At 41.4% G+C, this 143817-nt stretch overlaps 2 protein-coding genes and 2 pseudogenes across 2 annotated transcripts; 1 reads left to right on the top strand and 3 right to left on the bottom strand.

The window, feature by feature from the left end:
- Nucleotides 1–5068: 5068 nt before the first annotated feature.
- Nucleotides 5069–23976, bottom strand: CD5L (CD5 molecule like). The gene is made up of 6 exons (XM_081494048.1): nt 23849–23976; nt 15086–15112; nt 9905–10228; nt 8255–8572; nt 7105–7425; nt 5069–5725 (listed from the first exon to the last, which is right to left on the bottom strand). The coding sequence occupies exons 1-6, from the start codon at nt 23928–23930 to the stop codon at nt 5721–5723; spliced, it is 1077 nt and encodes a 358-aa protein (XP_081350174.1). The 5' UTR covers nt 23931–23976; the 3' UTR covers nt 5069–5720.
- Nucleotides 23977–42259: 18283 nt separating this feature from the next.
- Nucleotides 42260–42652, bottom strand: LOC145504874 (small ribosomal subunit protein uS8 pseudogene; annotated as a pseudogene).
- A 4665-nt stretch (nt 42653–47317) lies between these two features.
- On the bottom strand, nt 47318–48121 carry LOC145506487 (small ribosomal subunit protein eS6 pseudogene; annotated as a pseudogene).
- Nucleotides 48122–80858: 32737 nt separating this feature from the next.
- LOC145507483 (Fc receptor-like protein 2) lies at nt 80859–143604 on the top strand. Its single transcript, XM_081494047.1, has 8 exons — nt 80859–80889; nt 82339–82359; nt 86597–86857; nt 87083–87364; nt 90273–90560; nt 91221–91499; nt 95878–96198; nt 143332–143604. Exons 1-8 carry the CDS (start codon nt 80859–80861, stop codon nt 143451–143453), a joined length of 1605 nt encoding a protein of 534 aa, XP_081350173.1. The 3' UTR covers nt 143454–143604.
- The last annotated feature ends 213 nt before the right edge of the window (nt 143605–143817 follow it).

Below are 143817 nucleotides of genomic sequence, written 5' to 3'. Positions count from 1 at the left end.
TTTTTCCAGCCTGGCATTTCACATGATGTACTCTGCATAGAAGTTAAATAAGGGTGACAATATACAGCCCTGACGTACTCCTTTCCCAATTTGGAACCAGTCTGTTGTTCCATGCCCAGATCTAACATGTTTCACAACCTGCATACAGATTCCTCAGGAGACAGGTAAGGTGGTTTGGTTTTCCAATCTCTTGAAGAATTTTCCACAGTTTGTTGTGATCCACACAGTCAAAGGCTTTGGAGTAATCAATAAAGCAGAAGTAGATGTTTTTCTGGAATTCTCTTGTTCTTTCTATGATCCAATGGATGTTGACAATTTGATCTCTGGCTCCTCTGTCATTTCTAAATTCATCTTTAACATCTGGAAGTTCATGGTTCACATATTGTTGAAGCTTGGCTTGGTGAATTTTGAGCATTACTTTGCTAGCATGTGAGATGAGTGCAATTGTGTGATAGTTTGAACATTCCTTGGGGTTGGAATAAAAACTGACCTTTTCCAGTCCTGTGGCCACTGCTGACTTTTCCAAATTTACTGGCATATTGAGTGCAACACTTTAATAGCATCATCTTTTAGGATTTGAGATAGCTCAACTGGAATTCCATCACCTCCACTAGCTTTGTTTGTAGTGATGCTTCCTAAGGCCCACTTGACTTCACATTCCAGTATGACTGACTCTAGTTCAGGATCACACCATCATAGTTATCTGGGTCATGAAGATATTTTTTGTATAGTTCTTCTGTGTATTCTTGCCACCTCTTCTGAATATCTTTTGCTTCTCTTAGGTCCATACCATTTCTATTCTTTATTGTGCCCATCTTTGCATGAAATATTCCCTTGATATCTCTAATTTTCTTGAAGAGGTCTCTAGTCTTTCCCATTCTATTGTTTTCCTCTATTTCTTTGCACTGATCATGGAGGAAGGCTTTCTTATCTCTCCTTGCTATTCTTTGGAAGTCTGCATTCAGATGTGTGTATCTTTCCCTTTCTCCTTTGCCTTTCACTTCTTTTCTTTTCTCAGCTATTTGTAAGGCCTCCTCAGACAACCATTTTGCCTTTCTGCATTTCTTTTTCTTGGGGATGGTCTAGATCACTGCTTCCTGTACCATGTCACGAACCTCTGTCCATAGTTCTTCAGGCACTCTATCAGATCTAATCCCTTGAATCTGTTTCTCACTTCCACTGTATAATCGTAAGGGATTTGATTTAGGTCATACTTGAATGGTCTAGTGGTTTTCCCTTCTTTCTTCAATTTAAGTCTGTATTTGACAATAAGGAGTTCATGAACTGAGCCACAGTCAGCTCCTGGTCTTGTTTTTGCTGACTGTATAGAGCTTCTCCATCTTTGGCTGCAAAGAATATGATTAATCTGATTTCAATATTGACCATCTGGTGATGTCCATGCGTAGAGTCTTCTCTTGTGTTGCTGGAAGAGGGAGTTTGCTATGGCCAGTGAGTCCTCTTGGCAAAACTCTGTTAGCCTTTGCCCTGCTTCATTTTGTACTCCAATGCTGAATTTGCCTGTTACTCCAGGCAAATCTCTTGACTTCCTATTTTTGTGTTCCAGTCCCCTGTAATGAAAAGGACATCTTTTTTGGATGTTAGTTCTAGAAGGTGTTGTAGGTTTTCATAGAACCATTCAATTTCAGCTTCACCATTACTGGCCAGGGCATAGACTTGGATTACTGTGACATTGAATGGTTGGCCTTGGAAACAAACAGAGATCATGCTTATATTGTTGTAAAATGCCCCTTAGTATTTACCCAAAAGAGTTTAAAACATGGCCACACAAAAATCTGCACACAGATGTTTATAGCAGCTTTATTCACAATTATCAAAACTTGGAAGCAACAACATGGGATTCAGTAGGTAAATGGATACAAAAAAGTGGCACATGCAGACAATGGAATATTAGTACTAAAAAGAAACGAGCTATCAAGATAAATGAGGATTTTTAGGTAGTGAAACTGTTCAGTATGATACTATATTGGGAAATACATGTTTATAAATCTACCCAAACCCATAGAACAACATCAAACGTGAATCTTAATGCAAACTATGGAATTTAGGTAATAATGATATTTCACTGTAGGTTCACTGTTTTAAACAAACATACTACTCTATTGGGAATGCAGAGAATGGGGAAAGTTATGCATGTGTGAGGGCAAAAGGTGAACAGGAAATCTTTGTACCTTCCACTCTGTTTTGTTGTGATTCCAAAATTGTTGTTAAAAAAAATAAAGTCTTAAGATATATACCAAAAAATGTTGGCAAAGAATTCTCCATGAGCACCTTGCATAGTGTCTAGAAAAAAAGGGGGGCTCAGAAGACCACCAAAATAAAAATACATTAATTAATTATAGTTAATTTATAGTAAACATAAAATGTGTGGGCCAAATCTCACGTTTCCTAATTAACATGGAATACTAGATATCTAGAGGCTTTGAGGAAACCAAATGGTCATCAGAAATTCGGGGTAGGGGAGAATGAAATTTTGCCATTTCCAGAGACGTGGAAGGCCTTAGAGACTGTTACACAGAGTGAAGTAAGTCAGAAAGAGAAAAACAAATACCATATAATAGTGCTTACATGTGGAATCTAGAAAAATCGTACAGATAAAGTTATTTGCAAAGCAGAAATAGAGACACAGGTGTAGAGAACAAATATATAGATAGCAAGGGAAGAACAAGGGGATGGGATGAATTGGGAGACTGGGATTGACATAGATATGGTACTACGTATAAAGCAGATGACTACTGAGAAACTGCTATAGAGCACAGGGAACTCCACTCATTGCACTGTGGTGACCAAATGGGAAGGAAACCCAAACAACAGGGGATATATGTATACATATAGCTGGTTCACTTTGCTGTACAGCAGAGACTAACAACATTATAAAGCAACTATACATGACTAAAAATTGATTAAAAATAAAATGCATGATATTTAGAAAAAAGAAATTTTTTTCTGGTGATCTTTGAAGGAAAGCAACTGATTTGTTTAAATACTATTTATGTCTTTGTTAGTCAGACTTAACTGTTGTGAAAACCACCCCAACATCTCACTGACTTAATACAAATAGTTGATTTTTTATTCATAACACAATCAGCGGAGTATAAATCATTCAGAGATTCACATTAATCATTCAAAGATCCAGGCTCCTTTTATATTTTCAGTCTGCCCTCCCCTAGAACCTTGGGGTCTTCTCTAACTAGTCAGTTAGGAATAGAAACACCATGGAGAAGGCATACTGTTGTTAACTGTCTTGATGTGAAGGTGGCATAAATCATTTCCACTGTGAGAATGGCCCCACATAGATAAAAGAGACACCTGACAGCCCTGGTGGCTGGAGAAGCCTAGGACCATCAGGCAACAAGTCCAAGTGGGGACTGAGTGTGGTCAATTTGCAGCTGCAGCCTCAGGGTAAATTTCCAGTCCAGGAGAAAATTATCTGCCTCCCCACTGGAGATTATATAGGTGCTTAGTGTTTGGCTCCAGCTCCACAGGCCTGGAGGCCCACTGCTGCCCAGGACTCCTTTAGGAATGTGTAGTGAGCATGTGCATGCTGAGCAGTTTGGGAGTTGCTAGAATCTGGAATGGGGCAAGGTCCAGGAGATGCCAGTTACAGGACAGGTCCTTCGGGAATAAGGCATGTGCCAACTGGAAACTCCTAAAATACTCAAGGGGTAATATTTTCATTGAGTGCAGAGCTCTACTTTACTCCAGTGCCTTGCCAGGGTAGGGGCAGGAATCTGGCTGGGGTATCTTCTAGTAAGACAAATCTGGGGTAGACTCGTGCCATGTCCAGGAAGAAGAAACACACATGACTGTTCGTGAGCACTCAGTCATTGTCACTATGCTAATTTCTTCAGGCTCTGATACACTATTTTTACACATATCCACTTTGGAAATCAAGATAAACAGCTATATTCTAGAATCAGGGGACACTTTTCTCCTGGACTGTGCTAGCAGGCTGGTGTCAACCTTGTCCTTCAGCTTCTCAATTTCCTCTTTAATGACACATTCTTATTAGACCTCTAAGACTACCTTTTAGGCTTCTGTCATGTCTTGTCTTCTTGCTTTTGTAGATCACTTGACCTCCTCCAACAGGTGTTGCTTTTATCTGATTGGTTCTCAGATGTCTTACTGGTTGGAATTTTACAAAAGAAATTTTAATAAAAAATTAAAAGGAAATCAAAGTTTCTTTTGTGAAATTCCAACCTTGTTCTACTCTACTTAAGATAAAATAGCTTTTCAATGACTCAATCAAGGCAGTTCAGCAGGTCTCTAGATTCTGCTGGGTTGGTCAAAAAGTTCATTCAGGTTTGTCCATAAGATGTTATGGGAAAACCCAAATGAACTTTTGGCCAACCCAATTGATATTACATGGTTTAGGGAACATGATACTAATCTGTGGGGAAAATCAGGAAGACCTGAGATAACTGATCAAACAGAAACAAAGTCTCTTTGAGTAGACACGATAGATATCAAAGTGTCTGTTAGGTCATCTTCTTCTCTTCTATGAAACTAAGTTTCTCTATTTTTCCCATGACAGGAAATAGGGAGAAAGTTCTCCATCAAGAGGAGAGAGCTGTATTACACACATGACTGCATCTGCCAGCATGTTCTCTTCTACCTAATCATACCTAAAAGGCCATCCCTGTAAAACTGGCACACCTGCTTTCCCCTTGGGTAGAAAGAGCATATCACACAGAGAGGCAACTCTTGAGACTGTGAGATCTACCTTATTAGAAAGCATAAATGCAGACACATAACAGGTACTCAATGCAGTCTCAGAGCCTGAAGTTGTCAGTTTTTATAACCAAACCATGATTCTCTCCTTAGTATCATTCTGTCTTGCATCATACTTACAGACCCTAAAATCTGAGTTGACAAAATTAAAATGATATAATCTGATTGACATGAGACACAACGCTGGATTCCCCTGAATTCTTTCTGCATCTCTTCTTTTCCCTTCTTGTCACAGGTTCATACATTTTTCCTTGGGAAAATTAAAATACATTTGTGGGATTCTTCTTGTTAAATGCATACCATGTTGGCAAGTTGTATATGGATAGTCAACAAAGGTGTTTTATTATGGGCATTCAGAGGGTGTGATATTTCTTTTCCAAGTGTCATGAAAAGGTCTAGGATTACAGGATACTGCTCTGCTCTTGAAAGAATGTGTCTGCTTTTATCAGACAACAGGAGAATAGTGAGATGTTAATTGTTGAAGGTTAAGAAAAAGTGTTGAAGGCTTGAGAAAAAGCATTCAAAGAGCTTTCCCCCAAGTTTCATCTCATTATTTACCCATATTCCCCTTCAAATGTTCCTTTTGTTGTCTCCTTCCTTTCATGTTCTTTACAGACATAGGTTTGGTCTTAGAAATGTCCTGTAGTGGTCAAAGGAACAGACCTGGGGATTCCAGGCTGGTTGAAAAGAAGCAGGAGAGGCCAGAATCAATGCCAAAGGGTCAGCAGTGAGGAGCAGGTGACTGGGAGGTCATCTTCCTTGGCAAGAGAGAATTCAACAACTCATATCTCCAGGAGATGATGGGATGCTTGGCTCTGAGAGAAAAGAGTGTTCAGATTCTTGCTGAGGGGCTGAGGGAGTGGTAGCTGAGCCTGCAGTCCCAGTGCTTGCACTAAGCCATTTGAGACCAGGAGAAAGCAAAGGACACTCAGGCCCTGCTGGAGTCAGGCCAAACATCAAATGTCAGGCTGCTATTCTGTAAAGAAAAGAAGAATGTACAATAAGGATGGGGACATGACAAGAAGAGATTATTTCATTCAAGCTCAAAGAGGTCAAGAAAGAAGACTGGTTCCCAGAATAGGAAAGGGAGATCCACCCAGATCTTAATCACATACATATCTCACACTGATGTGAACCACATCAGAATGTAGTTCATTGCCCTAGACTTATTCAACCAGCTCCCATGTGAATCACAAACCATATTGACTTATATTAGCACTTCTCACCCTCCACAATCACAAAACTCTTTGAGAGAAATGGAGCAAGTATCTCCTTTTGACTAGCTAAGATTAACTAGCTTCATAATGGCAGGCTGGACTCAAACACTAGTCTTCCATCACTAAAGCCCTCCTTTTCTGGGCACTAGCTGCTCTTCATATTTTTGATACGTCTCAGCTCTCACACAATTCCCTGAGTATGTAACCAGGCAGCCCTGCATGCCACATCCCACACTAATTACAAAGCCTGGCTTCAGAGCTGCGACTCTCTTGAGTCAGCCACCCAAGGGCTATGCTTTGCATTTCCTGACTCATATGGGGACAAGATTTCTTCCTTTACTCTCCTGTGAAGTGAAAGTGAAAGTCGCTCAGTCGTGTCCAACTCTTTGCGACCCCATGGACTATACTGTCCATGGAATTCTCCAGGCCTGAATACTGGAGTGGGTAGCCTTTCCCTTCTCCAGGGGATCTTCCCAACCCAGGGATCAAACCCAGGTCTCCCACATTGCAGGCAGATTCTTTACCAGCTGAGCCACAAGGGAAGCACAACAATAGTGGGAGGTCTACAATTTACAGCTGGAATTCTGGCTTCTCTGAAAAGACATGCTCATGGATATTCACAAAGAGCCCCCTCCCCCAGCCCCACTCCCACAGATTAATTTAAAATCTGGGTAGTGACAATAGGTAGAAAGAGGTGGGACCATCTTCTACAGTTTTAACTTACAGTTTGAGGCCTGGGGTCCTCTAAGTCAATTAATCCTGAGCTGAGCCAAGACTGGTCATTTCAGTTCTGCTCCATCGTTTGAAAACAATTTTTATGATTTTGGAAAGTTGCTTATTTTCTCTGACTCTTACTCTCTTCAGATTTAATATAAAGGTGTCAATTCAATAATTTTCAAAACCTCTTTTGTTCTCACACTCAATAACTGTATGGTATGGGATTTTTAAACTATTATTATCACTCTATCCATGACTAGGATTCTCAAGTAATTCCTTGAAGTAACATAAAGTAGGTGACTATTATGGGCAGCTGCACAGCACTAGTAGAATAACCCTTACCCTCAGAGTTCACACCCCACCACCTGCTTCTTCACCTCCCTCCATGCCAGTCCCCATGGGTTCAATCTACCAGGCTTACCTGAGCAGAATACGACCACATCTTCCTTGTGGTTGCAGTCATGATACCCCCAGGACCTATGCTGACACTGCTCCAGGGACTGCTCTTGCCCTTTGCAATGGACATCATCTAGCCAGATGTGCCCATTTCCAGGGACAAACTTTCTCCGCATTTTGGCAGGTAGAAAGATTGGTCCTTTACAGCCCAGTTGCCGGCACACCACCTGCTCCTCATTTGTCCCCCAGCCGTCATCACAGACAGAGCCCCATATGCCCTTGTGCAGCACCTCCAGTCGCCCAGAGCAGCTGTTATTTCCGTTTACCAGCCTCAATTTAAAGGGATCTGCAGGGTCAGGGGATGGAACGGGGCATGGAAAGAAGAATAAAACATCATCTACATCTTCATTCAAATCCCAACAACATTTCTGAAGCTCTCTACCTACCTGTGTTTCTGTGATTATAGCCCTTGCTCTAGTTTCCAATCCACGTGTCCCAGGTCTGTTTCCTTAACTATGACCTTTTACTTTCCTATCTATTTTATAAAAGTCCAACACTTATGAATGACTTTCTAGTAGTTTTTTTTTAATTGAAGACTTCAACAAGTACATGGAATTGTGTGTCCTATCCCTATTATATAAAATTCATTATAATAATAGTTTATATTAATCTAGCACTTAATATTGCTTAAAGCATTTTCATATACAAAGGCAAGTATCATTAGCTCCATTTTAAAAACAAGAGAATTGATGAGCAGCACAATTAAATAGCTCTGCCATGGTTATTTGATACATGAGTGCTGTGCTTAGTCACTCAGTCCTGTTTGACTCTGCTCCTCTGTCCATGAGGATTCTCCAGGCAAGAATACTGGAGGGAGTTGCCCTGCCCTCCTCCAGGGGATCTTCCCAACCCAGGGATTGAACCCGGGTCTTCCACATTGTGGGCAGATTCTTTACCATCTGACACACCAGGGAAGCCCAAGAATACTGAAGTAGGTAGCCATCCCTTCTCCAGGGGATCTTCCAGACCCAGGAATCAAACCAGGGTCTCCTGCATTGTAGTCAGATTCTTTACCAGCTGAGCTACCAGAGTAGTTCTTTATAAACACTGATTGAATAGAACTCTATTTAATCAAATTCATGAATAAACCTAGTCACTGGACTTATAGGCATTACCTTCACATTCGACCCATGTATCATCATCATGGGTGCAGTTATTATCCCCCTCAAGCCCAGAAAGGCAATATTGAAGGTTTTCTTCCTCTCCTGAGCATGTTATGTTGCTCAGCCAGATGAGTCCTTGGCCCTGGGTATCCTTGTTACAGCATCTTTTGGTCAGTGTGGCCTTCCCACACCCCAGCTGCCGGCACACCACCTTCGCAGCTGAGAGATTCCAGCCTGCTTTGCACATAGTGCCCCATTGCTCTTGGTGCTTCACCTCCAAGCGCCCCTTGCAGCTCCCAGGGCCACCAACCAGTCTCACGGTCTCTGGCACTGTGGGAAAAGAAAAATTAAGCTTCTGCTCCCTTCAAGGACACAGCCTTCCCACATAAGGGGGCTCCTAACTCTGAATCTTTCTTAGAAATAAGAATGAGACCTCAGCATCAGGCACAAACATTTGGTGACTGTTTGTCTGATAATAAGCTGTGGGATAACAAAGACATAGACTAGTCCCTTAGCCAAATCACAGTCTAATGGAAAAGGAGATAGACACACAGAAAATTGTTAATGCATAGAAAGTAAATATATGAATGGAATAAAGAAATACAACAACAATTATATATATATATATATATACATACACACACACACACACATATATATATGTGTGTGTGTGTGTGCGTGTATATGTGTGTATGTGTGTGTGTGTGTGTGTGTATTGGCTTCCCAGGTGGCTCAGTGGGTACACAATCCACCTGCAATGCAGGAGACACAGCAGACCTGGCTGGATTCAATCCCTGGGTGGAAAATTTCCCATGGAGAAGGGCACAGCAACCCACTCCAGTATTCTTGCGTGGAGCATCCCATGGACATAGGAGCCTGCCAGACTACAGTCCATAGGGTCACAAAGAGTCAGACACAACTGAAGCAACTGAGCATGCACTCATGCATATATATATATATATATATATATATATATATACACACACACACAGTTGTTGTGTGTTGGTTTCCTATGAGCATCTCTTGTCTACCTAACTAGATGATAGACTCCTTGAGAACTGACAAAGCTTACATTATATTTTGGGAGCTCATTTCTTCCCCATAACTCCAACTGAGCTTTAGATACAAATGTTTAGTGGTTATTTGATCTTGGTATGTTTGTGTGTGTGATGAAGAGAATCAGGTTCTTGGATAGATTGAAACTAAGAAAAACTAAGATTGAAACTAAGAGAAAATCATTAGTTCAACCAAGTGTGGATGCTAAGTCGCTTCAGTCATGTCTGACTCTGTATGACCCTATAGATTGTAGCCCGCCAGACTCTTCTGTCCATGGAATTCTCCAGGCAAGAATGCTGGAGTGGGTTGCTGTGCCCTCCTCCAGGGGATCTTCCCCACCCAAGGATTGAACCCATGTCTCTTAAGTCTCTGTATTGGCAGGCGGGTTCTTTATCACTAGTGTCACTGTTCAACCAAGGAGGAATAACAATTCTAGATGAGGATATATTTGTCTCCAGGGTCCACAGTTGAGAAAGTGTGAGACGTGAAGGACAAGGAATCAGGTAACCATTAGTTCATGGTGGAGAATAAAGATAAAGAGGCCAAAGAGTGGTCATGCGGGGTATGGGCAGTTGGCATATAGTCCTTGAACCTTGCCATACTCACCCTCACATATCGCCCCTGCATCTTCGCTGTGGGAGCACTCATAAACTTCTTCCAGCTGGTCACAGTCAGCCAATTTATCTTCCGTCCCACTGCAGTAGATTTCTTGGGTGAAGATTTTTTGGTTTTCATCTGCCAATGGCTTATATAAATTACCAGTGGGTGTCCTCTTGGCTGCTCCACAGCCCAGCTCCCGGCACACCACTTCCACGTGTTTCATGTTCCAGCCATCGTCGCACACAGTGCCCCACTCGCCATTCCATTCCACTTCCACCCGCCCTTCACAGCGATGGCGACCACTCACCAGTCGCACTTTGAGAGAAGACTCTGCAAAGAAATGAGACATTGGCAGATTAGGAGTGTCCCAGAGAGTACTCAGGCATGTATGCAGTCTTCTTGGAATTCTTCTATCATTTTCAGGATGTGGAGAATTGAAGGGTGAGAAAGTAGGGGTCAAAAGGAATGACGAGGAAGAAGAGCTCCAGGACTGCATCTCTGAGTTCTGGTTCTACTACACTCTTTTATTATTATTATTATTTAAACTGTATTTTTATTTGGTCCTTGGTGAAACTTGGAAAAACAGGCTTAATATCCCTACCTTTGGATTTGGTACAAATAAGTGCTTCATATGATTATTTCACAAGTATATTTTCTAACAAATTAAGATGCACAATGCTATAATGATCATATCGATAAATACATTGCATAAAATTTTTAGTTTGTCTTGTAATTACCTTCCAGCAAAATAAAGTATAGCATATACACATGCATTTTTGTGTGAAATTTGAACAAAATCTGTATTTTAGTTAATAATACTGTATCACAAGTTAATTCCCTGTTTGTTTGTTTGTTTTTACAATGTAGTACTCCTTTATATTCTCAGAACTGGGTTAGAACTTTCAAGCTTCATTCAATTTTTTTTAAATCTCTAACATAATTAACTTTCTAGATTACCAGCAGTAATCCTAGATGCCAAAATACATGGAACTATATCAAAGTTTTGAGTGAATATAAATTAGAAATCTAGTATTCTATTCATATTAGGTCAAACAAGTGGAGTCAAAATGTCACAATTTTTTAGCTAAGCAAAAATTCATGTTTTCTAAATATATGTATTATACAAACTATATATATGTGTGTGCAAAAACTTTTCTACTATGCTTGATAAAGGCTTGAGAAAGAACATCAAAAAAAGACGGAGAAACTGTAAAACATAAACTAAATGAAACTAAAACATGGAGCACTGAACATGAAATAGAAAAATTGAAACAAACTAGATAAAAGTAAAAGGTCATCATATATCCAGTTGTTTTTAAACATGGTGGCTCATTAGAAATACATCTGGAGCTTTGGAGATAAAAAGCAGTACCTCAGCATTTGCATTTTTCAAAAATTCCCAAGATAATTCTAATATGCATCTGGATTTTAAAAAGTGACTACAGGTTTTTCTATTAAATGGTAGTTTTAGTGATATGGAATTCTTTTATTTTTCTGTTGACCAGAAAAATGGTCAATGGTATTAAGTAGCTACTAGTTACATAATCACAATAGTAAAAGTTATTAGTTTCACAGTCAATAGCCAGACAAAAAATAAAAGATAACTACAATTGCAAGCCATAATGGAAACATGATTAACCTAGCAATGTAAAATAATTACATACAATTAGGGGAATTAAGTAGAGTGTTGTGATAAGTGTAAGTGCATACACACACATGCTCTCATCCACCCAGTCAAAGTCTTTTGGTTGGTGTATTTAATTCATTTACATTTAAATTAATTATCAATATGTATGATCCTATTACCATTTTCTTAATTGTTTTAGGTTTATTTTGTGTATGTCTTTTCCTTCTCTTGTGTTTCCTGCCTAGAGAAGTTTCTTTAGCATTTGTTATAAAGCTGGTTTGGTGGGGCTGAATTCTTTTAACTTTTGCTTGTTTGGAAAGCTTTTGATTTCTCCAGCAAATCTGAATGAGAGTCTTGCTGGGTAAAGTATTCTTGGTTGCAGGTTTTTCTTTCTTCACTTTAAATATATCATACCATTCTCTTCTGGCTTGTAGAGTTTCTGTTGAGAAATCAGCTTATAACTTCATGGGAGTTCCCTTATATGTTATTTGTCGTTTTTCCCTTGTTGTTTTAATATTTTATCTTTGTCTTTAACTTTTGTCAGTTTGATTACTATGTGTGTGTCTCATTGTATTCCTCCTTGAATTTACCCTGCCTGGGACTCTGCACTTCCTAGACTTGTTTAACTATTTCTTTTCCCTGTTAGGGAAATTTTCATCTATTATTCAAATATTTTCCTGGGTCTTTTCTCTCTCTCTTCTCCTTCTGGAACCCCTATAATGCAAATGCTGGTGTGTTTAATGTTGTCCCAGAGGCCTCTTAGTCTGGTCTTCATAGTTTTCACTCCTTTTTCTATATTCGGTTCTGTGGCAGTGATTTTCACCATTCTGTCATCCAGGTCACTTATCTGTTCTTCTGCCTCAGTTATTCTGCTACTGATTCCTTCTAGTGTATTGTTCATCTCTGCTTGTTTTTTTTAGTTCTTACAGGTCTTTGGTAAACATTTCTTGCATCTTTTCCATTCTATTTCTGAGATCCTATGATCTTTACTATCACTATCTTCACTATCATTATTCTGAATTCTTTTTCTGAAAGGTTGCCTATCTCTACTTCATTTAGTTTTTTCTCTGGGGCTTTATCTTGTCCCTTAACCTGGGACAAAACCCTGTGATTTTTCATCCTGATTAACTTTCTGTAATGTGGTTTTCATTCTAGCCTCTGTGGGATTGTGGTTCTTTGACCAGAGATTGAACCTATTTCCCCTGCACTGAGAGCATGGAGATGTCTAGATATAATTTTGGCTGAACAACCTGACTCTCTCTCTCAATATCAATGATCCACTCCCAACCATCCTTGCTACTTCCCATGACATTTTCCCATGTCCAAGAACCTAGCTCAGGAGAAATACAGAGAGTGCTGGGTAAGGGAAGAGTCAGAGCCTCAAAGTCTCAGAGCCCTAAAACTGGGTCTAGAAGATTCTATGTGTTGAGAGTGGGAGATAGGCTTCACAGAGTCTCCAGATAAGTTCTGAGGAAACCAAGACTTAAATATGGAGTATAGAAGACTGTGTAGGGAGACAAGGGAAGAGCCTATCAGGAAACAAACTTCTGTATACTACATTCCAAGTACTGTTTTATGAACACAGAAAACAGTGATGATCAAGATAGTTAGCATTGCTGTCCTCAAGAAGATTATATTTAATAGTCTTGAAGCAATCCAATCAAGTCCTATCAGCCCCAGAGATATAGTGATAAAGAAGATCTAAGTTTGCCAAGCCTCCAGGGAGAGGTCTGTTGTACCTGGAGGGACAACATCTGGACTCGTGGCCTGTGGTCTATTGGACTATGAACAGTATATGACAACATGGGCTACATGGAATGACTCAGATACCTGTACAAATGAAATACAATTTCTCAGGACCCAAATTTCTACTGCCTACTTTGTCTCAACTCTGCACAAACTCCCTAGAACTTGGCATCAACTGCAGAAGAGGTAGTTGGGTGAAAGACGTCTGACCTGATTGATTTTAAACTGCATTGAGAAGTTTATATTTGGTTTATTCATTTGTTCTTGTTTCTCTCCTCTTCTTCTATAATTTCTTGAGGGAAATGACATAAGGAATGGAGGTTAGAGACAAAAATTAAAATAGAACTGTAAAAAACTAAGAAAAGTTCCCATTGTTGCACTCTGAAGTTTAAGACATGTATATATAATTCAAAAAAAGTCATCTAGAAATAACTTCTGGATCATTGTAACTAAGATTAGAGTTTGGATAGGCATTATTGCATGCTCTAGCAAATATTTGGTATCAGGATCATGCACAGGCTATTTTATTTTATTTTGAGTTATAAAATTCTGGGTTTATTTTTAATTTGGCCATGCCACATGGCATGTGGGATCTTAGTTCCTCAACCCGGGATCAAATCCACCACCCTGCATTGGAAGTGTGGCATCTTTACTGCTGGGCCACCAGGGAAGCCCCTAAATTCTGGTTTTAAATAAGTTTTCCTTTTCCATGGAGTAGAGGACTAGATCACATTGTAGGAGAGAAGAAATATGTTTAAGAGAGAGAAAGAGAATAAGTATCAGAGAAATGCAGCTGAAGGGAAGAGAAGGGCTGAGAAGATTTAAAAGCTAGAGAGAAGAACAAAGGAGCTCATCAGGGCAGTTGTGTCCTAGACAGTGTTTTAGCCTACTTCACTAGCTGAGGGATTGAGAGACAGGGACCCAGGGGCGGGCCCTCCCTCCCTGGGTATAAAGAGGGCGGGCCCTCCCTCCCTGGGTATAAAGAGAGCAGCTGTCTCCTGGCACTTGCAGCAAGGCATAACCCTGGAGACCAGAGAAGAAAAACCAGGTCATCTGAGTATTGGACTGGGACCCAGAAGCAGCATTTCTCTAAGGAAGCAAATTGATCCAGCAGGGTGTAAGATCCTCCACATTCATAGCAGAGTTTACAGCTGCTCCTCTCTGGTAAAGCCTCTACTATCAAGAGAAAGAATAGGCTGAAGAGACAATGTCAAAGAAACTCATAATCCTCAACCAATCCCCTTGATTTTTGGACCATCAGAGGCTTCCTCTTCCACAGACTAATTCTCTTTGTGCCACCCTTTTCTCTCCTCAATTGAACCATTTGTGCTCTGCTGAAAGACTCCTTGCAGAGGTGGCCAGTGGCCACTGAAATCCAGCCTGCACTCTGCTGATGAAACCATGAGGTGCACAGCCTCTAGTTCAATGGTAACATTAAAGCTGGCAGAGGGACCAGGAAGTAGTAGAATATAGAAGGGCAAAAGAAAGTTTATTTCCCAGGAGGTGAGGTGTCTTCTGAGCCTGAAACAAAGCCAACTGCTTTGCTAGATGATGGAGCTAGAGCTGGGCTAGAGTCTTGGATCACACAGGCCAAATGGAGAGGAATCCCTTTGCAGTATAAACCACTCGAATTTTCTCTAAGTTTTGGAAGTGGAAATCTACCCATATAAGACTGAGTAGGTGGGTTGGGAAACCAGAAAGAAAATCTACTGGGGCTCTTTTGAACCACAGCCTCTCTCCCTGGCCCCGGGAAATCAAAATTTCCACTCTCCAGGGCTAAAAGTCTACCCTCTTAGGACCCCCAAAAATCTTACCTGAAAGTCCAGGTCCGATGCAAAAGGCTGAGCAAATAAAAAAGAGAGAAAGAGAGAGAAGTGAATGAGATTAAGTAGTCAATTGCCAAGGCTTTGTTCAAAAACGCTACTCTCTAGAAAGCTTTGTTGAACTTTGTGGGACAGAGAGGTACATACACAGCCTCCAAGGTTAGTCCTTATTGGGACTTTCTCCTTCTCCTCCTTCTCCTCCTAGAATGACCAGCCTAAAAAAACACATGGACACTGACTAAGAGCCAAAAAGACCCATTCTACCATGGCTAACTAGACCTATCATGTTCCCTCTCCATCTGATGTTGGCTTTACCCCAGGCATGGATAGATTTGATTTTCAATTTTAATCTATTAGATTGGTTGGTAAACTAGAAGTGTGGTGATGTAGCATCTGAGTCAGGAAAACATGTTGGAGGTTTCTGGGAAGATGTGTTGGGGCCAGTGTGAGAGAAGCAAGAGAGACTCCATCTTGAAGCCTGTAACCCATCTTAAAGACTGGATGTGAACTGGGACTGAACTTTGCCCAAGAGCGAGAAAACCGTTGCTAGTGAAAACCAGGTCTCCTGGAGACTTCCTTCCCTACAGATGACAAACAAAGATTGTAGTTGAGGTCAGGCTGCCCCTATTAGATTAACCATGGAGATATCCCGCCCTTGATGTATAATCATTGTCCCCCTCCTCCTTTAACCTTAATTTTTTGTTCTCCTAGCACCTATTTGTTATACAACTCAGTCATATACAACAAAGAGGTTGCTAACATGTAACCAGTCACGTAGGGTATAAAACTGGGCCTCTCAGAAACATCAGGGTCCTTGTTGGGAACTGATTCCCCTTGGGCCCACTGGCATAATAAACTGTACTCCACTGTCTTGAGTGTCTTCCGAGGTGTGTTTTGCGACTCCAGATTCCACAACAGATGCACTGGTTGGGGAGGATAAAGATGTCTTGAAAGGCATATGAGAGGGTAACAGGCAGGAAGGCTAGGGATCCTAAGTGGAGGAAACAAACTACAAGTGTCAAACTTTTTTTTTCCTTCTCTATACAAAATTAAAAGGAGGGTTCTTTTAAAATTCTGTGTTGCCATGACAACACTTGGTTCCACCTGAACTTAACTTTTCTCAAACCTTGAGCTACCAATGCATTTTTCTTATGGAAATGTTTTTCTTAAGCTATGTTAATGTATTTACTTTATTTACCTTTCTTCAAGTTGGTTCGCCTAAGACTCAGAACACATAATGGCTCAACACATCAGTATGTTTTACTCATGGAAGTGTTCCCTTAAGCTATGTTAATGAAACTATGTATTTGCTTGGAAATCTGCCTTTCTTCAAGATTAATGTTAATTGTTCTATGGCCCAGGATGACTCACCTTGTGTCAATGCTATCTCAAAAGGCATGTTGTGGGTGAAGGGCTTGGTATCACTCTCAGTTTTGAGGCATTTCTTTTTCTCTAATTAGCAGCTTGCTAATAGGTATTTAACTCCTTGTTATAAACTATCAAGGGGATACTCTTTTTGCCCCCTTCTGATGTCTATGTCAGAAGCTTTCTCTATCTCTTTTATACTTTAATAAAACTTGATTACACAAAAAACTCTGAGTGATCAAGCCTCATCACTGGCCCCAGGTTGAATGCCTCTCCTCCAGAGGCCAAGAATCCCAGCATCATTCATGGCTCATAGCAGCAACCTTTCAGGGGAAAATGGCAATATGTTTCTGTGTTCACTGACACCACATTTAGACAATGGCCAGCAAACGTTTTTGTAAAAGGCCAGATAGTAAATATTTTAGGCTTCATGGGCTATACAGTCTCTGTTATAACCAATCAGCTCTGTCAAGGCAGCATGAGAGCAACCATATACATGTAAATGTATAAGCATGGCTGTGTTCCAATAAACCTTTATTTATGAACAATCAAATTTAGATTTCATGTCATTCTCATGTGTCACAAAATATTATTCTTTTGACTTTTTCCACCGTTTAAAAATGTAATATCCATTCTTAGTTTGCAGGCTGTAGTTTGCTGAACCTGGTTAAGAGTTCAGAAAGCAGTTCTATGCTAATTTCCAAACTTCCACGTTTAAGTATCAGGACATCTTTGAATGATCAGAGTTTCTTCCTACAAGATCTCTGTGTAATCAGACTCATCTACTCATTAGGCTCCATCCCAATGCAAACTCTGAGAGATAGTGAAGGACAGGGAAGTCTGACATGCTGCAGTCCAGGGGGTCGCAAAGAGACAGACAAGACTTAGCTACTGAACAACAGCAAATGCTATAGAGAGAATCCTGTGACTATCAGTGGTCTATGAAACCTAGTATTTTGAACTTCAAAACTCATCATCCCCCAACACCACCCCATCTTATAGTATCTTTCTGAGGGAGTTAATATCATTGGACTTCCAGCCTGGAGCTTTTTAGGCAAATCCATGTATTTCATTGATTTGTCCTGGAATATTTTCTTCCAAATATTTGCTTTGCAAATAATTGATTGATAACAACATGTCCCTAGTCTTTAGGATATAGCCACTCCCAGACTCAAAAAGACCTTGTCTGCAATTGCCTAAAACTCAAGGTTATATTATGCATAAAACCCTACAAATCTAATAAAGAACACAAAGCTTGTGTATATGCAAAGGAAACTGAATGTGATGAGCCTAATAGGTGTGAAAGTGATATAGCCCAAAGGTGACTTGAGAACTCTGTAGTGGGGTTGATAACCATGAGTATCACAGATCAGAAAGACTTCATGAAGGAGGTGCAACTGAAGATAAGCCTAAGAGATTCAATAGTAACTTCACAACAGGAGGTGGGGGACTAGATATTAGGTAACATAAGGGGTGTACGGTGTTAAGGAATGTGCCCAGCACTCTGCATAGAACACACAAATGCCCAACTGAAAGACCAGTAGGTTTCAGTGGTATACTGGATCATCAAGAAAATTAAAATGGATGTGATTGATTAGGGAAGGGACCTAGCAGGCTCTTTTATCTTGTGAAAAGGCTCCTAACAAACCTCTGAGGAACATAACATTACTTCATAGATGAGAATGAGATTTCAGAGGGATATGGTAACTTTAAAATTCAGACAGCTAAGAAATCAAAGAGCAAAGATTGAAATCCAGATCTCTTTGATTCCAAAATCCCAATTTACTCTAAATTAATCTGAGCAATAAGAAACTGGGAAAAACTAGGGAAACACATGAAATACATTTGAGAGTAATCAATATGATCAATGAAAGGTGTTTGTCCTGCAGTTCTACTTCCTTTTCTTGCTGTTACCCATGGTCCATTTATTTGTCTTTTTATAAATAGTGCATTTAGGAAAATTTGTGTGAAAAATCAATAGTATAAATTATTACCGAATTGATAGTGTGAATATAGGAAAATAGAAAGTTTTCTGGTAATCAAGGTGGATTATAAATTGAGTATAGATTAAGTGGCTTTAGGGATTTAGAATAATTACCAGATATAGAGAAAGGAGGAGAGTAGGGAGGAGCCTTTCCTTGAAAGATACCTAGGTCTGTACCAGATGGGCAAGGAAAGGATTCCCCCAATCGAAGTTCCAGAGTACTCTGAAGCCCGGACCCAAAGGAGCAGAAATACTCACCAAAGACCAAGAAGAAAAACAGAGCCATGTCCCAGGTGGCTGAAGATAATGAACTGAAATGTAAGGCTGGAAGGAGGCCCCAGAACAGGAATATGCAGCTTCGGTTGCAAGTGTGCTGTGAGGAGGGAAGGAGGTAGGTCCTGTCTGCAGCAGAGGCTTTATCAGATGACCAGAAACCAATGGGCTCAGAGGTCAAGACTGACAGAGCTGGACTTGCTGAATTCAGCATGTCCCAGAGGAAGGGAGGTGACTGGAATTGGCAGAAAGATGATGAAAACAAAGAAAACAAACAAACAAAAATCCCAAGATGCTATGCTTTGGTTCTGCTGTAATCCCAGCTCCATCGAGCTCTGCTTTAGTCCCCTCACTATGTAAACAAGGAAAACAACTCCCAGAAGGAAAGGCAAGTACCAAGAATAAGGGCCATTTCACATTAGAAGATCGAGAAATGCTTGATCTTCATGTATGGTTTGTGGGGGTTAATAAGCCAATTTCAATTCTTTCGTTTCAGATGGAAGTGACTAGAAAATATAGAGGCCAAAGATCATAGAACAATTCCAAAGTTGCCATTGAAGTCACCATAATCCAGAGTCAGGACAGCAATCCAGAGTCAAGATGCCAACCTTTGCAAATAAGGCTTGATTTATTTCTTTCAAACCAGTTTCTCCAGTGCTAAGTAGAGGGCCTAGTACATGGATTGGCTCTTCTATGCTTGTCCTGGTTTATGCCCATCTTTGGAAACTGAATGGAAGCAAGTTCTTGTCATAACAAAATCAGGTCATTCTTAAGCCTTAGATATGATGGACAGGGAGTTCCAGAAAAATATTTACTTCTGCTTCATTGACTACGCTAAAACCTTTGTGTAGATCACAACAAACTGTAAAATTCTGAAGTAGGAGTACCAGACCACCTTACCTGTCTTCTGAGAAACGTGTATGCAGGTCAAGAAGGAACAGTTAGTATAGCACAGGGAGCTATATTCAATATTTGTAATAACCTATAAGGGAAAAGAACCTGAAAATATATGTGTGTGTATAACTGAATCACTTTGCTATACAGCTGAAACTAACACAACATTGTAAGTCAGCTATACTTCAATAATAATAATAGTGAAAAGAAAAAACTAAACAGCCTCTTGATGAGGGTGAACAAGGAGAGTGAAAAAGCTGGCTTGAAATTCAACTTTAAAAAAACTAATATCATGGCGTCTGGCCCCATCACTTCATGACAAATAGATGGGGAAACAGTGACAGACTTTATTTTCTTGGGCTCCAAAATCACTGCGGGTGGTGACTGAAGCCATGAAATTAAAAGACGCTTGCTCCTTGGAAGAAAAGCTGTGACAAAACTAGACAGCATATTGAAGAGCAGAGACATCTCTTTGCCTACAAAGTTCTTATAGTCAAAGTTACAGTTTTTCCAGTAGTCATGTACAGATGTGAGAGTTGGACCATAAAGGCGGCTGAGTCCCAAAGAATGGATGCTTTAAAACTCTGGTGCTAGAGAAGACTCTTAAGAGTCCCTTGGACTGCAAGAAGATCAAACCGGTCCATACTAAAGGAAATCATTACTGAATATTCATTGGAAGGACTGATGCTGAAGCTGAAACTCCAATACTTTGGCCACCTGATGCAAAGAACTGATTCATTGGAAAAGACCCTGATACTGGGCAAGATTGAAGGGAGTGGGGAGAAGAGGACAACAAAGGATGAGACGCTTGGATGTCATCACTGACTCGATGGACATGAGTTTGAGCAAGCTCTGGGAGTTGGTGATGGACAGGGGAACCTGGTGTGCTGCAATCCATGGGGTTGCAGAGGGTCAGACACGACTGAGAGACTGAACTAACTGAACTAATTGTAATAACATGTAAACACAGCTATAAGAAAAGAAAGTATAAGAAACTTTGGGAACACAATTGAAGAAATGATCACCTTTATTTGGAGCTAATAATAGACTTCAGAGAGATGATGACAGTTGAACAGGAATTAAAGAATAAATAGAATGGAGAATCAGAATGGGAAAAGACTTTGTTGTGCATATGCAGGCAAATAAAACAGCATTACCTGTTTAAGCAATAAGAAGTACTATGGAACGACTGAATCACAGCCTGTGTGGTGGTCAGATGTCAGGAGACACTGATGTTGAATTTTAAAAGCACTAGATGATATAAAAGTATTAGTAGGATCCAGATGATGAAAAGTTATCAATAGCTTTGTAAATGCTTACTACTCATATTCTACCTTCTGCAGATTCTGAAATGATGCAGTAACAGACATAGAATTCAGAGAAGGCTCAGAATATTAGCTTTCCTGTTGAGGAATCTACATTAGGTTGCAACTGGGATCAAAGACCCTATGCATTTATCTTTATCCTTCAGGAGTCACACCTGCCCTACTGACCACACATGAAAGAGAAAAGACTTCATATATCCTGTGGGCAGACAAATCCATCAGAGAGCTCAGGCTTCAAGACTGAGATATATTTCTCCCCAGCTCATACAGAAAATTAAGTGAAAGAAAAGGAGAGAAAAATAAAGATGAAAGTTTTCTCCAGACTATAGTATTTTATTAACAGAGTCAAGAACATGAAGAAAGAAAAAGGAAGCTTTTTTTGGCCAGAAAGAGCATTATGCTAAGGACACACACACACACACACACACCAAAAAAAAAGAAAATGAGGACCATATGCATTTTAGAGGGCTTCCCAGGTTGTGCTAGTGGTAAAGAAATCATCTGCCAATGCAAGAGACATAAGAGATGTAGGTTCAATCCCTGGGTTGGGAAGATCCCTTGAAGGAGGTCACGGCAACCCACTCCAGTAGTCTTACCTGGAAAATGCCATGGGAAGAGGAGCCTGACAGGCTATAGCCCATTGAGTCCCAAAGAGTTGGCCACTACTGAAGTGACTTAGCACAGCACAGCAGCATGCATTTTAGAACATTCATTCTGACTGCAATGTAGAGGAGAAATTGGGATAGGGAATGTCTGGAGCCAGGAAGATTCATTAAGAAACCACTGCACCAGTCCAGAAAGTACAGAGGAAAGTCTAAACCAACAGGATAGTAAGGGGAGTCCAAGGGAGGGGATGGATATGAGAGAGAGTTAATTATAAAATCTACAAGAAGACTTTGCTCATTTAAGATGATTTTCAGATTTCTGAAAGGAAAATATGTGACAGAGGTGAAAATAGAGATAAGTATCAGCAATAGTAGGTAGAATCTAGACACTACATCTGCTAGAGTTTTGGGGGTGAAATGGAGGATGAGTTGCTTAACAGGAGCCAGAGAGGTTGGATTGGACAGGAAGCTTCTGAAAATTGGTAAGGGTCTAATATAATCACCTGAGAGGAAAGGGGGCCCTGGGTAAAGACAAGCATTGGACTGAAAACTTGCATTTGTTAAGCAGCATCAATATGCCCTGCTGCAAGGTCCTCTCAAGCAGCAGTCAGAGGGTCAGTGAGAGATTATCAGCCTGCCTGATTCAGAGTTGGAGCTGTATAAGAAAAGTATGTTGGGAGTCTGACACAGTCATAGAGTTTGAAATGAAAAAGCAACTCAAGTGGCCTGCAAGACCATATCAGGAAATGGGCTGATAAAAAGTGAAAACAAAAATAAGTGGTAGAAAGATAACCCTGTATGCGAGACTTCAAAAGAGACACAGATAAATAGAACAGTATTATGGACTCTATGGGAGAGGGCGAGGGCGGGAGGATATGGGAGAATGGCACTGAAGCATGTAAATTATCATATGTGAAACGAATCGCCAGTCCAGGTTCGACGCATGATACAGGGTGCTCGGGGCTGGTGCACCGGGATGACCTGGAGGGATGGGATGGGGAGGGAGGTGGAAAGGGGGTTCTGGAAGGGGAAAACATGTATACCCATGGTGGATTCATGTCAATGTATGGCAAAACAAATACAATATTGTAAAGTTAAAAAATAGAAAAAAAACTAATTTAAATAAACAAAATAATATTTAGAATGTGAGCACAAAAAACAAACAAACAAAAAGTGGTAGGAGAGAGGATCTCACTAAGGAGGGCTGGGGAAAGGAAAATATTAGAAAGTTCAAGGCATGAAAAATTTTCAGAGATTTGGAGAGTGGTGTTTGTGGTTTTAGAGGAGAAGTAGTTCCTGGCAATGACAACTTTCAAGTCAGGAGACTGAAAGAGAGTGAAAGTAGAAGTTTCAGAAGCTGAGGAGTTTAGGGAATTGAGAAGGGGTTAGCAATGTGAGGTTTACCCAGGTGAGGGAGATGAAGTGGGATGCAGGGAGTGGTAAGCCTGTGTGGAAGTAGATGATTGTCTGGAGAACATCAGTATATAGCAACATAAGAGCACAGAAGACCCTCTCTGAGTACTCTAGTGAAGGATAAGCTACAAGTTCAGCTGGCTGAGCATCAAGGTGAAATCCCTCTGAAATATAACTGAGTCTGTCAATTATTAGTGGTCTCTATGAGAACAGGAAATCATCTGAGCTATTGCCCAGGAATTCCCAATGTTTGACATTCAATAAATGATTGTTGACCCTGTGAATGAATAAATGATTATACTGGCAACCAAAGAACATCAGTGAGCCTTTAGAATCACAAGAAACATCGTCTCTTGTCCATCATGTCCACACTGTCTTATATGGGCTGGGAGATAGGGGCTTCAGGGTCTCTAAGAGAAAAACCTGGTGGGAAAGAAGTGTTCTATCTATCTGGGGTTTGCATAATGAAAAGACGATCTGAACAGCTAATAGGATACTAAGTCAATCAAGTGTCCACAACCATAATAATGGGATAGACTATTTTTCCCAGAAGACTCATTCCTGTCATTTTTGCTGGGACAAGGTTTTTAATGTGCACCTATTTTACACAGAATTGTCTTTAGAGCTGGGTGGGACTGAACGCACAAGTGAGAGCCACTGTGGTCTGCTTCCTGGGTGAGAAAAGGTGAAGACTGACATTCTGAGATGATTGTCAGAATGATTGGGGCTCTCTCAAGCTGCCTTTCTATAGTGAGGCAGGTCATATGATTTTTTTTTTTTTTTTATCTAGAAAACAGGATCCTGGTGAGATTGGCTGCTCTTTCCTGTGCTCATTTGTAAACACCTGTAAATATAAAAACACCATTGATTCCTTCTGTTGCTCTCATTTGTTTACCTGCGTCCCTTCCCCATAGTGACCAGGATGAAGAGGAGCTCAAAATAAGGAATGGATCCAGGACTTGGGATTCAGGGAACATTATCACAGTCTTCAGGTATTTAGAAGAAAATTATTTCATGGTATTCCTGAGGAGACAAAAAACTTACATATGGACACTTCCTAAAAGCATTTACTTTCAACTCATTATGAGAAAAATCTGAAGACAAAGTAAGTTGTTTCAGAGGACCTATAATTGCAGGTGTTTTTTCGTATGGTATCTTAACAGATTCCATTATTTATGGTTAGATGATTATTATTAATTATTTTCTTGTCATCAAGTCTCAAAATTTCTAAAACATTCTAAAAACGGTTAGGAAAAAATCCTAAGGCTTTCTTAAAATATTAGCGTTGCCTGTGTCAGGCTGAGGGCCCTTGTGGATGCTAAGGGACAAGCAGGACACCTGAGCTGTGGCCTCCCTCAGGACAGGACAAAGTCTTAATGGCCTCTCACTCCCCAGGTACCTGAAGTGAGAAATTCAAGAGAGAGGAGAATGGGTGATGGCAGCCGAAAGAGTAGAGTCCACAGGGAGGAAACCCAGTAAACTTGACTCTCCTGTGTGCATCCTTCCTGGCTGTTCATGTCCTGCTGGTAGAAGACTGGCCTTGGCTGTCCTTATGCCTTTGGTGTGCTGTCTGCCCAGTGTACTTAAACCTGCTTTTCTGGACTTTCCTAGAGCTCTACTTACAAAAAGACATTACAGTGTGAAGGCTAAGTGCTTGTGCTTTGGAGGGAAGCTAACCTTGTTACAATTCCTACTCAGTCACTTAATAGCCATATGACCTTAACAAGTTACTTTGAGCCTTTCAGGTAGTTCTGTTGAAGAGTATTTATACCTTTTTTGCTAGAATTATCAATTTTCATTTCTGCCTTTTATTGAATAAATATTTAACTAATTTAATCTTGCTTAATCCACTTTCATGTTCCTTTTTTAAATGGGAAATCAAAAATGACAGCAAAGCAAGTAGCTTATAGGGTGATTCCTCAGATAAGCACCAAGCACAGGAGGCCAGCTCATTTCTTAATGCCTTCATTAGTTTTTCTGTGCTCCAAAGTTGGCTGGACATCCCTGATTCTAAACCTAGTCCTTATGAAAGACAGATATTCCCATGTTTAAAAAGCCCCTATTCTGGTAATGTAGTAATAAAAGGTCAGTATGTGACCCATGAGAAGAGAGCAAGAGGAGCTGTCTGATGAACCAGCCCCAGATTGGGAAGTTTCCCAGGGGTTACTGGATGTCACTGCACTATGCTGCCTCATCACAATGCTTCAATAAAACAATAAATTTTTAAGTATATAGAAACTGCAAATATCTATGCAGCCAACATTAGAGCACCTAAATATATAATATAAATATCAACAGATATGAAAGAAAAATTAGACAGCAAAACAATAATAGGAATTCCCCAGTAGTCCAGTGGTTAGCATTCTGCACTTCCACTGCAGGGGGCACAGGTTTGGACAGGGAGCTAAGATCCCCCATGCAGCACAGCACAGCTAATAATAACAATAATAATAAACTCCAATATCCCACTTTCAACCATGGATAATCATCAATAATGAAAAACAATATGGAAATATTGGATGAAACTACACATTAGACCAAATAAACCAAACCTAACAGTGGAAAAAACTATGTATTTTCTTCTCAAGTGCATATGTTCTCCAGGATAGAAAATATATTAGGGCTTAAAGAACCAGAAAAAGAAAAAATTAAGCCCAAAGTTAGTAGAAGGAAGTGAATAACAAAGATCAGGGCAGAAAAAATCAATAAAATAGAGATTAGAAAGGTAATACAAAAGATCAATGAAACTAAGAGCTAGCTTTATAAAAATATAAACAAAACTGACAAAACTTTAGCTAGACTAGGAAAAGAGAGGATTCAAATAAATAAAAACACAAATGAAAGAGAAGGCATTACAATTAATATCACAGAAATACTAAGAATCATAAGAAACTACTATGAACAATAATATGACAATGGATTGGTGCTAGTAGTAAAGAACCTGACTGCCAGTGCAGGTAGATGTGAGAGACATGAGTTCCATCCCTGGGTTGGGAAGATCCCCGAGAGTAAGGCATGGGAACCCACTCCAGTATTCTTGCCTGGGGAATCGCATGGACAGAGGAGCCTGGCAGGCTGCAGTCCATAGGATTGCAGAGAGTCAGACACGACTGAAGAGACTTAGTATACATGCACGGATTAGGAAACCCAGAAGAAATGGATAAATTCCTGAAACACACAAACTATAAAGACTGAATCGTGAAGAAACAGAAAACCTTAAAAAATCAACAGTGGAAAAGATTGAATCAGTAATCAAAACTTCCCAAGAAGAAAAGTTGAGGACCAGGTGGATTTATAGGAAAATGCTTCCAAATATTTAAGGACAAATTAATACCAATCCTCCCCAAACTCTTTCAAAAGATCAAAGAGGAAGGAACTCTTTCAAATTCATTTTATAATACTAACATGGAAGATCCCCTGGAGAAGGAAATGACAACTCACTCCAGTACTCTTGCTGGAAAATCCCATGGACAGAGGAGCCTGGTAGGCTACAGTCCATGGGGTCACAAAGAGTCTGACACGACTGAGTGACTTCACTTTACCCTGGGACTAAAGACAGACAAGGAAACTAAAAGAAAAGAAAATTACCAGCCAATATCCCAGACGCGACTGAGTACACAAGTACACACTTAACCCAGATAAACATAGATGCAAAAATCCTCAACAATATATACTAGCAAACAGAATTCAACAGCATATTAGAGGATCATAAACTACAATCAAATGGAAGTTATTCTTGGGATGCAAGATAGCACAACATTACACAAATCAATAAATGTGATATAACTCAGAAACAAAATGACACAGGGACTTCGCTGGTGGTACAATGGCTAAGACTCTGTGTTCCCTGGACTTCCAGGAAATTCCCTATCATTTTCTTTCCTTTCTTTTTTTCTTTATTTGAGGTGATGACTACTTATTGATACCTAAAAGTGATTGGAAATTTTAGACGATGTCCTACAGATTCCTTTTAATTGTGAAAAGCAAAAAGATTCAATAAAATATGTTACTAAAAATAATAAAATTAATTTCTGAAAGAGAAGAAATTTAATAAACTGAACTTTAACAACTCAATAATGCTTTGTGAAGAGAGGTTCACTTTGGAAATAAGAAGAGATGAGTACTGTAAAACTGGGCATTGGGAGAACAAAGTTTGAAGCAGAGATGACTACTAACCAGGTCGTTGCTGTTCAGTCACTCAGTCATGTCCAACTCTTTGCAACTCCATGGACTGCAGCATGCCAGGCTTCACTGTCCCTTACCATCTCCCGGAGCTTGCCCAAGTTCATGTCCATTGCATTGGTGATGCCATCCAGCCATCTCATCCTCTGATGCCCTCTTCTCCTTCTGCTCTCAATTTTTCCCAGCATCAGGGACTTTTCCAATGAGTTGGCTGTTTGCATCAAGTGACCAAAATACTGGTGACCAAAACACTATCCAGGTTACAGGGGAGAAAAGTACAGGATACAGAGTGCATGCTGGTCATAATGTGACTCCCATTCAAAATGAAAACTCTGATTTATGCCAATGAATGTTTGTTTTGAAAACACGAATGGTCTCATATTGGATACTTTACATTGAGTTTCAATATCAGACATATGTGAAGGATAGATTAAACTTTCATGCCACAACTCAGATGTGAAAGAATTTAAACTTTCTTTTTTATCTTCATAACCAATCACATCTTAATTTTGAGTTCTGACCCTTGCTGATACATAAGAAAAAATTTGTGTTTGATCTGAAAGTCAGTGTGGTTTGGTGAGAATAAGCCTACAGTGAACACTGTCTTCTCTATTGGATAACAGAAAATAGCAACAAGATTTACACGTTTCTGCATTTAAGCAAAGCAACTGGCTACTAGGGAAATCTTGGGAGAAATTTCTACCCAAAGACATTCAATACATTTTCACCCCATTAGGGCATGATGTGACTTGTAGATCCAAGGGAGATGATGGAGATGTTTTTGTGGCAGCTTGCAGCTGGTAACAAGGGGTAGTTTTTTTGCCTCATTTGTATGGAAAATTGTACAAAGCCTCCCTGCTGCCTGCCTTCGGGTTATTCAGCAAACAATGGGAGTTCAGATCTGAAAAGTTCTATCCAATCTTGGAGGCTCTGATATTAACAACTGGAACTGCCAATGTCCATTTAAGGCTCAAGCCTCACTCAAAGTGAAAAACACCAATGTATTAAAAAGAACCACACCCAGGGCAGGATCCAACTGTGAACTCCTAGAAGACTGTTTCTAAGAACTGACCATGTCCCCACCCACACCACGAGACTTCTTTCCTTTGGATCTTTTCCCCAGATGTTGTGCAACACTTGAACAATTCTATAAATTTGTGCAACACTTGGACAACTCTCCATAAATTTCTGCCACAGTAAAAGAAATATTAATGGAAATAACTTACAGCTGTGAAACTGTTTATCTTCAACTGGGCCTTGAACCCACATGGCCAGAACTCGAACCCAGCCAAAACCCAGTTTGGACTCTAACCCATGTGTCTGGGACTCGAACCTAGCTAAAACCCTACTTGGGACTCTAATCCACATGGTTGGGACTCAAACCCAGCCAAAACGCACAGTACCTGATTTGAGGACCTAATGAAGTTCAGATTCTTGATGTCTCATTGCAGAAAGAATTCAGTGAGAGACAAAGTGATAGCTAAGAAGTGGATTTTTTAGAGAGACACACACTTCAAAGACAGAGTTTAGGCCATCTCATAGGGCAACTCCGGCAGTCCCAAAATGTGGTGTGGTTAGCTTTTATGGGCTGGGTAATTTCATAGGATAATGAGTGGGAGAATTATTCCAACTATTTTGGGGAAGGGGTGAAGATCTCCAGAAGTTGGGCCGCTGCCCACTTTTTTGTCTTTTGATTGTGCCTTGGAACTGTTATGGCAGCTCTGGATGTGCCATTTAGCTTGCTGATTGAGGATCAAGGTCTAGTCTAAATTGATTTGTCTGCCATCTTGGACTCATTTGATTCTAATCCATTTATGTTGTATCTTTGGGCTATCTCATTCTTTCAAAAGTTGTACCCTGCCCCCTTACCTCCTGTTTCAATCCCCGCCTCAGAGATTTTACTCCCACATTCTTATGGGAAGCAGAAGGAAGATGGTTCATTTTCTGTAATTGCTTCAAGGCTGAATAGGGGCATCGACCCTGCCTGTATGGGAGTAAAAATCTCTGATACCTGATCCAGGGACCCCAAGGGCAGGGAGCTCCTTGTTTTAATCCATATGGGCTGGAATCCCCACATAGCCATCATATTGATGTGAAACTGTTGTAACTGTTTCCTTAGCCTTCTTATGAATCTTCTTGATGATAAAGCACTTTTTGAACCAGCACCAGGGTACAAAAATATCTATAAATGACAAAAGACTTAAAAGACATGCCTAAGGTAATCAGTAAAGATTGGTTACAATAACCAGAATTACAAAGGATTGTGTTTAACATAGCATACCAAATAATCCTATGGCTTCTCTCCTGACTTATTAACCCCCTCTTTTTACCCCAATCTCCTTGGTATAGCAAGGCTGTGGCATTTCTTCTATCAAGTCTGGCACTATTAAAACTGCCTGTATTTTATCTGTTGGTATTCGAGCTGCTTTCTTTGCGTCTTGGTCAGCTCGGCGATTTTTTTCAATTTAGACCTGGGAATCTGAGACTGATGTCCCCCATGGTGAACTACAGCTAATTGTTTTTTTTTTTTTTTAGAATCTTGTTTAGTAACTATTGGCTGGATATCTTTGACCAGGCCTGGAACCTTGATATTACATATTCCAGGGTATACTAAGGTATATTTCAACTTCAGATTCAATCTGTCCCTTTCTGCTTTCCATTAGAACGATTAGGAAAGGAGGGTGATTCCTTTGCCCCTCAAGAAACAGTGGCCTCTAACTTAGTTAATAAATCTCTTCCCTATAAAGGGATGGGACAATCAGGCACAAACAGAAGCAAATATAAAAACTGACCATTATATTAGCATTGCACAAAATGGGCTCCAGAAAACTGTGCCCCTGTTTCTTTCTGACAACCCTATTACATATTCCTTATGATTGCTAAGGTTTCCAATCCTTTGGGTTAAGACTGAGAAGGCTGCACCAGTGTCTATAAGAAATTCTATCAAATGGCCAGCCACATCAATGATGGCTTGAGGCTGGACATTAGTTATGTAGATAATATCTCTAGGCAGAGCCACTTTCAGCCTCAGGCTCCGTCACTCTTCTTTTGATTGCAAAACTCTCAGTGGTTGAGGGGCCGCCATTGCTCCCTAACATCTGGGGCATTCCCTCTGCCAATGCTCTGGCTATTTGCAAAGGACACATCAATCACAATCCTTCCTCCAGTGCCCCTTTTGTCCACGTAGGATACACTGGCCTTGTACAGGTACCCATGGGCCTTGTGGTCTGCCAGGACCAGAGGGCAACCTCCTAATTGGTGGTCTTTGAGTGGACAAAGCCATTGCAATCATTTGGGTCTTATGAGTATTTCTCTGCATTCAGCCTTTTGGGCCATATCCCTATTATTGAAAACCAAATAAGCCAATTGGAGCAAATCATTCATTGGACTTTGAGGCTCAGCAATTGCTTTCTGAATTTTGCACTTGATGTCTAGGTCAGACTGGGCTATGAAATGCATAGCCAAAAGGGCCTGTCCCTCAGGGGAGGAGGGATCTATGCTTATATACTTCCTAAAAGTCTCCACTAATCTCCTTTGGAAGACTGCAGGGTTTTCATCCTGTCTGTTGGACCTCTTTGACCTTTTCATAATTAATATGTTTTACTCTAAGTTTCTTTTTTTTTTCTTTTCTTTTTTTTTAAACTTTACAATATTGTATTTGTTTTGCTATACATTGACAGGAATCCACCCTGGGTGTACATGTTTTCCCCTTCCAGAACCCCCCTTTCACCTCCCTCCCCTTCCCATCCCTCCAGGTCATCCTGTTGCACCAGCCCTGAGCACCCTGTATCATGCATTGAAACTGGACTGGCGATTCGTTTCACATATGTTAATTTACATGCTTCAATGCCATTCTCCCATATCATTCTGCCCTCGCCCTCTCCCATAGAGTCCATAATACTGTTCTATTTATCTGTGTCTCTTTTGATGTCTCGCATACAGGGTTATCTTTACCGATTGACTAAATACCACATATATGTGTTAGTATACTGTATTGGTGTTTTTCTTTCTGGCTTACTTCACTCTGTATAATAGGCTCCAGTTTCATCCACCTCATTAGAACTGATTCAAATGTATTCTTTTTAATGGCTGAGTAATATTCCATTGTGTATATGTACCACAGCTTCCTTATCCATTCGTCTGCTGATGGGCATCTAGGCTGCTTCCATGTCCTAGCTATTATAAACAGTGCTGCGATGAACATTGGGGCACACGTGTCTCTTTCAATTCTGGTTTCCTCAGTGTGTATGCCCAGAAGTGGGATTGCTGGGTCATATGGCAGTTCTATTTCCAGTTTTTAAAGGAATGCCAACACTGTTCTCCATAGTAGCTGTACTAGTTTGCATTCCCACCAGCAGTGTAAGAGGGTTCCCTTTTCTCCACACCCTCTCCAGCATTTATTGCTTGTAGACTTTGGGATAGCAGCCATTCTGACGGGTGTGAAATGGTACCTCCTTGTGGTTTTGATTTGCATTTCTCTGATAATGAGTGATGTTGAGCATCTTTTCATGTGTTTGTTAGCCATCTGTATGTCTTCTTTGGAGAAAGGTCTGTTTAGTTCTTTGGCTCACCTTTTGATTGGGTCGTTTATTTTTCCAGAATTGAGCTGCAGGAGTTGCTTGTATATTTTTGAGATTAATTGTTTGTCCGTTGCTTCATTTGCTATTATTTTCTCCCATTCTGAAGGCAGTCTTTTCACCTTGCTTGTAGTTTCCTTTGTTGTGCAAAAGCTTTTAAGTTTAATTAGGTCCCATTTGTTTATTGTTGCTCTTATTTCCAATATTCTGGGAGCTGGGTCATAGAGGATCCTGCTGTGGTTTATGTCGGAGGGGGTTTTGCCTATGTTTTCCTCTAGGAGTTTTATAGTTTCTGGCCTTACGTTTAGATCTTTAATCCATTTTGAGTTTATTTTTGTGTGTGGTGTTCGAAAGTGTTCTAGTTTCATTCTTTTACAAGTGGTTGACCAGTTTTCCCAGCACCACTTGTTAAAGAGATTGTCTTTTCTCCATTGTATATTCTTGTCTCCTTTGTCAAAGATAAGGTGTCCAGAGGTGTGTGGATTTATCTCTGGGCTTTCTATTTTGTTCCATTGATCTATACTTCTGTCCTTGTGCCAGTATCATACTGACTTGATGACTGTGGCTTTGTAGTAGAGCCTGAAGTCAGGCAGGTTGATTCCTCCAGTTCCATTCTTCTTTCTCAAGATTGATTTGGCTATTCAAGGTTTTTTATATTTCCATATAAATTGTGAAATTATTTGTTCTAGTTCTGTGAAAAACACCGTTGGTAGCTTAATAGGGATTGCATTGAATCTATAGATTGCTTTGGGTAGTATACTCATTTTCACTCTATTGATTCTTCCAATCCATGAATACGGTATATTTCTCCATCCATTTGTGTCCTCTTTTATTTCTTTCACCAGTGTTTTATAGTTTTCTACATATAGGTCTTTTGTTTCCTAAGGTAGATGTATTCCTAAGTATTTTATTCTTTTCATTGCAATGGTGAATGTTATTGTTTCCTTAATTTCTCTTTCTGTTTTCTCATTGTTAGTGTATAGTGATGCAAGGGATTTCTGTGCATTAATTTTATATCCTGCAACTTTACTATATTCGTTGATTAGCTATAGTAATTTGCTAGTAGAATCTTTAGGGTTTTCTATGCAGAAGATCATGTCATCTGCGAACAGTGAGAGTTTTACTTCTTCTTTTCCTATCTGTATTCCTTTTATTTCTTTTTCTGCTCTGATTGCTGTGGCCAAAACTTCCAAAACTATGTTGAATAGTAGTGGTGAGAATGGGCACCCTTGTCTTGTTCCTGATTTTAGGGGAAATGCTTTCAGTTTTTCACCATTGAGGATAATGTTTGCTGTGGGTTTGTCATATATAGCTTTTATTATGTTGAGGTATGTTCCTTCTGTTCCTGCTTTTTGGAGGGTTTATATCATAAATGGAGGTTGAATTTTGTCAAAGGCTTTCTCTGCATCTATTGAAATAATCATATGGTTTTTATTTTTCAGTTTGTTTATGTGGTGTATTACATTGATTGATTTGCGGATATTGAGGAATCCTTGCATCCCTGGGATAAAGCCCACTTGGTCATGATGTATGATCTTTTTAATATGTTCTTGGATTCTGTTTGCTAGGATTTTGTTAAGGATTTTTGCATCTATGTTCATCAGTGATATTGGCCTGTAGTTTTCTTTTTTTGTAGCATCTTTGTCAGGTTTTGGTATTAGGGTGATGGTGGCCTCATAGAATGCGTTTGGAAGTTTACCTTCCTCTGCAATTTTCTGGAAGACTTTGAGTAGGATAGGTGTTAGCTCTTCTCTAAATTTTTGGTAGAATTCAGCTGTGAAGCCATCTGGCCCTGGGCCTTTGTTTGCTGGAAGGTTTCTGATTACAGTTTCAAATTTCATGCTTGTGATTGGTCTGTTGAGATTTTCTATTTCTTCCTGGTTCAGTTTTGGGAAGTCGTACTTTTCTAAGAATTTATCCATCTCTTCCAAGTTGTCCAATTTATTTGCATATAGTTGCTGATAATAGTCACTTATGATCCTTTGTATTTCTGTGTTGTCTGTTATGATCTCTCCATTTTTGTTTCTAATTTTGTTGATTTGATTCCTCTCCCTTTGTTTCTTGATGAGTCTGGCAAATGGCTTATCAATTTTATTTATCTTCTCAAAGAACCAGCTTTTGGCTTTGGTGATTTTTGCTATGGTCTCTTTTGTATTTATTTCTTCCCTAATTTTTAAGATTCCTTTCCTTCTACTAACCCTGGAGTTCTTCATTTCTTTCTTTTCTAGTTGCTTTAGGTGTAGAGTTAGGTTATTTATTTGACTTTTTTCTTGTTTCTTGAGGTGAGTCTGCACTGCTATGTATCTTCCCCTTAGCACTACTTTTACCGTGTCCCATAGGTTTTGGGTTGTTGTGTTTTCATTTTCGTTTGTTTCTATGCATATTTTGATTTCTTTTTTGATTTTTTCTGTGATTTGTTGGTTATTCAGCAGTGTGTTTTTCAGCCTCCATATGTTGGAGTTTTTAATTGTTTTTCTCCTGTAATTGAGATCTAATCTTACTGCATTGTGGTCAGAAAAGATGCTTGAAATGATTTCAATTTTTTTCAATTTACCAAGACTAGATTTATGGCCCAGAATGAGATCTATTCTGGAGAAGGTTCCGTGTGCGCTTGAGAAAAAGATGAAATTCATTGTTTGGGGGTGAAATGTCCTATAGATATCAATTGGGTCTAACTGCTCTATTGTATCATTTAAAGTTTGTGTTTCCTTGTTAATTTTCTGTTTAGTTGATCTGTCCATAGGTGTGAGTGAGGTATTAAAGTCTCCCACTATTATTGTGTTATTGTTAATTTCCCCTTTAATATTTGTTAGCATTTGCCTTACATATTGCGGTGCTCCTATATTGGGTGCATATATATTTGTAATTGTTATATCTTCTTCTTGGATTGATCCTTTGATCATTATGTAGTGTCCATCTTTGTCTCTTTCCACCGCCTTTGTTTTAAAGTCTATTTTGTCTGATATGAGTATTGTTACTCCTGCTTTCTTTTGGTCTCTATTTGCATGACATATCTTTTTCCAGCCCTTCACTTTCACTCTGTATGTGTCCCTTGTCTCAAGGTGGGTTTCTTGTAGACAACATATATAGGGGTCTTGTTTTTGTATCCATTCAGCCAGTCTTTGTCTTTTGGTTGGGACATTCAACCCATTTACATTTAAGGTAATTATTGATAAGTATGATCTCATTGCCATTTACTTTATTGTTTTGGGTTTGAGATTATACACCGTTTCTGTGTTTCCTGTCTAGAGAAGATCCTTTAGCATTTGTTGAAGAGCTGGTTTGGTGGTGCTGAATTCTCTCAGTTTTTGCTTGTCTGTAAAGCTTTTGATTTCTCTTTCATATTTGAATGAAATCCTTGCTGGATACAGTAATCTGGGCTGTAGATTATTTTCTTTCATCACTTTAAGTATGTCCTGCCATTCCCTTGTGGCCTGAAGAGTTTCTATTGAACGATCAGCTGTTATCCTTATGGGAATCCCCTTGTGTATTATTTGTTGTTTCTCCCTTGCTGCTTTTAATATTTGTTCTTTGTGTTTGATCTTTGTTAAATTGATTATTATGTGTCTTGGGGTATTTCGTCTTGGGTTTATCCTTTTGGGGACTCTCTGAGTTTCTTGGACTTGGGTGATTATTTCCCTCCCCACTTTAGGGAAGTTTTCAATTATTATCTCCTCGAGTATTTTCTCATGGTCTTTCTTTTTGTCTTCTTCTTCTGGGACTCCTATGATTTGTACATTGGTGCGTTTAACATTGTCCCCGAGGTCTCTGAAGTTGTCATCATTTCTTTTAATTCTTTTTTCTTTTTTCCTCTCTGTTTCATTTATTTCTATCATTCTATCTTCTACCTCACTTATCCTATCTTCTGCCTCTGTTATTCTACTGTTGGTTCCCTCCAGAGTGTTTTTGATCTCATTTATTGCATTATTCATTATATAATGACTATTTTTTATTTCTTCTAAGTCTTTGTTAAACCTTTCTTGCATCTTCTCAATCCTTGTCTCCAGGTTATTTATCTGTAACTCCAATTTGTTTTCCAGATTTTGGATCATTTTCACTATCATTATTCGGAATTCTTCATCAGGTAGATTCCCTATCTCTTCCTCTTTTGTTTGATTTGGAGGGCATTTATCCTGTTCCTTTACCTGCTGGGTATTTCTCTGCCTTTTCATCTTGTTTATATTGCTGTGTTTTGGGTGGCCTTTCTGTTTTCTGGCAGTTTGTGGTTCCTCTTTATTGTGGAGGTTCCTCGCTGTGGGTGAGGTTAGACGGGTGGTTTGTCAAGGTTTCCTGGTTGGGGAAGCTTGTGTCGGTGCTCTGGTGGGTGGAGCTGGATTTCTTCTCTCTGGAGTGCAATGAAGTGTCCAGTAATGAGTTTTGAGATGTCAATGGGTTTGGTGTGACTCTGAGCAGCCTGTATGTTGAGGCTCAGGGCTATGCTCCTGTGTTGCTGGAGAATTTTCGTGGTATATCTTACTCTGGGACTTGTAGGCCCTTGGGTGGTGCTTGGTTTCAGTGTAGGTATGGAGGCGTTTGATGAGCTCCTATCGTTTAATGCTTCCTGGATTCAGGAGTTCTCTGGTGTTCTCAAGATTTGGACTTAAGTCTCCTGTCTCTGGTTTTCAGTCTTGTTCTTATAGTAGCCTCAAGACTTCACCATCTATACAGCACTGATGATAAAACATCTAGGTTAATGATGAAAAGTTTCTCCGCAGTGAGGGACACCCAGAAAGGTTCACAGAGTTACATGGAGAAGAGAAGAGGGAGGAGTGAGATAGAGGTGGCCAGGAGGAGAAGAGGGGAATCAAAAGGGGAGAGAGCAAGCTAGCCAGTAATCACTTCCCTATGTGCTCTCCACCATCTGCATCTCTCAGAGATGTTCACGGAGTTCCACAGGGAAGAGAAGAGGGAGGAAGGAGACAGAGGTGGCCAGGAGGAGAAAAGGGGGAATCAAAAGGGGAGACACAGATCCAGCCAGTAATCAGTTCTCTAAGTGTTCTCCACAGCCCAGAACACACAAAGAGATTCACAGAATTGGGTAGAGAAGAAAAGGGGGAGTGAAAAGATGGAGGCAACTTGGTGGAGAAAAAGGAGAGTTAAAAGGGAGAGAGAGCAGTCAAGCCAGTGATCTCTTTCCCAAGTGAAAATGGGTGCAGAAGACTGGGTTCTTGAAGATACAAAGTTGATAACAAATACCAAAAAGCAAAGATTAAAAATCTAGAGTAGAGGTTAGGTTCTCAAAAATAACATATTAAAAAATGAGAAAGAAAAAAAAAGAAAAAAACACCAAAGTCACAAAAATTATAAAATATATATATATATGAAGTTTACTTTAAAAATAATGTCTTAAAAAGAAAAAATAAAAATAGGGTCTTTTCTTTCATAAGGTAATAGTAGGTTATAAAAATGAAAATTGAAAGAGTAATAGGGGACTTAAACATAAGAATAAAATAAGAAAATAAAATAAAATTTTAAAAAGTTAACAAAAAAATAATTTTAAAAGTTTTAAAAATTTAAAAAATGATACTAGTAAAAATGTATCTAGGACTTTCTCTGGAGCTTTTATGGACAGTGTGGGGTCAGTTCATTTTCAGATAGTTCCTTGGTCTGGCTTGTACTTCTCAAGGTCTCTAGGCCCCTTCCTTTGTAGTCAGTGCTAATTACAAGGTTTCAATCTGTTGCATCTGTCACTTCCAAAGCGATTCCCTCTGTTTCTTTTAGCTTCTTCTGTTTGCTGGTCTCTTCAGTGTCTACTTTCCGCTCTGACACAAGGGGGAGCGGTGGTGGTCACTTTTTTTTCATCTCTCTTGTTCAGTCATGCTGTGGGGAGGGAGGAACACTGCAAACAAATCTCACTGGTGTTTGCTCACAATGTTTCAGCCACACTGGGTTTGTCTCGCTCACGGCGTGTGTGCTTTCCCAGTCTACACTGCTCAGGCTCTAGGTTGCACTGCCGGGAACTGTCTGAAGCGGCCCCTGGGGTTGCCTGTACTTCACAGGTCTCAGCCACTCAGGTTCTGGTTTCTGGGTACTTCACAAAGGTGCAGACTTGGTTGAGCCTGGGTTTTGTGCCCTTCCCAGGTCCGAGCAGCTCTGGTGACCAGATTTTTGGCTTGTGCAGTCAGGGGCTGTGCCTTTTCCCCTTCCCCCGTCCCAGCCACTTGGTTTTCTGGGTGTACAATGGGCGCAGTTTCCCAGATGTGTCGTGCTCTCCCTTGGGGAGCTGATCTCTGGCTGCGACCCTCTCGGCTGGTGTCGACCCTCCAGAGTCCCAAGAAGTCCTGGTTAGCAGCAAGGTCTGTTTGCAGTTTGGTATAGAATGCCTCTCTGGGGCCGCGATTCTGCCCTTCCGGCTCTGGCTGCCCTCCCCTGCCTGTCTCCTGCAGGGGATGGGCTGGTCCACAGCCGATTTACTCTGCTCAGTCCTTTGTTCTGTGAGCGGGCTTGGCGGTGTCTTAGGTTAAGGCTTTTCGCCAGAAAGCTATCCCACAGTCTAGGTTGCTGTCTCAATCTAGTTCCCTCAGATTGCCCTCAGGGCATTCAGGTCCAGTCCTTACCCAAAGCAATGCAGCCCACCCCTCCCTGCCCAGTCCCCGCTTGCTAGTTGGGGATGTGCGCGTCTGCACTGCGCGCCCGCTGGGAATTGCTGTTAGGTACGCAAACCGCGGGGTTCAATTATTTATTTATTTTTCCTCCTGGTTATTTTGCCCTTTGCAATTCCAAGGCTCGCCACAGACCCACCAGAGAGAGTGTTTCCTGGTGTTTGGAAACTTCTCTCTTTTTTAAGATGCCCTTCCCCGGACACATCTGCATCCCTACCTCTTTTGGCTCTCTTTTTACCTTTTATATTTTGTCCTACCTCCTTTCGAAGACTATGAGCTGCCTTTCTCTGTCTGATGTCCTCTGCCAGCATTCACAAGTTGTTTTGTGGAATTTGCTCAGCGTCTAAATGTTCTTTTGGTGAATTTGTGAGAGAGAAAGTCGTCTCCCCTCCTATTCCTCCGCCATCTTAGGACCGCATCCTACTGTAAGTTTCTTATACCCTCTATTAAGCAGTTAATCATATGATCCCGTTGGACACCCCTTCCCAGTAAAGTTTCTTGCTCTGTCAGCTCATGTGTCTCATTGGACACCACATTTTCAAGTGTTAGACAAGAGCCTACTCTTGGGCCCTGGAAGGGGTCCCCCTTCCTGCAACAGTTGCAGAGCCCTTAACAAATGCCAGACACTTTTCTAGGAGTTCTATATGAATTGACTCATATGGGAAATTTTATTACCCATTGATAAGCAAACTTGGTGTAGTGACTAACAGACCTTAATTAGATGAAAGAATTTCAAACCTAAAGACCAAAGAGATGATCTGAATACTGGAGTTGGAAGGAAACTTAGAAACCAAGAGGTTCAGAAGTTCTATCCTACTGTACAAAAAATGACCAAGTTTAGCCTTGTAGGAAAGAAAGCACTGTTGATATTTTGGAAGTAGGCAAAGAAAGAGGGGAAGAATAGAAGAGATTTTTGAGTCAGAGAGCTCTTCCCATGGCTTATACATTATTGTTTTACTTCTTTGAGGGGGACCATTATGGTGGCTTTTAGCCTATAAATAAGCCATCTGTTAAGATCTCCTGGTCTAATTCAAGCCCCTTCTCTTCAAATGGAAACTGAAAGCCATAGACTCACAATAACAGTAGCAGAGGTCACACAATGCAGCAATGGCAGAGTTGCTAGTAGAACACTGGATCTTGATTTCTTCTAGCACATTGTGATACCTGTTCCCACACACCCTGTTATAGCACATAACTGAGGTGGGTCTTCCCCAGATTTGCATGAACTGGCCCAAAGTAATAATTCTAACATGGAGGGAAGGTTCTGGGTCAGGGTGCACTTTTGTGTAGATTTGTCAGGTAACAACCACAAATGCCCACTTTTGACTCTTGTCTGTGCATTAAAATCTTGCCTTTGCACTGCTTCTTCTAAAGCTATATGAAGTATTAACAGCTATTATGTTAACATGTATGATCTTGAACAAGTTAGAGGAACTCTTTGGACGTTAGTTTTCTCATTTTAAAAAAAATGACAACTAATACAAACAGCAAAGCTCTTTAAGCTTCTCTCTGCCAGGTCTGTTCACTTCTCTCCTTCAGTCAAATCTCTCACATGAATGACCCATATGGGGTTCAGGGAACATAATTCAAGTACTCTATTCCTACAAACTCTAAGAGACTAAGACCCAGAGAGTGGGACCCTCTCAATAGCTCCATTTAATCTGAATACCTGATTCAAAACATACAAAAAATTCTCAGTAAACTAGAAATGAAAGAAAAGTTCCTTAAGCTGATAAACAATAACTTTGAAGAAGTACAGAAGGCCATTCTAACAGTCTACCCTCACCGCTTATATTCTACATTGTACCATTGTCCTAGCCTTTGTGCAATATGACAAAAATGGTAAAAGGCATGCACATTTAAAAAAAAACAAATCAGTAAAACTCTTGTTATTTTTTAACAACATGATTGTGTCCATAGTAAACCTATGTAACCTATTAGAACTAACAATTTAGCAATACTGGGGATTCAAGGTCAAAATACAAAGTCAGTTGTTCTTCAATATACTGGGAACCAAAAACAGAAAATAAAATTTCATGGAGTGGTTAGGTCCAGTGGTTAGAACTCAGCACTTTTACCACTGAGGGTCCAGGTTCAATGCCTGGTCATGGAACTAAGATCCCACAAGTGGCTCAGCACAACCAAAAGGAAAAAAAAATTTTTTTGAACAACACCATTTATAATAGCATCAAAATACATTAAGTACCTAGTAAATGATCTAATGAAATACATACATCTTACATACAATACAGCTATCAAAAGCTACAGAGTATTGCTAAGAGAAATTAAAGACTAAGTAAATAGAGTTAGAAAGTAGAAGTGTAGGCTTAACACTGTTAAGATGTCTATTCTCCATAAAGAAATAAAAACTTTAGATATGTCACACTCCTAAACAGAAAATACAGTCTGTCCAACTTCTGAAAGAAAACTCAGGAAAATATCTTCATGATCTAAGATCTGCTAAGAGACTTCTTAGGACAAAAACTGCTCTGCTTATTTAGAAATATGATAAATTAGACCTGTCAAAGTTAAATTTTTGCTTGCAAAAAGATACAGTTAAGAAAAACTAGAGAGGGCAAAATAGGTAGAAAATGTACCTAGACTCATGAAGAATTTTTACGAAAAAATAAAAATGAGCAATCCAGTTAAAACTGAGCAAAATCTTTAGTATGCTTTGACAAAAGAAAATATGCAAATGATCTATATAGAGATGAAAATATGCTTAAGACTATTAATTAATCATCTAGTAAACTAAGACCACAGTAAAGCACACAATGAAATGTGTATCAGAATGCTCATAGTTTTTAAAAACTGATAACATTAAATGGTGGTAAGGATGTGAAGCAACTGAAACTCTCATACATTGCTAGTGATAGTATAAACTGATGTAATCACTTCAAAGGACTTCAGCAGTTTCTAAATTTAAAAACACATCTACCTGGTGATCCAGAATTTACATTCCTAGATATTTATCCTACATCCCATAAAAATATATGTTCTCAAACAGACTTGTACAAGAATGTTTTTAATGACCTATTCATAATAGCCAAAAACTAGAAACAACTCAAATGTTTGTCAATAGGATGAAGAAATAAATTATAATATGTTCATATAGTGGTAAAATACTAAGCAATTAAAAAACACAAAGTAGTGATATAGCCAAAATTTATTCATTTATTCTCAAAAATATTGTGTCAATTTAAAAAAAAATGAACAAAAGAGAAGATAATGTATGATTCTATTTGTATGATATCCAGTATCAGGCGAAAGTAATTAGAAGTGGTAAATCAGAAAGAGATAGGTTTAAGGTGGGCATTGCATGCTGATCAGAAAGAGATTTATGGGAATTTCTTGGGGTGATGGATATGTTCTATATTGGAGGGGAGATGATAGTTAAGTAAATATAGTTGTCAAAATACATCAAACTGAATATTTGAAATCTGTTCATCTTATTCTTTACTAATAAGACTTCAATCTAAAGAAGTTTTTGTAGGTTCTCATCACTAAAATAGAACTGTGTTGATGTATAAATGTCTAATTACAAGATAAGTAATCAAATACATGAGAATTTAGTACATCGTAATAAGGTAATATTAATGAGGGAATGAAGGATTGCTCAATTAATCAGACTGGAAAATTTAGTGGAGACCTGGAAAGAATAAAATTGGGTCTAAACAGGGTAGGGGAAGCTGCAAATATTAAGAGACAATTAAAAAAATAAAAACATCTATGGCACTCAGCTTTACTCATATTAGGAAAAAAGTAAATTAAAATACACTGAAATACTATCAGATTTGCAAAGATAACAATCTTTTACTAAGGCTGTGGGAGGAAAGAGTATTTCCATACATTGTAACAGCTCCAGGGATGATATTATCTACTAAAATATTCTAGTATTCATTTTATTTTGTCCTCTGAGGCATTTTATTTGCATGTATTACATCCCTAGAAAAGGAATCCAAGGATTTTCCCTCCTGTATGTTTTTGTCTTGCTTCTTCACAGTCCATGATGCCAGCTATGGTTGTCAATACAATGAAACCAAACTGACAGGATGGGAGCAGGTTATTCCGCCATTTTTCTAGATCTTTGAGTTGCACATCAAACCTGGGACTGATCACTCCACACTTATTTGGCCTGCCTGTGAGGTTCACAACAGTTTTCCCAGCCCTGTGATGATCAATGATTTCAAATTTGCCAATGTAGCCATGCTTCATCATCATAGTTAGAAAGCTGATGATGACTTTGGAGCATGGCCTAATAAGGACCTGATGTTTGCCTCTCTTTTTGTCATTGTTGATACTCTTGAGAGTATTAGCCAGGACATTCATGCACACCATTCTGGTGGCATGGAAAGATGGCAGAAAGAGCTATAGTCATTTTAAAATATATATTTACCCCTACAATTTCTCTTAGGAAAATTCATTTTACAGATAGACTTATAATTTATATCTGAAATAATAAATTAATTCCACAAATGTTTATTTATTATCTACTAAATGTCCACAAGTAATGCTGTGGACACTGAAGATATATCAGTGATCAACATATATGTTAAAACTAATACACCAATTCAGCACAGTTGTAGTATACAAGGTCAACATACAAAAATCAGTTGCATTTCTATACTCTAAAAATAAACTATCTGAAAATGCAATTAGGAAAACAATCCAAGTTAAAATAGCAACAAAAGAAATAAAACACATGGAATTAAACTTTTAAAAGGTGAAAAACTTGTCTAGAGAAAGCTACAAAGTATTGGTGAAATAAATTAAGACATAAACAAATGGAAAGATATCTCATCATGTTCATAAAACACCTGGAAATAAACTTTCAAAAAAGTGAAAGCTTGTCTATAGAAAACTATGAAGTATTGGTGAAATAAATTAAGACATAAACAAATGGAAAGATATCTCATCATGTTCATGAACTGAAAGACAATAGAGTTAAAATGTCCTTACTACTCAAGGTGATCTACAGAGTCAATGCAATCACTAGCAAAATTCCAACGGCATTTTTCAGAAATAGAATTAGAAAAAAACAATTCTGAATTTCATGTGGGAACACAAAAAAAACACAAATAGCCAAAGCAATTCTGAGAAAGAAGAATAAAACTGGAGGCATCACACATCCTAATAGAAAAATATATTACAAAGCTATAGTAAGTATAACAGCATAGTACTTCCATGAAGACAGACATGTAGATCAATGGAACACCATAGAAAGTCCAGAAGTAAGTCCACACATACACAGTCGACTGATTTCAATGAGGATGCCAAGAAAACACAATGGGGAAAGGAGAGTCCTTTCAATAAATGATGTTGGGAAAATTGAATATCTACATAAAAAAAAAGAAAGATAGAAAAAGAGAGAAATGAATTGGATGCTTATACCATATACAAAAATAAACTTAAAATGAGTTAAAAGACTTAAACACCCAAAACTGTAAAACACCTAAAGGAAAACACAGGGGAAAGTCTTCATATTTGTCTTGGTAATGATTTCGTGGGTATGACACCAAAAGCACAAGTGACAAAATAAAAAAATAAATAAATGGAACTACCTCAAACTGGAAAACTTCAGTACAGCAAAGAAAACAATCAGCCAAATTTAAAAGCAACCTCTGGAATGAGAGAGAAAATTTGCAAACCATATATTTGATAAGGGATTATCTCCAAAATATATAAGAATGTTCTACAATTTAGTAGTAAAAAACAAAACCTAATAACCCAATCAAAATATGGGCTAAAGACTTGAATAGACATTTCTCCAAAGACATGCAAAGGACAAACAAGTATATAAAAAGACAATCAATATCACTAATCTTGAGGGAAATATAAATCAAAAATACAATGAAATATCACCTCACACCTATCAGAATGACTATCATCAAAAAGAACACAAATAACAAATGTTAGCAAGGATATGAAGAAACGAGAACCCTCAAACACTGTTGGTGAGAATGCAAACTGGTGCAACCACTGTGGAAAGCAGTATGGAGTTTCCTCAATAAGTTTCCTCAATAAGACTAAAAATAGAATTATCATATGATTCAGCAATTCTACTCCTGGGTATATATCAAAAAAAAAAAATCAAAAACACTAATTTGAAAAGATACACACACCCCAATATTCATAGCAGCATTATTTACAATTACCAAGACATGGAAACAACTGTGTCCATCAACAAATGAATGGGTGTAAAAGATGTGGTATATCTATACAATGGAACATTACTCAGTCATGAAAAGGAACAAAATGTGGCCATTTGCAGCAACATGAATAGATTTGGAGGGCACTGTGCTAAGTGAAACTAGTCAGACAGAGAAAGGCAAATGCTGTATAATATAACTTATATGTGGAATCTGAAAGAACAATAAACTAGTGAATATAACAACAAAAAAAAGCAGACTCAATTACAGAGAACAAATTATTGATTACCACTGAGGACAGGGGAGGGCAGAGGAACAATATAGGAGTAGGGGATTAAGAGGTACAAACCCTTAGATATAAAATAAGCTACAAGAATATATTGTATAACATGGGGAATACCATAAATGTTTTATAACAACTATAAATGGAGTATAACCTTTAAAAATTGTGAATCGCTGTATTGTACACCTGTAACTTACATGGTACAGCAAATATACTTCAATGAAAGAAGGAAAAACAACTATTTCCAAAAGGCCAAAATATCTTGATCAAGATCACATGGCTTTTAAGTAATTCAGTTGGAATTGTAACAAAGTCCACTTGCTTCCAGAGCACACCTTCTTAGCCTCTGCACTGTGATTCCCTTTTGTAAGTATAATTCCAGGAAAGTCCAGAAAAGCAGGTTTAAGTACCCTGGGCAGACAACACACCAAAGACATAAGGACAGCCAGGGCCTGTCTTCTACCAGCAGGACATGGACAGCCAGGAAGGATGCACACAGGAGAATCAAGTTTACTGGTTTCCTCCCTGTGGACTCTACTCTTTTGGCTTCCATCACCCATTCTCCTCTCTCTTGAATTTCTCACTTCAGGTACCTGGGGAGTGAGAGGCCATTAAGACTTTGTCCTGTCCTGAGGGAGGCCACAGCTCAGGTGTCCTGCCTGTCCCTTAGCATGCACAAGGGCCCTCAGCCTGACACAGGCAATGCTGATATTTTAAGAAAGTCTAAGAATTTTTTCCTGACCATTTTTAGAATGTTTTAGCAATTTTGAGACTTGGTGACAAGAAAATAATTAATAATAATCATCTAACCATAAATAATGGAATCTATTAAGATACCATACGAAAAAACACCTGCAATTATAGGTCCTCTGAAACAACTTACTTTGTCTTCAGATTTTTCTCATGATGAGTTGAAAATAAATGCTTTCAGGAAGTGTCCTTATGTAAGTCTTGTTATCCCCTCAGGAGTACCACAAAATAGTTTGTTTTTTTTTTAAATACCTGAAGATTGTGCTAACATTCCCTGAATCCCAAGTCCTGGATCTTCCTTATTTTGAGCTCCTCTTCATCCTGGTCACTATGGGGAAGGGACGCAGGTAAACAAATGAGAGCAACAGAAGGAATCAATGGTGTTATTATATTTACAGGTGTTTACAGATAAGAGTCTGCCTACAATGCAGGAGACTCCAGTTCAATCCCAGGATCAGGAAGATCCCCTGGAGAAGGGATAGGCTACTCCAGTATTCTTGGGTTTCCTTGGTGGCTCAAATGGTAAAGAATCTGCCTGCAATTCAGGGGACATGGGTTCAACCCTAGGTTGGGAAGATATCCTGGAGGAAGGCGTGGCAACCCACTCCAGTATTCTTGCCTGGAGAATCCCATGGACAGAGGAGCCTGAGGTCACAAAGGATAGGATATTACTGAGCGACTAAGCATAGCACAGCAGCACAGATGTACACAGCCAATCCCACCAGGATCCCAATTTGTAGATCAATTACTATAGAAAAGCAGCCTGAGAGAGCCCCAGTAATTCTGACAATCACCTCAGAATGTCAGTCTTCACCTTCTCTCATCCAGGAAGCACACCTCAGTGACTTATCTTGTGGATTCAGTATCTCCCAGCTCTAAAGCCAACCCTGTGTAACATATGTGTACATTGAAAATCCTTGTCTCAGCAAAAGTGACTGGAATGAGTCTTCCTGACCAGATAATCTACAGGCATACCTCGGAGATACTGTTGGTTTGGCTCCAGACACTGCTATAAAATAACATTGCAATAAAGCAAGTCACAGGAATTTTTAGCTTTCTAGTGTATATAAGAGTTATATTTATACTACAATTTAGTCTGTTAAGTGTACAATAGCATTATGTCTTTAAAATGTACAGACTTTAATTTAAAATACCTAATTTGTGACTTCAGCAAGTCATAATCTTTTTGCTGGTGGAGGATCTTCCTTCGATAATGGTGCTGACTGATCAGGATGCTGATTGCTGAAGGTTGCAGCGGTTGTGGGAATTTCTTAAAATAAGACAACACTGAAGTTTTCCCAATTGACTGACTTCACAAAGTGTTTCTCTGTAGCACACAATGCTGTTCGATAGCATTTTACTCACAATAGAACTTCATTCAAAATTGGAGATACTATTACTGCTTTATCAATTAAGTTTGTGTAATACTTTAAATCCTGTGTTGTCATTCCAACAATCTTCACAGAATCTTTAGCAGGAGTAGATATCATCTCAAGATACCACTTTCTTTGTTATCATGAGATTGTGGCAGTTCAGTCACATTTTCAGGCTCCACTTCCAATTCTAGTTCTCTTGCTCTTTCTATCATATCTACAGTTACTTCCTCTGCAGAAGTCTTGCATTCCTTTAAGTCATCCATGAAAGCTGAAATCAGCTTCTTTCAGACTCCTGCTAGTGTTGATACTGTGACCTCCTCCTTTGAATCATGAATGTTTCAATAGTATCTAGAATGATGAATTCTTTCCAGAATGTTTTCAATTTACTTTGTCAAGGTCCATAAAAGGAATAACTATCTATCACAGTTTAACCTTCCAAAATGTATTTCTTTTCTTTTTTTTTTTTGATATCTGATCTTATTTATTTGTTACTCTTAGAACATCTCATTTTTGACTGTACTCAGACGTAGAAGTAGAAACTCTCAGAGAGGACAGCCTCCGTCCTTTGGCAATCTGTTCCTGCCGTTTTCTTTGGCCTCCTTCATTCTCTTGGCCAAAAGTTTAGCATATTCTGCAGCCTCTTTATTTTTCTTAGTACGCTGTTTCTTCAGAGCAATACGCCGGCGTTTGTGTTGCAGAACTCGTGGAGTCACGAGACGCGGAATTTTGGGTGCTTTAGTCCTAGGTTTCTTACCGTCTTTGTTTAGGGGCTTTCGCACAACATACTGGCGGACATCATCTTCTTTAGAGAGATTGAAAAGTTTGCGGATTCTGCTAGCTCTTTTGGGATCGAGGCGACGAGGCACTGTAGTATCAGTGAGTCCAGGAATATCCTTCTCCACTTTTTTCACGATGACCAAATTGAGAACACTCAGATTGGCATCCACAATGCAACCCCATACAGATTTGCGCTTTCTCTCTCCAGTCCTCCTTGGTCTGTAACAGGAATGCTCCTTACTCAGTAGCAGGCGAACTCGGCCATGGGTCAAGACACCCTGCTTCATGGGGAAACCCTGCTTATCGTTCCTGCCACTGATTCGAACCACATAACCCTTCCATTCTTCACCCAGGCGTCAGCAGCAACTTCTGTGTCCATACACTTCTCGTAGAAGGTTCAAAGTTTTCGTTCATTGTCCACTTCAATGAGCTTCTGGCAGCCAGTAACCAGGAAAGAGATGTTCAGCTTCATTCTGAAGCAGCCGACAGCCTCCGCGGCGCCACGAAAAAGAGACCCCCAAAATGTATTTCTTAAAGAATAAGACTTGAAAGTAAAAATTACTCCTAAATCCATGGGATGCAGAATGGATATTGTATTAGCAGGCATGAAAACAATTTTAATCTTAATGTACATTTCCATGAGAGCTCTCGATTGACCAGGTGTATTGCCAATATGCAATAATGTTTGGAAATGATTCTTTTTTTTCTGAACAATAAGTCTCAACGGTGGACTTAAAATAGTCAGTAAACCATGTTGTAAATAGATATGCTGTCATTCAGGTTTTGTTGTTTTATTTATAGAACATGGGAAGAATAGATTCATCACAATTCTTAAAGGCCCTAGGATTTTGGAATGGTAAATGAGCACTGGTTTCAACTTAAAATCACTTGTTACATTAGCCTCCAACATAAGAGTCAGCCTGTTCTTTGACGTTATGAAGCCAGGCATTGACTTCTCCTCTCTAGTTATGAAATTCCTTGATGGCATCTTCTTTTAATATAAGGCTGTTTCATCTACATCAAAAATATGTTGTTTGACTAAAAATAAAGTTACCATATTATCCACTAACTGTGCTTAAAAAGGAGGGAGAAGGAGCTTCCCTGGTGGCTCAGTGGTAAAGAATCTCCTGCCCGACAAGCAGGAGATTTGGGTTTGATCCCTGAGTCAGGAACATCCCCTGGAGAAGGAAATGGCAACTCAACACAGTATTCTTACCTGGGAAATCCCACGAACAGAGAAGCCTGCTGAGCTACAGTCCAGGGAGTCACAAAGAGTTGGACTCAACTAACCTCAAGACTATATGATCCGGCAATCTCACTCTGGACATGTATCTGGATAAAACTAATTCGAAAAGAAAGCTGCACCCCAAAGTTCACAGCAGCACTATTCACAATAGCTAAAACATGCAAGCAACCCAAATGTTCATCAACAGAGGAATGGATAAAGAAGATATGGTATATGTCTTTTCTCTCTCTGTCTCTGTCTATCTCTCTGTCTGTCTCTCTCTGTGTGTGCACGTATATATGTGTGTGTGTGTGTGTGTGTGTGTGTGTATAATGGAATATTTCTCAACCAAAAAAAGAATGAAATAATGCTATTTGTAGCAACATGGATGGATCTAGAGATTATCATACTAAGTGAAGTAATTCGGACAGAAAAAGACAAATACATGATTGATATCATATACTATGATGTTTGGAACCTAAAAAAAATGATACAAATAAACTTATTTACAAAGCAGACATAGGCTCACAGAAAACAAACTATGGTTACCAAGGGGAATAGTGGGGCAGGGGATGGGATAAATTAGGATTTGGGGATTAACAGATACACACTGCTATAGATAAAATAGATAAACAACAAAATCTTATATCCCTGAAACACTGTAAGTCAACTAAACTTCAATTTTTAAAATACGGTAATTTTTTTTAGCGTTTAAAAAAAATCTGTTATTTGATGTAGCTACCTTCATTAATTATTTTAGCTAGATCTTCCAGATAACTTGCTGAAGTTGCTACAATAGCATTTGCTACTTCACCTTATACTTTATGTTATTGAGATGGCTTCTTTCCTTAAACCTAATGAACCAATCAGTGGGCCTTAGAAAGCATCACTACGAACAAAGCTAGTGGAGGTGATGGAATTCCAGTTGAGCTATTTCAAATCCTCAAAGGTGATGCTGTGAAAGTGCTGCACTCGATATGCCAGCAAATTTGGAAAACTCAGCAGTGGCCACAGGACTGGAAAAGGTCAGCTTTAGTTATAATCCCAAAGAAAGGCAATGCCAAAGAATGCTCAAACTACCACACAATTGCACTCATCTCACATGCTAGTAAAGTAATGCTCAAAATTCTCCAAGCCAGGCTTCAGCAATACGTGAACCGTGAACTTCCAGATGTTCAAGCTGGTTTTAGAAAAGGCAGAGGAACCAGAGATCAAATTGCCAATATCCGCTGGATCATTGAAACAGCAAGAGAGTTCCAGAAAAACATCTATTTCTGCTTTATGGACTATGCCAAAGCCTTTGACTGTGTGGATCACAATAAGCTGTGGAAAATTCTTAAAGAGATGGGAATACCAGACCATCTGACCTGTCTCTTGAGAAACTTGTATGCAGGTCAGGAAGCAACAGTTAGAACTGGACATGGAACAACAGACTGGTTCCAAATAGGAAAAGGAGTATGTCAAGGCTGCATATTGTCACCCTGCTTGTTTAACTTATATGCAGAGTACATCATGAGAAACGCTGGGCTGGAAGAAATACAAGCTGGAATCCAGATTGCTGGGAGAAATATCAATAACCTCAGATATGCAAATGACACCACCCTTATGGCAGAAAGTGAAGAAGAACTAAAGGGCCTCTTGATGAAGGTGAAAGAGAAGAGTGAAAAAGTTGGCTTAAAACTCAACGTTCAGAAAACTAAGATCATGGCATCTGGTCCCATCACTCCATGGGAAATAGATGGGGAAACAGTGGAAACAGTGTCAGACTTTATTTTGGGGGGCTCCAGAATCACTGCTGATGGTGACTGCAGCCATGAAATTAAAAGACGCTTACTCCTTGGAAGGAAGGTTATGACCAACCTAGATAGCATATTTAAAAGCAGAGACATTACTTTGCCAACAAAAGTCTGTCTAGTCAAGGCTCTGGTTTTTCCAGTGGTCATGTATGGATGTGAGAGTTGGACCGCGAAGAAAGCTGAGCGCCGCAGAATTGATGCTTTTGAACTGTGGTGTTGGAGAAGACTCTTGAGAGTCCCTTGGACTGCAAGGAAATCCAATCAATCCATCCTAAAAGAGAGCAATCCTGGGTGTTCATTGGAAGGTCTGATGTTGAAGCTGAAACTCCAATACTTTGGCCACCTCATGCGAAGGGTTGACTCATTGGAAAAGACCCTAATGCTGGGTAGGATTGGGGGCGGGAGGAGAAGGGGACGACAGAGGATGAGATAGTTGGATGGCGTCACCAACTCGACGGACATGGGTTGGGGTAGACTCCGGGAGTTGGTGATGGACAGGGAGGCCTGGCGTGCTGCGATTCATGGGGTCGCAAAGAGTCAGACACGACTGAGAGGCTGAACTGAAATGAACACTTCACTTGGTTATAACTCTATCTCTAAAACTCCCACAAATGTAATCCTCACTCTATTACTAGAGCTTACGCAAATCTCACTGAATAACTGAAACTCCATTCTTACATCTGCAGTAATCCTTAAATTGTCAGCAACATAAAAGTGAGTTTAATACTAGACTTACTTAATTCAAAATCACGTGGAAAACTTTCTAATGATCCTGGTAATTAATATCTTTTAGAATATATTTTGATGCCAATCCAAATGCTAATCTTAATTACCTTGAAACATACTGACACCTAAGTGATTTCTAATCTGTTCAACTAGATTGTTACTGGATGTATGGAATAAAAGTAGAATAAGCCACAAACTAAAACATACAGCAGTGGTAGTTTTCTCATATATATATATATTTTTTTTAATAATCAACTTTTTATTCAGCCAATATTTCAAGAAAGTGTTCTAAAGTCTATATTGTCTCCACAAAAATTCCTAATTCGCTTTTTCATAATGTATCAAGCCTATTTTATGGTTAATGAAAAAGTAGTAGTTACTAGATCACTAGATCACTCATTTGTTTTGATGATAAATTAAGATTATTTGATTTGCTAGTCACATGGACAATTTTTTATAATTTAATTTCTATCCCTAACCTCCATTCTGCCTATGACCAGCCAAATAAATAGTCTTAATTTTGCCAACTCAGATTAATTTCAGATATATCAGAATTTTCTCACTCAATCCAATATTTCCCCTTTCCACTTATCTCTGAGAGTAATTTCAGGAACAGCTGTGTGGGACACAGCTGTGTGGGACACACTGCAGAAAGGCGTATGTTGGATATCTGGTCCTCAGAAGTCCCTTCTATCCATGCAGACATCTGGTCATGCATCTGGCCTACAGGCAAGATCATCCCTCTCCCTGTTGGCACCTCTTAAGGTGTCCATACTTCCATAAGTCTGAGAGCAACATTCCATGTCCTTACTTCCTTATCTTAAATACAGCCTGGCAGGAGACATGGTGTTCTGCCTCAAGCTCTTTAGGAGAAGAAACACTCTCTATCTTGTTCATTCTTGTTCTGTGTATAGAATAACATCTCAAATAAAATACATGTTCAATAAATGTTTGTTGACAAGGACTTTTTGTTTCTTGACGTCCACCCAGTTATCTTTAACCTACTTCCATGTTTTGGTAGAATAGAGAATTTCTATCATAGTACTAATGCCTAGATCTCTGGCCATGAATCAGCCATGAGTATTAGATTTCCCACGACTTGTCTGGAGATTTATGAAATCTACCCCACAATTGTGTCCTCACTAAACTCCTAGAACAGATGTTGGGTGCTACAAGTCATGACACTAGTGAACTCCAATAAACTGGGTCTCTAATATCTCTCAAAATCCATTTTGGCAATTTGGCACTTTCAAAAAATACAGAAATTTAACCCTCCAAAATATTAAACAATAATACAGACCTTTATAGACAGTCTCTTAAGGAGGTGGCAAGAGTGGGGAGTGGTAAGGTATGATGGATATTGCAACATATAGCACACAGTAAAACTTTCCAAAGTTCCCCTTTGGAAATGTCTCTCCACAAAGTGCATTAATCACAGCTTCTGCCTACCCCCTCCCCAATTTTTTTATTTTTCCTAGATCTCCAGTTTCTTAGTCTTTCTCTCCCAACTATCTTTTCCAATCTTCTTACTTCTCTTGCCCCTTCATCCTACCTTCTAGAGCTTTTTCTATATCTTACCTTTGTGTGCTTTCAAGTCTCCTCTTTTCCTTAGAAAGACCCTAGTAGCTGTGGCTTTAGCCCCAGAATCTGACATGTAAGATATGCTGATTATAATCATGTGCTATGCAAATATCAACTAAAATTGTATTCTTGCCAGTTAAAAATATGAAGAGAACTTGGAATGAAATTAGTTGAATCCAATCTAATGGCAAAGAGATCTGATGGGGAACCAGTGGCTGAGGGGTGAGCATAAGCTCAAATTAGACTTGAAATTTTGTCAGGATAAATTCAAGGACAGTGAGCTACAAGAATATCCCATTTATAGGGCATAGATTTGAAATATTTATTGGCATGGAGTGTGCAAAACAAGGTTTGACTTATTTTTCATGGTTTTGAGAAAATTTAACCTAGAGGTCTGCAGCTCAAGACCCCACACCGCAACCAAAATCTTTGTTCTGTATGCAGTATCAGTTCACCTGCACCATAAAGCCAAGTTGATTGACACGGTGCGGCAGAGACTGCAGATGCTCACCAAACAGTCCCTCTCTCCTTATGCAATAACAATAGGAGGCAGCAATGTGACCAGATGATCACCCAGATTCTGCATCCACTTACTCTTACTTGGCAGATAAAGGTAGTCATATGACTGCATTTTGGGCAATGGTATGCAAGCAGAAGTTGTTGGGTGGTGCTTCTGGGAAAACTCAGAGAGGATGAGGCTGACTCAGCAGGGAAGGCTTTCTGTTCTTCTTTCTGCCTACTGCAAATGGGAACATTGTTGCTACAACCTTGAGGCAACTGTTAGGGTGGAATCTATGTGCTAAGCATGACAGAAAAGAAAGCCAGAAGGAAACTGAAACATTGAAAAAAATTTAATGTCAAATTCAACAGGAGGAAGATAATATCATGAGTGAAGGGTAGAACTTGAAGTGGTAGGGACTCTGCATGATTCAATTAAATTTTGTGAACCTCTTTGAAAAGACTCAATTTTTGCTTTTAGATGAAATAAAAACAAATTTCTAACATTTTTAAGCCATCATCACTTAGGTTTCTGTGATGGCAATTAATCAAATTCTTAACATTTAGTCACTCCAAATTATATCAAAATGTTAAATTGTTTCTTTAAAGGGCTTTATTCCAGTAAAAAAAAAAATAAGTAAGAATTGATGTGGTAAAGTTAAAAACATATTATTAATATTTCTCTACTACGTTGAAAAATGATCTTTAAATATTTTGCATTTAAAATATTTATAATATGTAAAAAGATAATATGGATATTGAATGCCTGATAACTTAGCTATGAGGTTTCAAATTTTTAAATGTGTAATAAGTAAGATCATGGCATCCGGTCCCATTACTCCATGGGAAATAGATGGGGAAACAGTGGAAACAGTGTCAGACTTTATTTTTTTGGGCTCCAGAATCACTGCTGATGGTGACTGCAGCCATGAAATTAAAAGACGCTTACTCCTTGGAAGGAAGGTTATGGCCAATCTAGATAGCATATTTAAAAGCAGCGACATTACTTTGCCAACAAAAGTCCGTCTAGTCAAGGCTATGGTTTTTCCAGTGGTCATGTATGGATGTGAGAGTTGGACAGTGAAGAAAGCTGAGCGCCGCAGAATTGATGCTTTTGAACTGTGGTGTTGGAGAAGACTCTTGAGAGTCCCTTGGACTGCAAGGAAATCCAATCAATCCATCCTAAAAGAGATCAATCCTGGGTGTTCATTGGAAGGTCTGATGTTGAAGCTGAAACTCCAATACTTTGGCCACCTCATGCGAAGGGTTGACTCATTGGAAAAGACCCTAATGCTGGGTAGGATTGGGGGCGGGAGGAGAAGGGGACGACAGAGGATGAGATGGTTGGATGGCATCACCGACTCGATGGACATGGGTTTGGGTAAACTCCGGGAGTTGGTGATGGACAGAGAGGCCTGGCGTGCTGCAATTCATGGGGTCGCAAAGAGTCGGACATGACTGAGAGACTGAACTGACTGAACTGAATAAGTAAATGATTTTTAATTGGGGGTGATGAGAAAAAAAATCAGTATTTATTTCAGTTTTAGTATGTGTTTAGCACCTAATTCTCTAAACATTTTCTAATTAAGAAAATATTTTCATTATAATCTTAGGAAACAGCTTCAAATACTACAAATAACTGGTATATTTTCTTGAAGACAGCATCTTTTTTCTAATATTCCATGGGTTTAATCTGATAATCGTAAAGTGATGACTCATGTGTGTTTTTTCATTGTGGTTCTAATTTTTCTCTTCATTTAATAATATATATAAGCTGTCATTTTTCTGTTTTATATCATAAAGAACAGAATCCATAGAACAGCCAAATTCATCAAGAGCATAAACCTTATGTCTGAATTTATAAGAATATCTAGTGGAATACAACCAGCAACCAACTTGCCAGATGGACTCAATGCAGGGGAACCAGGGAACTGTTAGAGAAACAAGTATCATAACTAAGTGTGTCAGAGCACCAAACCTCTAATAGAAAGTTTCTTTGGGTAAACATAGGGCAAGCATGATAAGTGGCAGCATGGGATCCGACCAGCCCAACTTGATTAATGTTCTGGATTAAGAGAAACCGTAGCACAACCATCTAATTCCTTAGTCAGACCTTCTGGAAGACCAAGTAAATAAGCCAAGCCACTAGACGATTAAGGGAAATTTTGTCTAATAGAATTGTTGCTTTAAGTTGAAAGTCATTAGAGAATTTTACTGTTTGTCAACATCATTGAGGAGAACATTATAATCACCATACTTTTAAAAGCAATTTATTTGATTTGTGATTACTTACATATATGAGAAGCTTTGTTAGACTGACAACTTACTAGGAAAGAAAATAGAAAATAGTACAATAAATTCATAAATGCAGTTGAAAATTTCTAGGAAATTTAATTAACTAAGCTATAAAAATCCCCTTAAAAATACTTGCTAAATTTTCAGTAATATAAAGTTACATTATAAAGTAACTTTTTTCTTTCTGTTATTATTCTGTTGTTTGGGGTTTTATTGTTGCTGTTACTCAATGCATTAAAAATATCTAATTGTAAATATATACAAAGTATTTTATGAGTCCTCAAGCCACTTTCAATAAATTCCAAAATTCACACTAACACTGTCCTTGGATTATTCTTTTAAATTATTTATTTATTTTTTGGCTGCGCTGAGTCTTTGTTGCTATGCAGGGGCTACTTTTCATTGTTGTGCATGGGCTTCTCACTCAGCAGCTTCTCTTGCTGCATAATACAGGCTCTGGGCATATAGGCTTCAGTAGTTGCAGCACATGGGCTCAGTGGTTGCGGCTCTCAGGCTCCAGTAGTTGTGGCACACAGGATTAGTTGCTCCGTGGCATGTGGAATCTTCCTGGACCAGGGATCGAACTCATGTTCCTGCATTGGCAGGCAGATTCTTATCCACTATACTAGCAGGTAAGTCCTCCTTGGATTATACTGACCAGCTCAACAGAGCAATGCAAACAAGGAATTTTTCACAAAAGGCAAGGATGACAGAAATGCTGAAAACTCAACATTTTAGTTTTTGTCCCTACAAATTTTCTACTCTGGAAAATTATTGTAATCTTTTAAAAGAGGTTTTAAAAATCTCACTGAGTCTCTTACAGTCCCTTCAATTTCACAGTTCATCCTCATCTTTAATATTATGCTGCTCTTACTGTGCTCTCATGGCTTCTTCTTCTTCTCTAACCATCTTTAGGGGTGGTTTTGTCTGGCTCAGCCAGATTTGTCTGTCAAAATCTGTCTTAGAAAATTTTATATTTTGGAGATTTGTAACAGTCCAGAAGAAAATACATTACCAGGAATGTCTGACGGTATCATGCCTCTTGGTGAGTGAGAAAATGTTGCGTTCATTTTTCTTCATGGGTGCCACCAGGTGTCACTCTTCTCCAAAACTTAGATCAGTGCTACGTAAGTACCCTTCCTCTTCATGGATCACAGCCTGCAGTGGCGAAGGGTCTTAGAGTAACTCGATGAAGCTATAAGTCACGTAGTGCAGGGCCACCCAAGACAGGTCACAGTGGAGAGTTCTGACAAAACGTGGTCCACTGGAGGAGGGAATGGCAAATCGCTCCAGTATGCTTGCCTTGAAAACTCCATGAACAGTAAGTATGAAATGGAAAAGCATCAGTATCTTTTGGAAAGATCCTGCTGCTGGGAAAGATTGAAGGCAAGAGAAGGGGGTAACAGAGAATAATATGTTTGGATAGCATCACTGACTCAATAGACATGAATCTGGGCAAACTCCAGGAGATAGTGAAGGGCAGCGAAGTCTGGCGCTGCAGAACATGCGGTTGCAAACAGTTGTACACAACTTAGCAACCAAACGACAACAACGAAGTACTTTTAGCTTCCCAAATCCTAGGCCATCCTGGATTTGTTTCCAAATTTATGCCACTTATGGGAGTCATTGCAAGCATCTATTGGGCCTTGCAGAAATATCACTCAATGTGCAGTATTGCAGATTGAGGACTGGTCAACCTGTAAACTTCAGGGGCTTGCTTTTACCAACATTTAATGTCTTCCTCTACCATGAGTTTCTCTTGTTTATGGTAGCACACATCCTTCAATCGTGTTTCTAATATTTGTTTAATGGTGCACACGAAGGCCATTCAGTCCCCAGAAGGCTTTGTCTTACATGGTGGAGAAGGGCAAAGGGCTACCAAACCCTTCTCCTTCTAGGAAAGACCCTAATTTATTAGAAAATTGTATTTAGAAGAAAGTTGGGTTTAAAAAAAGTCTGACCTGTAATGTGAGTTGCTTAGACTTCATATGAGGGCTTCCCTGGTAGCTCAGATGGTAAAGAATCTGCCTTCTATGCAGGAGAGCCCAGTTTGATCCCTGGGTCAGGAAGATCCCCTGGAGAAGGGAATAGTTACCACTTGGGTGTTCTTGCCTGGAGAACTCCATGGACAAAGGAGCCTAGTGGGCTATAGTCTGTGGGTCGCAAAGACTTCATATGAAAGAACTCACTGAACACTGCAATTCTGGTGAGCCATCTAATATACCCAGATCTAGACTGCTTTACTTCCTCAGTAAGTATTATCAAGGTACCACAATTTTCTCCACAATATCCTTTTAGATTTGAGGGTGTATTCTGGAGACCATTATAACTCAATGGAGATATCTTTCTATTTATTTGTGCCATAAGCCAAAGAGTGTGGGTGTCATAGTGAAGATTATCTCTTTCCCAACTACATTTAAAAAGAAATTTCATTGCACAACACAAAACAAACTTTTCTTCCATATCTTTTTTCTATATCTTTCTTCCTCAAAATTGCACTCAGCATAACAGCTATTCCTTCCAAAACTTTTCAAAACTTTCTTTCAACACTCTATTTTCCCTAGCTCTCCTCTTTCATCACCTCTTCACTTATCTTTAGCCTTCTGCTCTCTTTTGTTCAGAATATTTTTTTTTCTACTGTGTCCTTTCTCTGGAAATAAGTCACTCCCTTCTCAGCTTCTCCCAGTTCCTGTTACCTCGATCAGGCCTGGACACTGAGCAAAGCAAGCAATGAATTCTACATAGAAAGAGGAGCCAGAGGAAGGGCATGATATCTATATTTCAATATCTTTCCAGGAACAATACAGTTAAATGAACAGAAATCAACATAAAGATACATTGCAGTGATAGTAGATTGCTTGGAAATGAGTATATTACGAGTGGCATTGGAAAATGGTAGTTTTTCAGGAAAGTCATTTTACAATATGTGAAAGGATCCATTCAAATTCTTTCTGATTCAGTAATTCCATTTCAGAAATATGCCCCCAAGAGGAAAGCAAACATCAAAATGCATAAAGAAGTCTGAAGCCATGCACTGTGAAGGGAAGTAACAGAGGGTGTCATAAACACTATACCTGATTCACAATTGAAATAATAATAGGAGCTGCCTATACAGAATCCAGGCCCAGAATTTGAATAAAAATAAAGTGCTCTCATGCTGTGAGACGTAAGCAAACAAGATTCAACATATAATAGAAGGAATATGCCATGGCCTAGTTCTTCTCAGTAGGAGTCCAAAAGAATCATTTGTAGATTTGTTTTGATAAGACTTGGCAGTTCCCAGTTCCCAAAAAGCAGCCTAAAGAATAGCAAGGTGGCAGTCAGTGAGCTATTATATTGGAAACCATAATATCAAATATTAAGTAAAATATGAGGATCAACTAGCAATACTTCTCAACCATTTTTCCTAATACATTTTTTTAAAATTTGAGGATAATTGCTTTATAATGTTGTGTTGGTTTCTGCCATACAACAATGTGAATCAGTCATAATTACATATATACATCCCCTCTCTCTTAAGCCTCAAAACTACCATATGACTCAGCAATTCCACTACTGGGTATATACCCTGAGAAAACCACCATTCAAAAAGATACATGTACCCGCAGTGTTCATTGTAGCACTATTTACAATAGCCAGGACACGGAAGCAGCCTAAACGTCCAGTGACAGATGAATGGATAAAGAAGATGTAGTACATATATACAATGGAATACCACTCAGCCATAAAAAAGAATGGATTTGAGTCAGTTGTAGTGAGGTGGATGAACCTCCTTAATGCTTTTAGTGGATATCATTTGCTCCAATCAGACACAGAATCTCACTAGAACTAGACCACTACCAGGTCTCAGATCTCCACTGCTCTCATGCCCTTCTTCCAAGCCCTTGTCCACTTGGGTTTTCACTGCCCAAATAGTGTCAACAATTTAATCCTTTCCTCCAGTTCCATTTTCTAGAAAACTCAAGCTAAAACAGCCATTATACTCTTTCTTATGTTTTCTCTCTTTTTATCTTAGCCAATTTGAGTTGGATTTTTGTCACCTGCAATCAAGAACCCTGAAAACTGTAAGCCCAGCACAAATGTTTACACTATCAGATTTGTTCCTAACACCCTATAATGTCTCTTTAATCACTTTATCACAATTTTCAATATCTGTCTTCCTGCATTAGACTCTAAGCATCATAGGAATAAGGGTCATATATTTTTGTATATTAACATTCAAATGGTCTTAAGTTTGTGGCTCTTCTTCCCATCTGAACCACAGAGTCAGCATCCATCACAAAATTCAACATAAAGTAAACAATTATTAAATATTCAGACTTTTGAATGAATAAATGAATGAATGAATGAATTCTTTCAGTTACCTTGGGACTAAGCTATAATAATTCAACCAAGTGTTATAAACCCAAAATGATATATTCAATACTCAAAACTTTTAAAAATTGATTTGGGGATTTGTAAATGTGTCTTCTGTGAGTTTAGCCAATGAGAATTAATTAAGCTATATGTGTTCAGCTCTGATACTAATAAATTTGAGTTACTAAATCTAAAACATGCACATTCTGTAATAGTTACCAGCTCTGAGATTTGGGGTATGTCATTGAAACTCTTGAAATCTGATATTTTCATTTACCAAATGATAATAAAGAGTGTTTTCTTCTGCCCATCTTAGAGGCAGTTTTGAGGACCCAAAACTTCAAATGATGTGAATGCCTGTGAAATATTGGGTATATGCTGTGTTTGTCGTATGACTACAGAGGACGGCCACTATATAAGGAAGTTCCAGTCTGAAAAAATAATCTCTGACTCTCTAACCCAGCAATGAGAAAAACAGTTTATATTTTTGAAAATTCAAAATTATTTTCCATAGTGCTTAACTTTGTATTTTAACGTTCAGAGGAATTTCAACTATTCAGTGTCTTACCTACTAAGATCTGGATGTGGTGTTAAGGGTGGGAGCAGGGGAGGTTTTTTTGTTACTGTTTTTGTTGATGGGGGCTTCTTTTAATCTATTTCTAATTAGAGGCTAATTGCTTTACAATATTGTGGTTGGTTTCTGCCATACAACAACATGAATTAGTCATTGGTATACATATGCCCCCACCCTCTTGAACTTCCTTCCTACCTCACACACCTTCCACCTCTCTAGGTTGTCACAGAGAACCAGATTTGAGCTCCCTGCATCACACAGTAAATTCCCACTGGTTATCTATTTTTCATATGATAATGTATATGTGCCAAAGCCTTTGACTGTGTGGATCACAATAAACTGTGGAAAATTCTGAAAGAGATGGGAATACCAGACCATCTGACCTGTCTCTTGAGAAACCTGTATGCAGGTCAGGAAGCAACAGTTAGAACTGGACATGGAACAACAGACTGGTTCCAAATAGGAAAAGGAGTACGTCAAGGCTGTATATTGTCACCCTGCTTATTTAACTTATCTGCAGAGTACATCATTGCGGGGGGCAACCTGACAAGCAGGACGTGCTTTGGGAAACTGCCTTGTTAACTCAAGGGTTAAGTCCAGGGCAACCTGCAAGCAGGATTGCTTTGGGAGCTGCCTTGTTAACTCAAGGGTCAAGTCCAGACATAGCTCTCTGTCCCGCCACCTCTTATTGTTTACTAGGGAAACTTCTTGCAGCCCCCGGAGCGCATCTGACGCAGGACAAATGGCTTTTATGACCTGAGTCCTGAGATACGACCTGAGTCCTGAGATACAGAGTCATGAGATCTTAATTGATAGCTTTATGTTGCCTAGGTGATACCTGAGTCCTGAGATATAGAATCATGAGAGAATCATGAGATCTTGATTGATAGCTTTATGTTACTTAGGAGATTTTTGATGCATGTTACTTAGGTGATTTTTGATGATTGTGTTGTATAAGAATTTCCTGGTATAAGGGTATAAAATTCTGTGTGTAAAAATAAACAAGCATCACTGGCATTACAGGTTGCAGTGATCCTCTCAACCCCCGCTGTGTCTGTGTCTGTGTCTGTGTCTGTGTCTCTCTGTGTCTCTGTGTCTATTTCTTTCTCAGCCGAGGAATCCCGCGTTTGTGCCTATGTTGACTCGTCGGCCGGTCCCGACACATCATGAGAAAGGCTGGGCTGGAAGAAACACAAGCTGGAATCAAGATTGCCAGGAGAAATATCAATAACCTCAGATATGCGGATGACACCACCCTTATGGCAGAAAGTGAAGAAGAACTAAAGAGCCTCTTGATGAAGGTGAAGGAGGAGAGTGAAAAGGTTGGCTTAAAGCTCAACGTTCAGAAAACTAAGATCATGGCATCTGGTCCCATCACTCCATGGGAAATAGATGGGGAAACAGTGGAAACTGTCAGATTTTATTTTTGGGGGCTCCAGAATCACTGCTGATGGTGACTGCAGCCACAAAATTAAAAGACGCTTACTCCTTGGAAGGAAGGTTATGACCAACCTAGATAGCATATTTAAAAGCAGAGACATTACTTTGCCAACAAACGTCCGTCTAGTCAAGGCTATGGTTTTTCCAGTGGTCATGTATGGATGTGAAAGTTGGACGGTGAAGAAAGCTGAGCGCTGAAGAATTGATGCTTTTGAACTGTGGTGTTGAAGAAGACTCTTGAGAGTCCCTTGGACTGCAAGGAGATCCAATCAATCCATCCTAAAGGAGATCAATCCTGGGTGTTCATTGGAAGGTCTGATGTTGAAGCTGAAACTCCAATACTTTGGCCACCTCATGCGAAGGGTTGACTCATTGGAAAAGACCCTAATGCTGGGTAGGATTGGGGGCGGGAGGAGAAAGGGACGACAGAGGATGAGATGGTTGGATGGCATCACCGACTCGATGGACATGGGTTTGGGTAGACTCCGGGAGTTGGTGATGGACAGAGAGGCCTGGCGTGCTGCAATTCATGGGGTCGCAAAGAATCAGACACGACTGAACGACTGAACGACTGAACTGAACTGAACTGAATGTATATGTTTTAACGCTATGCATTTCTTAACATAATCAAGGAGCACACTAAAGGATTTTCCTCTAATAAAAGAGCTGTTTTCTTCCTAAGAAAAATTTTGTTTCTAATCTCTAAACTAACTAACTGACATAGTTGAAATTAAACAGTAATTTCTTCAAGGACATGTAATAGGATCAGACTATAATGCTGCTTTATAACCTACTTTTGTTTTGTTTGTTTAGTTACAAAACAAACAAGTATCTTTACATCAAAAAAATACTTTTACTTCATACATAGCAACACATTTCATTTTTCTGAATGTAAAATAATTAAACTAACCAATTCTCTAAAATTAGCTTCATTATTTTTATTTTAATTAATACCTCAACAATGAACATTGTTTGCAACCATCTAAGCTTGATATATTTTGGATATTTTAATTTGGATTGAGTGCAGTGGTTTAGATGTTTTAAGTTAAGACTTTGCAAACATAAAGACACTGTATTCAGCATCAAATTTTTATTCCATATTTTTCCATGAAGGGAAAGCAATGATAATTGCCTGATGAAAAGTATATCCTAGGAAAAGATACAACTGCGGTTTCTGTCTCTAGATGACAGCTTTGGTAATTTATCAGTCCTGACCCAGCAACAACCCTGGCTCCAAGATCACCATGCCTACTTTCTGTTCCAGTTCACAAAGGGAACAAGTGGAGAGGTTGCAGGGTCCCTGAGCTTCCCCCTTCACATGTGGCCTCTCCCAAATGAGAAATGCCCTTCTTCCTTCTGGGAAGCTATAGCAGCTTTATTCAGAAATACAGAAGTCGTGCACTCGTTCTGTATCCAGGATTTGCTTCCTGGGGGGTAGAGAAAAGGAAGTTATTTCAGCAATGCCTCCTGACATCTGTGGCTCCAGTCCAATTTACTCTGCCCTTAATAATCTGTTCTCTGTTAGCAATTCATATGCACTGTACTTTCTTCTCCTTTCTAGGCACAGAACACCACCTTGGTAGAAAGAAAAAAGCAGACACCCTGTATAGGGCCATCTGAAGTAACATATGGAATTTGAGATAAGCTGAAGTGTAATTCCTTTCCAAGTCAGTAAACTGAGAGTGCAATAAAACTAAACTTTCATTCAGTTCAGTTTAGTTCATTTGCTCAGTCATGTCCAATTCTTTGCGACCCCATGGACTGCAGCATGCCAGGCCTCCCTGTCCATCACCAATTTCTGGAGTCTACCCAAACTCATGTCCACTGAGTCAGTGGTGCCATCCAACTATCTCATCCTCTGTCGTCCCCTTCTTCTCCCGCCTTCAATCTTTCCCAGCATCAGTTCAGTTCAGGCGCTCAGTCGTGTCTGACTTTTGGCAACCCCATGAACCGCAGCATGCCAGGCTTCCCTGTCCATCACCAACTCCTGGAGTTCACCCAAACTCATGTCCATATAGAGTATTCTGAAGATTTTATGTACTTACTTTACTAGTGAGTTTTATTCTTTCCTATATTTTCATGTTACTAATTAGTATCTTTTTGTTTCAGCTTGAAGAACTCCCTCTAAAACTTTTAAGGCTGGTCCAGTGGTGATGAACTACTTTAGGTTTTATTTGTCTGGGAGCTCTCTCAGTTCAGTGCAGTTCAGTCGCTCAGTCGTGTCCAACTCTTTGTGACCCCATGAACTGCAGCACACCAGGCCTCCCTGTCCATCACTAACTCCCTAAGTCCACCCAAACCTATGTCCATCGAGCCAGTCATGCCATCTAACCATCTCATCCTCTGTCATCCCCTTTTCCTCCTGCCCTCAATCTTTCCCAGCATCAGGGTCTTTTCCAATGAGTCAACCCTTCGCATGAGGTGGCCAAAGTATTGGAGTTTCAGCTTCAACATCAGGCCTTCCAATGAACACCCAGGACTGATCTCCTTTAGGATGGACTGGTTGGATCTCCTTGCAGTCCAAGGGACTCTCAAGAGTCTTCTCCAACACCACAGTTCAAAAGCATCAATTCTTCGGCACTCAGCTTTCTTTATAGTCCATTTCTCACATCCATACATGACTACTGGGAAAACCATAGCCTTGACTAGACTGACCTTTCTTGGCAAAGTAATGTCTCTGCTTTTTTAATATGCTGTCTAGGTTAGTCACAACTTTCTTTCCAAGGAATAAGCATCTTTTAATTTCATGGCTGTAGTCACCATCTGCAGTGATTTTGGAGCCCCCAAAAAATAAAGTCTGCCACTTTCATACATTGATATTATGCATTCTTTCCACAGATGTTGAATATTTACACTTAGGAAGCACTACTATGATACAAGGCAGGAAGAGAAGGAGATGACAGAGAATAAGATGGTTGGATGGCATCACCGACTCAATGGACATGAGTTTGAGCAAGCTCCGGAAGTTGGTGATGGACAGGGAAACCTGGTGTGCTGCAGTCCATGGGGTGGCAAAGAGTCAGACACGACTGAACGACTGAACTGATTGATACAACAGGAAACAAAAGACAGTCTTTGCCCTTGTGGAGCTTACATTCTAGTGGGAAGAGAAAATGTAAACAAATATATAGTATTTCATTTATTGATAAATTTTAGTTTTAAAAGACCAAGATGGAGGAGAGAGTTGCAATTCTCTGTGAGTTGGTCGGTCAAGGCCTCACTGATAAGGTGCCCTGTAAGCAGAGAAGTGAGAAAATGGAGGGATGGGTTATCTAGGGGGTAATGTTCTAAGAAGAGGGAACAGCCAGTGCAAAGACCCTGAGACAACAGTGTGTTGAGTAGTTTCACAGAATAACAAGAAGTCTCCTGTGGCTGAAGTTGAGAGCATGAGGGAAAAGCATTAGGAGATGAGGTCAGAAAAGTATATCTGGATCAGTAGATCATGTTGGTAGGGGCTAAGAACACTGCAAAAGCCTTTGTACTATTTAAATTGAGATGAAAAATCACTGAGTATTTTAAAAGAAAACTAATGTAATCTTTCTCAATCCAAGTTCAGTTGCTTGATAATGAACATGTAATTAAACAAATATTTGTTCTATTAAGTAATTTGACAATTTGAATCAAGAGCCTTAAAATAGTTCAGGCCTACTATTAATGAGAAAATAGAATGACTTCCCTGTTGGTCCATTGGTTAGAAATTCACCCTTCACTGCAAGGGATGTGGGTTCAATCCCCAGTTGGGGAACTAAGATGCCACAGGGCAACTAAGCCCACGTGCCACAACTAGAGAGCCTGTGCTCTAGAGCCCATGTTCTGCAAGAAGAGAAGTCCATGTGCCACGAGTAGAGAAAGACTGCACACAACAATGAAGAGCCATGTGCCCCAATGAAGACTCAGGGAAGCCAGAATTTTTTTTTAAATGGAATGAAAGATCCCATTCACAAATAGAAAAAAGTAATGATAATATACCTAGGAATAAGCCAAGCAAAAAATAGCAGAATACATGCAAAGAAACCTTCAAATCTAATGAGTAAGATAAGATGTAAATAATAATGCAAACCCTGTTCTCAGAGTCTCAGTATCATAATTTTAAATATTTATGTATTTTCATTATTTATACTTTTCATATATTATTTATGCAGTTATTCATTTATAATTTATATGTAAGTTTAATGTAATTCCAATAAAAATGAAAAAATTATTTTGTCTTTTGTACTAGACAATCTCATTCTAAAGTTCATATGAAGAAATAAACCTACAAGGATGGTCAGAGAAATTTTAAAAGAGCAGTAAAAGGTATAAGCCTATGACATGTGAAAGAGTAGTTTAAAAGCATGGAAATTATCGAGATGAATAAATGAATAAATAAATATCAATAAATATTAAAACCATGGGAGACTTCCTTGGTTGTCCAGTGGTTAAGAATCCATCTGCCAATGCAGGGGACACAGGTTTGATCCCTGATCTGGGAAGATCCCACATGCTGTGGGGCAGCTAAGCCCAAGCACAGCAATTATTGAGCCTAGAGCCTGTGCTCTGCGATAAAAGAAGCCACCACAGTGAGAAACCTGCTCACTGCAACTAGAGAAAGCCTGTGCACAGCAATGCAGACCTAGCACAGTGAAAAGTAAATAAATTATTCTTTAAATAAGAATTAATCCACAATAACTTGAAGAATTGAACAATCCACTCTCAGCAACTGATAGAACTATTAGACAGAAAACAAACAAAGATATAGAGGAACTGATTGACAGCATCAATGAACAGGATCTCAGTAGCATTTATAGAATTCTCCACCCAACAACAGAATACACAGATTTCCCAAGCACTCATGTAACTTTCACCATATAGCCTATTTCCTGGGTTATTAAACAAACCATAATAAATCTGAAATGATTAAATCACACATGATAGGTTTTCCAACCATAATAGAATAAAACTAGAAATCAATAACAGAAAAGGAGCAAAATCTTTATAAACAAATTGAAATTAAACAACATACTTGACTTTGCCTCATAAAGAGCATCTACAAATCCCTACAGTAAAAGACAGTATTTCTCTCCCAAGACTGGGAACAAAAACATCACCTTCATTCAAGAATACCGAAAGCTCTAACTACTGCAATAAGACAATGTGGGAAAACAAATTGGAATGCAATTGTAAATGAAAAAAATAAAACTGTCTCTATTTGTGAATGACATGATTGTCTACATAGAACATCCTCAAGTGAAAGTTGCTCAGTCGTGTCCAACTCTTTGCGACCCCATGGGCTATGCAGTCCATGGAATTCTCCAGGCCAGAATACTGGAGTGGGTAGCCTTTCCCTTCTCCAGGGGACCTTCCCAAACCAGGGATCAAACCCAGGTCTCCTACTTGGCAGGCAGATTCTTTACCACTGAGCTGCCTGGGAAGCCATCTGGGAAGAAAATCCCCAAGAATATACCAAAACAAAAAAAGCAAAAACAAGCAAACAATAAAAACTCCTACATTTAATAAATGAGTTCTGTACAGTCAATCGGAGAAGGCAATGGCACCCCACTCCAGTACTCTTGCCTGGAAAATCCCATGGATGGAGGAGCTTGGTAGGCTACAGTCCATGGGGTCGCTAAGAGGACATGACTGAGTGACTTCACTTTCACTTTGCCTTTAATGCACTGGAGAAGGAAATGGCAACCCACTCCAGTACTCTTGCCTGGAGAATCCCAGGGACGGGGGAGCCTGGTGGGCTGCCGTCTATGGGGTCGCACAGAGTCGGACACGAGTGAAGCAACTTAGCAGCAGCAGCAGTACAGTCAATGGATACAAAGTCAATGTGCAAAAGCCAACTGCATTTCTATATACTGACAGCAAACAGGTAGAAATAAAAATTTTAAACACATGCTATGTACCTATTGCTACTTTGTTAATGTTTTGGGATTGTTTTTGTGGGTTTTTATTTGTTTGTTTTTTTGTGGTTTAATGACTGTCTTTAGTGTTATGTTTGGCTTCCTTTCTCTTGTTTATTTGAGTATCATTATAGATCTTTGGTTTGTGGTTACCATGAAGTTTATATATAGCAATATAATTATTTTAAGTTGCTGATCTCTTAAGTTCAAATGCATTTTAACAACCCTGCATTTTTACTTCTTGCCACACACACACTTACTGTTTTTGACATCATATTCTACATCTTTTTATTTTGTGTGTCTCTTAACCACTTATTATGGATATAGATGATTTTATGACTTTTTTCATCTTCCTATTAGCTTTATATGTGATTAATTTACTATCTTTACTATATATTTTGCCTTAACCAATGAGATTTTCTTCTTTCATAATTTTTGCATTTCTAGTTGGAGCCTGAACATCAGTTTAAATTTGATTTTGGTATCTCTACTCTTAGAATTGGGGCTTTGATACCTCATAGTTCAACATGGTCTCATCTTCTTGGACAATACGAATATGACACCTGCTTCTGGAACCCAACTCAGAGCATTTGTCTTTGTCCCTGTACCTTTTCCTGATCATCCTCAGTCCTGGAGAAAGAAAGGAATTTCTATTAGTGCAGAACAACAGAACATTGAGGAAATTGAATATTATTATAAATATGACCCTGTCATAGTCACTGAGTGCACATGTCTCTCTCCATGTTTATTTCAGGCTAATGGTCAAATCTAGAATATAACCTAGAATACATCATGACAGTCAACTACTGGTCAAATGTACCACAGATTCCAGGCTGACCCTTCACAGGGTGGACTAGACCTTGAGACACCACTCCAAAGGAAAAAGAAAGACTTTGAAAATATTTCTATATTAGCGTCAGGGATATGGGTTAGGTGGAAGACAGGAGACCATTGTAGGGAATGCACCATTAGAGACTGCACATATCAAACATAAAGTTTGTTGCCTACTGTATTCCTAAAGATTCTGGGAAAGATTACTTCCCTCTCAAAGTTTCCTAGAACATGAGAGCAGATTATTTCACATTTAATTGGATCTTTTCCTTGAAGTTCCACAGTCCCTCTGCTATAGTAGGCATGAAAGACCTGCCAAACAAGGTTCACTGTCAAGAGAATTGACTTACTGCCTTCATGACTCTTCATTTTCCTGGCAATCTCCTCCATACTAGAGACATAGAGTCAAGACAAGTAAACATTTACAAAATTTCTCAGAGTGTTGCAAGATTTAATGTTTGAAAAGTCTTGCCTGTACTAATTGACACCAGGGTGGCTCAAGCGGTAACAAATCAACCTACAATGCAGCAGACCTAGGTTCGATCCCTGGCTTGGGAAGATCCTCTGGAGACGGAAAGGGCAACCCACTCCAGTTTTCTTGCCTTGAGAATCCCATAGACAGTGGAGGCTGGTGGGCTACAGTCCATGGGATCTCAGAGTGAGACATGACTGAAGTACCAGTTGCACAAGCTTCAACTCCCAGTGTTCATAGTTTCATGAGTTCCCCCTCCTCTTGCTTCTTATGAACCTCTGGGTACTGTGGTACCATAAGACAGATACCTCTTTCCATGGCCATTGACTGTCCAGTACCTTTTGCCAAAGGTTACAGACATGAGCTCTCCTATTCTCTAATTATGACTCTTCTGAGGACATACTAGTCACTGCCTCTGACATTTGCCTATTCTCCTGGTTTTAAGTGAGGTTTTCCTCATCCAACCTGGGAGGATCAAGACATCTATAGAGAAAAGGATGCATGTGGAACTGGAGGATATGCAGCTAAAAGATGCTTCAAAATCTCTTTTTCCCATCTGGATGCCCTCAACAGGAAGGATGAAGAATGCTCTGGAGAAAAGGAACCATGGCAACTCTGAAATCTTAGAAGCCCTATGTTCCCTTTTTTGGATAAAGCAAGCCTGGCAAAAGCAAACCAGGTTTCCTTTCACATCTCAAAATTCTAATTCACAAAGAGAAGAGCAGCTTTTACCACCTACTAAGAAAATTGTATTTTTCAGGAACTAGTCCTTTGTATAATAGTCCATCTCTCTCTTGCCAAGTCTTTGTGCTGCATAGCAGTAGGCTAGTGGCTCTTAATCTGATGTCCTGGATCTCTTATGAAAGTTTTGAGACTCCCAAATTGTCTAAAAAAGCTTGTACCTTTGTGTCTTTGTACATTTGAGAGGATAAGTTGTATGTATATTATAGCAAGATCTCAAAGAAGTATATTTAATAATGAATATCCATCAAGTTTGCTGCTTATTCATCTGCTGCTTAACTGTCATGTCTTACTATTAAATCCTTGATTCATAGTTGGAATATTCCAGTGGCACATTACTTCTCTGCCTCTGATTCTGTCATTCATTACTACCTTTGTCACATAATCTTGTTCTTTCTCAAACATTGCTTTGACTTAACCCAGCTTCATATATCTACTTCTGAATGAAAGCTTACCCAGAACAATTATTTACCAGTCTTCTGGAGGCTGAAATGTCAAAGACATCATAAAGTAGAAAGTATATGTATCTATATTGATGGAATTTCTTGGTTACCCTCTCTTTTCCCCTATATTCAACAAAGCAGGCCTGGAGTCTGTGCCCTCAGACACTGCCCCCTCCAGCCTCCTCATGCCTAGAGGCTGCAAATATAAACAAATTTAACAAAGAAAGGCCTGTACCCGGTAGCTTAGAGAAGCTCTGGCTTGCTTCAACTCTTATGCATACATCTGTGTTCCAGGGGTTGACTGACTTGTGGAAAAGGAGTTGTAAATTCATAAAGACTTCAGGCTAAAAAGAGCTACGTTTGGGAATCTGGATCTGAAATTGTATTGAAGGAAGTAATCAAAAGAATGTGACCACCAGTTGAGCCAAGACCTGGACCTGGGCAATCAGAAGCTCTTCATGCCCTCCTTTGTGTTTGAAGTGTACCTCCTCCCCACTGTCCTTAGTGTTTTCAAGGACATAGCCTTGACAGAACAATGTGTTGTTGAGAGCATCTGGACAGTATACAGACTGAACCCAGTTAAGGTGTGTTTATAAAAAAAAAAAGATTGGGAGGAAGGGTTCAGAAATTTACTCATCTTGTAGCCACCCAAGACAAGCCTTATAAGTAAGTTCTCTTGCTTGTTAAACCTGCTGCCTACCAATCCGGAGTGATCTGCCTCTTTCTTCTGTCTCTCCTTGCCCTCTGTGTACGGGGGCCAGTTTGTGAACCAGCAATTGATGAGCCAGCCAGGACATCAAAGTAACTGGCCTTAGGAAACAGACATCCATGGGGGAAATCCTGAGTTGGCCAATGACCTCTATGTGTAGAGGGGCGGCTCCTGTGTTAGATGTGTATGGACTGCCAACTAAGTAGAGGGGTCCCCAGAAAATGCCAGCTGCTTTAACACATTTGAGAAACTACACATAGTGAGTACACTGTGGCAAAGAAGAGAAATGAATGGCTGCTGCAGTAGACTGGCCTCTACTTGGGCAGTTCTGTGGCCACCAATGCCCAACTAGAGTTAGGAAGCCTGAGTTAGGAAGTTGGGATGCAAGCTGAAGTTAGGAAAAGATGTGCTATTGTCCACTGCCCTGCTAACTTGGGGCTGGCAGACAGGGCAGAAGAACAGAATAATCAGCTGGAGACCTTAGCATGCTGTTTTACAAAGCTAGGAGGGCACACGTTGCCACAGATTAAGGTCTGAGTGCTCATGACAAAGCCTGATTAGGATGCTAAGAGGTAAAAATCTCTGAGAAAGTGAGCAGAACAAAGGGGAGGATATTATGATGATTGACAATAAAATGGATGGAGCTCCTCTTGCCATCTGAGCCCTCATACAAAGGAAAATTTTAAATAACAAGTACCCTAGACTTCTGATAATAAACAAATATAGTCCAAAATACCTAGGAAGAAAACTTGCACTCTTTCTCTGTCCACTTGAAGTTGTAAATATTATCTTGTCTTTTAAATATTAATATAAATACCTCAGGAGATAACTAAAACACTGCCCAACACAACCCAAAGACTGAAAAAATAAGAGGCAGACAGAGTTTTTGAAATACAGACTGCTATAGAAGCTCCCTTGCCCAAAATGTAATTCACAGCCTCCACAAGATTATTCATCAATCTTAAAAGTCTTTCCCCATACTACTAATAAAAAGCATTTGCCATGTAAGTGGGTACCTGATTCATGGCTAAAGTTTCTGAATAAAAAATGTGGAGTCTATGTTTAAACTTCTGTGTATGGTTACATATATCTATGACTATATGTTATGTATATGTGATATTTTTCTACCTCTGAAGGATAATGCCAAGATTATTTTATACAGGACTTCCCTGGTGGTCCAGGGGTTAAGATTCTGCGCTTCCAGTGCCTCCACTGCAGGCGGTGCCGGTTTGATCCCTGGTAGGGGAGCTGCTGCTGCTAAGTCGCTTCAGTCGTGTCCGACTCTGTGAGACCCCATAGACGGCAGCCCACCAGGCTCCGCCGTCCCTGGGATTCTCCAAGCAAGAATACTGGAGTGGGTTGCCATTTCCTTCTCCAGTGCATGAAAGGGAAAAGTGAAAGTGAAGTCGCTCAGTCATGTCTGACTCGTCGAAACTCCATGGACTGCAGCCTATCAGGCTCCTCCGTCCATGAGATTTTCCAGGCAAGAGTACTGGAGTGGGGTGCCATTGCCTTCTCCCCACAAGTTGTGCACAACGCAATGAATTTGCCTTCACGTGGAAGGGACAACAACGGACTTTTCAAGTTCTTCACCAAGGTTACCTGCACTTCCCCACAACATGTCATGGGCCGATAACCCTAGATCTGTCCCTCCTTTTCTTCCTCATGTCAATAAAATTATATTATAATCCATTATATTAATGGATTATATTGATTAATATTATAATAATATAGCAATATTATATTATATATAATACAGTTATATATTATATATAATTAATATATAATTACACATTATATAATATAATTGATATTATATATTAATAATTATATTATAATTTATATTTATATTATTTATATCTTATATATATTATTATATTATTTATATTATTATATTATTTATACATTTGTATATTAATTATATTATAATTATAATTAATGATTACATTAATTATTAATATTATAATAATATAATATTGTTTTATATATTAATTATATATAATTATATGATATATTATATATTATTATATATTATATTGTATTATAATAATATTATAATCCATTATGTTAATGATGCAATGTTAACACATGTGAAGACATACATATGCTGCAGGACACCCTGATAATTTTGCTGAAACATCTGCAAGACAGAGGCTAGCAGTAAAGCTGCAAAAAATTCAATGCCCAGGTGCTACCATGACATTCTGAGGAGTTGTTTGCTCTGTTAACATGCGTACTGTCCAGGAGCTGTTACTGATAAGATGCAAGCCTATCAAACCTCTAAGAATGTAAAAGAAATGCAAATTTTTTCAGAGATTTGGGGTTTGGGGAAAGTTTTTACTTCCCTCTGGCCAATGTCTCTGTCACTTATACTGCATAGTAAAGAGAAGGCACTGGGGAGCTGGAGGTCAGAACATTAAGCTACCTTTCCAAAAATTTTTTTCAGTTATTTATTTGGTTGCACTGGGTCTTAGTTGTGGCGTAAGGGATCGTTAGTTGTGGCATGTGGGATATAGTTCTCTGACCAGGGATCGAACCCAGGCCCCCTGCATTGGAAGCTTGGAGTCCTAGCCACTGGGCCACCATGGAAGTCCCAGCAAGCCATCTTTGAGAAGGCAAAAATACTAATTGAAACAAATTAAAGCTCTGGGCATCTCCCAAACAAGGCTACTGTTTCAGTTAGATGTATCTCTGACTCGGGAAGCTGTGGCAGAGACAACAGGATAGAGTACCCCTAGGATTCTGGAAGGGGACAAAAACCTTTCTGACTCCCACAGAGCAACAGCTCCTAGCAGTGTACACAGCAATCCTCAAGGTACAGCAGCTCACAAAGGAGCACAGTAAGAATTTCCCTTCCTATCAAGGGGTGGATTAAAAATATGTTTCATCAACCCACCTCTGCCATGACTCAAACCTGCACTTCATCTAAGCAGCAGCCTATTTTCTGGGTGGTGCAATGGTAAAGAATCTGCCTGCCAATGCAGGAGACACAAGAGACATGAGTTCAATCCCTGGTTCAGGAAGATCCTCTGGAGTAGTAAATGGCAACATTCTTCAGCAATCTTGCTTGGAAAATTCCATGGACAGAGGAGCCTGGTGGGCTATAGAGCTCTGGCGGGGTAGCACAGAGTCAGACACAACTGAGCACTTGCACACACACACATGAAGACTATTTTCAGCAAAGAAGCATCCTACCTGCCAGTCCACTGTCTCTAAAAATGTAGGTGATACCAGGCCTTGTGGTGGATATTCAGTTCAGTTCATTTAAGTTTCTCAGTTGTGTCTGACTCTTTGCGACCCCATGGACTGCAGCACACCAGGTTTCCCTGTCCATCACCAACTCCCGGAACTTGCTCAAACTCATATCCATCGAGTCAGTGATGCATTTCAACTATCTCATCCTCTGTCGTCCCCCTCTCCTCCTGCCCCCAATCCTTCCCAGCATCAGGGTCTTTTCAAATGAGTCAGTTCTTCACATCAGGTGGCCAAAGTATTGGAGTTTCAGCTTCAACATCAGGCCTTCCAATGAATATTCAGCACTGATTTCCTTTAGGATTCACTGGTTTGAACTCCTTGCTGTCCAAGGGACTCTCAAGCGTCTTCTCCAACACCACACTTCAAAAGCATCAATTCTTTGATGCTCAGCTTTCTTTATAGTCCAACTCTCACTCCATACATGACTACTAGAAAAACCATAGCCTTGACTAGATGGACTTTTGTTGGCAAAGTAATATCTCTGCTTTTTAATATGCTGTCTAGGTCTGTCATAACTTTTCTTCCAAGGAGCAAGCATCTTTTAATTTTATGACTGCAGTCACCATCTGCAGTGATTTTTGAGCCCAAGAAAATAAAGTCTCTCACTGTTTCCATTGTTTCCCCATCTATTTGCCATAAAGTGATGGGATCAGATGCCATGATCTTCATTCTTTGAATGTTGAGTTGTAAGTTAGCTTTTTCACTCTCTTCTTTCACCTTCTTCAAGAGACTTTTTAGTTCCTCTTCTCTTTCTGCCATAAGTGTGGTGTCATCTGCATATCTGAGGTTATTGATATTTCTCTTGGCAGTCTTGATTCCAGCTTGTGCTTCATCCAGCCTGGTGTTTCGCATGATGTACTCTGCATAGAAGTTGAATAAGCAGGGTGACAATATACATCCTTGATCTACTCCTTTCCCAATTAGGAACCAGTCTGTTGTTCCATGTCCAGTTCCAACTGTTGCTTCCTGACCTGCATACGGGTTTCTCCAGAAGCAGGTCAGGTGGTCTGGTATTCCCATCTCTTGAAGAATTTCCCACAGTTTTGTGATTCACATAGTCAAAGGCTTTGTTGTAGTCAATGAAGCAGAAGTAGATGCTTTTCTGAAATTTTCTTGCTTTTTCTAGGATCCAATGGATGTTGGCAATTTTATCTCTGGTTCTTCTGGCTTTTCTAAATCCAGCTTGAACACCTGGAAGTTCACAGTTCACATACTGTTGGAGCCTGGCTTGGAGAATTTTGAGCATTACTTTGCACAAGTGAGATGAGTGCAATTGTGTGGTAGTTTGAACATTCTTTGGCATTGCCCTTCTTTGGGACTGAAATGAAAACTAGTGACTATAGATTCTCCAAATATCACACTGTCTATGTCTGTGGTAGCCCCTGTAGCCTATAAAGTGAGAATGAAAAAAATTCCTGCTATGCCTGTTACTCAGCTACCTGGAAACAGACACAAACCACAGCAGCCAATGGGCTAGCCTTGAGCAGTTTGGCTGGTGATCACTCTTGAACCCAGGCCATTAATCCCTATTACTGACAGTTAGGCTTTTCTATAGTGATTAACCCTTGGTTTGAGCAATGAAGAGTCCAGGGATGGATGATCATAAATATGCCCTTGTTGGTCAGGGGATGTGAAAAGGGAAAGACGTTTGGGTTCGCAAGGGCTTAGGCCATCTTCACTATCTTCCACATCCCAACTCATTAGAGGCTGACACCTCCTGATGATTAGGAAGCTGATGCCCTAGCTTAAGTACAAGCCCTAGCAACTGACCCTTCAGTAGATACAGCAGATTAAGTGCATATAAAAGTGTTCCCACCATAATGTCTGGGTAGGATGGCATAGTGCCAAAGATGCCAGATTGCCTTTAAAATACAGCAACTTGCCTAATACAGTATCAGCACGTTTTGTGTGCTCTAAAAAAAATCCAAGACAACTGCCAAAGTAGTCTGGAGCCATCCCCCAGAGTTCCCAACTGGTGAGGGACTGACAAATTGGTTATATTGCCCCCCTCTCTCTGAGGAAAGATTCTAAATATGCCTTGGTTTGTTTGGCAACTGTGTCTGGCTTAACTCAAGCTCTTTTCTATTGTCAAGCAAACCAGGCTACTACCATTAGAAGACTGAAGAAACAGCACCATATACAGGCACACTTGTCAAATAGACATTTGGGGTATGTTTCAAAAGTCATGATATGGAAGATTGAGAAAAAGAACTTGACATTAAATGGAGGTTCCATCTCCCCTATCACCTGCAAGCTGCAGGTTAATTTAAAAAGAGAGAGAGAGAATATTAAAACAGATTAAATTACTAACAGGTAAAACCACCTTGGCCAGGAAGACTAAAGTCATGTCCCAGGCTTTAATACATTTGAATGCTCAACCAGCAGGGCCTGCTGCCCCATACACTAGACTGAGGAGCCCTGCTGAGGCACCAAATTCTCTGAAGGTATGGAAATCATGGAAAATAGCCACCGGATCAATGAGCTATGCTGCTGATAACACCAAGCCCCATGACACCTGGACAAGGAATTGTCTACTGGAATTTTCCATGAAACGTCTGTTACTGGGCCTTTTCCAGAATCTTGGACAGCAATATCATAGAAATGAATATGGTCTCCACAAGATTCCTAAGCATGCAAAGCTTTTTCTTAAAAGAGATAACTTACGCAGAATAAAGAAGGAAGAAGAAATTTTAAAGAACCAGCTCCCCCAGTAGAAAGGGCAAGCTCCTTTTATAACAAAAGGGAGAGTCTATCTCATGAACACTGGCACTTTCCAGAAATCATCAGATTTCTTTGATCTGAAGCAGGAGATGCCAGAGTGGCTGTCAGGAATAGGGAACAAGCGCTTCTATGAGGGGAAAGAAATGTATGAGACTTTTCTTCAAGAAAGTACAGGAACAGATAAGGTTAAAATCATAAAACTTCCTGTTTTATGGCAGCTAAGTATACTTGTTAGTGCAACAGAGATAAAGCTAATTTTTTATTCCTGTGAACCTAGTTTTTTGTCTCTAAGACTTGGGTCCCCAGGGCCTTTGTTCTTTAGTTTATAAGGCCTGTTTTGGTCAAGGCATTCCCTGGTCTTTTTCCAAAATGGCTGTACTCCTGTCTTTCTGTCTCTGTCCCACCAGGATGAGTGAGTTACTTCGCACTCTTGGGTGAGGGAGAACTACTTAGTCTCCATTGGGATCCTATTGTCCTGCTATAAACAGGACTTGTTGAAACACATTATACCTGGAATGGGATACACCCTATTAAGAAAGGAGAGGAGGTAGGAGTTCTGTTCTGGCATATTTTGCCCTCAGACCATCTCCTCAGGCCTGACTACCACCTCCCCCAGTGCACAATCAAGTCAAGTTCCTAGATATCAATTTCATTCTCCTCAAGGTCAGGTGGGGAGGTTCTGTTTTTCATTTTGTAGTCCTGTGGCCACTGTCTGTCCCCTCCATTGGTCTGGAGGACATTACCGCATATACAGAAGTCCTTACAAACTTCACCAAGCAAGTTTTAAATGACAGCCAGCAAAGCCTGTCCTTACTGAACACTGAAATGCTCTCAGTAGAAGAGAAAAGCTGCCCTCCAAAATAAAATGGACATTATTATTGCCTCACAAGGAGAAATTTGTGCCATGATCCACAGTGTTGTATGTTCATAGCTGATATGCTAATGTTATCATCTTTAAATCATATAAAAACACAAGTAAACACTCTGAGTGATCTAACCCCATCCTGCGGGACTTAGTAAATCATTGACTTGGATCATAGGGGCTGTTAGTGGAAAAAATTGTTACTTACGTTGCTGCTAAGTCGCCTCAGTCGTGTCTGACTCTGTGCGACCCCATAGACGGCAGCCCACCAGGCTCCGCTGTCCCTGGGATTCTCCAGGCAAGAATAATGGAGTGGGTTGCCATTTCCTTCTCCATTGCATGAAAGGGAAAAGTGAAAGTGAAGTCGCTCAGTCGTGTCTGACTCTTAGCTACCCCATGGACTGTAGCCTAGCAGGCTCCTCTGTCCATGGGATTTTCCAAGCAAGAGTATTGGAGTGGGGTGCCATTGCCTTCTCTGTTACTTACGTTAGGAATCATTATCTTGATTTGTGTTTTCTCTTACAGGTACCTCTATTACTGCCATGGTATCTGACTCTGGTGCAGCCAGATAACGGCCAAACAAGCCACCTCCAAGCTGGTGAGACCCCTTGCTGACCACTCAGGGCACACTGTGCAAGAGAGGCTGTATTAAGTTGTAAGAGTCAATCTCCAAATGTAAAATGTTAACGGAAGTAATCAGAGCACATGACTGTCAATGACCCAAGAACTGGACTCAGACAACTGTAGGCTCATCACTCTTCTGTGTTCCCACAGTGGGAGCCATTTTCAAGGATGCAGCCTTGAGACAGCAATGCATTACTGAGATCATATGGACGGGGTACATGCCTGTACCCAGTTAAAGCCTCTAAATAAACTCTTAAGATGTGGCAGGTGAGTGCAAAAATCACTTACTTGTGGCCATAAGTTCCCTAGTTTATTAAACCTGCCACCTACCAATCTGGAATGGTCTGTCTCTTTCTTCATCTATCTTTGCCTTCCATGTATGAGGGCCGTTTGTGAGCCAACAAATTCCTAGTGAAGAAGTGTTCATTTGCCTTGTTTATTCCATTGTCAATATTCCTCCCTGGTAAGGCTTACAAGATAATAATATTTAGGTTTTGCCCCACCTAAATATCTTTTTGGTCTCATCTCAACAATGCACAAACTGATAGCACCATGTGGGGAACGTGGAAAAAGAAAGGTTTTTGCTGGGAAGGAGCTTCTAATGCTGGTATAATCTTTTCCCCTCATTTAGGTCTATACAAGTTATTCTCCATTTGAGCCACTTTCATCCCACCCTAGATTCATTCTCTGCCCTTCTCGGCTACTCTGCACCCTGGTTTGCTGACCCCTGCACACTGCATCAGTCAGCCCCACTGCCTTACAGTTGGACTCCATCAATAGAAGAGATAATGCGAAGGGAAGACAGGGCAGCAGGGAGAGGTCGGGGCATTCCCCTCTCCCTCTCAGCCTCAGTGCCTCATCTCCAGCAGTAGCTGCTTCCTTCCACAGTCACAGCTCTGCCTGGGGGCCCCTCCTTGGTGACTCCAGTTCACACTGGGCTTTTGTAACTGTCCTTCTTCCCCTTGCTTTTTCAGTACAGGAGGCTGAAACAGTGTCCCACTGTGACTGGCCTTGGGGTGACTCATCATCTTTAGTTTGTTATTTCAACCCTGTCCACATCTCTATAAGTCAGTCCTTTCATTAAAGTCTCTTCTTTTAAGCACTAGTTTGATCCTATTTCCAGCCTTATACAAGAGCTCTCTTCCAAAATTGATTCTTGACCTTTGGAATGTGAGGAGACAGATGTGACCTTTCCTGTGGTTGTTAAAGCCCTTCAGATCACTGTAAAGTAATTTGGGGCTAATACCTCAAGGTTAATGCCACAGAGTGTATTACTTTTTCCATTCTGCTTTTATCTGTCTGGAACATCTCATGGGCAGAGATGACTTGGGTTGGGCAGAATTTGTATCCTCCTGAATTCCTGGACTACGTAATACCATCTAATACCATTCTAATCCACCATCATTTTTAACAAATGCTTATTATTTCTTCATGTGGTAAAGCAGATCTCCAAAGAGCAGCATCCATGTGGTGTTAGCATGGTGTCACAATATTAGAAATTGCATAACAGACCATACATTCTGAGTGGTAAAAGGGATTTCTCTTTGAAAAAAACCATGCAGGTAATATGAATTTTAGCAGGTCCAGAATTAAGTCAACAGTCACGGCAGAGTCAAAACAAGTTAGAAAGCTTCTCTAGAGGGACCTTAGCTATATGGCGAAGGCATCTTACATTTTAAGGAGCATTTCTAATCAAGACACACATATCTGAGCAAGTCTGTAAAGAAGAATATTTAGAGACTTCCCTGTTGGTCCAGTGGTTAAGAATCTGCCTTTCAATGCAGGAGACGTGGGTTTGATCCCTGGTCAGGGAACTAAGATCCCACATAATGCAGGGCAACTAAGCCCACACACTGCAACTACTGAGCCCGAGTGTTCTAGAGCCCACACACCACAACCAAGACCCAGCACAGCCTCCACTCCTCTAAAAAAACAAAACAAAACAAAACAAAAACAGAAGAACAACATTTACTTTCTCAGCACATGTGGGGTTGAGGGTGAGGACAATGCTGATTGTCAAACAGAGATATTTCCTACTTCCTTTTTTTTATTTCTATAAAATCCCTGAACCATAGTGCCCAATCCTGGCTTCACAGTCCATGGGGATAGACTGTGGATTCTGCTGTGGGACCTGAGCTGCACCAGTCACTGGGAGAACTTCTCACCTCCAACCTCATGTTGCTGTGGCCTTTGCTTCTGGTCCTTGGTGAGGATGCTGCAGCAGGATTTGGGGACAGCCGGGGCAGAACCGGGCTTCCCTCATGGCTCAGAGGGTAAAGAATCTGCCTGCCAATGCAGGAGACCTGAGTTTGATCCCTAGGTCAGGAAGATTCCCTGGAGAAAGGAATGGCTACCCACTCTAGTATTCTTGCCTGGAGAATCCCATGGACAGAGGAGTCTATAGGCTACAGTTCATTGGGTAGTTGGACCCCACTGAGTGACTAATGCACACACACAGGGCAGAATCACCTGTACCTGGGCACCCAGAATCTCTTCTGCTGCTGCTAGGATTTGTAGGAATGGGCTTTAGTTTCTAACTCAGGACCAATGATAGGTAATATGCAAATGAGTACTGCAGAGCAGGGTTCCCAGGAAAAACAAAAGACTGTGAGTTTCTTTTCCAAATACTAATGCCTTCTCCCTTTGTTTAATAACCATTTCTCCTTTGATCTCTAACAAAATTGGAAAGCTTCTTAAAAGGATATCAAAGGAATTTTCTGCTAGGATAAATTCTATTTCTAGCCCATTTAAATCCTCCTCTGCCGCCAACCCCACTTCCACTTCAAATCACAACATTTTTGGTTAAACTCCAACTTTCCTAGACTTAGGTTTTGGATAGGCTTCAATACTTGCTACCCAGAGACGAGATTGTGTTTTTTGCTGATTAGTATGACTCTTGTGCGTATGCGTGCACGCTCAGTCGTTTCAGTCGTGTCTGACTCTTTGAGAACCCATGGACTGTAGCCCACAGGCTCCTCTGTCCATGGGATTCTCCAGGCAAGAATACTGGAGTGGGTTGCCATGCCCTCCTCCAGGGGATCTTCCCCTCCCAGGGACTAAACCACCATTTCCTGTATCTCTTTCATTGCAGGCATTCTTTACCTCTGAGCCACCGAACCCATGACTCTTGTATATGGATGCAAATACAGCACTAGATCTAAATAGGGAAAAAGGGAGAAACAGTGCCAAGAGGACACCTTCATTTCCTTCCCGACCCTTCCTGGTTTGTGTGTTGCCACCAGGCAGGCAATGTATCTCAAAATAAAAAAACAAACAAACAAAAATCAGTCTTAAAAAGAGAAGGTGGGAGAGGAGAAAGTAAGTCATGAAACTTCTGAGAATTTGCTTGCAAAATAACCAACTTCTGGTAAAGGAGAGGGTCTGTGTTTACAGAGTGTTTTTGTCTTACAAAACAAACATTCTATTCTACAGGAGTGTTGTGAAGGTAGGAAGGGGAGATAGGAGGAAAAATAGAAGAACTGAGGGAGGGAGGATAGAAGAGAAGGGAGGGTAGGGGTAGAGGGAAAAAGGGATAGAAGGAAAGGGGGAAAGAATTGTTGGGAATATTTTTAGAGAGCTATAACTTTAAAAAAAAAAAATCTTTATTCTGGTCTTGTAGTCTTGTACTAACCTCTCTGACTCTATTCCCCCACAGCTCCTATCAGCGTGCAATCAGGTGAGTTACTATTTTTGTGTTGTTCTTTTAGATCTCTAGGAACCATAGTTAGTATGTTATGCAAGGAAGATAACACTTCCCCCAGCCTCTTAGGTGAGGGTTTTGGAGATCAGGGCTTGGACTAGGGTGAAGAGAGCAGGAGGTCAGTGTCTCACCCTGGTCCTAGCTGGGGCAGGAATGCTCTGATGTCACATTCATCTTTGCTACATGCCTGCTTGATGAGCAAAAGACCATACCCTGGCACTCCAAGGCAATGAATGCCTCTCCCTCTACTATTAAGCCCTGGGACAGGAAAGAATTTAACTATGAAGAGAAAGCAAATCATGCAATGTAGTATTGGGAAAATGTTCTCCTGGTTTCATCCACAGGAGCTCAGTAGCCTCCACCAGAAGCACTAGAGGCAGTGATGGAAAATATTTATAATAGAAAACCAATGGGCTAGGGAGATGCTGTGCAAAAAAACAAGAACTTCCTTCAGTCTTATATTTGGATTGCAAACTACCCATGTCTAACTTGTTTTTCTTTCTTTTTTTTAATTAAAATTCTAATGTAATGAAAAAGAAAGTTTGCTTTTATATTAACCTGAGAAGTTACATTTTATTCTTTAATGATTCCTTTGAGAAAGTATTCATCCTGCTATAGGAATGGAAAGTGATACTTGTAAATCTAGTACTTTTATATCTAATGATATAAATTACATTATATTTTGTTATTTTAAGAAAAAGTGTTCTTAACACATTAGAGGGTCTCTGAATCAGCTTCACAGGATCCAGTGAACTCACTGAAATTATGGTATAATGTGTACATATGTACAATGGTACCTTCTTCAAGGGAATGGCCTGCATGCATACTAAGTCAATTCAGTTGTATCTGACTCTGTGCAACCCTATGGACTGTAGCCCACCAAGGTCCTTTGTCCATGGGATTCTCCAGGCAAGAATATTGGAGTGGGTTGCCATGCCCTCCTCCAGGGCATATTCCTGACCCAGGGATTGAACCCAAGTTGCTTATGTCTCCTGCACTGGCAGGCAGGTTCTTTACCACTAGCACCACCTGAGAAGCCCTCAAAGGAATGGGTCTGTAAATAAACAGGGAAAAGGGTCCAATCTTTGTTCCAGATTCTGTGTGACCTGTAGTCACATTTCTTGTCTAACTCCAACTCTTGTCAATATTACCAAATTGGTCACTTAAATCTTATTTTTCAAATACTTCTTTAATTAAGTTGATTTAATTTCTGTAATCTTCACTGAGAAAGTCACTCAGTCATGTCTGACTCTTTACAACCCCATGGACTATACAGTCCATGGAATTCTCCAGGCCAGAATACTGGAGTGGGTAGCCTTTCCCTTCTCCAGGGGATCTTTCCAACCCAGGGATCGAATTGAAGTCTCTCACATTGCAGGCAGATTCTTTACCAACTGAACCACAAGGGAAGCCCAAGAATACTGGAGTGAGTAGCCTATCCCTTCTCCAGTGGATCTTCCCAACCTAGGAATCGAACTGAAGTCTCCTGCATTGCAGGTGGATTCTTTACCAGCTGAGCTATCAGGGAAGCACAACCTTGCCTATTATCAAAGTTGAGGAAGAAAACTTTTGGTCTCCAGAAGGACTTAAGACTTCTTTTTCTTTATCAATACTTATGACCCCCACCACCCACTCCAACCTCCTAGCCTAATGGTGGGACTTTTGAAGTAGCTAAAAAATATGGAGTAGTTGTCTCTGAACTTATTTGATCATTTTGTTCTATCAAGAAAAAATTTTGAGCATGTACCTTTAATGTGTTACATATATGGTGGTGGTGGTGGTTTAGTCCCTAAGTTGTGTCCTACTCTCGCATCCCCATGGACTGTAGCCTGTCAAGCTCCTCTATCCATGGGATTTCACAGGCAAGAATACTGGGATGGGCCACCTTTTACTTCTCCAATTATATAGCTATAGATTCCTATACTGACTGTGAATGTTGTAAAATACAACAAAAACAGAAAATTTAAAAGATAAGAAAATGTTTATCATAATATGAAAGCTTTCTCTCCACCTCCTTATGAATCCCACTTTGCATTTTTTTTAATTGAAGTATAGTTGGCTTACAAATTTGTTAGATTCTGGCTTTCAGCAAAGTGATTCAGTTATAGATATACATTCTTTTTCATTATAAGTTATTACAAGATATTGAATATGTTTCCCTGTGCTACACAGTAAACACTTGTTGTTTATTTTATATATAGTAGTTTGTATCTACTAATCCCAAACTCCTAATTTATCCTTTTCCCCCTTTCACCTTTGATAACCATAAATTTGCTTTCTATGTCTGTGAGTGGCTTCTGTTTTATAAATAAGTCCATTTGTATCATATTTTAGATTCCACATATAGGTGATATATAGTATTTGCCTTTCTCTGACTTATTTCACTTAGTATGATAATCTCTGGATCCATCCATGTTGCTGCAAATGGCATTATTTCACTCTTTTATGACTGAGTAGTATCCACTGATAGTGGAGGACAGGGAAGTCTGGTGTACTACATTCCATGGGGTTGCAAAGAGTCAGACACAACTTAGCAACTGAACAACAACTATAATATTCAATTGTGTGTGTACATCCATATTAATATACATATACATGTTCTTTATCCAGTCATCTGTCAATGAACATTTAGGTTGCTTCCATTACAAACAGTGCCACTGTGAACATCGGGGTGCAAGGATCTTTTTGGATTGGAGTTTTCATTGATCCCAATTTGAAGACTCGGTCTTGACATCACGAGACAAGACACTGAAACCTAGCACTCCTTCCCTCCATCATAAACTCATGGCTGAAGGGGTGAGCTGGGCAGACAGCATAAGAAAACCCTCTCAAGGGCAGTCTCTTTTCCCACTTTTTTCCTTCATGTCTGGCACTGCCTCTGTTTACACTGAAGGGGAATGATCCAAAGTTCAGACCGGGGATTAGATTTTACATCAGAACAACAAATATTTTCCTTGCAATTTATCCCAATGTACTACAATATCGCAATGTACTATGCCAAACAATTGATGCTTTTGAACTGTGGTGTTGGAGAAGACTCTTGAGAGTCCCTTGGACTGCAAGGAGATCCAATCAGTCCATCCTAAAGGAGATCAGTCCTGGGTGTTCATTGGAAGGACTGATGTTGAAGCTGAAACTCCAGTACTTTGGCCAACTGATGTGAAGAACTGACTCATTTGAAAAGACCCTGGTGCTGGGAAAGATTGAAGGCAGGAGGAGAAGGGGATGACAGAGGATGAGATGGTTGGATGGCATCACCGACTCAATGGACATGAGTTTGAGTAAACTCCAGGAGTTGGTGATGGACAGGGAAACCTGGTGTGCTGCAGTCTATGGGGTCGCAAAAAGTCGAACACGACTGAGCAACTGAACTGAACGGCAATTCCAAATTGATTTTTAAACCTGCATTTCTAGTTCCACTGTCAGCCAAAAACTTTTCCCCAAGAAAACCCAAGTCTGCAGGGTTGAATCACAGAGCAGTGTGGTGGTTGACTCCCCCTTCTTTCTGCACAGACTTTCAGGCAATAGTCTTCTTGCTCCTCTCCACTGTATTGTTTGTTTTCCCTCCTGGGGCAGATTCAAAACACGGAGCTGTTCATTCGCTCTCTGGTGACCACTCTCGTATATGGGGAGGCAATGACCTGGACAAGTAGAGGAGCCCACTTCTCTTCTCTTAGGGATCATCCAGATGCCTCTGAAAAAAGCATCCAAGTGGGGAATTACGAATATTGAAGCTGTAGATCCCAGGGCTGATATCTCAGTGGCCCAGATTGTTTCATCCAAGGAGAACGACAAAGGGAAGCTTTTTGAATTGTACTCCTGGGCTGAGCCTCTAAGGATTGACAAAAGCAAAAGTTAATTATGGCTGCCACAGGGATATGAGGTCACCTTGAATGGATATTAGGGGATGTTAAGTGGAACTGTTTTAACTCCATATTTGTTCCAGAAAAGTATTGGCACCCAGAAAAAAAAAGGGATCAAAATCTTTTTAATAGACATGAAGCTATTAGGACGTGTGGAAGACAAAAGATGTCACTAAGTGAAACAGCGCTCACCTTGGCTGAGCAAGGAAGCCAAGAGAGCCAGTAGGTCCTGGCTGCCCAGCTTCTTGTGTATGAGTTTGCACTATCCCTCTGCCTTATGAACAGAAGCTAGAGGGCTGGGATGGGGGTGGGGAGCCTTGGAATCATAGATATTTTTGCATCTTTTGCAGACTGGCTGAGTATTGATATGCCATACTATGCCTATGAAGGAGACCAGGTGGTGGTGAGGTGCTCTGGCAGAGACAATAATAAAATAAAGAGACTGATGTTCTACAAAGATGGAGCTTGGCTACCCACTTATTACAACACCTATATCATTTCAAATGCAAGACTCAGTGACAGCGGCTCCTATTATTGTAAGGCAAAAAGGAAAGTATTCTTATTTATAGATGACACAGAAGAAACAAGATCTGTATGGCTCACGGTCCAAGGTAAGGGTCTCACTGTTTAAGTGAATGAGACTAGGAAGGAGTAGGGCCTGTGTGGAAGGAGCAGAGTGCAGAGCAGAGAAGACCACCCAGGAAGGGAGAAATGGTGGGTGGCTGCGTGTCCTAGAGTCTGGGCCTGTTTCCTGCTCACTGGGGCTGAAAAGGCACTCCTCAATAGGAATTCTATACCTCACTGACTGGTGGCCTCTGTTTAATTCTTCCCTCCAGAGCTGTTTCCAGCACCTCAACTGACAACCAGACCCTTGCAGCCCACTGAGGGAGCCTCAGTAACCCTGTCCTGTGGTACCCAGCTCCCTGCAGACAGATCAGAGACTCAACTTCACTACTCCTTCTACAGGGATGGCTACACCCTGAGGTCAGACTGGGACTCACCAGAGTTTTGGATCTCAGCAATATGGAAAGAAGACTCAGGATATTGCTGGTGTGAGGCAATGACAGTATCTCACAGTGTCTCAAAGCAGAGTCACCAGTCCTATATACAAGTGCAAAGTGAGCACTGGTACTGGGCTGCTAGGCTGGGTGGGCAGAGAAGAACTGTAGTTCCCATTCAGACCTGTGTTCTTCATTTCAACTGTGCTGCCTCTATGCCTGTGGTTGTGAGGGCTACAATGACCCAATCAGGCTCTGCTTTATTAACTGCTACCATTGCATCATTTCCCAATAGTTCTGCTCTCCTTATCAGAAAAAAAAATAATAGGATTTCCCTGGTGGTCCAGCAGTTAAGACTCCATGATCTCAATGCAGGGGGCCCAGGTTCAACCCCTGGTCAGAGAACTAGATCCCATAGAAAGTGGAAGTGTTAGTCGATCAGTCGCGTCCAACTCTTTGCGACCCCATAGACTGTATCCCACTTGGCTCCTCTGTCCACAGAATTCTCTAGGCAAGCATACTAGAGTGGGTTGCCATTCCCTTCTCCAGGGGATCTTCCTGACTCAGGGATCAAACTCGGGTCTCCTGCATTGGAGGCAGATGCTTTATCATCTGAGCCACCCCGCAACTAAAAGATCTCACAAGCTGAACAAGATCCAGAGCAGCCAAATAAATAAATTTAAAATACATATGTATTTTATGTATAATTTACATATGTATTTTAAAATAGTTTAAAAAATAATTTTTTTTAAAAAGTAAAGAAGTAGTTTAAAAAAAAAAAAATAATCTCTCTGGAGCATTTATGTATGCTTAGCACTAAGGAATGCTCAGTGAACCAAGAGATAAATCATGGTCTCTGTCTGCAGAGAATGACCCCCAACTAGGAGGCACATTTAAGCCAGCTAGATGTTCAAGCTGGTTTTAGAAAAGGCAGAGGAACCAGAGATCAAATTGCCAACATCCGATGGCTCATCGAAAAAGCAAGAGAGTACCAGAAAAACATCTATTTCTGCTTTATTGACTATGCCAAAGCCTTCGACTGTGTGGATCACAATAAACTGTGGAAACTTCTGAAAGAGATAGGAATACCAGACCATCTGACCTGTCTCTTGAGAAACCTGTATGCAGGTCAGGAAGCAACAGTTAGAAGTGGACATGGAACAACAGACTGGTTCCAAATAGGAAAAGGAGTACGTCAAGGCTGTATATTGTCACCCTGCTTATTTAACTTATATGCAGAGTACATCATGAGAAACGCTGGGCTGGAAGAAATACAAGCTGGAATCAAGATTGCTGGGAGAAATATCAATAACCTCAGATATGCAGATGACACCACCCTTATGGCAGAAAGTGAAGAGGAACTAAAAAGCCTCTTGATGAAAGTGAAAGAGGAGAGTGAAAAAGTTGGCTTAAAGCTTAACATTCAGAAAACTAAGATCATGGCATCTGGTCCCATCACTTCATGGGAAATAGATGGGGAAACAGCGGAAACAGTGGCAGACTTTATTTTTCTGGGCTCCAAAATCACTGAAGATGGTGACTGCAGCCATGAAATTAAAAGACGCTTACTCCTTGGATGGAAAGTTATGACCAACCTAGATAGCATATTAAAAAGCAGAGACATTGCTTTGGCAACAAAGGTCCGTCTAGTCAAGGCTATGGTTTTTCCAGTATGGATGGATGTGAGAGTTGGACTGTGAAGAAAGCTGAGTGCTGAAGAATTGATGCTTTTGAAGTGTGGCACTGGAGAAGACTCTTGAGAGTCCCTTGGACTGCAAGGAGATCCAACAAGTCCATCCTAAAGGAGATCAGCCCTGGGTGTTCATTGGAAGGACTGATGTTGAAGCTGAAACTCCAATACTTTGGCCATCTCATGTGAAGAGTTGACTCATTGGAAAAGACCCTGATGCTGGGAAGGATTGGGGGCAGGAGGAGAAGGGACAACAGAGGATGAGATGGCTGTATGGCATCACTGACTCGATGGACATGAGTCTGTGTAAACTCCAGGAGTTGGTGATGGACAGGGAGGCCTGGCGTGCTGCAATTGATGGGGTTGCAAAGAGTCGAACACGACTGAGCGACTGAACTGAACTGAAGAGCAAAGAAGGAACAAAGTGATGATGGTGATAATGATGATGCAAGAAATATCAATAAGAATCCTCAGCATTTATTAAAAGTTAACTAAATGCTAACCTGAAACCAAGCTGTTATATTCAATTCAGAACCCCTCTGGTCCTCAGAAATATTTGCAGAGAAGATTTGTAGAAAGTTTATCAAGTACTAGGAAGGCACTGATCAGAGCAGTTTTATATTTAGTCCTCAGAGTAACCCTGTGAAGTAGGTGAAAATTATTTGTAAAGTGGATATTATGTCATCCTCACTTTACACATGAACTGAAAAGAAAGCACAGAGATGTTGGTGGCCTGCCCCAAGGGAACCCAGCAAATAAGCAGCACAGCTGGAATCTGAACCCAGGCACTCTGGTATCAGTTACATTTCCTATCTCAACCACATCAGTGGAGAATAGTACCAGTAACAGCCACCATTTGCTGGACATCTTCAGTGTAACAGGTTCTTTGTAAATGCATGCTGTTTCATCTTCATGAGAACGCTATGAAGTTGGTATGATTATCCACACTTTACCTTTGAGAAAACTGAGGATCAGAGAGATTAACTGATCTATGAAGATCATGCAATGAATAAATGGTGGAAGTGGGTGGGGACTCCCCTGTTAGTCCCTTTCCCATCACTCCTTCTGTCCTGAGTTTATCTGGAGATCAGGAAGGAGCAAGATCGCTAAGGGCTGTGGTCATTTGCAAAGGCTAATGAGTGTGGAGGAAGTGCCACTTGGAATTTTTAGAGCATTCAGGAGCAAGGTGATCCTGCCTGAGGGCCCTCAGCATGTACCCTCCCTGATAAAAAAATACTTCTCTGCCTAAACATCCCACCAGCTCCGCCTGCCATAATACTCAGCAGGTGGTATCAGCCTCCACTCCAGGCCCTCACCCTTCCTCCTGTGTTCACACAGGAATCCCTGTGTCTGGAGTGTTCCTGGAGACACAGCCCCAGAGAGACCAGGTGGTTGAAGGGGAGACGCTGGTCCTTGTCTGCTCTGTGGCCAAAGGCACCGGGAAAACCACGTTATCTTGGCACAGAGAGGACACAAGAGAGAGTCTGGGGCAGAAAAGTCAGCGCTCCCAGAGAGCAGAGCTGGAGATCCCCGTTATCCGGGTGAGCCATGCCGGGCGCTACTACTGCACAGCTGACAATGGCTACGGCCTCATCCAGAGCAAGGCAGTGAACGTCACTGTGAGAAGTAAGTAGCTGCTGCTGCTGCTAAGTCACTTCCGTAGTGTCCGACTCTGTGCGACCCCATAGACAGCAGCCCACCAGGCTCCCCCGTCCCTGGGATTCTCCAGGCAAGAACACTGGAGTGGGTTGCCATTTCCTCCTCCAATGCATGAAAGTGAAAAGTGAAAGTGAAGTCACTCAGTCGTGTCCAACTCTTAGCGACCCCATGGACTGCAGCCCACCAGGCTCCTCCGTCCATGCTCCTAATTAGCCGGAGAGTCCCAACTGCGATTGGTTTCCTTCTGTGGCAGTGAGGATGTTCCAAGGATAAGAATCAGGGCTGTGAAGAGGTTAGGAAGCCATTAACATGCTAGGATTGTTATTGCAACAGTGGTGGCAGCGGTAGCAGTGACAACAGGGGCACAAGAGCCGAAGGACGATGACAAGGGGAGACAGGAAGCAGGCTACGAGGCTGGGTCAGACGTATGGTCTCCAGAATTCCTCCCCGGAAATTGTCAAAGCTCCATAGGGAACCGTCCCTGCAGCGTTAGATCAGAAGGTGCGATAGTGGGAAAGAAACCCTAGGGCTTGAGAGGTACTGTGTGGATACAATGAGAATAGAGAGAGTGGGTTATAAGTCTGTGCCTGCTCAAGAGACCCTCTCTGATGAACCGTCCTTTATCAGTTCCAGTGTCACGTCCTGTCCTCACCTTCAGTGTTCCTGGAGCCCAGTCCTTGACTGGGGACGTGGTGGAGCTTCGCTGTGAGGACAAGAGAGCATCTCCCCCCATTCTATACCGGTTTTATCATGAAAATGTTCCCCTGGGGAACACCTCTGCACCTTTTGGAGGAGGAGCTTCCTTCAAACTCTCTGTGACCGCAAAGCATTCTGGGACCTATGCTTGCGAGGCCGACAACGGCCTGGGGGCCCAGCGCAGTGACGTGGCGGTACTCCACGTCGCAGGTAGGACAAGTCCACCGTCTCCTTCCAGGGCACTAGTTGCCGTTATGCCAAACAATGGCTTGTGTGTCCTTTCCATGTGTTTTCCTCCCCCTCGAGGAATCGGAGTTCAACAAAAGCAGCTGTCAGTTCTCCCTGTCTCTCCTTCTCACGTGTCTGAACAGCTGCGGTCACTGGCCTTCCGGTTTCCCTTCCACTTACATCATCAGATAGGTGTGAAATAGATACTGCACTAGGATCAAGTCAGCCCTGGGAGTGCTGTAAGTGAGGCATGGAGAGAGGAGACAAAGATGATTGCATATTCAGAGCTCTCAGCGAGCAAGGAGCTACAACCAAACCTCGTCAGTACTTAAGGAAACAGGGAAAACCCCATGAACAAACCAGATTCTAGGATTCAAAACTTTACTAGGATTCTCTCATTCACTCTCCATTGACAACTTTCATTTTACTAATGAGGAAATGATGTTTAGAATAAGTAACTTACCCACCGTCACACAGCGAGTAGGTGCGAAGATGAAACTCTAGGCTAGAACTGCAGAATTGAAAAACTGCTCCTTGCCACTATTTTAAAATGATGGCTGTATATATAATATTTTTTCCCTTTAATTTATTATTGTGGAGAAGTGCCTTAATAAGTTTCTTAATATGGAATAATCATTGAATTCCTGCTATAAACCCTTCTCAGTCATTATATCATAGGTAGCAGCTACGTACAACTTAACATTTATTTCAAATGTTTGCATCTTTATTTATGAGTTTTCTTTTTTGAACTAATTTTGGTTTCAGGGATAGGTTTGCCTCATAAGAATGTTTTCAGAGGTTTTCCATATTTTCTGTGCTCTGCAACAGTTTAAAACCGTATTGGAATTATCTATTTGCAAAGTCTTTGGAACTAGCCCAAACAACATTCTGAGCTTCTTAAATTCTTACCTCCACTGTCAAATCTTTTTTTATTAGTCTTCAAATTTCCTATTCCTTGTTAAAATAATCTAGATGATTATACCTAAATATATCACAGAATGTTGTCCATAGTATTCTCATCTAATTTTGAAACAGCCTTTATATATGCATTTATGCTCTCTTATTTCTAGTTTGTGTGATCTCTTTTTCTTAATCATATTTGCCATATGCTTGTCAATTTCATTGCTCTTTTTTAAAGAACCAAGCTTAGTTTTTTTATTCAAGTATATTTGAGTTTTGGTTTTCTGATTCATTTGTTTCTCCTTTATCTTCAATATATCTTTCTTCCTTTTCAGTTTATTTTATGTGGTTCTTTAATTTCTTAAGCAAATGCTTATTCATTTTTCAACTTTGTTTCCTAATAAATGAATTTAAAACTGTATAGTTTGCCTGGTGGGCTGCCGTCTATGGGGTCGCACAGAGTCGGACACGACTGAAGCGACTTAGCAGCAGCAGCAGTTCCTTCTAAGTACCACTTTCATCTCATCCTACAGATTTTGATGTATAATATTTTCATTTGTTTAATTTCCAAAGTATGTAAAATTTGTGTTTCACTTAATTTTATAGCCTGAAACTTAATAATTTATTATGAATAGATTTTTATCCTCTTTTATTAGTTTCTTTTTTAATTTTTATTGGAGTATAGTTGATATGCAATGTCATGTTAGTTTCAGATGTACAGCAAAGTGAACCAGTTGTGCATGCATGCGTGCTAAGTCACTTCAGTTGTGTCCTACTCTTTGCCACCCTATGGACTGTAGCTCACCAGGCTCCTCTGTCCATGAGGATTCTCCAGGCAAGAATACCGGAGTGGGTTGCTATTTCCTCCTCCAGGGCATCTTCCCAATCAAGGGATCGAACCCACATCTCTTGCATCTCCTGCATTGGCAGGCAGTTTCTTTACCACTTTGCCATCTAGGAAGAAGCCCCAACCAGTTATACATGTCCATATATCCACTCTCTTTTAGACTATTTTCCCATATAGGTCATTACAGAGTATTGAGTCAAATTCCTTGTGCTATACAGTAGATCTTATTAGTTATCTATTTTATATATAGTAAAGTGTATATGTCAATCCCAGTCTTCCAATTTACCCCTCCCCCACTTACCCCATGGTAACCATAAACTTGTTTTCTACATCTGTAACTCTATTTCTGTTTTGTAGATAAGTTCATCTGTATATCTTTTTAGATTCTTATAAATTTCTTTTCTAAAAACTTTTTATTGTAGATTTTCTATTATCCCTGCATTAAATTTTATCAAAGAATATGGTCTGTATCATTTGGGGATTTACTAATAATGTCTTTTGAAATAACACACAGTTAACATTTTTTCTAAATGCTATAAATGGAATTTGAAAAGCATGTGAATTTTCTATTTAGGATATGCAAAGTTCAGTTTTTATTTTTCTATTAAATTAAGCAAGTTGTTTGATGTATTCAGTTTCTATAGAGTCTTACGTATGTTTGCTCTTTTCAAGATATTTTTGAGAATCATATTCACATTATTACTTATAATTCTTAGAAACTTAGGTTTTTATAGGGGCTTTCTCATGAACTTGGTAATTGACTGTGTAAAATGGGGCATTTTTGTTTCAAATGACAGGAATCCCATACAAACAGGCTTGGGCCAGAAAAAAAAAGTAAAGTTGGTGAGAGGGGTCAGGAATGGACATGGCTTAATGTGTGACTGGCAAAGAGTTCTGTCTCTGCCTCCCCTCTTTCCTCTGCATTTCTCCATTAACTTCTCAGACAGGCAGAGCTGACCACTGACATCTTCAATCTTATATCCCTCCTTTCTGCTAGATATCCCAAAGAATCTTTTTAATTATTTAAAAAAATTTTTAATTGAAAAAAGAAATTTGGCTGAGCCACGTGATATGCAGGATCTTAGTTACCTGACCAGAGATTGAACCCACACCCCCTGCAGTGGAAGCACAGAGTCTTAACCATTGGACTATAAGGGAAGTCCCTAAATTTTTTTTAACTGAAGTGTAGTTGATTTACAATGTCATTTTAGTTTCGGGCATACAACACAGTGATTCTGTTTTATATTCCTTTTAAGATTCTTTCCCCTTACAAGCTATTACAAAATACTGAGTAGAGTTCTCTGTGCTTTACAGTAGGCCCTTGTTGGTTATCTATTTTATGTATAGTAGTGTGAATATGTTAATTCCCACCTCCTAATTTATCCCTCCACCACTTTCCCATTTGGTAACCATAAGTTTGTTTACTATGTCTGTGAGTCTACTTCTGTTTTGTAGGTAAATTCATTTATAGCCTTTTATTTTTAGATTCCATGTATAAGTGACACTATATGATATTTGTCTTTCTCTGTCTAACATTTCTTAGTGTGATGATCTCTAAGTCCATCCATGTTGCTACAAATGACATTATTCCATCGTTTGTTATGGCTGAGTGATATTCCATTGTATATATGTACCACATCTTCTTCATCCATTCATCTGTCAATGGACATTTAGGTTGTTTCCATGTCTTGGCTTTTGTAAATAATGCTGCAATGAACATTGGTGTTCAGGTACCTGAGAAAAGAGTCTCTTTAAACATTATTCCAGTTTAGACACAGACTAGAGAATAGACTTATGGACATGGGGCAGGGGCAGATAAGAAGGAGAAGGTGGGACAAATGGAGAGAGCAGCATGGAAACATATACACTAATGTATTTGCTATATGACTCAGGGAACTCAAACCGGGGTTCTGTGACAACCTAGAGAGGTGGGATAGGGTGAGAGGTAGAAGGCAGACTTAAGAGGAAGGGCACATTTATATACCTATGGCTGATCCATGTTGATGTATAGCAGAAACCAACACAATATTGTAATTACCCTTCAACTTAAATAAATAAATTAAAAACAATTACTCCAGTTTAAAAAGCAAAAAAATAAAACAACAACAACAAAAAACAAATAAATAGAGATTAACCAGTCCATGTGATGTGTTCATCCTTTTCCTCTACAGAGAATACGGGCCTGTGACTGGTAAAGTCAGCAACAGAGTGGAGCAAAAGAAAACTGAGTAACTCAAATTGACCTATTCTAGGCCTTTCTTTATTCCAAGCCTCAGTATCCAATTTTAGGAAAGACCTGATTCTGGACTCTTCTTTTTCTAAGATCTTTTTGAGCTCATAAAAGTCAAACCATAAGTCTCTATGTGCCTGTATTTCCTTGTTTTCAGAAAGAAAGGCCTTTTCCCAGGTGACTTTGAGTGGGGACCTTAGGTGGGGTGGGATGTTTTAGGAGATGGTAATGGCATGGGATAGAGCAAAGTTTGGTGATTCCTGATTTAGCAAGTCCTCTGCCTCATACCACACACCACCACCACTATCAAACAACCTCTCTTAACACTGGAAGCTGCCCTAAGAGGACATTTCTGAGTGTGCTCTGACTCCTTCTGTTCGCAGAATTTCCACCTAAAATACGCTTGATGAATGGTCCCCACCGTTGTGAAGGGCGAGTAGAGGTGGAAAAGGAAGGTTGCTGGGGCACCGTGTGTGATGACGGCTGGGACATGAAGGATGTGGCCGTGGTGTGCCGGGAGCTGGGCTGTGGAGCAGCCAAGCACACACCTGCAGGCATGTTGTATCTGCCAGTGGCAAAAGAGGACCAGCCTGTATTTATTCAGGTAGCCCTGTGCAATGGGACAGAAGAAGCGCTGGCTGAATGTGAGCAGGTTGAGACCTTTGACTGTGGGCACGATGAGGATGCAGGCGCAGTGTGTGAAGGTAGGTGATGGCAGGGCCTGGTGAATGGGAACCGGCTTACTCCACTTCAAGGCCCTTCTCTATGCTGCCTCCAACTCACCTTGCTAGTCACTGTTGCTCCTGCTGCCTTCAGAACCACTCACTCATTCTACATTAGCATGTGGTCAGGAAAACATCATTAGTTCATATTAGGCAGTCCAGAGTTATAAAGGATTCTCCTACACATTCTGTTAGTAGCCTGTATCTGCCACTTTGAAAGACAAGATACTGGCATTTTCACAGCAGTGAGTGAAATGCCAGGAAAATAATAATGCCAGGAAATATAATTATGAAACCGTAAAATTACACAGGTTGAGTGATTTTAATTGATATCACACTGCTTATATTGTTCTAATCAATATAGATTGATTAGAGGTGGTGGGATTAGATTGTTCGATGTTCTAACCTAATCCCATCAGCTCTACTGTACTCTCCGTGAAATGCCTCTACTCATCGAAACAAATCCCCAAATAAGAGGAGTGTTTGGTAGGGAAGATGCAAGTGCTTTTTCCTTCCTTGGAGTCTAATGAGACAGGGAGTGGGGAATGTGCAAAGACTCTGGGTCTTCAAGGAAACCAGGCCACAAATTGAGGGTGGAAGTAAAATAAAGTCCACTGCATTTCCCAAAGATTCTATCGAGCCTGTAACAAGAGCAGAAGCCAGTGGGACTGCTACCACAGGCCCAGCCCCAGGTCATGTCTCTGGTGGAGCACCCCAACTTCCTGGGCATCCTTCCAGAGGTGGTGAGAAGAAGCTTTTAGAACTATTGAGCCAATGTCCAGTTTTAGGAATATGTAAAGGCCTGTGGCTCATTCAGGGAAATGGAATCAGCTTTGGAAACTGGAAAGGATCCAGGATTTGGTGTCAACTATACAGAGCTTGAGTCCTGCCTCCCCCACTTACCAGCCCTATAAGCATCAAACTTCTCTGAAGCACATGATCTCTGTCAGAAAACTGTAATAATACCTGGTACAGTTACAGAGCTGGGACGAGATCAAACACTCATCATTCATAAAGATCTGTGGTGAAGAGCAAAATCTGGGAAGAAGTCTCTGGGGCCTGCTACTGCTTGCTGATTTTGGATGATCTCCATGAAAGGGGAGGTCTGAAACTCAGGGTTGGCCCTCTTCCATATCCTGGACCTCACCTCTCCAGGAAGACCCCATGAGTTTGTCCAGACAATCCCGTTTTGGCTCATCCTCTCCTTACCACCTATTCCCTTTTCTCTACAGTATTCTAGCTTAGTTCTTTTTGAAGATATGGAGACTGGAGGCCCGCAGACCTCAGAATCTCTACTTTTTGACCTCCCAGCCCTGGGTGACCTTGTGGGTCTGGACAGACCTTAACCTGCTTTACCTGTGGCTCGCTTGACCCCTCAGCAGGATTCTAAATTGTTCTTCTGAGCCAAAGCATCAACTGTGCCTGCATCTGGAGCAAAACCCAGCTCCCAAAGAAGCCAAGCTCAGAGAATGTCTCCCTCTATACTGAAACCTTGGCCTGGTCTTGGCTTTTCCAGTCTCTTCCAGAACTGCCTGGGGATCCCAATACTGTCCCCTTGAGCAGATGTAGCAGCTCCTGGGATGAAACAAGCAAGGAATTGATTGAGGTGGGCCCTACATCTGGTACAAAATATGTGCATGTAAAACACAAAATAAAAATGTGGGTATTTGATTTTGTTTCCAAGTGACTTGGGAAGAAAGTAGCTCTTATTTCTTTTTAAAATATTTTTTAAATTACAAATAGAAAACACATTATAAAAAGAATAGTATACAAAAAAGAAAATAAAAATCAGCCAAAATTTTAACACTCAGAAGTAACTGCTGTTAATATTCTGATAATTCTAAAATGTTTTATATATGAATGAATATATTTTAGTTTATTGTACTGTAAGCTACATATTATTTTATACTGTTCATTAAATTTAAAAATACAATAGTAACATTCCATTAACACTAATCTCCTGAGAGATTAGTTTTTGTGAAAACACACACACACATATATGTGTGTGTGTGTTTTCACAAAAACTACCCATGTATGTGTGTGTGTGTTTTCACAAAAGCTAATCTCTCAGGAGAATATTGTCCTACCGGGTTATTTAGAGATGTTCTTGCCCTTTTGAGAGTCTGAGGTTTTCTGCCAGCATTCAGTATATATTCTGTGAGAATCATTCCACATGTAGATACATTTTTGATGTAATGTGGGAGGAGGTGAGCTTCTTGTTTGACTATTCCGCCATCTTGATTGGTCCTCTCAGGAAAATCTTTTTTTTTAAATTAGTTTATTTTCTGTTTTTTAACTTTACAATATTGTATTTGTTTTGCCATACATTGACATGAATCCACCATGGGTGTACATGTTTTCCCCCTCCAGAACCCCCCTTCCACCTTCAGGAAAATCTTGATTCATGAGGTCTTTTGTTCTGCTGAGTATCTTGATTAGATTTGGGTGTGAAAACTGAAGAAAAGGAAAGAGCCACAGGCTTCATGATGTAACCCATCCTATGAGTCCCCCAAACTTCAGTAATGCCTGGAAGTGAAAGTGTTAGCCACTCAGTTGTGTCTGACTCTTTGCGACCATATGGACTGTAGCCTGGCAGGTTCCTCTATCCATGGGATTCTCTAGGCAAGAATTCTAGAGTTGGTTGCCTAGATCTCAAAAAATATTTGAGTGAGTGATTTCTTTTAGAAATTAATAACTAAATTTTGAATCTGAGTGGATATGGGAAGAAGAAAACTGAAAAGATATATTTTTTTGTCAACAGTTCTCCTTATAATGAATAATTATCACAGCCTTATCTGGTTGTGATATATATTAATATCCTGCTGAATTCCATTTGATAGTATCTTATGTAAGATTTTTGCATAGGTATTCATAATGAGGATTTGTCTGTAGTTTTTTACACTTTCTTTGAAAAGCTTGGATGAATGCTGTGTTGGTTTCTTATCATTTTGAAAGATTTCTTTCTCTGTGATTGCTAAAAAAAATGCAAATACTACTAAATTTATCTTCTTGAAGACTAAAAAATATTAGTGAGTGAAACCATCTGGCTTGATATGTTTGGAGACATGGCTCTCCAATAATGTTTTCAATTTTTTTCACTATTATTGTTCTGTTTATTTAACCTTCTCTTCTTGAAAAAGAAATAGTAATTTATATTTTCCTAGAAAGTCATCCATTTAATAGAGGTTTTCAAAAGATGTATGTTTAATTCATTGTCCCTTTTTTCTTGATTAGCCTATTCAGTGGTTTATCTATTTTTCATAGAAAAGCTTTTGAGTTTATTCATATATTCTGTTGGGGTTTTCTGTTTGATTCATTCATTAATGTCTGCTTTTATCTTCATTGGTTTTGGTGATATTTTTCTAAGTTCTTAGTTTCAATGCTTAGTTAATTTATTTTTATTTTTCCTTGTTGGTACTTTTTCCAATTGTTTTAAGACCTGTTTTAATCAAGTCTCTTAAGTTTTGATAGGTAGTGTTTTGTTTATAATTGTTATCAAGTCTATAATACCAGTTTTATTTTCTCCTTTGACCTCAAAAATGTTTTAAAAGAGGAAATTTTTTGGTTGCTTGGTGAAAGGATTTTCCCTTAATTTCATGATTTTTAAAAATAATTGATTACATTTATAATTTTTTAAGGTTTTCTATGTGACCTAAAATATGATCAATTTTGGTAGATCATCTGTGAGTACTTAAAAGAAAGTGAATTCCCTGTTACTGGAGTCAATGTATATTTATTAGGAATTCCTTATTAATCATATTATTTGATTCATATGCACCCTTATTTTTTAATCTGCTTGATCTACTGCGGGTCTACAGGTATCATTTGTTATTGTCATTGTCTTTAAATTTATTTCTCCTTCCATTTCCTGCAGTCCATGTGTCAAGTATTGATATTTTGATGACATGATATTTACTTCCAAAGATTTATGAAACTTAGAGCTTTCTCATATATCTTAGCCTTTTCCACTTTCATTCAGTGTTTTCTACCTTGATATGTCTTTGTCCAATCTTGCACTTCTAACTTTCTGAGTGGCTTTCCTTCAGATATAACATTTCATGCAAAGATGTGCTTGATAAAGGACAGAAATGGTATGGACCTGACAGACGCAGAAGATATTAAGAAGAGGTGGCAAGAATACACAGAAGAACTCTACAAAAAAGATCTTCATGACCCAGATAATCAAGATGATGTGATCACTCACCTAGAGCCAGACATCCTGGAATGTGAAGTCAAGTGGGCCTTACTTGAAAGCATCACTACGAACAAAGCTAGTGGAGTGATGGAATTCCAGCTGAGCTATTTCAAATCCTGAAAGATGATGCTGTGAAAGTGCTGCACTCAATATGCCCGTAAATTTGGAAAACTTATCAGTGGCCACAGGACTGGAAAAGGTCAATTTTCATTCCAATCCCAAAGAAAGGCAATGCCAAAGAATGCTCAAACTACCGCACAATTGCACTCATCTCACATACTAGTAAAGTAATGCTCAAAATTCTCCAAGCCAGGCTTCAGCAATACATGAACCATGAACTTCCAGATGTTCAAGCTGTCTTTAGAAAAGGCAGAGGAACCAGAGATCAAATTGCCAACATCCACTGGATCGTCAAAAAAGCAAGAGAGTTCCAGAAAAACATCTATTTTTGCTTTATTGACTATGCCAAAGCCTTTGACTGTGTGGATCACAATAAACTGTGGAAAATTCTTAAAGAGATGAGAATACCAGACCATCTGACCTGTCTCTTGAGAAACCTGTATGCAGGTCAGGAAGCAACAGTTAGAACTGGACATGGAACAACAGACTGGTTCCAAATAGGAAAAGGAGTCCGTCAAGGCTGTATATTGTCACCCTGCTTATTTAACTTATATGCAGAGTACATCATGAGAAACACTGGACTGGAGGAAGCACAAGCTGGAATCAAGATTGCCGGGAGAAATACCAATAACCTCAGATATGCAGATGACACCATCTTTATGGCAGAAAGCGAAGAAGAACTAAAGAGCCTCTTGATGAAAGTGAAAGAGGAGAGTGAAAAAGTTGGCTTAAAGCTCAACATTCAGAAAACTAAGATGATGGAATCTGGTCCCATCACTTCATGGGAAATAGATGGGGAAACAGTGGAAACAGTGTGAGACTTTAATTTTTTGGGCTCCAAAATCACTGCATTTGGTGCTTGCAGCCATGAAATTAAAAGACGCTTACTCCTTGGAAGGAAAGTTATGGCCAACCTAGATAGCATATTTAAAAGCAGAGACATTACTTTGCCAACAAATATCCGTCTGGTCAAAACTATGGTTTTTCCAGTAGCCATGTATGGATGTGAGAGTTGGATGGTGAAGAAAGCTAAGCACCAAAGAATTGATGCTTTTGAAGTGTGGTGTTGGAGAAGACTCTTGAGAGTCCCTTGGACTGCAAGGAGATCCAACCAGTCCATTCTAAAGGAGATCAGTCCTGGTTGTTCATTGGAAGGACTGATGTTGAAGCTGAAGCTCCAATACTTTGGCCACCTAATGCAAAGAGTTGACTCATTGGAAAAGACCCTGATGCTGGGAAAGATTGGGGGCAGGAGGAGAAGGGGACGACAGAGGATGAGATGGTTGGATGGCATCACCAACTCGATGGGCATGGGTTTGGGTAGACTCCGGGAGTTGGTGATGGACAGGGAGGCCTGGCGTGCTGCAATTCATGGGGTCGCAAAGAGTCAGACAGGACTGAGCAACTGAACTGAACTGATATAGCATATAGGGCTTTTTGTTTCGTTTTTGCTTGTTTGTGTTTTGCTTTAAATTTATTTTATTCAAGTACAGTTCATTTACAATGTTGTGTTAATGTAACATATAGTTGAGTTTTGGTTTTGTACTGGATACAAAATTTATTAACTGTTTGCCTTTTCACTCTACATTTTCTCTTCTTATTACTTTCTTCATTTTTTTTGGTTTCCTTTTGTTCTCCTTCCTTTTTGTTTTGTAACCTCAGATGCTAGTTAATCACACTCCTCAGCTCATGGCTCCCTCCCATAGTGCTGCTGCTGCTAAGTCGCTTCAGTCGTGTCCGACTCTGTGCGACCCCATAGATGGCAGCCCATCAGGCTCTGCCATCCCTGGGATTCTCCAGGCAAGAACACTGGGGTGGGTTGCCATTTCCTTCTCCAATGCATGAAAGTGAAAAGTGAAAGTGAAGTCGCTCAGTCGTGTCCGACTCTCAGCGACCCCATGGACTGCAGCCCGCCAGGCTCCTCCATCCATGGGATTTTCCAGGCAAGAGTACTGGAGTGGGTTGCCATTGCCTTCTCCCTCCCATAGTGGGACCATACCTATTTTCTCTAGTTTTCTTTACTCGTAACCTTGTATCTTTAGGTGCTCTTCTCATTCCTTGGTCTCCAACCATTCTAGTGCATTTGATGTGTTACCTTCACTTACATGCATTATTTGTGGTGAGCCTAATTTTTTTGTTTGCCTATGCTGTTGCTCCATTTTTCTCTTGGTGCTTTTTTTTTTTTAATTTATGCATGTTACTGTGTATACATCTAGTTCATTGCTCCTAACTTCTACACATTGTTCCACCACACTGTCCATATCTAATCCCCCAGTGACAGACACCTAGATTATCTCCATCTTGTGTCACTACTGCAGACACTAACTTCCTTTGTCATGTTCCACCAAGGACATGTGTGAGAATTTCTTTGAATATGTATCCAAGAGTGAGATTAATGCAACAAGTAATACCAGGTGGTCCCCCAAATTGCTACTTCCCCTAGAAGTGCATGACCATTCCCTAATCTGACATCCCAAGCAACCTTTGAAAAGTGAAAGTGTTAGTTGCTCAGTCATGTCTGACTCTTTGCAACCCCATGGACTGTATCCTGCCAGGCTCCTCTGTCCATGGAATTCTCCAGGCAAGAATACTGGAGTGGGTTGCCATTCCCTTTTCGAGGGTATTTTCATGACCCAGGGATTGAAACTGGGTCTCCTGCATTGCAGGCAGATGCTTTATTAACCAAGCCACCGTGCAACTAAGCACCCTTTGGCATGAGTTAATTAATCGGCCAATTAATTAGCTAACCCTTTAAATTTTGCCAACCCAATGGGCATAAAGAGAGATTTTATTGGCATTTTTGTTTCCATTTTTCTAATTACCATGCTTTTGTTAACCTTTTAGGCTTCTTCTAAGAAATAACTGCTTACCCATTTTTCAATTGAAGTATAGTTGATTTATGATGTTGTGTTAGTTTCAGGTGTACAGCAAAGTGGTTCAGTTATATAGGTATAGAAATGTATTCAGATACTAGTTATCTATGGGCTTCCCAGGTGGCTCAGGAGATACAAGAGACGTGGGTTTGATCCCTGGGTCAGGAAGATCCCTTGGAGAAGGAAATGGCAACTCACTCCAGTATTCTTGCCCAGAAAATTCCATGGACAAAGAAGCCTGACGGAATACAGTCCATGGGCTCCCAAAGAGTTGGATATGACTGAGCATGCACATGTGCACCCACACACATACACACACAGTCTGTGGAGTGGTTAAAGCACCAGATTCTTCTAGCTGTAAGAAACCCAACCCCACTCTAGCTTCTGCAAAAATGGCAGAGCTCTGGCAAAAGGCTGAAGCAAGCCCCAAGAGCTTCACATTCTGGGGATAGAGGGGAAGAAAGAGTCTGGTGTAGTGATGTCAGGGAGAGAATGAGAATGTCACAGGCTATAGGAAGAAAACCAATAATTCCAGACTCATGTAATCAGTGTCAGAGGGACCAGTCTGCCAGATTGGAGCTGAGAAGAGGGGGGCTAATATATCTGTTTATTCTTTTTCTGTTTTGATCTTGGAAATAGGGTTCTGCTTGAAAGCAGATAGGTCCTGGGCTTCCCTGGTGGCTCAGTGGTAAAGAATCTGCCTGACAATGCAAGAGATGCCCCTGATCCCGGAAGATCCCACATGCCACAGAGCAACTTGAGCCTATGCTGTAGAGCCCAGGGGCTACAACTCCTGAGCCTAAGTGCTGCAATTACTGAAGCCCATGCACCCTAGAGTCCATCTGCGGACTCCAGAGCCCATGCTCCATTGTATTCAAGATTGCTTTCCTTTCCCATAGTAATGTATCCAGTGGCTGATCAACACTGGGGTATAGAAGCAGGGCCCCTTCACTCCAGCTCAGGACCACTTTGAGAGAACACCCCAGTCCAAGTTATCTAGGGGAGTTGGCTGAGACCTCTGTGGAGATTGCTTCTAAAGGAGGAGGTGAGATAAATTGGGAGATGAGGACTGACATATATATATATATATATATATATATATATATATATATATATATATATATATATATGAAGAGGTGGCGAGAATACACAGAAGAATTAAACAAAAAAGATCTTCATGACCCAGATAACCACAATGGTGTGATCATTCACCTAGAGCCAGACATCCTGGAGTCCTAAGTCAAGTGAGCTTTAGGAAGTATCACTATGAACAAAGCTAGTGGAGGTGATGGAATTCCAGTTGAGCTACTTGAAGTCCTAAAAGATGCTGTCAAAGTGCTGTGCTCAACATCCCAGCAAATTTGGAAACTCGGCAGTGGCCACAGGACTGGAAAAGGTCAGTTTTCATTCCAATCCCAAAGAAAGGCGATGCCAAAGAATGCTCAAACTACCGTACAATTGTACTCATCTCACACGCTAGCAAAGTAATGCTCAAAATTCTCTAAGTGAGGCTTTAACAGTACATGAACTGAGAACTTTCAGATGTTCAAGCTGGGTTTAGAAAAGCCAGAAGAACCAGAGATCAAATTGCCAACATCCATTGGATCATAGAAAAGAGAATTCCAGAAAAACATCTGCTTCATTGACTACACCAAAGCCTCTGACTGTGTGGATCACAACAAACTGTGGAAAATTCTTAAAGAGATAGGGATGCCAGACCACCTGATCTGCCTCCTGAGAAATCTGTATGCAGGTCAAGAAGCAGCAGTTAGAACCAGACATGGAACAATGGACTGGTTCCAAATTGGGAAAGGAATATGTCAAGGCTGTATATTGTCACACTGCTTATTTAACTTATATACAGATTACATCATGAGAAATGCCAGGCTGGATGAAGTACAAGCTAGAATCAAGATTGCCAGGAGAAATATCAATAACCTCAGATATTCAGATGATACAACCCTTATGGCAGAAAGTGAAGAGGAACTAAAGAGCCTCTTGATGAAAGTGCCAACCTGGTACTCTGTGATGACCCAGATGGGTGGGAAGGATGGCTGGGAGGGAGGCTCAAAAGGGAGAGGATATGTATATATCCCCTAGAAGCTCGTCCATGGCAATGAAGAGTAGCCCCTACTCACCACAACTAGAGAGAAGCACGTGCAGCAACCAAAGCCAGCACAGCCAAAAATAAATAAATAAAATTTAAAAAACAGAAAGCAGATAGGTCCTGTCAGCCATCCTGGTGTCTTCTGTTTCCCATTGGTGCATAAAGTTGGGAAAGTTATCATGATATTCCAATAATCTCAAAGTTTATAATTCCTCCATATCCCTGTATCCTTGCTCCTTCCAATCAAAGCACCACGTGTTTACTGTAATTATGAGATTGGGGTACCCAGCAGCTGGTCACAGAGGTTGTGGGGGTAATGAGAAGTGAGCCCTTTCAACACTAAGCTGGAAAACAACTGAGAGCTATCACTCACAAAACTGGAACTTTACAGAAGAGAGAGTGTAGACTGGAGCAGAGGGAAAGTGAGATCATGGAGACACTTGAGACACTTGGACTTGAGATAAGTGTGGAAATGTGAGAAGAAAGAAGGATTTATGATCTTTGGGAATGTCCTTCAAATGAGGATCAATGTCCTTCAGTATCCCCCCTCAGGTCTACCCAATGAGCCCGCAGACACATGCCCAGCAATGTCACTGTCACTGCCCACCTTGATCTCCTAGGGAAATCAGAGTTCCTGAAATGAATTCTTGTATCAGGAGATCATGTGTTCCTAAGCAAGGAGGTAATCAGTTCAGTTCAGTCGCTCAGTCGTGTCTGACTCTTTGCAACCCCATGAATTGCAGCACGCCAGGTCTCTCTGTCCATCACCAACTCCTGGAGTCTACCCAAATCCATGTCCATCGAGTCAGTGATGCCAACCAACCATCTCATCCTTTGTCGTCCCCTTCTCCTCCTGTCCCCAATCCTACCCAGCATTAGGGTCTTTTCCAATGAGTCAACTCTTCGCATGAGGTGGCCAAAGTATTGGAGTTTCAGCTTCAACATCAGTCCTTCCAATGAACGCCCAGGATTGATCTCCTTTAGGATGGATTGATTGGATCTCCTTGCAGTCCATAGGACTCTCAAGAGTCTTCTCCAACACCACACTTCAAAAGCATCAATTCTGCGGCACTAAGCTTTCCTCACCATCCAACTCTCACATCCATACATGACCACTGGAAAACCATAGCCTTGACTAGACGGACTTTTGTTGGCAAAGCAATGTCTCTGCTTTTAAATATGCTATCTATGTTGGCCATAACCTCCCTTCCAAGGAGTAAGCGTCTTTTAATTTCATGGCTGCAATCACCATCAGCAGTGATTTTGGAGCCCCCCAAAATAAAGTGTGACACTGTTTCCGCTGTTTCCCCATCTATTTCCCATGAAGTGATGGGACCAGATGCCATGATCTTAGTTTTCTGAACTTTGAGCTTTAAGGCAACTTTTTCACTCTCCTCTTTCACTTTCATCAAGAGGCTCTTTAGTTCTTCTTCACTTTCTGCCATAAAGATGGTGTCATCTGCATATCTGAGGTTATTGATATTTCTCCCAGCAATCTTGATTCCAGCTTGTGTTTCTCCCAGCCCAGCGTTTCTCATGATGTACTCTGCATGTAAGTTAAATAAGCAGGGTGACAATATACAGCCTGACGTACTCCTTTTCCTACTTGGAACCAGTCTGTTGTTCCATGTCCACTTCTAACTGTTGCTTCCTGACCTGCATACAGGTTTCTCAAGACACAGGTCAGATGGTCTGGTATTCCTATCTCTTTCAGAATTTTCCACAGTTTATTGTGATCCACACAGTCGAAGGCTTTGGCATAGTCAATAAAGCAGAAATAGATGTTTTTCTGGTACTCTCTTGCTTTTTTGATGAGCCATCGGATGTTGGCAATTTGATCTCTGGTTCCTCTGCCTTTTCTAATACCAGCTTGAACATCTGGAAGTTCATGGTTCATGTATTGCTGAAGCCCGGCTTGGAGAATTTTAAGCATTATTTTACTAGCGTGTGAGATGAGTGCAATTGTGCAGTAGTCTGAACATTCTTTGGCATTACCTTTCTTTGGGATTGGAATGAAAACTGACCTTTTCCAGTCCTGTGGCCACTGCTGAGTTCTCCATATTTGTGGCATATTGAGTGCAGCACTTTCACAGCATCATCTTTCAGGATTTGAAATAGCTCAACTGGAATTCCATCACCTCCACTAGCTTTGTTCGTAGTGATGCTTTATAAGGCCCACTTGACTTCACATTCCAGGATGTCTGGCTCTAGGTGAGTGATCACACCATCGTGATTATCTGGGTCGTGAAGATCTTTTTTGTACAGTTCTTCTGTGTATTCTTGCCACCTCTTAATATCTTCTGCTTCTGTTAGGTCCATACAATTTTTGTCCTTTATCAAGACTATCTTTGCATGAAATGTTCCTTTGGTATCCCTAATTTCCTTGAAGAGATCTCTAGTCTTTCCCAATCTGTTGTTTTCCTCTATTTCTTTGCACTGATTGCTAAGGAAGGCTTTCTTATCTCTCCTTGCTATTCTTTGGAAGTCTGCATTCAGATGGGAATATCTTTCCTTTTCTCCTTTGCTTTTTGCTTCTCTTCTCTTCCCAGCTATCTGTAAGGCCTCCTCAGACAGCCATTTTGCTTTTTTGCATTTCTTTTCCCTGGGGATTGTCTTGATCCCTGTCTCCTGTACAATGTCATGAACCTCTGTCCATAGTCCATCAGGCACTCTGTCTATCAGATCTAGTCCCTTAAATCTATTTGTCACTTCTACTGTATACTCATAAGGGATTTGATTTGGGTCATACCTGAGTGGTCTAGTGGTTTTTCCTACTTTCTTCAATTTAAGTCTGAATTTGGCAATAAGCAGTTCATGATCTGAGCCACAGTCAGCTCCCGGTCTTGTTTTTGCTGAATGTATAGAGCTTCTCCATCTTTGGCTGCAAAGAATATAATCAATCTGGTTTTGGTGCTGACCATCTGGTGATGTCCACGTGTAGAGTCTTCTCTTGTGTTGTTGGAAGAGGGTGTTTGCTATGACCTGTGCATTCTCTTGGCAAAACTCTATTAGCCTTTGCCCCGCTTCATTCTGTACTCCAAGGCCAAATTTGCCTGTTACGTCAGGTGTTTCCTGACTTCCTACTTTTGCATTCCAGTCCCCTATAATGAAAAGGACATCCTTTTTGGGTGTTCGTTCTAGAAGGTCTTGTAGGTCTTCATAGAACCGTTCAACTTCAGCTTCTTCAGCGTTACTGGTCGGGGCATAGACTTGGATTACTGTGATATTGAATGATTTGCCTTGGAAACGAACAGATCATTCTGTCATTTTTGAGATTGCATCCAAGTACTGCCTTTCGGACTCTTTTGTTGACCATGATGGCTACTCCATTTCTTCTAAGGGATTCTTGCCCACAGAAGTAGATATAATGGTCATCTGAGTTAAATTCTCCCATTCCAGTCCATCTTAGTTCGCTGATTCCTAGAATGTAGACATTCACTCTTGCCATCTCCTGTTTGACCACTTCCAATTTTCCTTGATTCACAGACCTAAACATTCCAGGTTCCTATGCAATATTGCTCTTTACAGCATCAGACTTTGCTTCTATCACCAGTCACATCCACAGCTGGAAGGAGCTAGGCCGGTCCAGGGGCCCGGAGGCCAGGGGCCTGGGGCGGTGGCCTAGAGGAGCTAGGCTGTGCTGGGGGCCGGGGGCAGCAGCCGAGAGGGCTAGGCCGGGCCAGAGGCCGGGGGCAGAGGCGAGAGGAGCTAGCCCGTGCCCAAGGCCGGGGGCGGCGGCCAAGAGGAGTTACCCCAGGCCCAAGGAGCAGTGGCTACATGGGCACAGGTGGGCCGAGAGGAGTTACTCCACATTCAAGGTCAGGAGGGGCCATCCTGAGTAGATACCCCTTGTCCAAGGTAAGGAGCAATGGCTGCACTTTGCTGGAGCAACCGTGAAGAAATACCCCACGTCCAAGGTAAGAGAAACCCAAGTAAGACAGTAGGTGTTGCGAGGGGCATCAGAGGGCAGACACACTGAAACTAAAATTACAGAAAACAAGCTAATCTGATCACACAGATCACATCCTTGTCTATCTCAATGAAACTAAGCCATGCCATGTGGGGCCACCCAAGACGAATGGGTCGTGGTGGAGAGGTCTGACAGAATGTGGTCCACTGGAGAAGGGCATGGCAAACCACTTCAGTATTCTTGCCTTGAGAACCCCATGAACAGTATGAAAAGGTAAAAAGATAGGACACTGAAAGATGAACTCCCCAGGTCAGTAGGTGCCCAATATGCTACTGGAGATCAGTGGAGAAATAACTCCAGAAAGAATGATGGGATGGAGCCAAAGCAAAAACGATACCCAGCTGTGGATGTGACTGGTGATAGACACAAAGTCCGATGCTGTAAAGAGCAATATTGCATAGGAACCTGGAATGTTAGGTCCGTGAATCAAGGAAAATTGGAAGTGGTCAAACAGGAGATGGCAAGAGTGAACGTCAACATTCTAGGAATCAGCAAACTAAGATGGACTGGAATGGGAGAATTTAATTCAGATGACCATTATATCTACTACTGTGGGCAAGAATCCCTTAGAAGAAATGGAGTAGCCATCATGGTCAACAAAAGAGTCCGAAAGGCAGTACTTGGATGCAATCTCAAAAACGATAGAATGATCTCTCTTCGTTTCCAAGGCAAACCATTCAATATCACAGTAATCCAAGTCTATGCCCCGACCAGTAACACCGAAGAAGCTGAAGTTGAACGGTTCTATGAAGGAGGTAATAGATACATGTTTAAAATCGACTCTGATTTTCTGTAACGGATGCTGTGATGCGCTGCCTAGATCCTCTGTCAGGAATGGAGGACTTACTCCCTCAGTTGCTGAGACTGCCACTGGCAGATAGCCTGCAGTCATCAGCCCTCTTGGGAAAGTGCCTCGGCCACTGTATTCAAGATCACTTTTCTTTCCGGTAGTAATGTATCCAATGGCCAGTCAACACTTGGGTGTAGAAGCAAGGCCCCTTCACTCCAGCTTATTGCCACTTTGAGAGAACACCCTAGTTCAAGCTATTTAAGGGAGTTGGCAGAGACCTCTGTGGAGGTTGCTTCAAAAGGAAGGGGTGAGATGAACTGAGAGATTGGGACTGACATATATACACTACCATGTGGAAAATAGATAGCTAGGGGGAAGCTGCTATATAACACAGGGACGCACTCTGATGACTCAGAGGGGTGGGATATGGGGAAGTTCAAAAGGGAGGGGATATATATAGTTATAGTTATGACTGATTTGTGTTGTTATACGGCAGAAACCAACACAACATTGTAAAGCAATTATCCTTCAATTAAAAAATATATTTTAAAAAGATAGATAGCTAGTGGGAAGCTGTGGTGTAGCACAGGGAGCGCAGGTGATAACCTAAATCAGTGGAATGGGAGGTGGAGAGGGAGGGGATAAGTGTATATAAATAGCTGATTCACTTTGTTGTACAGCAGAAACTAACACAATATTGTAAAGCATCTATATCCCAATTTTTTAAAAAGGGGAGCCAGCTTCAGCTTCTCTCTTTATACAAGCTTGCTCCCTCTTACAAGCTTGCTCCCTCTGGCAATTTTTGATCCTGAGATCACTCCTTTATAAATTTCCTATATGTTATTTTCTGTATCAGAGTCTGCTTCCCTGGAAAATCAATCTGTGACACCTTGTGTTCACCTACTGAACCCCAAGTCTAGAGTGATCACTGAGTCCCATTCCATCCTCCACCCAGAGCAGGAGTAAGGGCTTGAGAGATGCTTGTTCATATCTTCTCAGTGTAAGAGAATGCTGAATTCTCCTGGTGCACAGCAGGCAGAGGGATGGTCTAAGAAGGAGCACTCAGTACTTCCAGGGAGTGAACTGTTGTGAGAGAGAGTGATGTGAAGCTGGGAATGGTCATGACCATGTTTTTAAGGGATAGGTAAATGTCACTATGAGAAGTACATTTCCATTAATTCATCTCAACCAATACTTTCCAAAGTAAAGTTATTGTTGCTAGAGGGGTCATGAGAACATTTCAAGGAGGACCCAGAGACCAGTCCTACAGAACAAACGTAGCTAGTTTACATGGCAGAGCCTATGAGATATCTAGCTAGCTCGTAGGTGCTACTGATGTTACTTGTGGTGATCATGATAAAGTATTGCAGGGCGCTGGGAAGATCACCACGTGGAATTCATGGAAATGCGACATTAGAATGGTTGCACAGAAGAATGCTGTCCGAAATTCCTCATAAGAGCTCTAGGGGTGATTCCTCTGAATGTAAGATCAGGACTTTGGGATTGTCAGATATTAACAATGAATTGTTATGACTTCCTTGGTGGTCCAGTGGCTAAGACTCCTCATTCCCAAAGCAGGGGGCCATGGTTCTGATCTCTGGTCAGACAACTAGATCCCACATGCCCAACTAAGACTGCAACTAAGACTGGGTACAGCCAAGACAAATAAATATTGAAGTAAAAAAAACAAAGAATGAACTGTTTACCTACTCTAACCCCCTTAAGTAGATAGAGAGATTGGAGGGGGTATTTGTGGAAACAGCAAGGCCTTTTCTCTTTTCTCTCCTTTGTCTCTGTCATCTCCAGAGTCTCACTCGGTCATAACCATCAGAGCCCCTGGGATTCAGGATAATACAGGAAACATGCTGGAGCTTCACTGCCAGGCCTAAAGAAAGAGGGTCTCCCGCAATCTGGTATCAATTTTTTCATGATGATGTCACCCTGGGGAACATCTCAGCCCATTTTGGAGAAGGACTGTCCTTCAACCTCTCTCTGACCCACAGCATCAGGGAATATAGCTGTGAGGCAGAGACAGGCCCCAGGACCCAGTGCAGTGAGGCAGAGACACTTTCTGCCACTGGTTGGCTGTTTCTGGGCCATGAGCCACAGGCCACTGATCTGATATGTAACTTCTACCCTTATTGCCCAAAGCGTCTGTCTGATTTGAGAGTGTGTGGCAGTACCTCTGACAGGTTGCCCAGGCAAGGGGTATCCCGGAACAAGACTTCTCAGTATAGTGATTCTACTTTGTGCTCTCAAAAAGCTTTAGGCAGCATGCTTCCTGGGTCATTCGGTCTCCGTTAAAGAAACACAACCATTAGGCACTACATAGAATAAAAATTTTTAATTAATTAAATCAAAGTGATGAAAATATGAGTATTAACTGTATATCCTGTATGTTTGAAATTTTTCATAATGAAAAGTTATTTTTTTAAAAAGAATTTTATTGTAGGGATTTGGGATTACACAAATTTGGGGATCTGGTCAAACTATCTATGGTTGGGTTAAACAGCCTTCTGTGTCTGGTGTGGCAGCCTGAAGTCCACAGAGCAGGCATTTTAGGAGAAGTAAGGACAACCTTGAACCTGCACAAGTGAGTGAAACCTATGAGGATGAGCTGGAACCTGCCTTAGTCTCTCAGAATCACAAGCCACTCACTTTGAGGTTGAAGGGACCCTGCAGAAGAAATCAGCACCCTTCATTACTAGGCTAAACATGAACTAGGCCCAGGAGTCAGAGAACAGAAGGAGAAGATCTGGTAGGAGCTGTGCTGCAGGCAGCTGCCCCACACCAGCAAAGTGAGCTACTAAAGAGAGAACCACAACAGGGCCTCATATGCTGGTATGTCCTGCCAAGTGAACAAAGAGTACAGCTACTACTAACATGAAATTGCAAAGCAGCTATACTTCAATAAAGTTACTTTTAAAAATTAATTTACTTATTTTAAAATTTTTTTAAAGAAAAAAAAATAGAGCTACTGCTTTCCTTCCACCTTGCAAACCTTGTAAAATATCTCCTATGGTCCCCACGGGGAGGGCAATTCTGGGAAATGTAATTCCTGCTTAAGAACACAATACAAGTCTATACCACACTTCCCATCCTAGCCCACTCCTCCTAACTGAGGAGGAAGCATGATATGATGGCAATATCATAAAATTTTTTAGTCAGATAGACTTGGAGTCAAATCCAACTCTACCAGTTATGTATTTTTTAGGAAAATTATCTAACTGCGGAGCCTTTCAACTTCCTCTTCTGTAATGTAGGCATGTCAATTCCTATTTTGTTAAATGAGAGTTGAACTTGAATGTGAAGATGCAAACTGACCTAATTAAGCATTGGTTCTCCTTCTTTTCCACCAATTATTGATTCTCCTAGAGGCTGGAGGAAAAATTAAATAATATAGTTATTGCTCAATCCACACCTGTCACCTTTTCCTCCTGATAACTTCTCAAGGCTTCACTGGGACTTCCATGATGGTCCAGTGGCTAAGACTCCGAGCTCCCAAGGTAGGGGGCCTTGGTTCAATCTTTGGTCAGGGAACTAGATCCCACATCATGCTGCAACTAAGGATCTTTCATGCCACAACAAAAATCAGCAATCCCAAGTACTGAAAAAAATAGATCTTGGATGCTGCAACTAAGACCTGGTGCAGCCAAATAAATAAACATTTCTTAAAAAAAATTAAAAAAAAAAAGTGGTTCACTAGATTCTGGGGAACAAAGGAGTATGTCCTGTATCACCTAAAAGTGTTACTCAACCTTGGGTCTTCCAAATACAGTCCTCAGGCCAACCCAGGAGTCTTCTGTGTCTCATAGAGCTCCCGGGGCCCTGTGGACTTCCCAGCATGGCTGGGCCTCCACTGCCTGAGGGAGTTTCAGACATGCTGTCTGTTTCCCTGACCTGTGGTGGACGCATATCTCATGAGATCATTGGTGCCATCTTGGCTGCATATTGGAATCTCTGAGGAGCTTTAAAAGGGATGGATGCCTGGATCCCCCATCCAAATTCTTTAAGAGTCTGATGTGATGTCTGGGAATTAAGATTTTTTTAATTCACTTTATTCTCCAGGTGATTCTAATATTCATACAAAGTGAAAACTACTCCTTTGAGATCTTATAGGTTCCCACATTAATTGCTGGCCCTGAGAGGGACTGTGCCTGCATTCACTGTGATCAACTTCCATGCTGCTGATATTCTGATTTTCTTTGGATCCAGAAAAGATAGTGATGAGTAAATTATATTTGGTCTTGTACTCATTTACTACGACTGCCATAACAAAGTACCACAGATTGGGTGGCTTAAACAATAGGAATATACTTTCTCACAATTCTGGAGGCTGGAAGTCCAAAATCAAAGCTTTGGCAGGGTTGATTTCCTCTGTGGCTCCTCTCCTTGGTTTGCAGATGGCCATGGTCTTCATGTGTCTTCGTATGGTCTTCCCTCTGTTTGCGTCTGTGTCCAAATGTCCTCTGTGACACCAGTCATATTGGGATTGCAGCCCACCCTAATAATCTCATTTTAACTTAATTGCCTCTGTAAAGGTCCTATCTCTAAATACAGTCACATTCTGAGATATAGGGGCTAGGATTTCAACACGTGAATTTCTGGAGTGTACTACTCAACCTAGGAAAAGTCTCCTCTCAACTCAATTTCCTGTTCATTTAATTTAAAGCTTACTCATAACCACCTCATAACTAACCACAATAGGCTGATGTGCTGTGCTGTGCTTAGTCACTCAGTCATGTCTGACTCTTTGCGACCCCATGCAACTCCATGGACATGCCTGCCAGACTCCTCTGTCCATGAGGATTCTCCAGGCAAGAACACTGCAGTGGATTGCCATGCCCTTCTCCAGATCTTCCCAACCCAGGAATTGAACCCAAGTCTCCCACATTGCAGGCAGATTCTTTACCGTCTGAGCTACCAGGGAAGCCCAGGAATACTGGAGTGGGTAGCCTATACCTTCTCCAGGGGATCTTCCCAACCCAGGATTCAAACCAGGGTCTCCTGCATTGCAGGCAGATTCTTTACCAGCTGAGATACCAGGAAAGCCCACAATAGGCTGAAAGTACTCCCCATTCTTTCCTTCTCTGCAGTGACTGACTTAGTTTGTAACCTCATCTTTCTAGCAAATCTCTCCCCAGCTCCCTTAAAGTCTCTCAGGGCTCAGTCTTACCCCAGCCTCGAGTTTTCTGTCTCCTTTGTGGACTTCTTTGTCCTTTTGACTGGTTGTTTCTTAGGGGATGCTTCTTCCCTCTAGCCTTTCTGCTCTCAAGAATCCCATCACTATCAGAGCTTTAACTACAGCTTCTATGCAAATAATTACAAAATCTATATCCCCTAACTTCTCTCCTGAGCTCCATGTTTACAGGACTGTTCCACTACCAGAAATTTTGTTCAGGCATTTCAGTCATCTCAACCTAAGGCATGTTAAATTACTTCAGTTGTGTCCAACTCTGTGCCACTCTACGGACTGTAGCCTGCCAGACTCCTCTGTCCATGGTATACTCCAGGCAAGAATACTGGAGTTGATTGCCCTCCTCCAGGAGATCTTCCCAACCCAGGGATAGAACCCACATCTCTTAAGTCCCCTCATTGGCAGGAGGGTTCTTTACCACTATGCTGTGCTGTGCTTAGTTACTCAGTCGTGTCTGACTCTTTGTGACCCCATGGACTGTAGACCACCAGGCTTTTCTGTCCATGGAGATTCTCTAGGCAAGAATACTGGAGTGGGTTGCCATGCCCTCCTCCAGGGGATCTTCCCAACCCAAGTATCGAACCCAGGTCTCCCTCATTGTGGGCAGATAGTTTACCATCTGAGCCACCAGCGAAGCCCTCTTTACCACTAGCACCACCAACTTAAGACATCTAGAATCAAAAGTCTCTTCTGCAGAATTAGTTCCCTTCCTCATGTCCTATTTCTGTCATAGATTTCAATGTTCTCTCACTTGCCCTGGTGGCCTTCTCTTCATTCCTTTCCTTCCCTGTTCCTTGCCTCCAATCAATAAGGACAGCATTTGTCATTATCTTTGAGTCTAGACTCTTGTCAGTTTCTCTTCATCACAGTTATCCCCTATTTCTTATATCACTGTCACTCCTAGAAAAGTGTTCCCACCAGCACAAACTCCGAGGTTCTCTCTTAGATCAAGGAGTCTGTTTGTGGTCCCTACTAGCTCTGACTTGTGAGCTCCAAGCCCCATGGAAACTGCAGAGTGGGCTATTGAACCCCTCCAACCCACAGGACACAGTCCCTATGGGGGACATGAACCTCCATCCCTGACTCACATAACTGATCACCGACACTTCCACTCTGCACAAAAGGACACTTTGGTGTGTTGAGGTGGAAGCTGATTGAAACTCTGCCTTCCAAGTGATCAGATATCTAACCCACACCCCTCAATCTTCCTGAGAATTTCTACTCTCACAGAGTTGGTTTCAGTGAGCAAGCCAAGAAAAATCAATCTCAAAACACCTTTCTCTCTTTCTTTTTCCTAGCATGGATGACAAAATAAGCAACCTGAGGCTGAGTAGAGGAAACTTCTACTGCTTCTCCTGCAAAGGCACCTTGTTTCTCAGTTTTTGCAGAGGTTGTATTAACTTAAGCTGCCCATTTGTGTCAGGCTGGACATAACTACCAGTGGCTTCTGTTCCTAGATGCTGGAGCTCCCCTGAACAAACCTACCTTCTCCCTATGCAAAAGGAGAGAATGCAAAAGACATTCTTCAACAGATTCCTGTTCCTTATGACTTTGCAAGCAAATTGAGTTGAATAGACACCCAAAGGAAAAGCAATGTTTTCAGTGCTAAACTTCTACTGTAGTGTTCAGAACTGACTTATCAACTGCAAACTCTTTGGAGCTGTTGTTATGAAATTTCTATCATAGTATTAATACTACAATATGCCTGGCCTAAGGTATAGAGAAAGACAGATGAGTCAGACATAGTTCTTCACTCTGAGGGAATTTCACAATCTAGCATCAGACACATACATGTCAAGATGCCTCCTTAACGCCAGTATTCTGACATAAGTAGAATCTTTCATTACGGATGGTGAATTTTATTAAAGTTTTATAAAATTACTAAGACTAGTTCTCTTAGAGGCCTATTGAATGCTCCTGCTGAGTTGAGTAACTTTACCAGCATTATGACTTTTAACCATCAGAACAGCCCTCTAAAGAAGATTACGTTCTTTCTATTTTATAAAGTAAGACATAGATACACTATTCAAAATCTTTTAGCTAGAGATTGTGGGCTAGGGTTCACACTAAGATCTGTCTCCCCAGGAGGTAGAGGAGCTTTAAATTGGGTAAATAAGGGACTTCCCTGGTGGTTCAGTGGTTAGGACTCGGTACTTCACAGTAGTGGGTGTGGCTTCGATCCCTGTTCGGGGAACTAAGATCTTGCATGCTCTGTGGTGTAGTCAAAAAATAAAATAAAGAGAGAATAAAAATAAAAAAATGTTTTCTCTCTAAAAATAAATTGGGCAAGTAAAAGTTCAATAGATGGGAAATAAGGAAAAGGATAGTACCACTTTGGATTAGCAAGAGAAAGAAAAAAAAAAAGAAATATAAAATTTCCCAGTGTGCTATGTTTGCTATGGACAGAATTGTGTGTCCCTCCCCATTCATATACTGAAGCCCTAACCCCAGTGTGATTGTATCTGGAGATTGGGTCTTTAAGGAGGTAACTGAGGTTAAATGAGGTCATAAGTGTGAGACTTGAATCCAATATGACTGGTGTCCTTAGAAGAAGAATAGGCCCCAGGAGTGTGTGTGCACAGAGGAAAGGCCTTGTGAGGATGTGTGAGAAGGTGACACCTGCAAGTCAGGAAGAAAGACCTGAGAAAAAACCAACCCTGCTGGCACATTGATCTTGGACTTCCAGCCTCCAGTACTGTGACAAAATTAATTGCCATTGTTTAAACCACCCAGTCTGTGGTATTCTACATGACATCCTGAGCTGACAAATACAGAGGTCAATGAGCAAAATGACACAGATGTTGGACAGGCAAGTTTGAACTTGACTTGATGAAGGGCACCGAATGCTCCAATAAGGGGATCCTTGTTGGTGAAACATCTGAAGGCTGATAAGAGGATAGGAAACACTGTTTGTTCCCATTCAGATTACCACAGTTCATTAAGCAGAATTCCCTGCATTATTACAGAAGTCCAAAGAGGAGGGGATATATATATATGCCTGATTCATTTTGCTGTTCAGTAGAGACTAACACAACATTGTAAAGCAATTATACTCCAATAAAAACTCATTAAAAATGAAAAAATAAAGTATCTTTTAAAAAGGAAGAAGCCCTGTGAGTCCTATCTTACCAATACCCCATTGGTAGGTATATGGAGAGTCCGAAGAGCAGATAGGCTGATGAGGCACTTGAGAACATGGAAGACACACTTTTCCCAAGCTCAGGCCAGAACTGTGGAGTCCACCAGTCCTGATCACACATTTCACCATGGGCTGAAGGCACTGGCACAGTGCACTCTCAGAAGGCTCATTGATTTACACCAGCACAACATTGTAAAGCAACTATACTTCAATTTTTAAAAACAGAAGGTTTGCTGATTTGCTAGGCAGTTGGGCATCTAAACTGAACATCAAGGCTGCTTTGGGATGGGTCAACAAAAAGTGGGCACCATGGTCTCCTTTTCATAACTAAGAATAACCAGGAGCCCCAGCAGATTTTACCCATGTATCCTGTACTTGATCAAAGCAATTAATCTATCAGACGTATAAGACATCTTGGAGAGAACTGGCCCCTCTGAGAAGCTTCTACATAGCCTGCGTGAGTGAAAGGGAGACACTAGGTGTCTTTTCTATGACTGCCAGCACTTCAAAAAATCCATCATCCTACCCAACTTCTATTCACACAAATGTCATTTCAGAGCTTTGTGCGACATCATGAGGACAGTTCAGACAATACAGACGAAAGTATTTTTCAAGTCAGACAAGGGACAGATCAACCAGAAACTCTGAAAATCACAACCAGAGCTGCCATTGTCCATTCAAGGCTTTCTACCCCAGCTGATTGTTCAGCTGTCACTCAGAAGCAGACAGCCAGTGTCACTTTCAGCTGAGCTCTAACAGCCAGGATCCAGAGGCCCTCTATTATGATATCCTCCAGGACATCACTATTCACAGTGCCTATGTCCACAAAACCTATGGCTACAGGGAACTCACATCTGATCAACTGAAATCACAGCAAAAGATAACACCCTGCACAAGTAACTTCATTTTGACAGAGAAAGAACAAGGGGATTCCAGACCTGCTAGCAAAGTCCAAAGGGAAGAAGTTTTCATAGAATCTGAATATTGAAATTAAAAGACACTTACTCCTTGGAAGGAAGGTTATGACCAACCTAGATAGCATATTTAAAAGCAGAGACATTACTTTGCCAACAAAGGTTCATCTAGTCGAGGCTATGGTTTTTCCAGTGGTCATGTATGGATGTGAGAGTTGGATGGTGAAGAAAGCTGAGCGCTGAAGAATTGATGCTTTTGAACTGTGGTGTTGGAGAAGGCTCTTGAGAGTCCCTTGGACTGCAAGGAGATCCAACCAGTCCATCCTAAAGGAGATCAGTCCTGGTTGTTCATTGGAAGGACTGATGTTGAAGCTGAAACTCCAATACTTTGGCCACCTCATGCGAAGAGTTGGCTTATTGGAAAAGACCCTAATGCTGGGAAGGATTGGGGGCAGGAGGAGAAGGGGACGACAGAGGATGAGATGGTTGGATGGCATCACCGACTCGATGGACATGGGTTTGGGTAAACTCCGGGAGTTGGTGATAGACAGGGAGGCCTGGCATGCTGCGATTCATGGGGTCGCAAAGAGTCGGACACGACTGAGCGGCTGAACTGAACTGAACTGAATATTGAAATTAGAAAGAATCTTTACATGCAAAGCAGAAATAGAGACACAGAGGTAGAGAACAAATGTATGGATATGAAGGGGGCAGGGTGGTAGTGGGATGAATTGGGAGATTGGGATTGACATATACACACTATCGGTACTATGTATAAAAGAGATAACTATTGAGAACCTACTGTATGTATAGAACAGGGAGCTATTTGGTGTTCTTTGTGCTAAAATGGGAAGGAAATTCAAATAAGAGAGGATATATGTGTGTACATATAGCTGATTCACTTTCCTGTACAGTAGCAACTAGCAACATTATAAAGCAACTATACTGCAGTAAAAATTGGTTTTTTAAAGAAAAGAACAAATCTTAGAGATCAACTTGATCAAGGATTCCCATCTATGTGGGTGGAAAGACAATGCTCACCCTAAAAGCATCATGGGAGACCACAGCGGCTGCTGATATGTGCAAGGAGTCAGTGGAGCCTCCCCACGATGGACGCTTTGAACTGCCAGGTGGACTTGAGGACACTATTATCACGATGGCAGCCAGTCTGCCACCATCCAGGCCATTTGATCCAGCTGATCCCTTCCCTTTCTAGATGAAGAAAACTGAAGGCTAGAGAGAGGAGGTGACTTGCCCAAGCTCACTGTTCTCGTGGGAGCAGAGTGGAACCAGCTCTGTAACACCCCATGCTTCTTTCTAGCATTTAGAATCCTTCCAACTATTTCAACCATTTTATGTATAAGGGTTATTTTTTTTTTACCATTTAGATTATAAGTTCTGTATAGGTACTATCACATTTGTTTTCTCCACACCATCCCCAGCACCTGACAGAGTCCCTGAAATATGGGAGAGTGCTCTATAAATATTTTTTGACAGACTCACTAGAGTATGAGCCTCACGAGAACAAGACTAATAGCCAGCATTTAACAGAAACCTATGTGTGCCAAGCAGTGTTCAAAGAATTTATTTGTGTTAGTTCATTTAATCCCCAGAATAACCCTGAGTCAGCGCTCTTCTCAGCTTTGCCATCTTAGAGAAGACAACTCAGCCCAGAGAGATTAAGTACATTACCCAGGATCACAGAGGAAGTGGCAGACCTGTGTCTCTAACCCAGGCACCGTATTTCAGACCCCACTCTTTTATTCACCATAAAATACCACCTCTTCATCCATCTCTTCTGTATTCACAGCTAACACACGGATGGCACTCAATACCTATTTGTAAAATAAGTGCCACAGCAACAGACAAGAGCCCAAGTCTATGACTCTTCCAGCATCAGGTAGTCCCGCTGTTTGCACCACATAGGTGGCCACTGTCCCAGCTCCAATAAGGCGTGCTGGATCCCCTCTGGCTGAGAGAAAGGGCTAACTGGCTTCTTTCTTGTTCTGCCCGAGCCTTCCTCCTTCAGCTCGGTCTTCCAGAGTCAGGCCCGTCTGTTAGGAAAGAGCGCCCTCTGCTGACACGGACGAGCTCTCGCTGAGTCTGTCCTTTCTGTGTTGCTGAGTGAGCCGTGAGAAAGATTCAGCCGGTTCCAGCCCTAGCCCGCTGACACATCACCCCCTGCTGCTACTTTCCGATTAATCTTAAAACTAAGCCAGACGGAGAACTGAGGTTACTGAAGAATGAGCATGCTTTAGCCCTGCATCTCGTTGCCTGTCCGCTCCTCTAGCTGAGACGCCCCTTGGCCACCTTCTGTCCCTTCCTGCTCCTTCCCCACTATGGAGTCCCCGTTGAAAAATCCCACACAAATTGCATCACTTTGTTATTAATGTAGGGCCTCTGATTTTCCTAACGGTTGATTTTCTGAGATTCTTTCTCTGATCCTTATTTTCTTACCAGCTCCTCTCCTGTTTTCACATACGGTCTCAGTGAACCCTGTGTTTTCCTTGCAGCCACACAGACCCACATTCAGCCTGGAATGGCTCCCTGGGGAGCCTTGCCTGTTCCAATCCCCCTGCTCCAGTGGGGCTACATCCAGCGTGTGGCAATGAGGATGATTTCCTTTGGGCTGAAATTCCAGAACTGAACCTAAAGGGGAGGAGAGATGTGGTGAAGTGTCATCACTGGGTGAGGATTGGAGGGATCTCCTAGCCACTCCAGCCCCTGCTGAGGTCCTAAGGACAAGACGAATGACAAGTGATATTATTGTCATTCATTTTATATTTTTCCTTTGTAAGTTTTTAAAAATCATATAAAAAAGGAATCCAAGGGGCACCGGGACAGAAACTGACAGACATAGATAAGCATCTACCCAACAGCCATGGTCCAGATACAGCATGGCAAACCATTGGTCATACAGAACAAGAGCAGGTGAGGGAGATTTTTGGACATCAGAGGGGTAGACTCCCTGAAAAAGCATTGGACACATGGCCTCTGAGTGATGCAGTTCTGACCATCCATATTGGAGAACTGTGGGAAGGTAGTTCAGTGACCTCATGACACAGAAGAGCTGGGTGGATGATATCTAATGTTTTCCACAAATCTCTCAGTTGATTTCATTTCCTTCTACTGAATCCCTATCCAGCATAGAGTGAAAAAAAGAGCCAGATGCCTCTGGCACCTCTACTCCATCTGCCCATCACATTGCTCCCTTTCCAAATTCCACACTTATGGGCATCAGTGGGCTGGACCAGAGGTTGTGTCCTGGATGTCTCTCCTCTGGAGCCCTCCAAGACTCTACAACTTCCACTTTCCTGACTTCATTTCCAAGGAGGGAGCAAATGAAACCTGTATGAGAAACCATCTCTCTTCTTTCCACTTCCCTGTAATATCAGATCCATATACTGTTCACAAATCCTGGTTGTGCTTATCAGGATCTTTAGCTGTAGTTAATACTCCAAGTAAAAAATAATTCGTTATTTTTGCCTCATTAAACTGTAGGCAAATTATTCTCTGCTCCATTACCTGTAACTAACATAAAGGTTGCTTCATTGCTATTCAATAACTAATGGTGGAAGAGATGAAACACTTGCTCAAAAGATAAGTTGCCCCTTGGATTTCCAGCATCCGGTTCTTTTTTTTCACTCTATCCTGGATAGGGATTCAGTAGAAGGATATGAAATCAACTGAGAGATTTATGGAAAACATTAGATATCATCCACTCAACTCTTTTTTTTTTTAAATTAGTTTGTTTATCTATTTTTTAACTTTACAATATTGTATTTGTTTTGCCATACAAAACATGAATCCACCATGGGTGTACATGTTTTCCCCTTCCAGAACTCCCCTCCCACCTCCCTCCCCATCCCATCCCTCCAGGTCATCCCGGTGCACCAGCCCTGAGCACCCTGTATCATGCATCGAACCATCCACTCAACTCTTATGTGTCATGAAGTCACTGAATTAGTTTCCCACAGTCCTCCAACATGGATGGTCAGAAACGGTTAGGAATCCACCTGCCAGTGCAGGGGACACGGGAAGATTTCACATGCTGCAGGGCAACTAAGTACATGTGCCACAACTACTGAGCCCCCACACCCTAGAGCCTATCCTTTGCAACAAGAGAAGCCACCACAAGAAGAAGCCTGAGCACCACAAGGAAGAGTGGCCCCAACTTGCCACAAGTAGAGAAGTCCACGTGCAGCAACAAAGACCCCAGGACAGCCCTAAATACATAATTTTAAAATAATAATAATAATAAGTTGCCTCTTCTCTGGGCTACCATGAGAGCCCACCCAAGCACACATGTCAGATCACCTGAAGTGGGATATCATTGTCCCTGGAGAGGACCTGCTCATGCTTGCCCACTCAGTTCTGCCAAAAAAAGCTTCCAGGATCTCCTATGAAAGGACCTGCTCAGTCTGCTGCCAGCCTCAGGAACTATGCTCTTTTGTATATCATGCACTCCTAGGATGGACAGTATTCCTGGCCCTCCTGCAAAGTATTGACAGAAGCCCTGTGACAGCCTCAAAGACACACTGCTTAGATCTCCCTTTAAGAGAGAGCCTGCCCCAAAGTGTACACCTTGAAGATCCACCACAGCTTTTGAACCAGTGCTATACTCTCACCAGGTGGCTCCAGCCATGAGCACTGCAGGGGTGCTGTTGATCCTGGGAGAGGGACACTAATGCACGTTCCCAAGCCTCCAGAAATCAGAGCATTTGTGCTATGATTTCAACATGCTCAGAAATATTTCCCTGGATGTGTCTCTGATTTTTTCTCAACACGATTTAGAAGAAAGGTCGAAGGAGAGTGTCTGCCACATAGACAGACGAAGACTTGAGGTGAGAGTGTGAGGATCCAGACAGCCAGGGGAAGCGCCTTTACTATGTACACATCATTGTGTAAAGCAGTGGAAAACTGTATTCCCTGGAATCCCCAAAGGTGCTGACGACTGTGAGAAAAGCTGCAATTGTCTGTGTGAGCAGAGTGAGTTATATTTCCCAGGGAATAGGGTGTAGCAAAAATGTTTGCAGGTCTGGAGGTGTGTGTGTGTGTGTGTGTGTGTGTGTGTGTGTGTGTGGTCAGGAAGGGAGAACTCCGTAATAGGGAGATGCCTAGAAGGGCAGAGAAGTGCACAGGGAACCCTGGGATATGGAGAGTGGAAAAGAGAGGAAAGAGTTGGTTCTAGACCCACTGCCTGGTGAAGGAGAGGGGCTGAAGCTAAGAGGAATGTCTAAAGAAGACTGCGTTGTGTGAACATACGCCTTCTGGTGAAATGTTTGAGATACTTTCAATTGCATTTTTCTACCAGATGCTATTTCTTTAAATATGACTTAGTCTAGGGATTGTGCCCCAAAAGTAATAATCTGGCCACATTTTGTGTGGGCACCTCCTCCCTTGTGCCCTAAGGATTTACACTCTGGGCCAGTGGTTCTTCATGAGGTCCCATGACCTTACCAGGGGTGCTGAGCTGTGAAGACCTAACTCAGGGACCAGTATGATGCTGAAACTAAGCCTGATTTACAAGGTACAATTAAGTCAATCTGTCTGAGTTGTGTTTATGTACACAGCTGTTCCTGGGCTGCCTGTCATTATACAGGGATGGTACATATGCTGGGTTTTCCCTGTGGGTTGGTGGCAAAGAATTCACCTGCAATTCAGGAGCTGCAGGAGACGCAGGTTTGATCCCTGGGTCAGGAAGATTCCCTGGAGGAGGAAATGGCAACCCACTCCAGTATTCTTGCCTGGAGAATCCCATGGACAGAGGAGCCTGATGGGCTACAGTCCATGAGGTTGCAAACAGTCAGACACGACTAAAGCAACTTAGCATGTATGCATGATTCATATGCTTCAGGGTAAATGAACATTTAATGAGCTCCTGCTGAATGCCAGGCACTGAGTGCTCAATGGCACCTTTCTCATTTGAACTTCAGATCAGTGGTCCATGGCCTGGATACAGAGCCCATTCTTGCAGAATTCTTGCTGAAAAGGAAAGTTAACAGAATTGACATCATTTAAGTGCCCTTTTCCAGGAACCCATATGTCCTGATTCTACCATTTCTCTCTACCTTCTGGCTACAAAGTAGTTTCTTAAAAAGTGTTCTGTGGAAAAGGATTCTGATGTCTTACTTACTTAAAGCCGATGAGTTAGTGCATGAGACTCTAAGATAGACAGAGGTTCAGTTTAACATTGCCTACATTAGGGAAGAACCAGAAACAGTTAAATGTGCACCAGCAAAGAACCGATTAAGTCTATCATTGTACATCAGGACAATGACATATTAAACTGTTTCTAAAGATCTGTGCTACTTTGGATAAAATCAAATACCCCTAAGGAATACAGGCATATTCAAATTCTCCAACTTTTCTTAAGCCACTCCACGACAGTTTAAAAATGCAAAATCTTTATTAAAATGAAGAAATATTGCTTGCTATTCTAGGCAGTTTTAAAAATACTGGTTTATGAAATGATTACACACATGGCAGAAGAAAAGAAGAGAAATGTGTGAGGAAAAATAAAGTGCAATGAAAAGAAAAAAGAAGTAGATCTACATGTAATGACTGGAAATATGCTCAAGATACAGTATACTGCTTAGCAAGAAAAGCAAACAGTAGAATAATATGCGTAGAATAATCCCCTCTGATTAATTAAATTACATGGACTGTTTTCAAATTTCATCTCAAGTCCCAAAGCTGAAAACTACATTCTAAAGGGAAGTGCCAAACACAACTTGCTGAACTTGTGAAAGGATGGCAAAACTTGTCTTTCAACCCTCACCCAGTTGGTGACCATCCTCCTTCCCCTTCTCTCCCACCACCACCCCCCCCAACCCCAGCCAGAGAAAGGACTAGAAATTTGAAGTTTAGGTTACTCATATGAGTAGAGTTTTAGGGTGATTTTCTTTCCCTCTCAAACAAGCAAATAAGTGAAACTCTGGAAGAATAATTCACAAGATCAGAAGTGCCCACAGGGAAGGGAAACTGGTTGCTCACTGCCTCACTGAAAACCTGCTGAATTGTAGCTTCTCGTATGTTTACCTAGGTGCACCACAGCATGACCAAGGTAAGAGAGTTACCTAGGTCATGTGAGAGTTCTGGGCAAATGACTGCTGCCTAAGAACCACTGGCTGGAGCTGGACATGACAGAAGGAAGAGGAGAGGGGGGTCAGTGGTTTGGCGAGCTGCACTTCCACTCTTCAATGAGTCAAGGCTGTTTTTGATGAATTTCCAAGGAGCCTAGCAGAAGCTATGGACAGTAGCCATACTAGAACCACTTTGATGCGATTCCATCCAAGAAGATTGCCCACTGGGGTGAAGGGAGTCCACCAGTAAGAGGCTATGGTTTATACCTACAGAAGCATGACCTAAGGGAGGCTCACAAGGGGTCAGCCAGCAGGAAAGTGGACAGTGAGGAGGTGCCTGTGACAGACCTCCCAAGAACCTTCTGCCATACTAGAGAAGGTATAGCAACCGTAATAGCCAAGAGAGAACTACAAAGAGGAGTCACTGGATAAAAAGAACTCTATCGCTCTTCCTCTGGCCCTAGAAGGAGGAGGAGGAGACAGAAAGAGAATGAATGGCCCCTTTTTCACTGCAGGTTTCTGAGCCACAGGTCAAGCCAATGATTGGGGAAGGGAGAAGCTTTGAATTGGATGTGACACTTAAGTTTTAAATTGAGCTAAACTAGACTATTTTTTCAATGCCTGAAAGTGGTCAGAAAGCTATTGTGTCAGCTTCAGGGGCAATCTTCAGGGGCAAGTCAGAGAGCTTCTATATAATGTGATAGATAGCAGCAGCAGAGCTAAGAGAAAAATGAAACTGTTTCTTGTTTCAAGTTCAACCCATTCAATACAACTATATATATATAGCTATTCTTCTACAACCACAAAAGAATTCTAGAGAAACACAAAAGAAAATGAAAGTGGATACCTCTGCAACCAGAAGGGATAAATGGAGTGAGGCCTTGACTTTTCAGTTGTACTTGTCATATGTTATTCAGATGTTTCATAACAACTTTGTATTACCTCTATAATTTAAAGAATAAATTGTCTAAAATGTGAGTGTAGTAACCAAGGTGTCTAGCCCAGAATCCTGTAGTCCCTCCACCAGCTGGTGAGTTTTAGGAGGAGAAGGGTTTGTTTGGTGATGCAATGGTAGCCCAATGGCCGCAGGAGAAAAGAACATCTTCATTTGTAGTATTTGCTGATTCCCATGGTGTAAAAAGGCTTCCCAGGTGGGGCTAAAGGTAAAGAACCTGCCTGCCTATGCAGGAGACATAAGAGACGCGGGTTTGATCCCTAGATCAGGAAGATCCCCTGGAGGAGGAAATGGGAGCCAACTCCAGTATTCTTGTCTGAAGAATCCCAGAATCTATGGAGGAGCCTTGCAGTTTATAGCGTCGCAAAGAGCCAGACAAGACTGAAGCAACTTAGCATGCATGGTATAAACACAGCAGCAACAGTTGATTTCAAACTACCAACAGTTTAACTACTAACTGTTACCAAATCCCTGGCTATTTAACCATCAACTTAATCCAGCTCCGGCACACCAGAAGAGCACTGCATGGGAGGCAATAGCCAATGTCTTTTCCCTGGCCCCTGGCAGTTTATCTCTAGGTTCTGTTAATTACCATCAGATTAACAGGCCAGCTTCTGCCCAGGAGTGATAAAGTGTCACCAGTTTCAGGGCATTTCAGCGGGCCAGCCTACTGCCCCCTATAACATTTGAGCCAAGTGGAAGATTCTAGGAGAGTTGGGAGGGCAATAGGAAGAAGGGTGTGTCAGAAGACGGAGAGCTGGGGCTTCCCTGGTGGTTCAGTGGCTAAGGCTCTGTACTCCCAATGCAGGGAGCCCAGGTGTGATTCCTGGTCAACTAAAAATCCTGCATACTGTAACTAAGATCTGGCACAGCCAAATAAATAATTAATTAAGAAAAATAGCTGTTATCATGTCTACCTTCCAGGGCAGGAAACTGAGACTTAAATTAAACAACTTACTCAAGACCTTCAAGTTCATTCCTGGTAAAACTGAGATTCAAACCAACATTTTAGTCCAAAGCAAGGCTAGATTTCTGCACAGCTGCATTAAGCCTCATCTCAGAGTGAGGCAGAGTCCCCCACAGTAAACCAGGAGCCAGTAGCAGATGTTGAAATCTGACCTGACAGTGTCCAAGTCTAAGTGCCCCCTTCTTGTCTCCTACCAGGACAGGATTGCTGGATCTGGCTACAGCTGCTGCTTGGAGATAGAGTCTAATCCAGTGCTCTCTAACATTGCTATGGGAACTTTTGGGCTTCCTAGGTGGCCCAAGTGGTAAAGAACCAGCCTGCCAAAGCAGGAGACATAAGAGACGTGGATTCAGTCCCCTATTTGAGAAGATTCCCTGGAGGAGGGCATGGCAACCCACTCCAGTATTCTTGCCTGGAGAATCCCATGGACAGAGGAGCCTGGAGGGCAATAGTCCATAGGGTCACAAAGAGTCGGACACGACTGAAGTGACTTAGCACTCACGCAAGTATGAAGGGACTTTGGGTATGTTGTTTCATCTCTCCTGGTCTCAGTCTGTCACTTGTAAAAGTAGAGAATTGGATCGAATAATCTCTAAGAATGAGAGATCCTTGTTGACACATCCATTTTCTCTATCAGTGCAAATACCAGGAAGCCTGGGGAAATGAGTATCTACTTTATGTAACAGTCATTCCACAAATACATATCAGTATGGATCAGGCATCATTCTGAAAGACCCTGAGGATATGCTCTTTTCTAAGAAAAAGTTGAGGTCTTCAGAAATCAGAAAAGAGAAATGAACTGGTCAAGGAAATTAGCAATTTCACTCATACATGTACTGAGGGCTGGACATTTCACAAGGTCTGGGGAACCCACTTAAAAGTCAGATTATTATAACAAGAGAGGGAAGGCCTGTGGAGTCAGGCTGGCCTGTGGAATTATATGGCCTGGGGCAGGCCATCTCCAAACCTCTGTTCCTATCTTTAATTCAGTGTGTTACTCACTCAGTCGTGTCCAATTCTTTGCAGCCCCATGAACTGTAGCCTGCTAGGCTCCTCTGTCCTTGGGATTCTCCAGGCAAGAATACTGGAGTGGGTTGCCATGCCCTTCTCCAGGGGATCTTCCTGACCCAGGGATTGAACCCAGGTCTCCCACGTTGCAGGTGGATTCTTTACCATCTGAGCCACCAGGGAAGCTCTTTAATTCAGGGATAGTGGCAAATTCCCTTCCCTGAATAAGATTGAGATCCTCTAAGTCTTGAACTTAGCACAGACTCAAGCATGAGTGGACCCTCAATAAATGATGGCTATACTGATGATAGAGGCTTCCTTGATGGCTCAGCAGGTAAAGAATTCACCTGCAATGCAAGAGACACAAGAGACATAGGTTCGATCCCTGAGTCGGGAAGATCTCCTAGAGAAGGAAATGGCAACCCATTCTAGTACTCTTGCCTGAAAAATCCCATGGACAGAGGAGCCTGGTGGACTACAGTCCATGGGGTTGCAAAGAGTTAGACACAACGGAGCAACTAAGCAGAAGCAGCATGCTGATGATACAGAAACAGTACTTTATCGGGATCCCACAGGCACAGTTGTTCAGGGATGGGCAGAACCCACAAGACTATTCCAATGGAGTAAGGAAGTAGTTGAGCTTCTGGGAGGAGGCAGCAGAGGTATTACCTTTCATGACTCAGCAAAATCTATGTGCCACAATAGATCTGGGTGCCTGAAGGTCCAGAGCCTCTGGGGAGGATGAAGAAAGAAGATGATACCACTGCCAGGTTTCCTTGAGCTCTGTAGCGATGACAGCCCCTGATTCTCCAGCTTTGGACAGCTGGGGAATCTCCCCTTGATACACCTCCAAGCTTTGAAGAGAGAAAATCCAGCAAAATATATTGCTGATTTCAGGGCCTTCCCACACCTGTTCTGCACCCTTGACCCCAGACCTCTGAACATGTTCACATTATTCCCACCTCTGTCTAAACTCCAAGGGAAAGCCTATTGCTTTTCAGAGCTCTTTCTCTCCCTCCATATATATATCAAGTTACTCATTGGTACCTCATTCCTGCTCTCTGAAAAGCAACACTAGGGACTTTCCCAGTGGCCTAGTGGTTAAGACTTCATGGTCTCAATGCAGGGGGCATGGGTTCAATCCCTAGCTAGGGAAATAATACCCCATGTGCTTCATGGTGTGGCCAAAATTTTTTAAAAAAGAAAGAAAGAAAAGCAACACTAGGGAACATATGTCCATCAGGGTGGCATGCTCTGTGGCTTCTTCTTTGTTGCCTTCCACTTATGGAGGTTGGAAAGCTTCTCCCGCAGCTAGAAGTGGCTGGCAAAATCTAAGGAGACATCTGCTAGGAGTTTTCTGGAAAATCTTTTGCTTCCTCAAGTAACAGAGGCAGTTTGTGCCACTGATTTTCCTCCTTTCTCCCTTGAGTAGTTGTGTCATACTCAAAGTTGGGGTAGCTCTCCTGTGACCTCAGGGTGACAGACATGAGAATGAAAAGCTAAGATGCTAAAGATGGTGAAAGAGCCCAGATCCTTAACTGAGCTGCCTATGCCCAGAATGCTTGTTTGTAAATCATAAACACCCTCAGATCAAAAGCCAATGTTAGTCGAGTATTCTATTTCCCGTAAACAGAAGCATTTTCTTGGAAACAGAAACAAGAGCAAACAGGTAGAATCAAGTAAGCCAGCAATTCAGACATAAAATATTAGAGAAGACAGGGCTAATAAACAGCACAACCGACTTGTCCTGATTTGCCTTGGATTTTCTTGGCTTGGGCGTTGAAAGTCCCACACCCTGGAACTCGACGTCAGGTAAACAAGAATAGCTGATTGCCCTACTTAGACATACCATCAGTTCATAGACGAAAGTGTTAAGCCCCAAGGAAGAAAGAGGTGTGCCCAGGATAACACAGGTTGTAGTCAATCCTAGACTTTCCTAACTCTACATGGAGGGCTCTTCAGTCATGTTGCAAATCCACAAAGACATGCTATCCTTCTCTAGAATCCGAAACTACCAAAATTACCTCCTCCCACTGGAAAATATGTGATTTCCTGGAACTACTAATTAGGACCTGTTTCAGTCTAGTGTATAAGCCATAGCTTCTGTGAATGCTGATGAGTCTAGGTGGATGAGGCAAAACCTACATCTGCCAAGTTGGAGGGAGCAAGACCACCTCTCGGCTCCTGAAATGGGCTGGGACAGGTACAGAGTCTCTGCTCATCAGACGTCATGCTTCTTGGTGATGAATGGCTTAATGTTAATTTAACAGTCACAGGAGATAAGCAGCACTGTCAGCCCTCTGCTCCTTGTGGCTTCACATTCAACAAACACTTACTAGGGCTTGACTATGAGTAGAGCGTGGGGGCTTGTGGTTCAGTCTGTTTGAGTTGAATACGGGAGCTAGGGATTTCACTCTGTTATTTCACTAAACTTTCAAAAATAGTCCTGTGAGATAGGTACAATGCTATTATCTCCACTTCATGGATGAAGACATTTTTCCAAAGACCCAGCTTGCTTGGTGACTTCGGATTCAAAGTCTCTGTATTTTGCCTCAGTGTTGTGTTCCTTCTATACCCCCTCCGCCCTCCCTCTCCTTTCTCCTCTGGCTCTCCTGATCATTTCTCCTTTCTGCACCCTTCTCTGGGCTCACACTTACCCCTCTTGATCCTCGGGGGACACAGAAGAGCAGCAACCAGCTGTAGCATGCCTTCTTGTACATATAAAGTAGACTCTGGGTAACCACCCAGAGAGATGCTCAGGCTGGGATTCTGTGGAGCAAGACTGTGTGATCCCCATAAACACTGATGTTAACACTTCACACTCATGGATGGATGGATCAGAGTTGTCAAATACCTGTAACTACATCCCAGGCCCAGTGCTCACATTATGATAAATAGTTTGATATCATTTATTCACACAGTTCTCTGGGTTACAAACTCTCTGAGCCTCAGTTTCCTCATTTGTCAAATGAGCGTGGGATTACTCACCCTATAGGTTGTTATGAAAGACTGCCTAAGAGAAACCAGCAAACAGGATGCTCTCATCCCGCAGAAGAAAAGGATGGCATTCAGTTCCTGATAGCCTCTTCCTATAAACTTTTCAGAAGCACCTGCGCCACCCCACACCACTCCCACACACACACACACTTCCTCTGGACACATGGGAGGTCTCCAGTGCTCCTGTCAAGGGGCACCACACCGACAGCACCAAGACTCCCCCCAGCTTCTGGCTTGGAATTCAGGGGCTTCTTGACACTGTGGGGACCTCACCCTTGGGAATTAGCTGTCTTTTTCCTTTTGCAGTCAGTTTTCTCCTCAGACCCAAGAGGACAATTTTCTCTGTCTGCCTTTTTTTTTCTTTTTTGAATAGGCTCCTATCATGCTAGTCACTTGCCTTCAGGAGAAAATTAGAGGGATTGGAATTAGGAGAGAGAGCTGGGTGGGATCATGAGGTAAGAGAAATACAGAGTAGTAAAGAAAGCTTCAGTTACACGAGATAAGTTCTAGATCTCTAGAACATAATACCTAGAGTTAGCAACATTGTATTGTGCACTTGAATTTTTTTTTAAGACAGCAGATCTCATGTTAAGTGTTCTGCTACAACAAAAACAAACGAGAAAACTACTGTCCTAGTGGCCGGAGTGACTGTTAGCTTTGGCCAGCAGATGGCAGCATGGCACCACAGAATCTGATGCAAACCTTCTAGGGGGACTCCAAAGGGTCCAGAACTAGAAGACAGGAGGAACAACAGGAAGCATGGGATGGGTTCGGAGCAGGGAGCAGAGAGGGAGAAGCTGTGACCAGAACCCACAGCAGGAGGGTCAGTAGGGAGACTGCTAGACATAGAGCCTCAGCTCTGGAGTTTCACTCCTGGGACGGCTTCAGCAGGACCCAGTACATCCACTGGGACCCAATCCTAATATCAAGACCTCACTGTCATCTAGGCTTCGGGTGACTTTCAGCAAGTCATTTCACTTCTCTCAGTCTGTAAAAGGAAGCTGCCACAGTCCACTCAGGCTGGCCACAACACCAGAACACGGACTGGGTGTCTTAAACAGCAGACATTTATTTTCTCACAGTCCTGAAATCGAAGACTGAGGTGCCTCAGAGTTGGTTTCTGATGAGACCTCCTTTCCTGGCTTTTTGCTTTGTCCTCACATGTCCTCTGGGATGGGGGCAGGTGTGGGGAGTCACTGGATAAAGAGAGGAAAACTCTCTCACGTCTCTTGCTCTTATAAGGACACCAGTCTTATCAGATTAGGACCCCATCCTTAATTACTTCATTTAATCTTACTTTCCTGCTTATACGCCTTATCTCCAAATACAGTCACGTTGGGAGTTAGGGTTCCAACATACAGATCTGGGGAGAACACAATTTGGTCCCTAACAGAAGCTATTAATAACAACAATACATATTGGACATGGGTGCTATGGGAATCCCCCATAAAAATAAATAGAAGACAAACTATATAATTCTGTCCATTCTAGTCAATGACTAGAGACCGATTTATAATTCCCTAAGCCCAGAGAGGTTTCAGGAAGGAAGGAGAACTCTGTGTTCAGGAATGATGGTATCCTTTTAACTCATGTCAGGCAGGCCCAGGTTTCCCTCCCTGAAAGATGAGCTATTTAATATCATACGCTTCCTTCTTGAAGATCATAGCAAGACTGCCTAAGACAAGACCTTAGGAAGGACTTCCTGGTACCCAAGAGGCATTAGGCAGAGTAAATTCTCTCCTTTCTCTTCCCACTGGAGATTGATGACTAGGGGAAAGTGTCTTGCTTGAGTCTTTGTCATCTATCTGGGCAAGATAGTATTGATGCAAAGGGAGCAGACCTCATTCAGGCAGCCTCAACCTGGGAAGACAGCTAACCTCCTCAAGGTCAGGACCGTGGGAAACCTATTTGGAACCTGTGGGGTCTTGCTGGAAGGTGATAGGTGGGGTAGGTGTGGCTTGGGAAGGATCTTCAATAAAAGTGTATAGCATGGGGAGTTCTGCAGCATCCCAGTGGTTAAGACTCCACATTTCCACTGCAGGGGGGCCTGGGTCCCATCCCTGGGAGGGGAACTAAGATCCTGCATGCCAGGTAGGATAGCCAAAAAAAACAAACCAAGAAAGTGTACAGCATGACTCTTGCACTTGGATCTTCCTCCACTTGCTTCCTTCCAGTGACTCCATCCAAACACACTTCTCCATCCCAACAGGCACTCCTCTCTCCACTTACGGCGCCAGCTGGAAATGAAGAATCTTAAAGATTGGCCACGTGCTTCCACTGTCGTCAGGGACTGTGGGAAGTGTGAGAGAGAGAAGGGGAGCAGAGGTGGGATGCTAGGAAGTCAACATCACAGTCATTTGTATTATCGTCCTCATTTATCATTATCAACAACAGCCCCCATTCTTTAACTCCCTGGGGGTGGGGGGCAGGGTCTGGACTTGCTAGAGAGGGCCCTGTTCAGTTAATGCTGAGTAGTTCTGGCCCTATGGGGACACCTAGCATTGCCAGGGAAATAGGCCAATCAGTGTCACGTGCGAGGTACTCAATGTATGCCTGGCACTTTGTAGGTTTTTGAAAACTTCACGGAGATGGTAAGCATGGCTCAGGCAGTCTGGGAAGGCTTCATCTATGAGGAACTGAACGAAAAGTAGCCATTAGACAAGAGAATAGAAGGACAATGCAGGCAGGAGGGATGCTGTGAGCAAATGCATAGGGGAAGGACAAGACTTGCCTTGTTCAGGAGCCTCAGTGGCTAGTGCTGAGACAAGAGAGGGAGAAGTGAGTGATTTCTCTGGGAACAGTTCTTGGAGAGTCTTGAATGTCAAGTGGGCATTTAGATTTCCCTCATGAGGCCTTGGAGTGCTCCGCTCTCTGCCTGGAGCTAAGACCTAACATTTTTAGCCCAGTCTCTACACACGTATTTCCTCCCCCACTGTCTCCCCAAAGATTAGACCAGGGATTCACATCCTTTTGCATGTAACATCAGTGTGACTTAGAGCAAATTTTGAGCCCTCTATGTCCCAGCGTCTGTGCCAGGAAATCAAAAACGCAGAAGTGTGCCCTGCAAATTCAGTCTAATGATGGAGACAACAATGAACATATGATGTGACCAAAGCCATGCTAGAGGGCTACTCAAGCCCATTGGAGAGATAGTTATCTCAGCTAGAGAAACTGCACGCCTTCCTCTTGGGTCCAGAAGGCCCAGCATGGATGTGGGGAGGACCCTCAGCTGCCCTTCGCTTCCCCAGCTTTCCCATCCCAGCTTCCCTGTCTGTGTACTCACGTGAGATCATAAGTCACAGCACCACAAACCACTCCAGAGTGTGTAATAACTGAATTATTTACCGATGACCCTGGCTAAATGTTCAGAGGGATAAATGATTAAGCCACAGATCTGTCAAAAAGTTCTCATAAATAAGTAATTCGGTGCCGCTTTAATGGGTTTTGTAAATTACTCATCTGTGCCATTGCGGGATCACTCTCTGGGGTAAATTCCTCACACATGCTGATTTACTGCTGCTGTCTGGACAGGATGGGACAAATTCTGCCAGCCAGCTGGGTAGATCCCCAGGTGCCAGGCCACCTGGCAGAGTCCCCAGAGATGAGGACATCTTCCGGTGTCACCTCACAGGAATGTTGGGTCAGAGGTAGGCTAGACTTCTTGGCTACCTGGAGTTTCAGGATAACTGCAGTGCCCAGGGTTCTTTTCTTACAAACATTCGCCCAGCGAGAATGCCCTAAACACCCACCGTGTCCCAGGCTCTGTGCCAGGAAACCAAAATGCAGAAGTGTGCCCTGCAAGTACAATCTAATGATGGAGACAAGAATGGCCATAACGATGTGATCAAAGTCATGCTAGAGGGCTACTTGATCCCACTGGAGAGAGAGCTATCTCAGCTGGAGAAACTGGGGACGGCTCCTGAGTGTGGGGTTTAAGAGTGTTCACTGTTTACAGAGGCCTGGTTCCAACTCAGTCAAGACGGGCTGTGCAGCGTTGCTGTGATAACAAACAGCCCTGTAGGCTCCCTGTCGATCACGAAGACTTACTCCGGCTCAGCTGAGGGCTCTACTCCACCCCCCCACCCCATGCTCCTGCCAGGACCCAGGCTGATGGGACAGCACCCCCGGGGACGCTGCCAGGCACTGTGGCCGAGGAAGAAGAGAATGTAGCAGAGCACACCCTGGCTCCTAGAGCTGCTGACAAGGAGGGTCACTTCTCCTCCCATTTCACTGACCAGAGAAGTCACATAGTCTTGCTCGAGTGTGACAGAGACAACCTAGAGAAAAAGAAAGAGACAGGGACAGATTGAGAGACAGAAATATTTGTGAACAGCCCTAAGGCTTACCCTAAGTACAAATTCTGACTCTATGAACTTAATTAGCTGTGCAGCCATGGGCAAGTTCCTGAACTTTTTTATCTTTTAATTTCTTCAACTGTAAAATGGGGATATTAATAATAACTACTGGGGACTTCCCGGCTGGTTGAGTGGTGAAGACTCCACAATTCCACTGCAGGGGGCACAGGTTCAACCCCTGGTCAGGGAACTAGATCCCACATGCTGCACAGTGTAACCAAAAATAGTAATAACTACTAGTTTGTGGAGGATTAAGTGAGATCACCCATGTTACACACTGACCACTGTGCCTGCCTGCCACATGGTAAGTGCTCAGAAGCTTGGTTGGCTACTGTTATTGCAGTTTCCATTATCAGTAGAAGTAGTATTAATACCCTGTTGTTCAATCGCTAAGTTGTGTCGACTTTGTGACACCATGGACTGCAGCACACCGGGCTTCCCTGTTCTTCACCATCTCCGGGAGCTTGCTCAAATTCATGTCCATCGAGTCAGTGATGCCATCCAACCATCTCATCCTCTGTCACCCGCTTCTCCTCCTGCCCTCAATCTTTCCCAGCATCAGGCTCTTTTCCAATGAGGTGGCTCTTCACATCAGGTGGCCAAAGTATCGGTGCGTCAGCTTCAGCATCAGTAACATCCTAGTAGAAGCTGAATACTGAAGAGTGAACGGGTTCCCAGTGGCCCGGGAAGAAGGGGAGGAGCATCAGGTGTGGTGTGGGCTTCCTCTGCCTTCCCAGAGGCTGGAGAAGCATCTGCTCCTGTGGTTTTCACAGCAGCCCAAGTGGGTGCCAAGCGAACAGGAGAAAAAGATCTTGTAAATCAGCCTGTTTTCTCTGAATGTTTCAAGCTGACTGGTAGAGACCCAAACCCATTGCTGGAAGGAGGGCCCTGAACTGTCATTGACCACCAAGGCTCTGTGCCTTCCTCAACTTTCATGGGACACAGATGCATAGAACAGTCTTATGGACTCTGAGGGAGAAGGTGAGGGTGGGACGTTCTGGGAGAATAGCATTGAAACATGTATATTATCATATGTGAAACAGAACACCATTCCATGTTTGATGCATGAGACAAATGCTCAGGGCTGGGGCAATGGGATGACCCAGAGGGATGGGATGGGGAGGGAGGTGGGAAGGGGGTCCAGGAAGGGGAACACATGTAAACCCATGGCTGATCCATGTCAATGTATGGCAAAACTACTACAATATTGTAAAGTAATTAGCCCCCAACTAAAATAAATAAATTTATTTAAAAAAAAAAAAAAGACTTGACCAAATAATAAGAAAACAATGAATCAGATTGCTAAGGCACGGGGTGGAAGAGAGGATAAAAACCACTGAACTGTACACTATAAAATGGTGAATTTTATGTTATGTAACATTTTGTTATGTGAATCATGTATCAATGAAAATTAATCAATAACCTGCTGAATAAAGATTATACAATCACAAAAAAAAAAAAACTTTCATGGGGATTATGAGGCTAACGAGTGCCTATTGTTTAGCTTATCAAGGCGATCACTCTGGGCCCACAGGTCATAGCCCTGTCCACCCTGCCTGAGTAAGTCCAGGGCCACCTCAAGGTTTATCTCCACTCTAAAACTGAGGACATGATTTCCCATCTTTCATAATCCAACCACCTCACATTTACTCACAGCCTGGCAGGCTGCACAGGAGCATCAGTCAACTCTTTACTCAGTTCATTTCACACCAAGTCCCTACCCTGAGTGAGGGGTTGTGCTGGGAGAGGTGGGGCCTCAGACATCTCTACGGTACCTTCTGGGCCTCCTGGAAACATGCCAGCTACTAGGGAAGATTAGACATGGATGCTGGGAAATGATGATAAAATGTGCTACAGGCATTAAGGGTCAATGGAAGAAGAACAGTCCTCTGATAACAGGCAACAGGTAAAGGAAAAGCTGTACCTCAGAGGTTCTCCTTACCCACCTTCCAGCCCTGAGAACATGGTCTTGACCTTGGACATGGCAGGTACTTCAGGGCCATCAGGGTCCGATCATTGAGCAGAGGTGAACCAGACAGCTACAGAGGTGAGAAGAGTGGGACAGGAGAGTGTGAAAAAGATGCTGTGTTTGCAGAAGCAAAAGAGACTAGGCCTGGTGGGACAGGATAAGGATGAGGACAATGACAAGCTTTTGCTCCTCACATGTAATACATCTCATAGTAAAATCAACACAAATTTTTGCTGTGTATCTACTATGTTTCATGAACCAGGGTTATATACTTTCATGCTATGATTTATTTACTCCTCAAAGCAGCCCTTTGCTTGTATTTTGTAAAGTTTGCTTCCCAGATGAACAAAATGAGGCCCAAGGAAAGAACTGGCTCACACACTGATGAGTGCGGAGCCAGGATACACAATCTGGTCGTGGGAATGCTGCCTCCAGAGTTTTGCTGTTCCCCTTACAACCGTCTTCCGGAGCCCCAGTGAACCTCTTAAAACACTCAGATTGTGTTGTTCCTCAGCCTAAAACCCTTCAATGGCAGCCATCCCCAGAATAAAGTCAAAACATTTAGTATGACATACAAGTCCCTCCATGTCTGGCTAGGGATGTCTTCAGTCTTCTATCATATCAATCTCAGTTATCATTGTCTGCATCTGTATTGGAAGAGCTAGTATTTATGGAGCATCTGCTACAAACCAAGTGCTTCCTCCATGGCTCAGTTGTAAAGAATCTGCCTGCAGTGCAGGAGACACGGGGTTGCATGTTTGATCCCTAGGTTGGGAAATCCCATGGACAGAGGAGCCTGGGACTGCAAAGTGTCAGACAAGACTGAGCACACACACACACACTCACATTATGTACCAGACACTTAACAAACATTTCACATATATTGTTGTTTCATCCTCATGACAACCCCCTGAGGCAAATACCACTGCAGCCATACTTTAAGGGTAAGGAAACAGATTCATAGAATGGCTTAGTAATTTGCCCAGGGTCACATATCTTGCAGAATCTGGGAGTCACACCCAAGCAGTTCACTTCTAGGACAGAAATGCCGATCTCTTTGTGATCCCCACAGCCAGTTCAGGTTTCCATGATTTGACTTATAGTCTTTCTTCCTTTTTTATCTAAAATATCATTTTCTTCTTTCTTCCCTAGATAAAGATCACTTATCATGTAGGTCCTAATGTTGGACTTCTTTTTAAAGTAACTTTTCCCCCTACATTAGGTTAGAGCTTTTAGACTTTTCTAGAGAATATTGCTATGGAAGCAGGTGAGCATCTCTACGTGATGACTTCTGCTGATGTGTCTATCTCCCCTTTTAGAATTAAAGCAACATGAGGACAGACTCGACCATATCCACCTTTATTTCTCCAGTCTGAAGGAAAAAGCTTGACCCTACTTCCCCCTCCAGATACCATTGATTTCTTCCTTTTCTTTATAGTGAAACTTCTCAAACAGTTGTCTGGACTCACTGTTTCTTATATGTCTCTCCTCACCTTTCTGGAACCCACTTCAGCCAGGCCTCAGCCCTCCTAACTCCACCAAAGAAGTTTATATCAAGGTCACCCAGGACTTCCTTATTTTCATTGTTATCTTGACCTACCAGCAGCCTTTGACACAGCTGACCACTCATTCCTGCTAGAAATTCCTTCTTCCCTTGCTTAGCACACCTCACTGCCTTGAGTTTCTCTCCATTCTCCTTCTAAGTCTCCTCTGCTCATTCCCTTTCATCTCCTTGACCTCTAAACATTGGAGTGTCCTCCAGTTCTATCTTTGGATCTCTTCACTTTTCTTATCTACACTCACTCACATCTTAGGTGATCTCATCCGGTCTCATGACTTTAAATACCATCTATATGCTAATGACTCCCAAATTTATATCTTCTGCTCAGAATATTCTCTCCTGAATTCTCGATTCTGTTAGCCAACTATTTACTGGCTAGCTCTACTTGGGTGTCTGAAACACACCTCAAACTTAGCATGTTTAAAACCAAGCTCCTGATCGTCCCTCGTGGCCTTCCCCCTCCTCCATTGAGACCTGCCCCTTCTGCCTTCTTCCCTGTCTCAGGAAATGACAGTGCCTCCTCCTTGCAGACACTAGATCCTGAGAGTCATCCTTGACTCTGCTGTTTCTCCCACACCTCACTTGTAATCTGTCAATGAATCATGTCCATTCTACCGTCAAAGTAAATCTAGACTACTCTCACCCCTCTCACCAGCTCTCACCTTGGTCCAAGTAAGTCACTCTTACGTGATTGTTGAGCCGCACCCCACCCGCCACTCGGCCTGCCTGCTTCTGCCTGTTTCCCCGTAGCTGCCAAAATGTTTCTGTGAAAATATGTCAGGCAGCATCATTATCATTCCTCTGCTCACTACCTTCCATTGGCAGCACAACACATCATATCAATATTAAATATCAATATCATATCAGTATTAAAACTTGGAGTCTTTGCAATGATCGCTGAGGGCTTTCTGACCTTTTCCTTTCTGTTCCTTGATGGGTCTCCTCACCCTCTGGGCTCAAGTGACACTCTTCTCTCTACACTGTTTCTCAGACACATTAGACATGTGCCCACCTTATGGCTTTAGCACTTGCTATGCCCTTTCTAGAATGCTCTCCCCACATTTCTGCACATCTAACTCCCTCACCTCCTATAGTTCTTCATTATGTGTCACCTCTTCCATGCATCTTTGCCAGGGCAACCTCCCCTAACATTTTCTATTCCCTCTTTTTACTTTATCTCCTTGTGTGCATGCTAAGTCACTTCAGTCATATCTGACTCTTTGCAACCCTAGGGGCTGTAGACTGCCAATCTCCTCTGTCCATGGGATTCTCCAGGCAAGAATACTGGAGTGGGTTGCCATGCCCTCCTCCAGGGGATCATCCAGACCCTGGGATTGAATCCGCATCTCTTACGTCTCCTGCACTGGCAGGAGTGTTCTTTACCACTAGCACCACCTAGGAAGCCCATTTATCTCTTAGCTACATTTAATTATTTGTAACTTATTTTGTTAAATATGATATTTATTTGCTGATTTATCTTTGTCTGTGCCCAGTCTTAGTTGCAGCACTCAGGATCTTTTGGGCTTCTCTCTAGCTGTTGCTTAGTTGCCTCATGGCATGTGGGTTCAATCCCAGGGTTTGGAATATCCCCTAGAGAAGGAAATGGCAACCCACTCCACTACTCTTGCCTAAAAATCCTATAGACAGAAGAGCCTGGTGGGCTACAGTCCGTGGGGCCACAAAGAGCTGGACACAACCAAGCACACACACACAGCACAACACAGCATGTGGGATATTAGTTCACCAGCCTGGGATCAAATCCACGTCCCCTGCATTGGAAGGCAGATTTTCAACCACTGGACTACCAGAGAAGTCCCTATCTGTAACTTATTTGTAATATTGTCTATTTACCCCAAAATAAATGCAGAAGCTTTGGGGGTTTTTTGACTGGCTAGTTAGCTGGTTTGCTTTCCTGATAGCTCAGTTGGTAAAGAATCTGCCTGCAACGCAGGAGACCCCAGTTCGATCCCTGGGTTGGGAAGATCCCCTGGAGAAGGGAAAGGGTGCCCACTCCAGTATTCTGGCCTAGAGAATTCCATGGACTGTATAGTCCTTGGGGTCACAAAGAGTTGGACATGACCGAGCAACTGTCTTTCACTTTTGTTTTAATCACTGTTGTTTCTCCAATGCTAGTACAATACTTAGCACATCGTAGGTACTCAATAAATATTGGATGACTAAATGAACAAATCTTTGTAACTCTAGCACCTAGACAAACATTTGTGGCACGACTTTCTCCATTGGCAGCAAGCACTGCACATTTTCAAAGCATCAGATGCCACTCCATTCACATGTAAATGCAGAAACACAGCCTCAAGCCAAAGAGAAATTACTTTTGTGTTCTCCTGTATGTGTGGATTGTCTATGCCTCTGTCCAGAGGAGAACAGACAGTTGACTGGAATGTAGTTCACTTACACATAGAAGAAATGACTTGAAAACTAGCTACTTGATGAGTAAAGTTCTGGAAAATGCTCTCTTCAAAAGGAGAGAGGCAGTTTCTTGCTCACCTGGGAGGAAATTTCTGGTTTATTGTGTTTCTCTCCAAAGTTATGGCTTTCCAATCCTGCCAGAAGCCACCAAGGGAGCACTGCCTTTCAGAATGGGGCTTCCAATTCTGAAAAATTAATTTTAAATAGAGACACACTACACCTCCCCACAGAGCACTTAACAGAAAAGTGCTACTTAGACTCAGCTTGGCTGCCAAGTCTGCTCAGGCTGGGGGACCATTGGTGGGTGGCTCTCAGTCCCACTAACCCATCCCCATAGACCCAGTCTGGCTCCCAGCCCCTCCTCCCTCCCAGAATCACTACAAACAGTCCTGACTTCTCTTTTAAACGGTTGATATTCCTCATCACCCATTTAAATTCCACACAAATTTACTAATGCCTGTTTTTCACCTTCCACTGTACTAGGTATTGGGAGAAGGTATGAAGACAGAATGAATGTTCCATCATTTCATGAATTAAAATTGGAGAAGCTATATCATAGGATCCTTCAAGAAGCACCATATTCTTCATTAACTCACACTGATTGATTGCAGCCACAGAGCCAAGAACTGTGTACAAGTCAGCAGACACAGTGTATATATTTATTAAACATATTGGATACTAAGAAAAGGCTTTAAATGTCAAACAAGCCAAGAGGCAGTTTGCTGTAGTGGCAATAACATGTCACTGGGATTCTTACAATCTGTGTTCATGGTCCATCACTGCTGTTTCTATGCTATGGATAAGTTTTCTTGTTTTCCTCATCTGCAAAATAGAAATAATAATAACTCTACTACCTACTTCACAGGGCTATCATTTACAGGGATGGATGTGTCATTATTTAAATTGCTATTGCTTCTCGTACAACTGCTGCTGCTACCAAACACAGTCATTATTCTAGGAAGGGTTCCC

This window comes from Giraffa tippelskirchi, chromosome 5 (assembly GCF_054371585.1).
Source record: "Giraffa tippelskirchi isolate mGirTip1 chromosome 5, T2T-mGirTip1v1.2.pri, whole genome shotgun sequence".
In the NCBI taxonomy this organism is placed as follows: domain Eukaryota; kingdom Metazoa; phylum Chordata; class Mammalia; order Artiodactyla; family Giraffidae; genus Giraffa; species Giraffa tippelskirchi.
This window is presented reverse-complemented; position numbering and strand designations above follow the sequence as displayed.

Coding starts and splice junctions, on each gene's coding strand:
- CD5L (XM_081494048.1), bottom strand. CDS start 23,930: ATGTTCCCTGAATCCCAAGTCCTGGATCCATTCCTTATTTTGAGCTCC. Junction 10,229..15,085: donor CATCGGACCTGGACTTTCAG/GTAAGATTTTTG, acceptor ATTTCTTTGCAG/AGTCTTCTCTCAAAGTGCGA. Junction 7,426..8,254: donor TACATGGGTCGAATGTGAAG/GTAATGCCTATA, acceptor CTGACCCTGCAG/ATCCCTTTAAATTGAGGCTG.
- LOC145507483 (XM_081494047.1), top strand. CDS start 80,859: ATGTTGCTGTGGCCTTTGCTTCTGGTCCTTG. Junction 87,365..90,272: donor GTCCTATATACAAGTGCAAA/GTGAGCACTGGT, acceptor GTGTTCACACAG/GAATCCCTGTGTCTGGAGTG. Junction 91,500..95,877: donor GGCGGTACTCCACGTCGCAG/GTAGGACAAGTC, acceptor TTCTGTTCGCAG/AATTTCCACCTAAAATACGC.